Below are 140,745 nucleotides of genomic sequence, written 5' to 3' on the forward strand. Positions count from 1 at the left end.
AAAGAAAGAAAGACAGTCCTGTCCCGTGTCCCCCTCCCCCCCCACCCCCACCAGTCAGGGACTAACGCAGAGCCTGTGTTTCAAGGTGTTCTCCACAGCCAACAAACAAAAGCAAGCTGAGGCCACCGAGACTGGGTGCAGACAGCTGCCTGGGATTGCGGAGCTAAGATCTGGCCAAGGACCTGAGTGACAGCTCCATGAACTTGAGACCTCTGGGCCACTCTGGGCTTCAGGTTTCACGATCTGTAGAAAGATGAGAGAAGGGGACACTCTTTGTGTAGTGCTAAACCATGCAAAGATATTTCATGTAAGCATAAAATTCCCATGACGACCTATTATGCTTTCTTACAAACGGGAAAACAAACACCAACAGGTTAATTTGTTCACAGTCAAAGGGCTAGTAAATGATAGACTGTGGTCTGAGGGCAAAGTGTAACCAGAGCTGTTGCCAGCGTTAAGGACTAACCACTACAGAACAGCTGCTTTGCGGAAGCTGGATCATGGTGACCAGGGGAACCCTAAAAGTCCTTCCTGCTCAGTCCTTCCAAGACACAGAAGGCTGGCAACTCTCTGAAGGCTCATAAAAGGGTGCACTTTTAAATCTCTTGAAGGCAATTCAAAAGCTTTCTCAAAGTATAAGAGAACAACGATAGGGAGATAGGGGATTGCAGTTAGACGTCAGAGTGACTTCCTAATCTTCGATTGCTGGAGAGAAAAAAACTCAGAGGACACAAAAAGTCCCAAGACGAAAGGACAGGAATTTAGAAAGGAAGCTGTTTTTTCACCCTTGTGGGTGCCCCCTCTGCACTCATCTCCGTTCCCAATTTCAATAAAGGCTGAGTTAGGAGAAAGAGAACGGAAAACCAGTCTTTGCTGAGAGTTTTCTCTTGGGGCGCTCTGTTAGAATGAGAATTCAGAGCCTGTATCCCCACTTCTATCTGTCAACCTCCTGCGCGAGCCCGCGCACAGTCCTGGCCCCTCTTTGTCCCTCTCCATCGGGGCGTCTCTCGGGCAGACTGCAGTCTCACGCCCGCCCGCGCTCGCGCCCGCCCGCCCGTCCCCGCCTCGCGCCTCCCCCACGGCCCCGCCCGCCAGCTCTCGCTCGCGCGCACACACACTCTCTCTCTTTCGCTGTCTCTCGCAGGCAGATTTATGGTCAGCCCAGAGACTCTCATTGGGCGAGCGCTGACAGGACTTGATTTAACGCCACCTCTCATTGGCTGTTCTTGACAGGCGGATTTACGAGTCGAGTTGCCATTGGCTCAGCGGCCTCAGCCCTGATTTACGGCTTGGTGGGCGCCGAGGGGAGTGGGGCGCGGCTGGGAGCGAGGCCGGGCGCCCCTCCCCCGCGTCCTCGCGTGCTCGCCGCGCGTACCCGCCGCGCCACGTCGGGAGCGGCTCCGCGAGCCATGGGCTGAGCCCCGCAGGAGACTGGCGGGCCCGAGGCCGGCGGCGCGCAGCCCGTGGGAGCTCTGTCGTGTTTGTTGCGCGGGACCCCTCCCACCCCCCAGCCCCGTTTAGATTTACGAGCTCAGGCTCGGCCTTCAGGAATTAGGAATATTTATGCTTCTTTGAGAGTGAGGTTTGGAGGGTGATAAATAAGGGCCCGCTGGGGTGGGTGCGGTGGGGGCTCCTATTTCGGACACGGCCACTTTCCCAAGGACCCCACGAGCAGCTCCCTCTAATCTCAAGCCAGAGGGAGCTCCGGGGCTGAGAGTGGTAGGCCTCCGATACCAGTTAGAAATGGTTCGGCCCTTGAGAGTCCCCCCACCCCCCATGCCTGCAGAGTTTTGCAGCAGATAGGATGGAAGGCAGATGAGGGAGGAACTCTGTGAGCATCCTGTCGTTCCTGGAGACCCTGGAGGACAGTTACAGCCTGTTTTCAGTGGACTGGGAGAAGTCTGCGGTTCCTATGCCTCTAAGCTCAGTTGCTGAGGAATGAATGGGGGAATGGAGCTAGCAAGTAGGTTTTTCCGGGCTGACATCTCCCTCGCAGAGAAGGGATTTGAAATCTCCCACCGAGTCCACAGCCTGGATCCTTGGGAAAGGAGGCTAGGAATGTGGTGCCCAATGCATCTCCTAGGAGAGCCCCTGTTCCAGACCTGTCCACCCCCACTGCTGGCTGAGAATTAAAAACACTCCTTGTTCAGGGCCTCCAGGAAATGGGGGGAGGTGAGTCTGCCTAAGGATCCACACGTTTTCTCCAGTCCTCAACTCCTGGCCAGCAGTGTCTTTGCTGTAGGCTTGAGGAGGTAGCAGACAAAGGATTGGGGGACACGGCATAAGGGAGATCTACGGAGAACTGGGGAAGTCACCCTGCCCCCACCCATGCCCTGGGTGATGTGACCCATCAGCAAGGATGGCCACAGCATACATATACACAGGCACCAACTTGCTACCCCCTCCTCCCCCAGTGAGAGGAGGGAAAGAGAAGGGTCTAGACTGGCCCTTTAAGAGCCACTTAGGGTCAGAAAGCCTGGCCTGCAGAGAGAGGAAGGAGCTGATGTCAGAAGACGGATGGGCAGCAAGATGGGGATTGATGCTAATGGGGGAGTTAAAGCTAAGTACCCAGACACTCAGAGGGCAAAACGGCAGATCTGTCTTCCTTATGCTCACCTCCCCCCAACACCAAGGTTGTAAATCTGCCTCCTCAATCGAGGGAAGGGGGAATAAGGAAAAAAGACAGGATCTCCTCTTTTCCTGCCCCCTCCCAATTCTTTTGTTTTCTCCCAATACATTACCCTTCCCAGTAAAATGTCCAGTTTCTAGCATTTCATCAGAAACCGAGGCAATGAGTGCTCCTTGTAGGGGAGTCTGAGAGCAGACCCAAACTTTTCCCTCATCTGCCCCGGGGTCGGAATGGATTGCTGGGTCTGAGGTGAAGGCTCAGTGGTTCTGCCTTGCTCTTCTTTGGAGTTTTTACTCTAGAGTCCGTCCCTCTCTGCACACAGCAGGTGAAGGCAGGAAGCAGGGTGTTGGATTCCAGGGGTACCAAGGGTAGCTGGTGTAGCTAGTGGGGAAAGTTCAGGAGTTCAGGATCCACCCACAGAAGACACAGTCTGGTTTCTCGGAACCCCATGGTTCACACCAGCCTCTGCTCCAGCATATCCTGTCTGCTGGGTAGGCAATCTCAGGCCAACTGTGTTTGCTTCGAAGGCAGCTTTTCCTGCCCTTGAGTGTTATGGGGGGGGGGGGGGGTCAGAGCTGGTAACCCTAGTCAGTCCTGCTGTTTTCTCTTCAGGTGGGACTGTGCCTCCTGTCTTTCAAGCCCCCCTATTACCCTTCCTGCTGGTGACCTGATGGGCCTGCCACGTGACGCCCCTCTCTATATTAGAAAGCAGTCTGCTGTACCACATCTGGTAGCCTCCTCCCTGATCTTCCCAACCCAAGGAACAACTGGAGGCCTGGTTGCCTCTGGTTTCCAGTCCTACTCACTCAAAATCCGTGAGAAAGACCCTGTGACATGAGTCTCATCTGTTTCCTTCTCAATTTTTCCTTGAGAGGTCAAAAGTGGCCTCAGGGGCATCTTCTCTGTTTTCAGAGAAAAGGAAGAAAGCAAGGCTGAGTGGGAACACTGGGGGTTATGGTCAGGAGCCAGGAAAGCCCAGCCTTCCAGCTTCTTGTCTCCGGCCCAGCGTCCCCTCTCATCTCAGGGAGGTCAGCCCTTGCCTTCAGCCCTGCTCTCTGGCTGCTACTCTACATTGGTAATAAATCATGTCTTTGTCTCCCCTCTGACCCAGGCCCCAGGCAGGCTGAGGGTCAGTCAGAGGGAGGGGTTGCTGCAGAGGAGGGGACAGACCAGAAGGGGGGGGGGAGAAGATGGACAGGAGCAGCTGGTGGGCAGTGAGGGGATGGGGCCTTTTGATTATTCCGTGGATCCTGAACATTCCAGCAGGCTTGTACTCCAGGTGAGAAAGCCAGGGTTCCTGAGAAGCTGTGCAAGTACCTTCAGCATGGCCCCTGGAGCACCAAGAATCCTGGGATATGTTGTGAGGTGGCTCAGAGAAAGAGACTGCTAAAAGGACAGCATTGTGGGCATCCTGCTTTTCAGCACCTCAGGCCCCTACATACATGTGTCGTGTGCACATGTGCACACACATGATTTATGGCCTGTCAGCATAAAACAGCCCAGGAGAGCCGGCCTGCCCTCTCCGGTCCCCTCCCCAGCAGCCTTTTCTCGCTGTCTTTGCGGCCTCCATCGCCACTTTTTCTCGGCTCCAGCCCTGCTCGCTGTCTTTGTGCAGCTTTCTCTCCCAGGGTGTCAGTTTCCCTTACTTCTCTCCGCCTGCGCCTCTGAGGTTCACTCTTCTCTTTCCTTCTGTCCCTCCCCCCCTTCCCTCACTTCCTTGGACATGTGTCCAGCCTCTGACACTGTCATCCTCCGCCTCAGTTCCACCATGAACCCTGTTGCAAGCCAGCAGACCTTTGGGTGTCAGGTTACAAGGATGGATAGGAGGCAGACAGGTTCTCCGTGGGTCCCTACTTTAGTGGCTTCCTAGTGGGTTCTGCTTCGGCCAGGAAGTAGAGGACAGGGTGCGTGGGAGGTAAGCAGAGAGAGGGGTCCCTGAAGGAGGAAAGGGACCTCGGGAGACCCAGGAAGACAGGGAGAGGACACCAAAGGGCAAACCCCGAAGGAAGGACAAGGACCTGGAGTTCCTGAGTGTCTGGGGTCAGGCTGAAGGGGCACCTGGGGGTTTTATGAACACAGATGGGGACACAAGCCCAGAGACCCAGCCAGAGATGTGTCACTGTCTCTTTTCTGCTTGGGAACTTCTCAGAGGCCCCAGGCCTTCTGTGATGCTGGTCCCCTTCTGTTAGCCAGACTCCACTCCTGTCCTCCCTTGAAAATGACATCAGCTCTGGCTGCTGCTGTCAGTCCCGCTGCTTTCTCTCCCAGAGGTGCAGCAAGGGTGTCGCCCTTCACCCACCCATTCCTTCTTCAGTCAGAGAGGGAGCCAGAGCTCCCCAGCCCAGGGCCCTGCCGTCCACGTGGGAGGAGGCTTTCCTGGCCTTGGTGGGAAAAGAGGGGAGCATGGAAGAGGAGAGAGAGAGAGAGAGAGAGAGAGAGAGAGAGAGAGAGAGAGAGAGAGAGAGAGAGAGAGAGAGAGAGAGGCGCCTGAGGGGGCACTTGAGGAGGAGACTGTAGCAGTAAATCACTCTGTCGGGGGGCTCCCTCTGCCTGAGCTCAGTGGGGTGGGGGAACGAGAGACGTGGGGTAGGGCAGCATGGGGAATCACCACATCTGGCAGGCAGGTGTCTGGCACTGTTCAGACTGTAGTCTCTTTCCCAGCCAAAGGGGAGAAAGGGAGGAGGGCCTCCTAGAATCCCCTGGGGAAGGGGGAAAGGTTCACAAACAGGAGGGGGAGGCAAACCAGACAGTCCAAGCCCCTGCTGCGTCTGTTTTAGTCAGTGCTAAGGATGAGTTTGCAGAGTCCAAAAGAAAGTTGCTGGCCAGAGGACTGGGTAGGCAGGGGCGCCAACATTTCAGTTCTGCTGGGAAACAGAGGCTGGAGAAACAAGGTCTGACAATGCAGGGTTTGAGAGCTTAACGGAAAGAACTACTTTCTCACGTCTGCCTATCTGCTCACCAGCCCTCAACTCTTAATAATCCTGCTCTCCTTAGCCAAAGGCTACTCAGGGTCATGAGAAGCAGGTTAGGGGCTAAAAGCTGGGCATTGCTTCTCACAGATCAGACAAGGATAGAGAGCACCATAGCTCTTCTCCCACGGATCCTCCAGCTCCCCTGCAGGGACCAGGCAGGGATGGTCCAGTATATAGCTTTCTATTTGTTTAAGGCGATCTTGGTCCAGGTGTTTCACAGCTGCTGAGCCAAGTTCCAGGTTTCCACAGAGGAGGACGGACTGTTCAAACCATAGGCTCCATGCCCTGCAGAGGCCCTTCCCATTCTGCCTCCTTCCTCCTTTCCAGATCCCTGTCAGCCCAGGATTTGCAGGCCCATGTCAGAACAGTAGAGGTGACTGAGGAGACCCTTCAAATCTCAGTGGAGGGGAGGAGTCCCCACACTGCCCCCTCCTTAAAATCCTGCAGAGGAAGGGGGAAAGAAAACCAAAGCATTCTCCTGTCGCCGCAGCAACCATAAAACCCCCAGCTAAATCCATCTTGTGAGCTCACCGCCCCATTAAGATGCAGGGCCAGGCTCTACGCCAGCCCAGCCACATTCATTTGTGCGAATAAAGGTAGAGGAGGGGGAGGGGAGCGGGCTCTGGAGGGACGGGGAAATGGCGAGAAGAGGTTATTTACACCACCGTCCTGACCTTCTGGAGCAGCGCTGGCTCCGATAAATAACCCGCTCAGCGCCGTTTCGGAGGAATGGGAGGTGCGGGAAGGGAGTAGGGGCTGAAGGAAAACCCCCACGCAGGTGCGCGTCTCCGGGTTACTAATGGCTGAGGCGGGAGCAGGCAGCTGGCTTTGGGGGTGTGTGGGGGAGAACTCAGTTCCCTGAGTCTCCCACTGAGAAAATACCATCTCCACCCCACCCCTGGCGCCAATTTCCAGGCGAGGGGACCGAGAGATGCCAAGGAAGCAAACAGCCCCGTAAATTAGTGGTGGGGGGAGTGCTGGGGAGTCTCTGAGGTAGGAAGGAAGAAATATTATAAGAGGTGGGGCGGGGGGGGGGGGGCTGGAGGCACAGGAATAGCTGCCAAAACAGGGAGGAACAGAACCATCACACAAAGGCAGTTTGGAAGAGATTCACTTTATTCGCCTGACGCATAGCAGCATACAAGGTGGACTTCCCTGACTCCATTTCTTGCAGAGGCCGCCTCCAGTTTGCCCACTTCAGTCAACGCAGAGGGCAGAATTCTTGCTCGGGAGCGTTTTTCTAAGACATTTTTTACAGAGGGGTGGAGTCAAGGAGCAACGTTACACCTAAGAACGGGAATCCAAGCCCTGGAGGAAAGGGGCTGCACCAGACACCCGCTTCCAGGGAAGGCAGAAGCAGAGGGGGAGAGCTCAACAGCAGATTGCAGAACCAAGGCAGTGGAATGTGAGTGGAAGAGCTGAGAAGGACGATGGCGAGGCCCAAGTCACTAGGCCCCTTCCTTCCCAGGTTCTGAGTAGAAACTACTGCAGTTTTAGTTCCAAGGTCTGGCTTTGCTCCAGGGTACCAGAGACTACGCTAGGCAGATTTCACAGGTGATGCAGGCAGGTGTGGAACAGACCTAGAGTAGATGTTCATGTGCAGGCACTGGAGCTTTGAAGCTAAAGGTCCAGATCATGGTAGAGACTGCACTGCATAACCTCCCACAGCATTTAGGTCACTGTTCCTTTGCAGATCTGTCCCCCTCCCATAAGCCGTCCCTAATCTCTTCCAAGGCAGAGGATAGGGCAGCCAAGATGCACAGCTCTGCCACTCCACACTCACTTGTGCCGAAGGAGGGAGTCCTCCCCTTTGCTGGACATATGGGCTTCTGGGATGAGGGCCCTTAAGGCACAGGGAGGAAAACACTCAGCACATTCTTTCTCCTGCTTTGATCTTAAGTAAAGCCACAGAAAAGGGCCAAGGAACCAGGAGAGAATGTGGGGGTAGGAGGACCAGTGTAGTAGGAAGAGGGTGTTTCCCTCTCAAGGGCAGATTTGAGAAATTTCTCAAATCTGCCCTTGAGAGGAAAGGAAGGGGAGGGAGACCCTAGAAAGGCAAGAGGGACAAGGGACCACTGTGATTCTCCAAGATGACCCTAAGAGCATCTGCTGGGGGCCTGGATAAGAAGTCACAGCAGATGTGGGGTTTTGAGGGGCAAGGAACCGAGCACAGAACATCTTCACCGAAGGAGGGACCACTTGATCTGTTCTTTTGCTGACTGTAGCACCTGCAGAGACAAAGGCAGCACTGAGGGGGTTTGCACGCCACAGGGTGTGAGCAGGCTGAGGCTCTCATTCCCCACACTTGCCTTCCCTCTCCTTAGAAGAACTGGGGATAGGAAATCCCAAGGGTAGAAGAATAGGAGGGAGCTCTCTAAGGCCCTAGAGGATTGTCAGTTTGGAACCCCCCCGAATTCAAATCCACTGGGGGGATGAAGAGAGAAGAGGTATACCTGGGAGGAAAGAAAAAAAAGCTGGGGTTTATTGGACACAGTTAGAAAGAGGGGATCACACATCCAGATGGTGAGGATTCCTACTGAGCAAACCAAGAACCATTCCCTTGCAGGCCCCCAAGTTGGGTAGACAGTCCATCTGCGGTCAAGGTAGAAGGGTGGATCTGCAAAGCCTGCACATTCCAGAATATGCATTTCCAGCTCAGCCCTCATTTGAATAATAAGAGAAAGAGGAGTGTGAGCTCACTGCACACAGACCATCTGCTTCAGGCAAGCCTCGGCTGGAGAACAAATCACTGACTGAGTTATCTGGCAGGAAGGTTTGAAGGGTACAGAGAGCAAAGCTGACAATCATAGTCACAGTGAAAGGAGACAGTGGGGGTTGAGGACACTGTTCAATGAGTCCCAGCGCTCTGGGGTAAGAGGGAGCCAGGGAACCTCACTGAGTGTGAGGTCTCAACTCGGACTATGCAGTTGGGGGTTCCTGTAGTCTCTGTAGTAAATTAACCCTGTCCATGTGGAGAGGAGAGTCATACCTGAGACACGGTCTGCTCAGTAAGGGGGACGTCTTCACCCTGTATACAGAGACAAGCACTTAGACTGGAGCCTGGCACAGGAAGAAGTGTTCCTTTAAATTGAAGCAAAGGCAAATGCCCTAAACTTCTCAGTCCCTTCTTCCAAAGACTGAGCAACAATTTTATTTGGCCAGAGGGACTGTGAACACAAAAGGGTCATTTTATCCATCCTCTACCTAAAGGCAGGATGACTTCTTAAAAGATTTATTTCATTCCTAGTAATCAGCAGGATATCTGATCCTTACCTCCCTCAACTCTGGGGTGGAGGACCCGATTCCCTAGTCAGAGAAGACCTTCCCTGAATATCAATATGGAGGGGGTGGCGGAGGGAGCCAGGGGTAGCTTAATGGATCCTGCAAGGCCTGATGGGTAACGATGGCATGTTAATTTGAAGAAATAAACTGCTGCAACAGCAGCCTGAGAAGGGGAAGGGGGGCCCGTGGGGGGAGACCCTCTCTCTTGCCACATAGAGACATATGTTAGAGGAGAAGATTAAACTATGCAAATGGAGACTAGAGCAGTTAAGGGAGAAGACTTCCCATTACCCAGCACTGGCAGCCTTCACTCTGTGGAGGTCAGAGCTGGGACATTCTGGGAACTGGAAGCCCTGCTCTTCTCAGACATCTCTGCTCCATACAATTTACAGGTAGATTCTCTACTCATGTCATCCCGCTGAGCAGTCAGAAGCTTCCTGCCATTAACTCGAAGACCCCCTTTCTGGTGTCACTCACACCAAGGAGGGCTGAGGTACTGGCAAATAAGTACTTCCTAAGGGTTCCATTGGACTAAGACAGGAAAGACACTCCAATGCCTCTACTGACGGGAGCCATTGTAAAAGAAGCGACAAGCCAACCCCAAGCTCCTTTATAGTTTCTGAACCATGAGTATTATGCTTTCTTTTGCTTCTTTGTTCATTCAGTATGTTTAAAGTGCCCATTTTGTGCATATAGAATGCGAGGTGCCGTGTTGGAAACAAACAAGTTCTTCTGCCTCTCTGGTACACTGAGATAGAAAAGCCAGGAGAAGGACCCACGCATGTGAGAGGATAGGATGTATTTATGAGCCAGACCCTCAGCTATACTCAGCAGGCCTGGCTTGGGAGGATGTGTGGAGAGATGGGGGTTACACATTCCTGCTTACCCTCAAAGCCACCCGGTGCACCACTTGCTGGGGGTCGCTCTCTAGGATCACCCTACAAACACAAAGAAGATCACTGATCACTTGTCCTGCCCCAAAGGACCCACTTACTGTGAGGTCAGGATCACAGGCTGGTCAGTCAGTCCACTTGACTTGGAACAGGGGCAGCCACCTCCCTTCCCTGCCCCAAATCCAGGCAGGGCAGAGAACTCACCCTCCATCCACAATTTCATCCACAGCCAAGAAGAGTCCCTCCATATTCTCCAACAGAGCTCGTTTTTCTACATTTTTCCTGAATCCCCAAAAGAAGAGAAAAGTCAGGTTGTGTGTGAAAGGAATGCTGGGCCTCTGCCTGAATAGGGGATCCTAAACTAGACCAATAACCGTCTCCATTACTCACACCAAGAAGTGAGTAAGGTAAAGAGCTCTTGAGCTATAGTGATCAGAATGTCAAGAAAGGGATTCCAAACAGACAATTTCTAACTCCTAGCTGATTACCCAGTCTCTGTCACTGGTGAAGCTGCATGTAAAATAAACAAGAACAACAAACACAACTCTCATCTGGAATCGGTGCTGGGGGGAGGGGGAGGGGCAGAAGATACATCCTATCCACACTCAGGCTCTGACAAACTTCTGAAGTCTCTCTGCCTCTCCCCTCCCCCCAGGTCTGTTAAGCCCTAAAACAAAGGCCAAGGAGGGACTAGGAACAGTCAGGGGCTGCATCCACCAGCCTCAGATCCGGTGGTTTGTGCATGTGGCCTGTCACATCCGTCAGTACGACTCTTTTCTCTAGATTACCCGAAATGAAGTCTATTCATTCACCTGGCTGGGAAATAAATCATCCCCCTTCCTGAGGAAACCTGAGCCTTGGCCTGCTGGTTTGTGGGCTGAGAGCGCCTGCTGTTCTACTCCGGATGGATTTCTAAAATGCGTTCACTTAGGAGCTGCTGTGGGTCTTGAATGTTTTCAGAGAAAGTATCTTGTATTTTCTCTTGCTTGTGTGCACGGGAACAGAGGGCTACTGGGGAGGCACAGAGGACAAAGAGCACAGTGGGCTCATCCTATGTACGGGGGAAGACTAAGGCTGGTAATGGAAAACTGGGAATGTTTCCTCCATTCCCAAGGTAGGGATGTTCCACCTGGGCATTCCCCTTGTCCTTCCCTGCCTTCAACAGCAGAAGACAAAGCCTAGGAAAACACCCCAGAGCTCAAACATTGTCAGAATCATGGGACATGGCGTGAGTAGACACAGGTCACCGTGGTGCATGTCTATAATCCCAGCTACCCCAGAGGCCGAAGCAGGGGATTCCGTGCTCACGGGCTGCCTGGGTTACAGAGTTCTGGAACAGCATGCACAGTAAGACCTTGTCTTACAGTGAAAGAAAAAACACAACAAAAGGTTAGGGTGAGTAGCTTGGTGGTAGAACAGTTGCCTACCCTTGGCTTCAGTCGTTAGTATAGCCAAAGGGAGGCAGGGAAGGGACAGAGTATTATTCTCCCTTAGTAAGGGACTCTCTTTTGTCGTTTAGTAAAACTATTCCATGAAGACGAGGCTCTCCACTACCCACCTCAGTGAGTTACTCACAAATAGCAAGCCCAATTTCTTATATTTTTGGTGAGCCTAGCCTTTAATGGCTGAGCCATCTCTCCAGCCCACAGGCCCAATTTCTTACACTGAACTAATTCTCCTATGTGGCTCTGATTTCCCACAAATTCCTGGCCCTAAGGGATAGATACTTTCTCTTCCAAATTTAAACCAAGAATGGCTGCTCACCTCAACATCTGGCTCAAGGAGTCAAAGAGGCAATTCAGAACAGCCATAAGCATCAACTGTTGAGAAAGGAGACAGAAGGTTCAAGACCCTAAACTGCTACCCCAAAGCAAAACCCTCCACTTTATTCCTCAGCGAAATGCACAGGCCTTTACAAATGACCAGACATAATGTGAATTGCAAAGGCAAGAGGACTCTGGTTTTTCATAGAAGTTAATTCTGCTAAACAATTCCACAAGTGAAGGTTCTTTTCTTTCTTTCTTTTTTTTTTTTTTTTTTTTTTTGGCGCTATCCTGGAACTAGCTCTGTAGATCAAGCTGGCCTCAAACTCACAGAGATTTGCCTGCCTGCTAGGATTAAATGCACCAGCACTACCCAGCTAAGGGGAGGTTTCTTTAAGGTACAAGTTCAAACAGAACTTTGCTGACATAGTCCTCAATGTATCTTAGTCCTATTTGTGTGTGTGCATATGCCACATGTGTACAGGTGCCCACAGAGGTCAGAAGAGGGCAGGCATTACAGATGGTTTGAGCTGGCCAACATGGATGCTAGGAACCAAACTGAAGTCTTCTGAAAGAACAGCAAGCAATCTAATACTAAGCAATCTCTCCAGCTGGGTTTTGGGCTTTGTGGTAGTGTCTCACATTGCTTAGGTTGGTCTTCAACTAGCTATATAACTGAAGATGATCCTGAATTCCTAACTATACTTCCCAAGTGCTGGGATCATAGGTGTGCACTGTCATGCCTCTCTGCCTCTATGTTTCTTTTAAAAGTTAGCTTATTTAATGTATGTGCATGCTTATCTGTATCTAAATCTGTGTATCACAAGTGTGTAGTGCCCAAAGAGGCCAGAAGAAAACACTGGATCTCCTGGGATTGGAATCATAGACAGTTGTGAGCCACATGGAAATCGAACTCAGATCCTCTGGAAGAACAGCCAGTGCTCTTAAACAGCTGAGCCATCCTCAGCCCCGATCTCTGCCTTTACCAAGCTACCTGATGGATTAGTAAAGAGAGAAATCATTAACCAAGCAAAAGCTGAGGCCAGAGGAAAGTGGCAGAAGGTCCTTTTTAAAAATTTGTTTATTTAACCATATTTTATGTATGAGTGCTGCTCTGTGTGTATACCTGCATACCAGAAGAGGCCATTAGGTCCTAGTATAGATGGTTATGATCTACCATGTAGTTGCTGGGAATTGAACTCAGGACCTCTGGAAGAACAGCCAGTGCTCTTAACTATTGAGCCATCTCTCCATCTCACCCACACCCCCATCCCAAGGCCCTTTTTAAAAATGGTACTAGGGATCAAATCCAAGACTTCAAATTTGCTAAGTACACACTTCACTACTAAGCTTAATCTCCAGCCCCAGCTTGGGCTCTTTTTGTTTTGTTTTGTTTTGGTTTTTCGAGACAGGGTTTCTCTGTGGCTTTGGAGGCTGTCCTGGAACTCACTTTGTAGACCAGGCTGGCCTCGAACTCCCAGAGATCCGCCTGCCTCTGCCTCCCGAGTACTGGGATTAAAGGCGTGCGCCACCAACGCCCGGCTTCCAGCTTGGGCTCTTAAGTCAGAACTAGGTTTAAATCTCAGCTGATTCCACATGAGTTACCCTGAAAGAGTTAATGGGCTGAATCTCAAAAAACAGCTACTTTTGTAATTTGACAAAAGCCAAATACAAGTAATCTTATATGGTTCTTTAATGTTTGGTTTCCTTGTTGGCAAAACAAAAACAGTAATGCCTCCCATCCACAGAAGTGCTGCCGGGCTTAAACAATGTACTTCACAAAGGACATGCCTGGCAGTGAGAGCTCAGCAGGACCTGGTCTCCCAAACTCTTAACTGTGATGGAACATTAGCTGGTGGCTTATTTACCTGTCTACTCTCCCAGAAGTTGCTGTCACCGGAAACAAACATTCAGGAAGGTTAGGACTACACTCACAGTCCCTCTGAACAACACTGTGGGAACCTGGCATAGCGGCTCACACCTGTAATCTCAGCATTGGAGAGGCTAAGACAAGGGAACTGCTGTGAGTTTGAAGCCAGTCTGAGCTATAGTGTGACACTTGTCTCAAAACCAGACAAACAAAATCTAAAGCACCACTGTATAGGAAAGGACCCAAAAAGCATTCTAACTGGACATGGTGACTCATGCCTGTTATTACAGCACCTGGAAAATAGATGTGATTTGAAAACAGCCTGTTATACAGTAAGATCCTGCCCCTTTAAAAAAAAAAGACCTAGAAAAACTTCCTCTTTGACTGATTCTTTGGTTAGGCCCTTTTGTAAGGTTGACAGGGATCTCTAATGGACTTCTTTATGACCTTGCCAGACATCAGAGGAATGCAGCTCCCTAAAGCCCAAAACCAATGGCTGTGTCCCATCTATGGTTTCAGAAGTGACATCAGAGGTAGCAAATGGGCAGAGATTCTTACCTCATTTTCATAGGAGCTGCCAATCACATAGAAATAGAGATCGATGCTACTTTTATAGACCACTGTCAGCCCTTCCAACAGGGCAATTTCACCTTGGGGAAGAAAGCAGAAACTGAATGGTGGGAGAAGAGGAGGCAAAACAGGAGTCACTGCCAATTCTTGGGGACAGCTGCGTCGGCCAAGCAAAGGCCAACTGTAACGACCTCTATTGTTTAGGGGTTAGCAGAAGGGACACAGAAACTCAGGGAGTCTGAATGTATGTTCTCTAGCCCTTCCTCCCCCACTGCACCGACTTCCTCCCTGTGTAGAGGCAGGGTACCAGCGATCCTTCCGAGGTAAAAATGCAGAGCGGTCACCTTTACAGGCTTCCATTTACCTGCCCTAATGGATGCGGTACAATAAGCAGGGCTGCAGTTAAATTTGTCAAGTGAGGCTCATAAATCCAGGGACTAGACAGGTAGCTAACAGCCAAGCTTCTAGCACGGTATTCCCGCGTGAGGTACACTCACCTCCCCATTACATTTCTGAAGAGTTTATTATATGAGGGGAGGAGGAAAAAAGAAAGAGGAGGCCGAGTCATTTTATCTTTTTCTGCAGTCCTGCTGACACCCCCTTCCCACGGTTCCCCCCCAACAAAGGGAATAGTGAAGGAGAATGACCTACTATCTGTCCGATGGGTCTTGTTGAAAATGTTCTTCTCAAAGGCCTTTTGCTCCTTGACACTAGGGTAGGTGTCGTCATAGTACTAGTTGGAGGGAAAGGAGACAGGGTTGGGTCATCATAGCTGTGAGCTGGATGATTAGTGACTGTTCTACTCTGGCATCTTATACGTCTCTCCTCCAAAGCACGGGGTGGGAGAAGAATAAGATAGAGAAGAAAGGACTACAGAGGCAGGGAGTGACAGGGAAGAGGAGAGGGGGGAGGGAGAGAGGAGGGGGAGAGGGGGAAAAGGAACAAGAAAGAAGAGAAGGGAGAGAAAAGTGCTGCTGCCAAGCCTCACAACCTGAGTTTGATCTCCAGAACCCACAAAGTAGAGTAAGAGAGCCAACTTCTAAAAGTTGCTCTCTGGCCTTCTCTAACAAGCACATACACCTACAAAAGAAGTGAACGTGGGGGGACAAGGACTGTGCTGTCATCAATCCTACAGTCCCACACGCCAGCTCTCCTAAGGAGACTTCCGCCACATGCTTCCTAGGAGCTGCCCTTGTCAGGGGGGGGTCAGTACTGGAGAAATAAGCAACACTAAATGCAGGGATGCTTCCTCAGATTTTCCCTCTCTGCAGGAGACCAGTCCTGGGGGTGGGGGTGGGCGCAGGGCATTAGTTTTGTTTTTCTAGACAGGGTTTCCCTGTGTAGCTCTAGCTGTCCTGGAACTCGTTTGTAGGCTCCATGGACTTGATCTCAGGGATCTGCCAGCCTCTGTCTCCTGAGTGTCCAAAGAACTAGGCTTAAAGGTGTGGGCCACCACCGCCTGGCTGGAATACCACTCTTTTACTGAACAGGGGAGAAAGGCCATACAATCTTCCACAGCAAGGCAAACCCATGCCCTGTTCTCCTGCACATCTTGGCTATTCCTGCCTGCTGAGAGAAGGGGGCAGTCGAGCACTTCACTGAGCCCACTCCCAAGCACTCCTAGCAAGGGGGTGGAGATGCAGGCTGCTAAATCGCCTGCTCTTTAGGGGCTAATCCGTTGCAGTCAGCTGAAGACCTATGACAGGTCTGGCATTTAGTAACTGGATAACTGTTTCCAAAGGTGTCCTGCATAGTTACATCCAATTACAGGGAGGAACAGCTGGTGAATTCTAACTAATCTCCACCTGCTGATTGATTTATGCTCTGCTCGCCCAGAGTTAATACACCAGGGACAGAAGACATTTCTACAGGAGGGGGAGAATGGAGGAGAGGGGTGTCCTTTCTCTTCTCAATCCATCCAAAGTTGTAACACCTCATGGGGCATGCGGCATGGTGAGGACTACAAACCTAGGACTACAAGTCAGAAACTGGAAGACTCCCTGGACAAACTCAGGCTGAGTGACAAGGTAAGAGGGAGGGGCAGAAGGGGAAGGGGCAGATGGGACAGTCAGGACAGATGGAACAGACTGAGACAGTGTTTTGTTTAGGAGCTAAGGTTCTGAAGTTCTTCCCTGCTCTGAATAGGATGACAGAGGAAGTTCAAGGTCTGAACACAGCAGGAAGAAAGACTCTAAGGGACAGAAGATTGCCAACTTGGATTTTTCTGGAGTGGTCAAGGTAAGATGGAAGAATTCTCAAAACCATCATACTCCTGAAGAGTTTGAGTTAGTAGGACCAATCCCAACATTTAATTCTTCAATGTCTCTGTTCTGATCCTAAATTAATATGAAAGGAAATCTCACCTTAGCAAAGAGTCGGTCTCCATCATTGTCCAGAATCAGGATGGCCTTGACAGTGTACAGGGAGGGCTCCTGAAGAAACATGAACACACCTTCAGTTTTGAGGGCTTCGCCATTATTAGCAAGCCTAATTAATACCTTCCTCCCTTCCATGGTCCCACTGAGCTGGAAAGGGTCACACAGGGGTCTGTGTGTGTCCCCGACTGCAGCATGGTTAGGCCTAATACCTGCCCCTGAGAATAAGCACGTGGAGGATGAAATGAACTCCAAAGCAGACTCAGAGAAACAGGCCGACTTATAGGCCTCCATCAGGGTAGGTCACGCATTATTTCCAGGTGCCAAGGCCAGTCATTTTCCAAATCACCCATCCTCTCTGGCCTCCTGGACACAGGTGGGCATGGAATGTGACCACGCTAATAAATGAACACTACTCAAATGAAAGAGGGTTGTGTACTTAGAAGCCACTGCTGTCCCAAAGCAGAGGTTTAAAGCAAGCCACTCTAAACCATCCAAATACAGCAGGAGGAAAGCACTGTGTAAATACATGTGCACACACATACACATACCAGTTCCCTGAGACAGACACCATCCAAAAATTCACATATGAGACCCTTCATATATCTATATATGAACCATTATCACTTAGTCTGCTAGGGTGAAAAATCAACCAGAAATTTTTTTTTTTTTTTTGGTTTTACGAGACAGGGTTTCTCTGTATTGTTTTGGAGGCTGTGGGACCAGCTGTAAGACCAGGCTGGCCTCGAACTCACAGAGATCCGCCTGCCTCTGCCTCCCGAGTGCTGGAATTAAAGGCGTGCGCCACCAACGCCCGGCTTCAACCTGAATCTTAAGTGTGGTAAAAAGGAAAACTATTTGAGAGGCCCAGGGTCCAGGAGGTAGCTAACAGGAAGGGAATTTTCTTTCACTACCAGGAATGGAACTGAGGCTCAAGGTGTGGCTCCATGCACAGTGCATGTTTAGTATGCAGGGGCCTGGGTTTAATCCCCAGGCACTCTCCACAAATCACAACAAAATGGCAGAATGAAACAATTGCTGACATTGGCTCACACAGGCACTACAGTCTTAGCTCTGATAGTTATACTTAACACCTTTACTCAAATGCAAACAGATGACTTAGGAAAAGCTGTTTTACTCGCCTCTATCCACATAAGTTTCAGAAGGGAAAAGTGAGAGGAGTTGACATTGTGTACAGAAGGCCTCTGTCGCTCTCATTATTTGATGACCTCACCAATAAATACTTTCTGCTACTTCTTATGCCAACACAGGATTGTCTGCTTTGCTTTCCTGGTCTTAGGAAACTCACCCATCTTCTAAACATGTGTTAGCACAAGGTCCCCCCCCCCCCTTTTTTAAGACAGTGTCTCATTATGTAGCTCTGGCTGTCCTGAAACTCTGTAGACCAGGCTGTCCTTAAACTCAGAGATCTACCTGCCTTTGCCTCCCCAGCTGGAATTAAAGGTGTGCACCACTATACCACCAGTTTAAAAGCCAGTGTGCTGTTTCTCTGTGTAGTCCTGGCTGTCCTGGAACTCTCTATGTAGACCAGGCTGACCTCAAACTCCACCTGTCTCTGTCTCTGAAGTTGCTGTGATTAAAGATATGTGCTACCTCTGCCCTGCAGAAGCCAGTACTCTTAATTGCTGACCTCTCCAGATCACTAACCCAGTCTTTTGAAAATGGTATAAGAGGCTGGAGAGATGGCTCAGCAGTTAGGAACACTGACTGCTCTTCCAGATGACCTGGGTTCAATTCCCAACATCCACACGGCAGCTAACAACTGTCTGTGACTCCAGTTCCATGGGATCTGACAGCCTCACACAGACACATGCAAGCATAACACCAATGCACAGAAAAATGAAATAAATTTAAAAAAGAAGAAGAAAAAAATGGGATAAGAGCCAGGCAATGGTGGCATACACCTTTAGTTCCAGAACTTGGGAGGCAGAGGCAGGCAGATCTCTGGGTTTGGGGCTAGTCTGCTCTACAGAGTTCCAGGACAGCCAGGACTGCTACACAGAAAAACCCTGTCTCAAAAAATAGAAAAGAGGTTGGGCGGTAGTGGTGTATGCCTTTAATCCCAGCACTTGAGAGGCAGAGGCAGGTGGATCGCTGTGAGTTCAAGATCAGCCTGGTCTACAAGAGCTAGTTCCAGGACAGCCTCCAAAGTCACAGAGAAACCCTGTCTAGGAAAAAAATTAGAGAAAATGACCTAAGAAATCTAAGATTTGCTTTCCAGAGCAATGCCCAGCACATTCTGAACTCTCAATATTTGTTCAAAATTGGGAATACAGTTTAAAAAGAAATCTCTCGAGACAATGTATTAGAACTGGATTTTTACAGCTAAGTGGATTTTGTAGTGAGACCATTTGGGGGTGATATTATCACCAACCCATCCTCTCCTCTGACGCACTTAAAACTGCCCACCCCAGTCACACTGCTCTCTGGAATAACAGACAGGAGTACCTCCTCTGCAGCCGGGGAACTGTGCTGTCTGGCAGAGGGAAGTCTTTTGAGTCTAAAAAGTCACAAACAGAAGTTGCTCTTCTAAGCTCTAGCTCTACACAGAAAGATCACCACACAGAGCAGGCTCTGTTCTATAGTAACTTGGCTGTTCAAGTACCAAAATCGAGCCCTCAATGGGAATGAGTTTCCTTAATGGACAAAAAGTGCCAATAGAAGGGAATGGTTAGGCCCCTCCATCCACACTTACAACAACCTTAGAGGGCTAGTTGCCCACAAATTGAAACTGGACCTTAATCTGGCATTTGTGACTGTTCTTACAGCCAGAGTCTGGCATTCCAGGAAGAAATGGGAGCACACACCCCCACCCCAGCGTAAGCCAAAATCCCTAATGGCCACCTGCCAAGTAGGAGAGCCAGCATTCTTGTGGTCAACACTGTCTAAGCACCTAAACAGCCACGCTGACAACTGAGAAACAGCCCAGGGTTCTGCTCTGGCTCTATTCACTGGCTTCCTAGAAGATATGATCAAAGAAACTTCAAAACAGAAACAAGACAGCATTCTTGGGCAGGATAAAAAGACAGGGTAAGGAGGAGGAGAAACCAGCTTTCAGGCACCAAGGTTCTGGGAACAGAGGGAAGGCAGGACAAAGATCTGATCATTTCAGATTTGCAAAGGAAGAGCTCCAACAAGGAAAGCTGAGGGAGGGCATAGGCAGGGGAAGGAAGGCCACTTGAAGACATGCCTCTGTCCAGAAGAGCCAGCTCTCCTAACTTCTGCTACCTAACTCTGGCTGGGTCCTCTTCACCCTATGGCCTTCATCTCTCAGGAGTAGGGAAGCTGAGAGTTCCCTTCATATCATAAAACCAGCCTGTTTAAAGGCTCCAGAAGCCATTGCTGATAATTTCACTCCAAGTTTTGTAAAGAACACATTCATAAATAATTCCCAGATACTGAGAATGAGCTTCCTGGACAATGGAATAGGCTTGACCTTGTAACACATTAAATGCTGACTCTTGAAAAAGACCTTACAATCTTAGGCCCACACCTCAAGGACGGAAAAGATCTATTCTTCCCTCTCACTTCCCAAATGGGCAGCTGCTAGAAAGCTTCCGAGACAAAGTTCTGTGATGCACTGACTTTTGGAGCCACAGCCTGAGTGTATAACAGAACTTCACCTCAAACGCTAACAGTACCTGGGGATGAGTGTATAACAGAACTTCACCTCAAACGCTAACAGTACCTGGAAATGATGGATAGGCACACTGGCTTGTGGGAGGAGGAGTAGCGAAGACAGATTTTCATGTCTACTTTCATTATCAAGAAAACTAGAAAGCTGTCCTCTTCCTCAGGACAGTTGAAATGCCAGCCAACAAGCAACTAGGCTGCTGCAAACAGCTCTCTGATCTCAATCAGGGACTCCTGAAGCCTGGCTGAAAAGTCATGTCTGGGAGGCCCACAGCCCACACTGGGAGAGCTAGAGGGAGAAGAGTCCTTTCCAGTGCTGCCCTCTGTGGGCCTCCTGGCTGACTTGTAGCCTAAGCAGTCAGTGCTAGAAAGCCAACGGTGTAGGGCCCAGGCTATTTTGGCAGAGTGCCTGCCTAAGGTGTGAGACTTTGTGTTCAATCACACACACAAGTCAAAACAAAGAAAAAAAATCAACAACCAAGGAATCCCTACCAGACTCTATCTGTATGTACTTTGTATTTTAAGTAAAACTAACAGAAATAGGTTCAGAATAGAAAACTGACAGCAGAGGCGCATGCCTATAGCCCGGAATGCAGGTGGTAGAAACAGGAGGATCAGAAGTTTAAGGTCATGCTCAGCAACCTGGCAAATTCTAGGACAGGCTGGGACAAATGATCTTGTCTCACAACAAGTACAAACAACAGCAAACTATGGAATTGAGTCTATTGCCAATATATACAGTAATAGTAAGGGAATACTTGGGTAAGATCTTTGTATGATACCAAAAAGCTTGGAGGAATAATATGTAGAGCAGAGAAACAGAGTATTTTAGAATTATGACTATTTGATTCACTTAGGTGACGAAACCCAAAGGCCCAAGAATCAGAAGGGATGGCCCAGAGATTGAGAGCATTTGCTGCTCCTGCAAAGAACCCAGGGTCAGTTCTCGGCTCCCAGTGGGGGGAGGGGAGGTGTCTGACACCATCTTCTGGCCTCTGAAGGTACTGCATGCACATGGTTTCCATATATGTGTGAAGACAACACTTGTACATATAAAATTAAATTAAATAAAAAAAATCTGGTTGAGATTCCTGGAAAGTTCTTCATTCTCTACTTACAAAGATATTCTTGGGGCCATAGCAAAAGGGGGGGTGCCTCGGCTTAGCAATGGATCTGACCAATTAAAAACTGTTACAAAGCTGGGTGGTGATGGAGCACATTCAGTCCTGGCTCTCAGTAGACCAAAGCCAGCCTGGTCTACTTAGTTCCAGGACATCCAAGGCTTCACAGAGAAATCCTGTCTCAAAAAACAAAAAGAAGAAAGAAAAAAAAGAAGATATTCTTAGGAACTGAGACTATAGCTCAGATGTAGTGCTTGCCTAGCTTGAATGAAGCCTTGGGTTCAATCCCCAGAATTACATAAAACCAGACATGGTACCATATCTGTAAATCTAGTGCCGATCAAGAAGTAGAGTTAGGAAGATCACATCACAAGTTCCAGATCATCAGCTATATAACAAGTTCCACAAGCCCCTGTCTAAAAAATAGTAAAATACAATATCAAAATACAAGATCTGGGGTGATAGCTCAGTTGATGGGGGATGTCCTTCTGTATATATGTTCTCTTATTGGTTGATGAAGAAAACACTGTTTGGCCAATAGCCAGCAAGAAAAATAGGCAGGGCTACGAGAAGAAGGCGTGAGAAGGCAGAGAGAGGCTGTGGAGAGACAGGAAGACAGGACGTTCTCTGGTAAGATGAGGTCATGTAGAAATACACAGATTAGTAGTTATGTGTTAATTAAGACAGAGCTTGCCAGTAAGAAGCCATTGGCCAACAGCTTTATAATTAATATAGCATCCGTGTGTTTATTTGGGGCTGCGGGGCGGCAGGACCTAGTGGAACAGAAACCTCCATCTTTAAATATTTGTCATGTAAGCATAAGGACATGTGTTTGAGTCCTAGAAGTCACATAAAAAACTCAAGTGCATTTAATCACATGCATCGTCAATCCCAGCACTGGGGTGACAAAGACGACAAATCCTTGGGTTCATTAGAAAGCCAGTCTATCCAAATCAAAAAGGTAAACAACAATAACAACAACCAGACAGATAGCTGCTGAGGAGGAATGGTACCTGAGGTTAGCCTCTGGCCTCCTACATACATGTACTCATACCTACCTACCTACCTACCTACCTACACCTACACACATACACACACACCTTCCTAGTCCATACAGATAGGAAACATGGAAAGCACAGTCACAGAACAAAATTTCTACCAGTTAGAGAAGCTAAAGTCTCTGAATTCTGGGTAAGACATTAGCTCAAATTTTCCTCTCTTTTCTCTGAGACTCAACTTCCTCACAGAAGTGAAAGGCTGAACTTAGATCAGCTAAGGGTAATGCTTTTTTTTTTTTAATTACAGCAGACTCTTGTGATAAGGTGATAAAACCTATGGACCTTGTTCCCATAGGAAAAAAAAAACATCTCAAAGTGATGATTTCACAGACTAGGTTTAGAATTAAATGATTTTTCCTCCGAAGTTAAGATTTTGTGAAGAGTCTAGTTTTGTGGCATGCATCTTTAGTCCCAACACTCAGGTGGCAGAGGCAGACTGGGTTCTGCAAGTTTGAAGACAGCCTGGTCTACACAGTGAGTTCTAGGCCAGCTATAGCTACATACTGAAACCCTGTTCAAAAAACCCAAAAAGAAAAAAAAAAGAACGTGAAAAAGAAAATGAGTGATTTCTCTTCAGCCAGTTAACAACTTCAATAAAAATATGTGGCCTTTATAAGTTAATGTGACCAAGGATGTCACACAGCCTGCAGGGAGAATAAGGATTAGCACCACATCCCACCCCACCCCAGCCTTCAATGGCCAGCTTTGGTGACCACACTGGACAAGTTAACCAAGTCTCAAGCTCTCTGGGGATGCAAAGTATCAGGTCTTTGCTTTTCTTTCTTCTTCTCTCTCTCTCTCTCTCTCTTTTTTTTTTTTTTTTTTTTTTTTTTTTTTGGTTTTTCAAGATAAGGTTTCTCTGTGTAGGTTTGTACACCAGGCTGGCCTTGAACTCACATAGATCTGCCTGCCTCTGCTTCTCGAGTACTGGGATAAAAGGCGTGTGACACCACCACCTGACTTTGTTACAGTTTTTAATTGGTCAGATCCATTGCTAAGCCAAGCCCCCCCCCTTTTGCTATGGTCCCAAGAATATTTTTGTAAGTAGACTGATTTAAAGACTGACTTATTTTACATGTCTGAGTAATCACTGGGGTTAGAGAAGGCTGTGATATACTATAGTAACCACACCTGGGTTCTCTGTAAGAGCAGCAAGCACTCTTAAGTGCTAAGCCATCCGTCCAGACTCACAGGTATTTTGTGAAAGCTCGGGACACCTAGCTGCAGAACTTCCTTCACAGGGTTACACAGTTCCTAACTCCAGCCACTACCAAGGTAAGAGATTCACAGAATGAGGTGGTATTGCTGAAAACCAGGTCAGACGAACTGAAATGAGTTGCACTCCTCAGCCAAGCCTGAGGGAGACATCAAAACATCCTACTACCTGTATTGGGTAATTCAGAAGCTCACGCTTGCATGGTATTTAGCAAAGGAAAAAAATCAAATGGGACTAGAGACATTTGTTTACTTTTCAGTGCAGGAGATGGATGGAAGCAAAGGCCAAGGGCACGTCAGGCAAGTATTGCTACATCACTGTACTATATTCCTAGCCCCTGAACATTTTGTTTTGAGACAGGGTCTCAGTGTATAGCCCAATCTAGCCTAGAATTTGCAATCCTCCTAGCTAAGCTTCGAGACAAGGTTCTTCTGTGCAGCCCTGCCTGTCCTAGAACAACTTGCTCTGTAGAGCAGGGTGGCTTCCAACACTCAGAGATCAACCTGTCTCTGTCTCCCGAGTGCGGGGATTAAAATCTTGCAACACCACTGCTCAGCCAAGTCTTTTTTTTTTTTTTTTTTTTTGGTTTTTCGAGACAGGGTTTCTCTGTGGCTTTGGAGGCTGTCCTGGAACTCACTTTGTAGACCAGGCTGGCCTCGAACTCACAGAGATCCGCCTGCCTCTGCCTCCCGAGTGCTGGGATTAAAGGCGTGCACCACCAACGCCCGGCTTCAGCCAAGTCTTAATTTCTTTCTTTCTTTTTTTTTTTTTTTTTTTTTTTGGTTTTTCAAGACAGGGTTTCTCTGTATTATAAGTCTTAATTTTTTAATGGGAATTTCACTTCTTTTTCAAGGCAAGATTTTACTACAGTTGTCAGCCTGGCCTCAAGGCCAGGAGTCCTTCTGTCTCAGCTTCCTCGGCGCTGGGAGTTACAGATCCATTTCTGGTGCATCCTTGGCCATAGTGTAAATCATGGTTAATCCCGCTGCCCTCTTGCAGCTGTTCCCTAAAAAAGAGCTAAAGACTAGACAAGCAGCCTCAGAGTTCCTCAGTCAGTCTAATTACACAGCAGAAAAGACGGATAGGCACATACCCATAATTCCTACATGCAGGAAGACAAGGCAAGAGGATCATAAATTGATAACAGCCTGAACTATATATTTAGGGTGCACCCCCCATACATACACAAAGGAGTTGAGGATAACTGGTTGACAGAGCTTATTCAGAACAATTGGGTACAAATGGAGTCATGTACACTGACTCTGAGGAGGAAGGGGGAAAAGCCAGTAAGAGAGAGACTTCCTTTGATTTCTTTTGGGGGTGAGGGTGGGTCTCATGTATTCCAGCCTGGCTTCAAGTTCCTATGTAGCTGAGAATGACCTTGAATTTCTGACCTTCCTGTTCCCATCTACAGAGTATTAAGAGTACAGGTGTGAACAGCCAGGCCCGATTATGGGGTGCTAGGTAAGCCCTCTGCCAACTGAGCTACATCCCCAGCACCAGGATAAGCTTTACCTGAGGCATATAAGTTACACAAAAGACTTTTCTGAAGAAATAAAGGTGACAGAAGTGACAGGTTTTTTTGACAGTTCCCTGCCAATATCAAGCCAAGTCATACCAATGGAATAAGAACAGCAGCAAGAACTTAGATGAGAAAGAGCCTAGCTGGCCTTGAGGCCCCCTCACACAGGTAGGCAAATGCACTTACAATCTGCCTCCTAGGGAGGACCTGGCTTCTCCAGGGTCTGGTTTTCTTTATGTAGAGGCCTCCTCCTCCCCTTCTGACCATGTGATGGTTCCCCTAGACCTTTGATGTAATTTATACCTTGCCAGGGACCAACTCTTTCCCACCACTGTGAAGGAGAGGGAAAAAATATATAAATAAATATGTCGGAAATCTATAACGAGGTCTTCTTGGAGGGCAAGACATGGGGAGAGTTAGAAGCAGCGTCAATTACTCTTTGGGGGTTTTAGTTCAAGCCAAGGTCTGCTTCCAGCAATCAACCATTAAAACAAGCCGGCCAGAGTAACAGCACAGTTTATTCTGATCATTTAATTTGAAGTGTCAATAAATTAAACTTCAATCAATTAAACTAGGTGTGCAATAACCCAGATGGACACCCCGACACCAACATAATCACAATAAAAATTTTTATGGCTGCCAGGGACCTCACCGGGGGCAGTGCTGGCACTGCTCAAGCCCTGGCTGAGAAATATATCTCCACAGCGCAGGAGCGAGGAGATTGCTTCTCCTAACGAAATGGAGGGGCCAAGCATCAGCAAGGACACAGCTGGGAGAGAGGCACAGGGGACTGCCAGGAACGAGATGGGAGTGCTTGGGGCTTAATGTAATTGATACCTTTGCCCAAAGCAGGGGGAGGGAGCATTTAGGCCAAGTACCTCTACTGTTAGTGCCAAAGGAATTTAACAAAAGCCCCATTAAGATGATTCAGGAAGCAAAGGCCACTAAGACAATATCAACCTTTGAGTCATTGATGTGTCCCACAGCTTCCTCCTCTAGATACACGCACATCCTAGTGCACTTTAGATGGCTGATATTTGAATGAGACATGGGAATCAGAATTTTGTCAGTTTTAGGATAAAATATTAAGGGAAGACAATGGATAAAATTGAGGTCTAATCTATAAGACACTGGAAAAAGCACTCAGAAATTAAAACCTGGAAATAGGAGGGAAAAAAAATCTATGAACAAAGGTCTTAAAGATCTGAACTGTTATAGTAATTCAGCTTTGAGGGTGAAAAGATAGCAGAGGCCGAAGAAAAGCATAACTTATTAACTTTAAGATTCCAGATTATAAATGGAGAATGTTGACCTGCAGATTCCTCTCCACTAACAACTGAGAAGAGGAGAGCCAGCAGAGCCAGCAGCAGAGGCTGAGGCCAGGACAGGGTGGGAACTCAGAGTCAAAGGGACTGAAGGAAGATTAGACAAGATCATGAGCTAAGGCTGCAATGCTTTCTTTTATGTGGATGGCTGTTTTTGCCTGTGTATGTGTGTATCACCTGCACGCCTGAGGCCCAAGGTGAGAAGAAGGTATATATATTTGCATGTACACTCACGATTTTGGGTTTTTTATTTGCTTGTTTGTTTTTTCTGTGTAGCCCTGGCTGTCCTGGAACTCACTCTATAGACCAGGCTGGCCTCGAACTCAGAGATCAGCCTCCCTCTACCTCCCGAGTTCTGGGATTAAAAGGTATTTGCCACCACTGTCCAGCTTGTTGTTAGTTTGATTTTTGAGACATGAACTCTCTACATGATTCTGACTGTCCTGGAACTCATTCTGTAGACTAGGCTAGCCTCAAACTCAAAGAGATCCACAGGCCTCTGCCTCCCAAGTATTGAGACTAAAGGCAGGAGCTACCACCCCCAGCTACCTGTTGTATTTTATTCTCAATAAAACTGATCACTTAAGGAAAATTTCACACACTGAAGAAGTTTAAGAACCTATAGAAACATCAGAGAAACTTGGTGAGGGTAAGAGATTACAAATGCAAGCCCATCCCAGGCTACATAAGGAGACTGTCTCAAAAAACAAAGATTTGGCTAGGTGGTGGTGGCTAACGCCTTTAATCTCAGAACTCGGGAGGCAGAGGCAGGCAGCTCTCTGTGAGTTCAAGGCCAGCCTGGTCTAATTGAGAGAGTTCCAGGACAGCCTCCAAAGGTACAGAGAAACCCTGTCTCGAAAAACCAAACCAAACCAAACCAAAACAGAGATTTGTTCTGGGAGAACAAAGAAACTGAAACAGAATGGAGTTTTGGTACTTTGCTTCATTGAAAAGTGTGCTAGTGGCAACAATTCAGAATAGTTTTTAAAGTAAAGACAGATCCAAGCGAGTTAGCAAGGACCTGCTACTGCATACAGCAGGTCAGCTCTGCTGAAGTGTAAGAATGAGGGAGAAGCAGGCTGAGAGACCACAGCACAAGAGGGACAGAGAAGAAAGAGAAATGACAGATTACCCCACATAACTTCCACTCTCCCAGCGCTAGGGGCCAAATATAGGACCTTTAAATCAGCTAGACCATGTGCTCTCAGCGTTACACGACGTTCAGCCCAACAGAGCCAATGCTAAAAGGGATCCTCAAGTGTCACCTTCCTCACTCTTTGTTATTGAGACAGGGTCTCTCTGTGTTGCCCTGGCTGTCCTGGAACTCACGCTGTAGACCAGGCTGGCCTCGAACTCAGAGATCAGCCTCCCTCTACCTCCCGAGTGCACCACCACTACCTGGCACCTTCCTCCTTCTTTAAGCTGGTTTCACTAAATTAATTTTGGTTGTTTTATTTTATTTTTCTAAGTAGGTTTACATGTGTAACAGCCCTAGCTGCCCCGGAACTCACTCTATAGACCAGGCTGGTCTCGAACTCAGAGATCCGCCTGCCTCTGACACTCAAGTGCTGGCATTAAAGGTGTCCGCCCAGCTAATTTTGGTTTTACGAGATAAGTTCTTACTCTATAGTCCAGGCTGGCCTCAAACTAGCAGCAATATAGCCTCAGCCTCAAACCTCAGTTGGGGTTATAGGTGTGAACCACCACACCTGTTTTAAAAAGTAAAAAAACAAACATCCAAGGAAACCAGTTCCACAGACTTTATCCACATCTGTTGTCAGATGTAAAAAAATTCATTAACTGACTGGTATAGTAAGTACTTGAAACTAATCAAGACAGTAAGCATTTTGCTTCAAATTGTCCAACCCATATAATGAGAATAAATTCTCTTTGACATTTGAAAGAAAGTGTCTGCCATACAAATGTGAAAATCAGAGTTCAAATCTCCACATAAATGCCAGGTGGGCATGTTGGCCTGCCTTGGCTCTGTGGCAAAGCTGATTCCAGTATGACCTATATGAATCCCTCACTCAAAAAACTAAAGCAAGTTGCTGTGGTGACACACCCCTTTAATCCCAGCGCTTGGGTGGTAGAGGTAGGCAAACTTTTGTGAGTTTCAGGCCAGCCTGCTCTACAAAGTAAGTTCCAGGATACCTGGGGCTTCACGGAAGGAGGGAGGGAGGGAGGGAGAGAAATGACCAACGGACCAGAGAGTTAATGCACTCCTGTAGCCACAATTCTCATGTAACCAGAGGAAGAAGCCTGACGATGGACCCTGCACTACGAGTTCCTAAAGTCTGAAGGAGGAGGGAAAAGGAGGACAGAATAAGGAGTCAGGAAAAATATTCCAAAATCTACACTAGCTCTACCTGGTATTCCAGAACTTGGGAGTGCTGATTCTCAATGATGACAGAATTATAGGCGAAGGAAAACGAAACAATGAGAACATGACAGGGAATTACCAATGGATAATCGAATTATCCAGGCATATCTGAGGTTGACAGAACACCTCTATGCTGTTGTTGCAACTTGGGGGGGGGGGGAATACATGATGGTTTTGGGAAATTCAAACAGGTGTGATCCACAAGGCTAACCACTTGGGAGAGCTTGAAGGACCCCATCCAGCACACTCAGAACTGTCCTAAGGACCCCGCATGCTCTCTTCAACTTTGCCACCGACTCTGCCCTCTTCGCGGCAAGGCTTCCTACTCCGAACCGCAGCTCTAGTTCCCATGTAGGCCACACTCGCATTCATCGGACAGCGGGAGCTTCGGCCCCCGAAGCCGGCCCGGAACTCCCCTCTCTCGGCCCCAGCTGCTAAACCCCGCCTCCCGGACCCTAAGGACACCACGGCGGCGCCACCGGCCCTCCAGTTCCTACCAAGATCAGTGCCTCCATCTTGACCGCAGCTGCTGCCGACGTGGAGTCGCACAAGCGACGTCGCCGCTGATTGGCCCTGAGTCTTCACCGGGCCCCGCCCCAGAAGAGCAACATTGGGTAAGGCTAAGCCAGCCTTCGCGTACTGACCACTCAGCGTGGTCTCTCGTGTCGCGGAAGCGAACTGTCCAGCCAGAAGGAGTGGGCATTTGATTGTCACCCGGAATATTCAATGAAAGGCCAAAACCTCACCACAGAAGGGAAGGGGCGGGAGGGTCATTGGGGGCGGTGTCGTTTCCATGGGGACCGCAGGAAGCGTTTGTTACTTTGCTATTGGTAGGAGGAGGCCACGTGATCCCGTCCGCCTCTGATCCACACTGGCTGTAGGGGGTGCTATGGCTCTCCAGCCCTTAGCATTGGCCTTTCTGTAGAGTCCTGACCGAATCCGGATTCCTAGCGCCCCCATTAGGTCCTGCGAGATATCCACAGCTGCTGTAGTTGCCTTGGGTCATTCCTACAACCTCAAGGAGAGTTCACCGTTAGAGCTAACCAGCCATTAACTAGACAAACCAAGGTCTCCAGAATTATATCCCCAGGATGTGCGGCGTTGTCACATGCACGCATACCCAATAAATAAATATTTTAATGTAATATACATTTTTTTCTGTGGGTTGGAAAAATGGCTCAGTAGTTAGGAGCTCCTACTCTTTGTGGAAGACCTGAGTTCACTTCCCAGCTCCGATGTCCCACTGTTCAGCTCCAGGGAGTCTGCCACCCATTTTTTCGGCCTGGGGTGGAGGAGGGTATTGCACTTACATGGACAATCCCCACTACACTTTTTTTTCCCTTTGTCTCAAGGAGAAATAGGATATTAGGGCATTTGGAGACCAGAGAGAATAAGGACCAAGGCAAAGAGCAATCAGAAACTGTTCTGAGTGGGTAAAGGAGAGGGTTTGTAGTTGGGCATGGTGGCACCGCCTTTAATCCTAGGACTAGGGAGGCAAAGGCAGACAGATCTCTGTGAGTTAGAGGACACCCTGGTATACAGAGCGAATTCCAGAACAGGCTCCAAAGCTACAGAGAAACCCTGCCTCGAAAAAACAAAACAACAACAACAAAAGAGTTCTAGGCCAGATAGAACTACACAGTGAGACAGTGGTTAAAAACACTGACTACTTTTCATCCCAGCACTCAGGATCCTGTGAGTTCAAGGCCAGTCTGTTCTATAGACCGACTTCCAGGACAGCCAGAGCTACACACAAAGAAACCCTGTCTTGAACCACTATCGTCCACCCCTCCTCCCCCCCCTCCCGAAAAAGAACACTGACTGCTCTTCCAGAGGACCTGGGTTCAATTCTCAACACCCATATATATTTGGTTCACCCATCCCACAGTTCCCAGTCCCTAGAAAAATCCAAAACCACTCTATCCTTTGAAATCTTCTCTAGAAAATTCCTAAAAGTGCATTCAAGCTTATCAGAGGTTTTCTTATAATTTTGGGACAGAGCTGAGAAAAAAATTCTATATAAAATGAATTATAGTTAACATGCTAAGAAGGGAAGTAGTGGTAACATCTCACTAGACAAGATGAAAATTTGGCTGTTTTTTTGTGGGGGAGGGGTTGTTTTTGTTTTTTTGACAGGGTTCCACTAAGTAGCTCTGACTGACAGAATTTCACCTGCCTCTGCCTCCCAAGTATTGGGATTACAGGTGTGTGTCATCACGCCTTCACACTCACCTAGGTTTGACCTTTTCTACTGATGGACAGCTATCTAATCTGAGCACTATCCTGTTGTGGAATATTAGTTTAAGATGTGTTTACATTGGTTTATGCTGTAGAATATTTCTTTAATGACGTAAAGATGTGTTGCATTCTTTTATGTTGTATTTGTTTTAACTCTGTAAAGCCTGTTACTTTGCCTGTCTAAAACATCTGATTGGTCTAATAAAGAGCTGAATGGCCAATAGCTAGGCAAGAAAGAGAAATAGGTGGGGCTGGCAAGCAGAGAGGAGAAATAGGAGAAATCTAGGGAACAGCGAGGAACAAGAAAAGGAGGAGAAAAGGATGCCAGGGGCAGCCACTCAGCCAAACAGCCAGCCACAGAGTAAGGAGGAAAAAAAGATACGTAGAATAAAGTTAAAAAGCCCAGAGGCAAAACATAGCTAGGTGCTGTGAAATAATCCTTCTGTACACTGTGAAAATGTTTCGCTCTCATTGTTAATAAAAAGCTGATTGACCCATTGGCTAGGCAAGATTTTCAGGGGCAGAGAGAATGCTGGGAAGAAGAAGGGTGGAGCATGAGGAGACCCCATGAGACACAAAGTGAGTGAGCAGGATTGGAAGTACTTACACGAGGTAAATTAGCCTCAGGGCAGCACATAGATTAATAGAAACGGGTTAATTTAAGTTATAAGAGCTAGCTAAAAAACAAGCCTAAGCTATTGGCTGAGCATTTATAATTAATATTAAGTCTCTGTGTGGTTATATGGGAGCAGCAGGCAGGACACAAAGAAACTCCACCTACGAAACAGGATAATTTAAGTTAGAAAAGCTGGCTAGAAATAAACCAAGCTAAGGCCAAGCATTCAAAGTAAGAATAAATCTCCATGCATTTATTTGGGAACTGGGTGGTGGGCCCTCAAGGAGTAAAAAAACCAACTATACCTTTCCTTGTATTATTGTTATTTTATTGTTCTATTAATATTATTGTTGTTATTATATGGATGTTTTGCCTGAATGCATGCTAATCTTATGTCCGCTTGGCTAGAGTTATTTAAAACTTGGGAACCTCACCTGAGAAACTGCTGGTTCCAGTGACATGGCTAAAACACACCAAGAAGGTCGTGATCATTGGGAAACATGAAACCCTCTCTGGTCCTTCCCTCCAGAAAACTGTGAAGAAAATTGAAACCAGCCAGCATGCCAAGTATGCTTGCTCCTTCTGTGGAAAGACCAAGATGAAGAGCTGAGCTTTTGGCATCTGGCACTGTCTGTTCCTGCATGGAAACAATGGACCTACAACTTCTGTCACAGTCAAGTCTGCTGTTAGAAGTCTGAAGGAACTGAAAGACCAGCAGATGCACTACCATTTATTTGATACTTGCCTAACCTGCAATAAATAGGCTAATGTGTGTGTGTGTGTGTGTGTGTGTGTAAGAGAGAGAGAGACAGAGACAGAGACAGAGAGAGAGAGAGAGAGAGAGAGAGAGAGAGAATATGCCTCCATAAGATCCAGCTATAAGGTGTTTTTTAAATTAGTGATTGATGGGTGAGGACCCAGTTCATCATGGGTGGTACCTTCCCTGGGCTGGTGGTCCTGGGTTGTATAAGAAATTAGGTGGAGCGAGCCATGCTGAGCAAGCCAGAAAGCAGCTCCCCTCCGTAGCCTCTGCATCAGTTCCTGCCTCCAGGTTCCTGCCTGTTTGAACTCCTGTCCTGACTTTCTTTGATGATGAACAATGATGTGGAAATGTAAGCCAAATAAATACTTTCCTCTCCAACTTGTTTTTGGGTCATGGAGTTTATTGCAGCAATAGTAGCCCTAACTAAGACACTGTATCTGTGCACCATTTGCATGCTCTGTGCTTGTGCAAGACAGAAAAGAACATCAGATCCCTTCGAACTGGAGTTACAGTGGGATTGTGAGCTGGCATTTGGGTTCTGAGAACTTGCTTTGGCAGCTTAAAGATAATACTAACATTTTCTGCCCACTTATTATGTGCCAGGTGTAATGTACAGTCATTGAATTATTTATTACTTAATATATATCTGGTGGAGTTGTTTGTTATTGTTGAGTTTTTTGTTTTTAATATTTTATTATTTCAGTGTTTCATACAATATGTGTTTTGATCACATTCAACCCCAACACCTCACATCTCTGTCTCTCTCTGTCTCTCTGTCTCTCTGTCTCTGTCTCTCTGTCTCTCTCTCTTGGTTGGTTGAGACAGTTTCTCTGTGTAGCTCTGGCTCTCCTGGAACTCCTAGAACTAACTCACCCTGTAAACCAGGTTAGCCTTGAATTCACAGAGATCCTCCAGCCTCTGCCTCCGAAGTTTGGGGGAATAAAGATATGCACCCACCATGTCCAGTTTTTTTTTTGTTAATACTCATTGACTTCAATTTGTGCTGTTCATATAGTTGTAGATGTGGGATCATCCATTGGATCATAGTGTTGCTCAGCTTCCTGCAGGCTGGAGTTACAGGTGTGAGTCAACAGGCCTGCATTTGTTAATACGTTTTTCTAAGAAATTACAGAGCTTGGCCGGGTTTTGGTGGTGTGCGCCTTTAATCCCAGCACTCAGGAGGCAGAGGCAGGTGGATCTCTGTGAGTCCAAGGCCAGCCTGGTCTACAGAGAGAGTTGCAGGACAGCTTCCAATACAGAGAAACCCTGCCTCGAAAAACCAAAAAAACAAAAAAAAGAAAGAAAGAAAAGAAATTATAGTTTGGCTTTTTGCCAGACTGTCCTGTACCTCTTCTAGTTCTATTTGAAAGACTAAAACAGAAGGGTCACTTGAGTCCAGGAGCTTAAGACTAGTCTGGACAATAGAGTAGGGCCCTACCTCCTTAGATAGATAGATAGATAGATAGATAGATAGATAGATAGATAGATAGATGAGAGATAGTGAGAGAGAGAGAGATAGTGAGAGAGAGAGAGAGAGAGAGAGAGAGAGAGAGAGAGAGAGAGAGAGAGAGAGAGAGAGAGGTAACTTGGGTTGTAGCTTAATTTGCTATAGTGTTTGCCTCGATGCACAAAGCCCTCGGTTCCATCCTCAGCACTGTATAAAGTGGGATAGAGGCATATACCTCTAATCTTAGCACACTGGAGGTAGAGGCAGGAGGATGAGAAGTTGAGTTTGATGACAACCTGAGGCACATGGGACCTTATCTAAAAGGAAAAAAATGCAAGACCGGACATGGTGCCCATATCTGTAATATCAGCACTTGGGAGGTAGAGGAAGAAAGACCAGAAGTTGAAGGCCAGCTTCAGCTACTGAGCTATGTAACAAGTTTCATGTCAGTCTGGGCAACATGAAATCCTTTAGAGCAGTGGATCTCAACCTTCCTAATGCTTCCACTCTTTAATACATTCCTTGTGTTGTGATGACCCCCAACCATGAAAGTATTTTGTTGCTATTTTATTTTATTTTTGGTTTTTCGAGACAGGGTTTCTCTGTGGCTTTGGAGGCTGTCCTGGAACTCGCTTCGTAGTCCAGGCTGGTCTTGAACTCACAGAGATCCGCCTGCCTCTGCCTCCCGAGTGCTGGGATTAAAGGCGTGCGCCACCAACGCCCGGCCTTGTTGCTATTTTATAACCATAATGTTGCAACTGTTATGAATCGTAACATAAATATCTGATATGATGCATATCTGATGTGTGACCTCTATGGAAAGGTCATTCAACCCCAAAGGGGTCAAGACCCACAGGTTGAGAAACCATTGCTATAGAAAGAACAGGGAGGTGGGAAGGGAATGAGAGAAGAGAGACAAGGCTAGGCACACAGCCTAGTTGGAAGAGTGCTTGTTTATCATGCATGAAGCTCTGGGTTCGACCCTCAGTACCACATCAACCAAGTGTGGTAGCCCATACCTATAATTCAGGCATTCAGGAGATAGAAGCTCAGAAATTCGGAATTAGAGCTAGAGAAATGACTGAATGGTTAAGAGAACTTGCTTACAAGAACTGGTTTTGTAGAGGACCAGAACCAACATCCAGCATCTCACAATTGCCTGTATCTACAGCTCCAAGTGAAGTTTTGGTTGGGGCTGGAGAGATGGTTCAGCAGCTAAGAGTGTGTGTCACTCTTGCTGGGCAATGGTGGCTCATGTCTTTAATCCCAGCACTCGGGAAGCAGAGGCAGGCAGATCTCTGTGAGTTCGAGCCCAGCCTGGTCTACAGAGCAAGTTCCAGGACAGTCAGAGCTGAAACACAGAGAAACCCTGTCACAAGCAAAACAAACAACAAAGAGTTGGTGTTACTCTTACAGAGGACTGTAATTTGATTTCCAGAACCTACAGCTGGGGCTCACAATCACCTGGGATTCTAGCTTAGTGATCCAAAGGCAGGTGGTCTCTGTGAGTTCAAGGCCAGCCTGGTCTACAGAGTTCCAGGACAGCCAAGGCTACATAGAGAAACCCTGTCTCAATAAACCAAAAAAAAAAAAAAAAAAAAAAAAGACTGTCTGAGCTAGAGTTACCTCAAGACTGCCCCAGTAACTTTGCAAACTTGCTCTTTCTCTGTCTCTGTCTCTGTCTCTGTCTCTCTCTCTCTCTCTGTGTCTCTCTGTCTCTCTGTCTCTCTCTCTCTCACACACACACACACACACACACACACACACACACACACACACACACACACACTTGCATGAACCACAGCATGCATGTAGAAGCCAGAGGACAAATTCTGGGAGTTGGTTCTTTCCTTCCACCATGTGGCGCCTTTCTAGAGATTGAACTCAGAAGGCCTTTCTAGAGATTGAACTCAGATATTCAGGCAGTTGATGCTGGGTGAGGATTTGTGGGGGAGAAGACTGTCACTTTATCTTTTCTGTTTGTTTCTTTGTTTGAGACAGAGTCTCTAGTAGCACAGGATGACCTTGAACTTGCCGAGCGATTGAGACTACATTTGAACTTCTGATCCTCCTGCATGAACTTCCCGAGTGCTGGGTTGATAGGCATGAGCTACCACACCAGACTTTCCTCTACTTTTTCCTTTTTTGAGACACTGTCTAGTCTTGTAGCCCTAGCAACTGTGTGATGGGATTACAGGTGTACACTACTACACTTAGCTGAGTTTGTCCTTAAAATATGACTTCATGGACTGAGAGTGATGCTCAGTGCTAGAGCCCAAATTTGGTTTCCAAAACTATAAAAACAAGATAAAAAACAAAACTCTTATAAAAAATTTTAAGAAGGTTGTGACAGGGTCTCACTATGTAACCCAGATTATCCCCAAACTTCTTTTTATTTTCTTGCTTTGTATTTGAGGGGGGTGTTCTTGTTTTTATTTGTTTGGCTGTTAGTTTTTATGTCTAGGGATGTTTTGTCTGTACAGAGAGTTGAAGAAGCCTTGAGTAAATGTGTAAAGAATGGATGAAGTCCTGAGTGAATGTATTGTTGACACAAACATGGCCATTCAAAGACCAGTGCCTCTGACCCATGGGACCTCCAAAGCATTCTTCTGGTCCAAGTATGAGGGTCTACTAACAATTGACCAGTATGTACAAAAATTAGCAACTGCAGCTTCTTCCCCTTAGATATTTTTTGGGGGGAGGGGTTGGAGACAGGGTTTCTCTGTGACTTTGGAGGCTGTCCTGGAACTCACAGAGATCCACCTGCCTCTGCCTCCCGAGGGCTGAGATTAAAGGCATGCGCCACCACCGCCCAGCCGCCTTAGATGTTTATATCCTGAAACTGCTTGCCTACAGAGACTTCCTATCAAAATTTCTTTTTTTTTAAAAGATTTATTTATTTATTATGTATACAGTGTTCTGTCTGCATGTACGCCTGCAGGCCAGAAGAGGGCACCGGATCTCATTATAGGTGGTTGTGAGCCACCATGTGGTTGCTGGGAGTTGAACTCAGGACCCAAGGAAGAGCAGTCAGTGCTCTTAACCTCTGAGCCATCTCTCCAGCCCCTATCTAGACTTCTTAACTCTTCCTCCCCATGCTATGAATAATAAAAGCACCTAGGTTCCAGGTTCCTTCATACTAGCTGTCTCTCCATCAGAGCCCACAGCCCACCTGACCCCAGCTTTTTTGTGTGTTTGTCTATGTATCTGTCCTTTCTTTTTCCCTCAAAGCCCAAGACTCACAGGATGGATATGTCTGTAACACAAAAAATAAATGACCCAGAGACTGATATGAGGGGTTCAAACATCAAGCTGAAGAACAGAAAAGCAAAATAGTGGGTCACTAGCTTTTACCACTATCTCAGGCTGAATGGGCTGATCCTGCTGCCTCTCCTCAGTGTGGCTGGAGGATCCTCAGTGTGGCTGGAGAATGAATGTTCAATACCAAAACTTTGATCCGGGCGTTGGTGGTGCACACCTTTAATCCCAGCACTCGGGAGGCAGAGGCAGGCGGATTTCTGTGAGTTCGAGGCCAGCCCTGGTCTACAAAGTGAGTTCCAGGACAGCCCCCAAAACAATACAGAGAAACCCTGTCTCGAAAAACCAAAAACAAACAAACAAACAAACCAACAAAACTTTGCTTCCATCTTATGTATCTCCCTAATGTTGGGATTAAAGGCACGTGATCCCAGGTGCTAAGATCATCCTTGTGTGAGCTGTTTCTCCTTAGGACTGGATCAATCTTGCGTAGATCTGGGTGGCCTTGAACTCACAGAGATTGTCTACATCTTAATCCTGAGTCCTAGGATTAAAGGTGTGTACCACCATCTCCTAGCTTCTGGCTGATGGGATTAAAGGTGTGTGCCTGGCTTCTATGGCATGTGGCTGACTTTGCTTTCTGAATCCTTAGGCAAACTTTAATAAATCATAAATAATATATCACTACATATGTCTGCCCACTTGCATGCCTAGTAACTGAGAAGGCAAGAAGAGGGTGTCCAATCCCCTTGAGCTGGAGTTACAGAGGCTTGTGAGCTGCCAAATGGATGCTGGGAATCAAACCTCAGTCCTCTGGAAATGTTCTTAACTGCTGAGCCATTTCTACATCCACAGTGTTTTCCTAACTGTGTAGCCCTAGTTGATCTAGGTCTCATTATGGCCTCCAACTCAGGTAGATATGACTATTTCTGCCTCCCAAGTACTGAGATTAAAGGGATATGCCACCACAATTGGCCAGTACTGTTCTTTTTTTTTTAAGATTTATTTATTTATTATGAATACAACATCCTGCCTCTATGTATGTTTGCACACCAGGAGAGGGCAACAGATCTCATTACAGATGGTTGTGAGCCACCATGCGGTTGCTGGGAATTGAACTCAGGACCTCTGGAAGAGTAGTCAGTGCTCTTAACCTCTGAGCCATCTCTCCAGCCCCGCCAGTACTGTTCTTTAAATTTTGTGGTGGTTTGAATGGAAATGTCCCCTATAGGCTCATAGGGAATGGCACTATTTGAAAGGATTAGGACTTGTGGTCTCATTGGAGTGGGTATGGTCTTATGTCAGAGGTGTGTCCCTGGAAATGGGCTTTGGGGTTTTAGAAGCTCAAGACAGGCCCAGTGTCACTCTCTCTGCCTGCTGGCCTGTGGATCCAGAAGTGGAACTCTTAGATCTCCTCCAGCACCATGACTGCCCATATGCCGCCATGCTTCCCACCATGGAAATAATGTGCTAAACCTTTGAGCCTAGAGCCAGCCCTAATTAGATATTTTCTTTCATCAGAGTTTCCATGAAGCCTATGCCTTTAATCCCAGCACTTGGGAGGCAGAGGCAGGTAGATCTCTGACTTCAAGACCAGCTTGGTCTACCGAGCAAGTTTCAGAACAACCAGGGTGACAAAGAGAAGCCCTGTCTTGAAAGAAAAGGAAAATACCAAAACAAAAAAAAGCCGCCATAGGCATGGTCTTTCTTTGTCCTGCCAATTCCCAAATAATGACACAGAGACTTCTTATTAATTATGAAAGCTTGGTCTATAGCTTAGGCTTGTTCCTAACTAGCTCTTATAACTTAAATTAACCCATTTTGTATTAATATATATTCTGCCATGTGATTCATGGCCATTTCCTCTCCTCCTGAACAATCTGCTTGCTCTGTGTCTCCTTGTGTCTCCTGTGCACCTTGATCCTTTCTTCTTCCTTTCTCTCTGTCAGTAAGTCCCGCCTATTTCTGCAATCACAGCAACCCATCCTCACACAGTATACAAATATTCTGCAACAAGAAACCCTAAGACAAAATTTTTATTACATATTTATCTACTTATTTATTTTTTTACCCTGAGTGTGTGGTGTGTGTGTGTGTGTGTGTGTGTGTGTGTGTGTGTGTGTGTTATGTATGGGAGCCTGGAAGCCAGAAGAGGCCGCCCAGTGTAGGAGGTAGTAACCAAACTCTAGTCCTCTAAAAAAACCAGCAAGTCCACTTAACTGCTAAGCAGTCTTTCTAGCTCCTCCCCCCTCTTTTGTGGTAAAATTAACAAAATTTATTTTTAAATCTATCTATCTATTTACCTACCTATCTATTATTTTGTTTTGCTTTTCAAGACAGGATTTCACTGTGTATCCTGGAACTCACTTTGTAAACTAGGCTGGCCTCAAAGTCACAAAGATCCACCTGCCTCTGCCGCACAACCACCTATTGGCAAGGCCAATAGCTTCATAATTAATATAGCCTCCTGTGTGTTTATTTGGGACTGATGCGGCTCTGGAGCCAGGCTGGCGGGAAGGCTTCTCTTTACACAGTGGTCCAATGCTTATGCAACATGTGCTAGATACTGGATTCAAATCTCCATGTTGATTACATAATATATATATATATATGAGTTTTTAAATTGCATTTATTTATTTTGTGTGTACAAGTGTGAAAGTGTGAATAAATGCAAGCCACAGTGTGCTTTTAGGGTCAGAGAACAAAGCAGGGGAGTCAGTTCTCTTTCTCCATGTGGATTCTAGGATGGAACCCAGGTCATCTGGCTAGGTAACAAGCAACTTTACCTCCTGAGCCATCTCACTGGCCCCATACACATATGATTTTAACAATTTAAAAAAAGTTTTTGCCAGGCATTGGTGGCACATGCCTTTAATCCCAGCACTCGGGAGGCAGAGGCAGGCGGATCTCTGTGAGTTCCAGACCAGCCTGGTCTACAAGAGCTAGTTCCAGGACAGCCTTCAAAGCCACAGAGAAACCCTGCCTCAAAAAAAGCAAAAAAAAAAAAAGTTTTTACTCTATCTCTTTTTGTGTGTGACTCTATGAGAAGAGTTTACATAAATTCTTTGTTATTAATAAAAACCTTTGAGTCAAATATTGGGAGGAAAGTCCTGGTTGATCAAAGAAGCAGTGGAAAAGTGACCAGTGACCTCCTCTCTCTTTTCTTTCCCAATCCAAAAGTCTTCAGGGTTAAATTTTATTAACAGTCTCATAGTGTCAGTGCAAACAAATATCCTGAAATATCTATGAATTCCTGTCTGGGTGCATGTGCCAGAGATATTGTCTTTAATTGCTCATCGCCTTATTTCTTTTTTTTCCTTTCCTTTCCTTTTTATTTTTTAATTATTACTTTATGTGAATTGTTTTGCCTATTTTTTTTGTGTCTACCACATGCATGCCTGGTGCCCAGGAATAAGATCTCCTGAAACTGTAGTTAGACAGTTGTGAGCCACCATGTGGTTTCTGGGAATCGAACTTGGGTCTTTTAGAAGAGCAGCCAGTGAGTGCTCTTTACTGCTGAGCCACCCCTCCAGCTCCTACTTTATTTCTTTTTATTGTTTATTTAAATTTTTGCACTCGGGAGGCAGAGGCAGGCAGATCTCTGTGAGTTCGAGGCTGGGCTGGACCGACAGCCTCCAAAACATTACAGAGAAACCCTGTCTTGTAAAAACCAAAAAAAAAAAAAAAAAATTCCCTCCACCTAAACTCTGTCTCATGGTGTCTTTCTCAAGCTCCATTTTTAAATGACAACACTGTGACCTCAGATTTGTAAGCCAAGTAAACCCTTTCCTCCAAGACAGGAGCTCCAGGCAGGAATCTGGAGACAGGAACTGAAGCAGAGACAAAGGAGGACTGCTGCTTACTGGTTTACTCAGCCTGCTTGTTTATACAGCACGCAACCACCTGCCCTAGGGTGGCAACACTCATAATGAGCTGGACCCTCCCTCATCAATCATTAATTAACAAAATGTCCTACAGGAACTGGAGAAATGGCTCATCAAGACAAGTTTTGTCTGTGTATCCCTAACTGTCCTGGAACTTGCTTTGTAGATAATATGGTCTGGAATTCTGGGATCTGCCTGCTTCTGCCTTCTGAGTGCTGGGACTAAATGTTTGCAGTGCCACCAAGCCCGGCTGAACACTCACTACTCTTGCAAAGGACCCAGGTTCAGTTCTTTTCATCCATTCTTCAATTGTTAGACATTTGCACCTTTTTTTTGTTTGTTTGTTTGCTTGTTTTGTTTTTCAAGACAGGGTTCTCTGTGTAGCCTCAGCTATTCTGGAACTCTGTAAACTCACAAAGATCCTCCTGCCTCTTCTTCCGGAGTTCTGGGATTAAAGGCATGCACCAGCACTGCCCAACATGTTATTGCACCCTTAACAGTTGAGAATAGTGCCACTATGAACATTCATATCACAAATATTTTCTTGTGCTTGGGGAAACAGCTCAATGGTAGAGTATTTTACCTGGCATGTCTAGGCTCCTGGGCTTGATTCCCAGACTTAAAATTTCATGAGAACATGATTTCAATTCTGTATTCACCTTTGAAGATCTGTCAACTATTTTTCTACTTCCTGAACTGTTTATTTACTTTTTGAAATATTTATGTATATGTGTGTGCCTTAGTATATGCATGTCTGTGTACCATGCACATACAGGAACCTACAGAGGTCAGAAGGGGACATTGGATCCTCTGAAAGGGAATTACCAACAGTTGTGAGCAGCCATGTGTGGGTGCTAAGACCTAAACTTAGGTCCTCTGCAAAAGCTGTAAGCACTCTTAACCACTAAGCTGTTCTCCACCCCCAATATTTGTTTGTTTGTTTATAGAGTAGCCTGGGCTGGCCTTGAACTGACTCTGTAGCTCAAGTTGGCTTTTGTACTTGTGACATCTTTGGCAGGGTATAGTTCAGTCGATAGAATCCTTGTCTAAGATGTGATGCCCTGAGTTTGACTCCTTACAAGGGAGCAGGAGAGACAGGGGGAGAGAAGGCAGAGAGGGGGAAAGGAGGGAGCAGAGGGACAGAGTGGGAGAAGGAGAGGAGAGAAGGGGAGAGGAGAGGAAAAGGGGAGGGGAGAGAGAGAGAGAGAGAGAGAGAGAGAGAGAGAGAGAGAGAGAGAGAGAGAGAGAGAGAGAGAGATCCTTTGGTCCTTCTGTCTCAGTTTCCCAAGAACTGGAAGTACAGTATTGGAATGTCAGCCATTTTATATCCCTTAAGAGAAGTTATATGAGGTTTCCTGATTTCTCATATCTTCACCAACACTTAGTCTCTGAGTTTTTGTTGTTTGTTTTTGCATGTTGTACAGCCATTCTCATGGGGATGAGGTGGTGTCTCATTGTGGTTTGATTTGCATTTCCCCCATGACTAATGCTTTAGTATCTTTTCTATGCTCTTGTCTACTTGAATATCTTCTGGAAGAAATGTCTGTATGAGTCCTTAGCCAATTATTAGGTTAGGTTGTCTTTTTCTTGTTGAATTATAATAATTGGGAGTGAAAGGGGTCTTGGAGAGACAATTCAGAGCACATAATACTCTTTTCTTTCTTTTTTTCCTTTTCTTTTTCTTTTTTCTTTTCTTTTTGAGACAGGATTTCTATGTGTAGTCTTGGCTGTCTGGAGTTCACTCTGTAGATCAGGTTGGCCTTGAACTCCCAGAGATCTTCCTGCTTCTGCCTCCTGAGAGCTGGGATCAAAGCCTGGTACATAATTGTTAAGAGAAGCTTTTTCTTTTGCTAGCCGCTTTGGTTTATCCCCCGCCAGTCACCTGGGCTCTGCCGTGCCAGCCTGGTTCTAGAGCCGCATCAGTCCCAAATAAACACACAGGAGGCTATATTAATTATGAAGCTGTTGGCCTTGTTTGTCCCTTACTGGCTAGCTCTGCCTTAAGTAATTACCCCATAATTGTTAATCTAAGTATGTTTCTTACCGGAGAATAGTTCCCGGCTTCTTACCCCTATGGCGTCACATGTCGACTCTCTTGTCTTTCTCCTTCCCAGAGTTCTCCTGGACTCCTAGTCCCTCCTATCTAGGTTTCCTATAGGCTCAACAGTACTTTATTGACAAATGCACAGGACTTCCCCCAACACATAATACTCCTAAAGAGGATTCCAGTGAGTTTGATTCCAAACACCTATGTCTGGTGGTTGACAATTGCATCAACTACAGCTTCAGGGGACCCAACACTTCCGGCCTCTTCAGGCACTGCACTCATCTGCATAGACACAGACACACAGACACACAGACACACACACACTTCTCTCTCTCTCTCTCTCTCTCTCTCTCTCTCTCTCTCTCTCTCTCTCTCTCTCTCTCTCTGGTGTTTCAAGACACAGTTTCTTTTTGTAATAGCCTCAGCTTTCCTGGAACTCTCTCTGTAAACCAGGCTGGCCTCGAACTCAAGAGATCCGCCTGCCTCTGCCTCCCGAGTGCTGGGATTAAAGGCGTACGCCACCAACGCTCCGGCTAGCAGCAGTTCTTAAGGTGGTAAATATGACACTCATATGCAAAACGCAAGAGACGTGGAAGACAGAAAGACCATAGTTCTTTTGCTTACAGCCAGAACAATACCATCAGAAAATAAACAATAAAAACAATATAGACAGAAAATGCCCCCAGAGGACAGTGCATCCTAGGTGAAAATTAAAACAGCAAATGGTACTAGATTAGGTTGCTCATTTGTGGAAATGGCAAGTGATCTAATGTAGTTCCAGGAAAGTGTTCAATGTATCTACAGCTCTAACAACCTAATCACTTAAAGTGAAATAGCTGGGGCCTAAACGCAACCAAGCTCTAACACAGTCAATTACAATAACATGACTGAAGGGGATATAAACAGAAGCAATTACAGTAACTTGGCTAGAGCTGAAAACCAATCAACTGAATTGTGCCTTGTCTTTATAGAAAGGGGAGTCACGGTCTTCAAAGAATCTACCCCATCATGATCTATTTTCCCAACAATGTTTTGGGGAAAAAGGTTCTCTGCTTGGCCAACATGAATAAATGATATCTTTACTAAAGTAACAGATGCAGGTCTATTACTCAGGAAAATAAATAAGAAAAAAAAAAAAACGGGTAGTGATGGTGTTAGTGGCAGTGCATGCCTTTACTCCCAGCACTCGGGAGGCAGAAACAGGAGGATCTCTATCTATTTGAGACCAGCCTGGTCTACAGAGCAAGTTCCAGGACAGGCTCCAAAGCCACACACAGAAACCCTGCCTGGAAAAACTAAAAAAAAAGAAAAGAAAAGAAAAGAAAATTATATCCAGTTCTACTTGTTCACCAGGGAACCTTCTAATTATCATACTTGGCTTCTAAAGTAGCTATTACAATTAGACAACAGAACATCCAGGACACAGAGTTTTATGCAGAAACATGTAAATCAATCACATAGCTTATATATCATGCTCTTTTATGTTATGTCAGCATAAGTGAATTCTTCCAAGATGAATTAATTGATCGAAATTGGACTAAAATTGAATTTTTAAGCATTCAAGCCAAAGTTTAGTTCTTTATACAGAAGAACAAATCAGTGTTGTGGGGTATTTGTACAGTGTGAAGATCTATTGCTGTGATTGGCCTAACAAAGAACTTAATGGCCAATAGCTAGGCAGGAGGTATAGTCAGGACTCCAGAGCAGAGAGAGAAGGATTAAAAGATGAATGTAGGTGAGCAAAAATACCATGAACATGTGGTAAAGCCACATAGTAAAATGTAGATTAATAAAAAAATATGGGTTAATTTAAGTTATAAGAGCTAGTGGGACACACCTAAACTAAAACTGAGCTTTCATAATTAATAGTAAGTCTCCATACTATTATTTGGGAGCTGGCCACCTGAAGAAAAACCCAACTACAAATCAGTGTGCTTCTATCCTGCTGGTGGGTGGAAGAGGTCTATTTCTTGTGCTCTATAGTGAGAGATTTTTTTTCCTAGACTCAAACTGGAGACTCTGAAAAGTAATTCACAACATTTGGGCTACACATTTCACCTAGATTGGGCTCTGCGTACTCAAATTCTACCTAGTGGCTTTCTCTGCCTCTGGAGATAGCCATCATGGATTGATCCCAGGCAGCCATGGCAAAATAGGAAGCAGCACATTGATCATCAATGACACTAAAGTGGGCAGCTCCTGCTACTGAGCTGGAGATGTGGGCACACACCTTCCACAAGACAACTGGTGAGGAGAGCCAAGCCTTAGGCTCTGGAAAGCATTGCTGGCAAGGAAGGTAGTATAGTTAGCATCTCTCTTACTTATTTACATGTGTGTGTGAGTGTGTGTGTGTGTGTGTGTGTGTGTGTGTGTGTGTTTCATATGCACCACGCTAATGCCATGGTGAGTGTGTGAAGGAGAGACGACAGTTTTCTGGCAGCAGTTTCCTTAATAGGCTGAGCCGTCTCACTAGCACCGAGGTAGCAGTCCTCAGACCTGAGGACTTTTGACGTTTTCTCTGAGGTATAGAAGTTGTCTCTTCAACACAGGGCTATGATGAAACTCAAGACCACAAAAAAAGGAAGATTCCTCGGGTGCCTTAACCTGCTGAACCATCTTAACTGGCCTCCTCCCAACCTCTGTTTAAAGGAAAGTGTATGGGGGCTGGGGAGATCACTCAGCAGTTAAGTGTGAATACTGCTCTTGCATTCTAAAGGCAGAGACAGGCAGATCTGAGATCAAGACCAGCCTGGACTACAGAGCAAGTCCAGAACATCCAGGGTTACACAGAGGAACCTTGTCTTGAAAAAGAAAAAGAAAACACCCTCCCCATAACTGTAGTTGGATCCTAGAACCATCATCAGGTTGTCCACAAACCACCTGTAAGTCTAGCTCCAGGAGATCTGACATCTTTGGGATCTATGGGCACTGGTATACACATGAATATACCTACACAGAGGCCTCCACACATCATTAAAAATAATAAAATAAATATTTTAAAATAGGGCATTGGTGGCGCACGCCTTTAATCCCAGCACTCGGGCGGGAGGCAGAGGCAGGCGGATCTCTGTGAGTTCGAGGCCAGTCTGGTCTACAGAGCCAGTTCCAGAACAGCCTCCAAAACAATACAGAGAAACCCGGTCTCGAAAAACAAACAAAAACTAAAACAAAACACGTGTGTGTGCGTGTACGTGTGTGTGTGTGTGTGTGTGTGTGTGTGTGTGTTAGAAGTAATGATTGAACCAAGTGCTTCAAGCATGATAGTCAAGTACATTGCTTCTGAGTTACTCCCAAGCCCTCTTTTTGCTTTTTATTTTGAGACAGGGTCTGCCCAGGCTAGCCTTACACCCAATCTATAGTCTAAGCAGACCTTGAACTTTCAAAAAGACAAATAAATATATATGCCCAAGGTGAGGTAGCCAGAAAATGTGTTGTGGAACTGGATCTTGGCTTGACATGGGCTTTGGAGAGCAGATCAGGAGGACCAACACTACTAGACTTTCCAGTAATAATGTACACTGCCTCATCTGATCCCACACGTCTTGTGATGGAAGTTCAGAGCTCCTCATTTAACAAGGAGAAACTGAAATTCAGAGAAGTTAAATACTTTGCCAGGGTTCTCACTGCTGAGAGTTAAGCTGAGACTCAAAGCCAAGGAAGGCATTCTGGGTTAGAGAAGCAGTAGGGGCAAAGGTAGGAGGCTGAGATGCTGGATGCTTCTGAAAGGAGTAAGTAATAGCTTGACATCCAGCCATCCTTCCTGAGAGTGGCACTTCTAGGCAGTTCCACGCAATGCAGAGGACTACAACAACGGGGTACGGTAGGGTTTCTGGGGTTCTTAAAAGGTGACTGAAGCCCATAAGACTGGCCCTGTGCCTACTCTGGAGCTAGCATGAGCCCCTCCCAACAGTGCTACTATGGGAGCCACGGCCTGAGGCTAGTTCCTGGAAGTCTTGCTGCCAACACTGACTGTATCTGTGTTCCTCCCAGAATCAGGCTGCCTCCTGGCTTCAGCTGGCCCAAACATTTCTTCACCAATGTGGCCTCCAGATAGAGGGTTCTAAATTCCTGAAGCCCTAAAAGGCTGTGGCCTCCTAGTAACTAAGCATTAATTTCCTAATACTAATGAACTATTTTGTTTTTTATTTTATTTTATTTTATTTTTTTGAGACAGGGTTTCTCTGTGGCTTTGGAGCTGTCCTGGAACTAGCTCTTGTAAGACCAGGCTGGTCTTGAACTCAGAGAGATCCTCCTGTCTCTGCCTCCTGAGTGCTGGCTGGGATTAAAGGTGTGTGCCACCACCGACTGGCTTATTTTGTGTATTTTTAAATCAATTTTAATTAATTTATAATTTAAGAAAGACAGCATGAGGTCATTGATCACATTGCATCTGTAGTCAGAATGATTTATTTTATTTGTAGTACTGTGGATCAAATCCTTGGCTTCACTCATGGTAGGCAAGAGCCCTACACTTGCTTAATAGTCACCCTAGTAAAGTAGACCTTTGTTTTGGTTTTTGAGACAGGGTTTCTCTGTATTGTTTTGGAGGCTGTCCTGGAACTCTCTCGGTAGACCAGACTGGCCTGGAACTCACAGAGATCCGCCTGCCTTTGCCTCCCAAGTGCTGGAATTAAAGGTGTGTGCCACCAATGCCCAGCGTAAAGTAGGTTTTAATAACATTAACTCCATTTTTTTCAGGTACGGAAGTAAGGCTCAGAAAGGTTGTGTTGCGCCGGGCGTTGGTGGCGCACGCCTTTAATCCCAGCACTTGGGAGGCAGAGGCAGGCTGATCTCTGTGAATTCGAGACCAGCCTGGTCTGCAGAGAGAGTTCTAGGACAGTCTCCAAAACAATACAGAGAAACTCTGTCTGGAAAAACAAAACAAAACAAAAAAGAAAAACAAAAACTGATACAAGAAAGGTTGTGTTGCCCAGGACCACACAGTCAGTAATAAATGCCAGGACTGAAACATAGGTAGTTAGATTCGAGATCCTAGGAGAAAAGCAAAAAATCAAAAGAAAAAAAAAATCAAGATGTGATCCTAAGCTGGGTGTGGTAACTGAAGCTGCAATCCTAGCACTCAGGAAGCTGAGGTAGGAGCAGTGCTGGGAGCTCAGTGCCAGCCTGGGCTACATAGTGAGTTCCAGGTCAGAGCTACAAAGTAGGACACTGTGTTAAAAAAAAAAAAAAAAAAAGAGCTGGGCATGGTGGTTTGCCTTTAATCCCAGCACTCCACAGGTAGAGGCAGTTGGATCTCTGAGTTGGAGGTCAACCTGGTCTATAGATAGAGTGAGTTCCAGTACAGCCAGGGTTACAGAAAAACCCTGTCTAGGAAAAACAAAAGAATATTTTTTTAATGTGGTTGTGAGGAATTGAGCTCTGGTCCTCTGGAGGAGCAGTCAATGCTCTTAACCACTGAGCTATCCCTCCCGCTCCTAAAATAATTAAAAAAAAAAAGGAAAACAAGAAGGAAGGAAAAGAAAATCTGATCCTCATTGTATGAGGACACCTACTTCTAGGTTTAGTTAGAAGTAAGCTTCAAGGGCTTTTTTTTTTTTAAAGATTTATTTGTTTTCATTTTGTGTGCATTTGTGTTTTGCATGCATGTATGTTTGTGTGATAATGTCTGATGCCCTGCAACTGGAGTTAGAGTTGTATGGGTGCTGAGAATTGAACCCGGGTCATCTGGAAGAGTAGTCAGTGTTCTTAACCGCTGAGCCATCTCTTCAGCCCCTCCAAGGGCTATTTTTGCTATTTTTTTTTCTGGGATATTCAAACTCTAGGCTGTGTCAGCAAGGTATAACTAACTCTTAGATGCCAGAGGCCAGGGAAACTGATGAGTACTCAAGTCTCTGGGAAGCCTCCATGCTTTTTAAACCTCAGACTGTAGTATCCTCCCACCTTTAGAGTCAGTCGTCTGAGAATTCTTATCTGAGGAAAGGAATCTCCTCTAAGAGATGGGAAAAATCCTATCCTCATACAAGCTGGAACACAAGGAAAATGAATGCTGACTCCGGAGATCGGACTCCACTATCTAGCCTCAGTTTACACTCCCCCCACTCCCGACTTTAGCAAGGGAGCGTCGGTCCGTATTCCCTGGTCTCAGGCATCCTCCACCACCTCCCCCATCCGGGGTAACCGCCCAGCTCTGCTGTTTAGGATAACACCCAGCCCTCCCCCTGGCCCCCTGTGGCTGCCTCCCCTTTCCGTCTGTTGAGAGAGGAAGCCAGGGGGTGGCGGGTGCAATGCTGCCGGGCACTGATAAAAGGCCAGTCCTCTCCCCGCCCTCTGGGGCCACTGCGGTCACACCAGTAGGCAAGCCGGGCGAGGCAGCCAGTTCCCTGTGGGACCCATGGCCCTCCCCTGGTTCCACCTCTACCCACCCCGCCCTGCTCACCCTTCTCGGGAAGCTGGTTGCATAACCCAGTGGGGTGTTTGGCAACATTGCTTGTGGCTTGACCTGATGCTGATGGTGGTGTGCACATACGTAAAGGGGGTGGGTTGTCCAGGGGTGGCAAGTTAACCATTTAGGGGTGGTTGAACAGCAAAAGTGGAAAACGTTAATATAGTAAAGTTATGTGGCCAGTGTTCTATCTGTATTCTTTGAAGTGGAAGAATTTTGGAGACAGGAAAAATCTTTTTTTTGTTTTGTTTTGTTTTGTTGTTTTTTGAGACAAGGTTTCTCTGTGTAGCCCTGGCTGACCTGAAACTCACTCTGTAGACCAGACTGGCCTGTAACTCACAGAGATCTGCCTGCCTCTGCCTCTTGAGTGTTGGGATTAAAATCGTACACCACCACTACCCAGCAAGACAGGAAAATCTTAGTCATTGTCACTTGGACAAGTCTATGCAATCCACTCAGGTGGCATTCCCCTAACACCCTGCAGATCTTTTTTTGTTTTGTTGTTTTTTGAGACAAGGTTTCTCTGAGACTTGGTGTAGCAAGATATTGACTGCGGACATAAGGGGGCTAAAGGAAATCTCCTTCTTCCTGGGGTGACTTGGAGACAGGACACAGCCCAGAAACCCCAGGACAGGGGTCTGCCTTGGGAGGGGGTGAGGTGAAGTGAGGGTTCCTGCCTCAGTGAAGGATGGCTGCTTTCTTAGCTCATCATATCTGACCACATCCCAACAAATAGCACGTAAAGGACTTCAGATACGTCTAGGAGTCCCTGCTGTCTGCAGGACAAAATACACCCTCCCGAGTTTGATTCTCAGAATGCCTTGCCTTTCAGTCACTGTCAAATTTCACAGGTCTCCTTATCCCAGATCCCAGGACCTAGGAAAATGCTTACCACTTGGTGACATCCCAGCCCCTGGGGATCTTTAGGCTTATCATCTACTTGTCTCCTAAAGCCCACTCCAGAAAGTCCAAAGTATCTATGTTTATACCTCACTGGACCCATATCTTTGCCAGAATACTTTTTTCTCCTTTCTCCACAGCCCAGAGCCACTGGAAAGTCTTTCCTAAATTCCACCACATAGAATTTATTTATTCCATTCTGTATTGCTTCCTATAGACTTTTTGCTTTTGAGACAGGGTCTTGCTGGCTTGGGCTTTTTGTATAGATCAGGCTGGTCTGGAATTGGGTGATGATTTTTAAATTATTTTTATTTATTTATGCCTTTGCTCCATGAATTCTGGGTTTGTAAGCATATGCCGTCACACCCAACATTTTTTTTTATAGTTTTTCATGACACGATGATCTGGAAACTCACTATGTAGTACAGGTTGACCTGGAACCCTCTGTCCTCATGCTCATGCTCATGTTTCCCAAGTGCTGGGCTTTTAGGCATGTACCATTATGTCCATTGGCTATAGATCTGACCGTGTGTGAGAACATGGGCTGTCTTAATCGTATGTGTGTTTCTGGCACAGAAAACAAATATATTTGAATGAATGAAGGCTAAGGTCTATGTTGTCTATTGAGGTATCAGAAATGCTACCACACTGTGTTCACAGACTATCTGTGAACTAATATCATTATATAATCAGTTGTATGTTTGACTGTCACTACCTCTTATCCCCTATGAGGACCCAAAGAAGTATGCAAGTGCATGTATGTGACCTAGATTCAGTCCCATACCAGGCAGGCCCTGAGCCCACATCCAGCATGCAGTAAAGTCATTGGATTGCCTACTGTCCCACATAAACCATGAAGTACAGGCATGAGTGCCTCCTATCAGGATGGAATGCCGAACACTCCTTGGGTATGGCTGGGCATGAGCAATCTCAGCCATGCTAGATTGATGGGAGGCTCCTTGTGGTAACAACACTGCATCATTATTTGCTTGACTGTGCTGCCAGACTGTAGAGGATGCTGGGGAGAAATGGAGTGGCCAAAGAAGAGGTTTGTGAAGGAAAGGTTGGAGGTTCATGCTCCAGGACAGAATATTCCCATTATTCTAATAGCAAGCACAATCCTATTGGAAGGACTTGAAGAATGACAGCTCTGCCTTGAGGTAACACTCACCTGCTTCCTGCATATTTTACTTTTTTTTTTCAGAGACAGGGTCCCGTGCATCTTATTCTGGCCTTGAACTTACTCTGTAGCCAAGGATGGTCTTAAACTACTGTTTTTGTTTCTTCCACCTCCTGAGTACCAGGGTTATAGATCTTTGGTCAAACACCCAGCTTGCTTCTGATCTGTAACTGTTTCCAAATTAACTTGATTATCAGTGAGGAAAATAATAGAGGAAAAGTATAAGCTGCACCATTCAGAACTGAAATTAGATTTTAAAAAATGTTCCTTTGAGCTGAAAGTTACTGAAGTGGACACAGTGAACATTCCAGCATTTCGGAGGTGAAGGCAGAATGATTAGGAGTTCAAAGTAATTCTTGACCTCAAAGCCAGTTTTGGACTGGCCTTAGCTACCGCTTCTCCAAAGACCCTGTCATAAAACAGCTGAGAACTACTGACACTGGAAGGCAGACTTTCCTTCTAGAGAGAACTACTTGGCCTGTAACTTGGAGGCAGAAGGTTGAGAGACTTCTGGGAGGACACGCTAGCCTGATACAGAGTTGCTGTGTACTTGGAGATTAATCTGATGCACACACGTGTCCTGGCCTGGAAGAAAGAAGGATCCCTTTAGGAGACTAATAAATCATCTGACAGGACAGCCTACCACCTAAGGACACCCCCCTGTAACCCCCATATAGTTGGCAATAAATAAATAAATAAACATGGCCGAAAAGAAGAAGCCTTGTACTAGAGCATCTGAGGCTGGGGAGGGGGAGGTGGAGAGAGAGGCTACACGTTAAAGGATGCCTCTAAGCCGCCAGCGTCCCCCAGTCCCAAAAATAACTCTTAGATCCCTGGCTTTCTAGAAGTGGAGGTTGTTGCCCAAAGCAAATTGAACTCAGACACCTGGTCCTGCCTGCTGCCCTCTGCTTTGCTATGACTCAGTTTCCCTATCCGTCTCTAAGACCCACCACCAGGGAAAAAGAGGAGACTGATGACTGTGTGAATGGAGTATCAGTCAGCCCGGCAGGGAGCGCACAGTCCTGTATTCACTGGAGAGGGCCAGGAACCTGTGAGCCCCGGGTGCCCCCGTGGCCCTAGAGAGGCGGGGGCGGGGTGCAGGCAGAAACCACACCGGGCTCAAATTTCCTCTCTTGGCCAGAAGGGGCAGGAGGAGAGGAGGGCCACGGGGAAAGGGAAGGGTTGGAGGAAGCACTGGCAACTTCGGCCTAGGGCTTCGGAGAGATCGCCTGTGCACCAGCTACCGGGGCCAACCGGTGCTCCCTGCCCAGCTATGACCCGGGGGCGGGGCTCGGCACTTGGCGGCGCTCAGAGGCAGCGCTCAGCGCACCGGAGGTGTCAGCTCTGATCTAGCCTCCCAGGGACACTACCCGCAGCCTCATCTCTCTCCTTTCCCGGCTTGGAATCCGCCACAGGTGCCTGAAAACCGAGTGGGGGGTGGGGTGGGTGGAGAGAGCCCTCAGTGACATCTGAGGAGGGCAGGCTGGGCAGGTGGAGAAGATACAGGGAGGAATACCTAACTTTGTGTCTGGATGTTTCTAAGACATCTTCTTAGACTGGCTCTGGTGTAGGAAACTGATAACTTTGGAGATACTTTGGAGATAACTTTGGATGGCTTCCTGGCTGTTCTGGGATTCTTGTGGTGGGGGGTATTGATGGGGAGCACACAGTGCTTTCTGGAGACGCCCTGGAGGAGCAGAGGAGTAACCAGAAGGAAACCTTCTATTGGCCTGTTGTCTGAGGGAGCTAGTAGGCTCCACTAATACGGTGCCATGTCCCCTTCTCCACTGCGTCCTGCAGCTCCAGCCATAAGATTTGGGCGAAGCTTAGGAACTATAGCTAGATACTGGATATCTGAACTTCTGAGAAGCCTTGCTACAGCAAAAGTGCGGTGGCCGACTGGGAGGAGCTGAGTTCTTGCCGGTTGCTTCTCTTCCTCTCCAGTCCTGCGGCAGTGGAGCTCAGCTGGATCTGCAAAGAGGAGGGTGTCCAACCCCAGTGTGGGTACTTCAGTGGGAATTCTTGGCTGCTTGTAGCTGGAGTTTGAGATGCTGTGGGAGAGAGAACGAGCTACCAGATCAGCTGGGCTACTGCCTCTACGCATTGCTTCCAAAGAGCCAGAGTTTGGGTTCTAGGGATAAAGTCATAGGGGAGCAGAAGTTTGTTCCCAAGCATCATCTGAGTCATATATGCTCCCAGGGAACTAAGCGGGCTCAAATCTTTTTTTCTTCTCTCTTCGTTCTGTTGGTTTCTCTATCTCACCTCTGTGTGCCTCTCCCTTTTGGGAAGTTCTCCTTGATCTTTGTAACTAGGTTGCTCACCTGCTAATCTACACACCAAGTTTTACTCATATCTCCCCAATCCTTCCATTGTTTGTGTTAACACCAGGAGAGGTGGAGTAACCTAGTAAGTCTCCATAAAGCACCCTGGGGCAAGCTCCCTATCAAAGAAGTTAAAGTCCTGGGCTAGCAGTGGAAGGTAAAATGTCTTCCTTTCCCACCTCTCCTAATTATCTCGTATCCTTAGTCAGAAAGCCTCATATTTCTGTGAAGTCCTAGGGATCATGAGAACTTTGGAGAATTCTAGGGATGTAACTTAGTGGCAGAGTGCTGACCTGGAATATTCAAAGCTCTGGGTTGGTCTGGAGGGAAGCCAGGAGGGAGAGAAAGTTGAGGGGAGGAGAGAAAGGGGGAAGAAAGAGGAAGGTAGGTAGGACCACCAGGATGAAAGGAAAAGGAAGGGTGGAGGTTAGTTTCTGTGTTTGGCTCAAATTCTACCTGATCTACAGTGCTGAGAACTAAGGAGAACAACCAGCCCAATGGATTCAGTGATTGTGTGGCCTGAAGATGAGGGTTAAACTGTAAAAACAAGAGCTGGTGTTGCTAAATACAAGGGCCCCTGGAAGCCTAGCCTGCATTCCCTCTTTCTTTTCAGTACCCTCTTTGGTGTTCTATTTGATCATGTCTGGCTCCTACTGGCTGCAAGCTTGCTAGTCCTCTGAAAGGCAGGTTCCCAAGACCCAAAGGACCTATGCCTGAGGTAAATGATGGTCCAGTGATTTCCTTTATGAACCTCTGCTCAGCCTCCAGCCTCTTCCTGCCCCTTCTACCCACTAATTTTGTTCTTAATCTCAAAAAGAGAGAGAAGACCCACCTCCAGGTCTTCATGGGGAAGGACTGATAGCTAGGTACTGCCTGGAGTCTAGCCTTGCTTAGGGTCAAGGGTTTGCAGTTAAGTGAAGACTATGGAACATTTGTTGTTGTTGTTGTTGTTGTTCCTTTTTTTTTTTTCTGAGACAGGGTTTCTCTGTGGCTTTGGAGGCTGTCCTGGAACTAGCTCTTGTAGACCAGGCTGGTCTCGAACTCACAGAGATCCTCCTGCCTCTGCCTGCCAAGTGCTGTGAGTAAAGGCGTGCGCCACCACCACCCAGCTTGTTGTTCCTTTTCTAACTTTGTGTTCTTTCTTGCAAATTCATCTAACTGTGTTTCTTGAAGCTAGATTGACCCATGTGTGAAAATATTTAGGACATTTGTTGAAATGCTTATTCTTAGGTGCCTGTATATAAATTCAGTTCAGCAGGCCTGAATGGCCTTCAGGAATGTTTTCCATATACCCCAGGTGAACACGATGCACAATAAGATTTGTGGCTCTGACTAGATGCAGTCTGTTCCTTCTTAGAGCAGTAAGGTTCCCTAGTCCTGACTCCATGTAATTGGAGACTGTGATGCAATTTGTCCAAAGTCATGCATCTTGAAAAGTAGAGAACCTTGCCTTCTAGGGCAAGATCTTGTCTTGCACCCCAGATTCATACTCAGAAAGACAGGAGAGGCAAAGAGAGGTAGAGTATGTGAAGAACTATGAGGCAATAAATAGTCATAGTGCCTGCCCCCCCCCCAAAGTCCTTCTCCATTCACTCTGCCTTTGGGCAATTTCCGCCAGAACCTGGGTGGGGAGGGTGGAGTTCCGGTGTTGAAATGGCATCCTGGACAGACATAAACACCCCACCCATTCTACCCATTGGTCAAAGGCCTGTGCCTATATGAACTCCCATTTCTGGGGATGGCATTATAGCAAGAGGATGGAGGCAGGGCCTCAGGCAGATCATCTGTGAAAAGGACACTTGGTAGTGGCTGTACATTTTGTGGTAGGTACAAGAGGGGATTCCATAATAGCATGAATGGGCTATTCTTGTGTTGGTTGATGTAAAACCATACAATACAATTTGAGTTCATTCAGTCCCATCCTCTGTTCTTCTGTAAGGTTTCATTTATTTGTATGGTGTGTACTGTAGATATGCATGCATGTACATGCTATGCTGGTCTGTCCCTGAGAGATCAGGAGAGCCTTGCCAAGTCTACTTGGAATCTATTGCTGGACACGAAGAGAACAGATTCAGATAGAGATGGTATCAGAGAATATGGATGTAGGGACCAAGAGGAGATAATGAAAGAAGGGTAAGAGTTTGCAGAGAACTGTCCAAGCAGCAAGGAATTCTTCCAGTTCAAGTTGTCTAACTCCCTGGCTTTACAACTGGGAGACCTGACCGGGAGCAGTGATATGGATGGCTTGTCCAGCTACCACACTGATGCTTTGTGGCAGAACTGAAGCTATAGCCCAGATTAAAAGAAGAGGACTGATGGTACTTGAGGGCCCAAAGAGATGTTTCCTAGAAGAGGAAAGTGTCTGAGACACTTGCTGAGGTAATCTGCCTTTAGAGGTGTGGGCTGTCCACAGCCCACACTTAGGGAACCAAAGGGGCCTGGAAAGCAGCAAGGGATATGATCAGGTTCCAACCTGTCACCTATCAGCTTGGGCTTCTGTATCTGCCTTCTGTCCCTTACAAGGTCTTTGTGAAGCCCAGCACAAATTTTGACTTACTTGCTAAGTCTTTGCTGTGTGTTGACCTTGGAAGAGAAAGGAGCCATGGTCATGTGGGGTGGGGCATGGCCAAATGACCTGTTTGGGATACAGGGTAGAGGTCCAGTGTCTCCTGGAGCCCATTCCTCCTCTGCCTCTGCTGCCTGCAGCTGATAAGCCTCTTATCTGGCCCAGGCAGAGGAGCCCAGAGTAAGGATGGGAGTAGAGAGCAGGGCTGCTATCACCAGCAGGCCTGGGCCCTATCTGAGACAAGGGGAGGGGCTGTCTGCCTACACTTCCCACAACACACTGCTTGGGGATCCCCAAGCATTCACTCACATTCTGGGAAGAAAGGAAAGAGCTGAAATGCTAGGCATGGTGGCACACACCTCTAATTCCAACACTCGGGAGGCAGAGGCAGGCAGGTCTCTGTGAGTTAGAGGCCAGCCTGGTCTGCACAGCAAGACCCTGTTTCAAACAACAAAACTGAGGACCCAAGAGGAAGGCATGGGTGACTCTTGATGTTTTCCCCCAGAAAGGAAAACAAAAATCACCAAACCTTAGAAGACTGGATTTTGTCTCTGGACAGGAATGCCATTTTTAGGGAGTAAGAGAAGACATCTTACCTGAGAAAAAGTAAAGATACCTACTGTGTGTCCAGAGGACTGACTATGGCCAGAGCAGGTGAGGTGGAGAGTGTGCCACAGAAAGGAACTTTACAGTTCATAGGACGCCGATGGCCCTGGCACGAGTGAACCTCTGGCATTGCTCCTTTCTTCTGGGTTCTGCACAGGGACAGGACAAACTTTGCATCTGGCAGAAGCAGCTCTAATCCTTTCTTCCTTCCACACAGGTTGCTGGAGCCCTTTGGGCTTTGGAGGTGCCAGGGCCAGAAGCTGGCTCAGTAGGATGCCCCCGTGTCCTCCTCAGCAGAACAGGGACAGGTTGTTACAGCTGCCTGTCGGGGAGCCGGGCGAGATGGAGTTGACGTGGCAAGAGATCATGTCCATTACTGAGCTGCAGGTGAGTATGGGGTGGGCACTGCAGATGTAGGGGCTCTGGCCTGCCCAGAGACAGAGTAGAGGGGGCAGTGAGGAACGGGGGAGGGGGGAGGATCTGGCTGGGGGTGTGGGCCCCTGCCTTGCGGCTCTACTGGCATTTCTACCTCCCTCTTCTCTGTCCCCCCCCCCCCCTTTTTATTTTCTTCTCATCTGACCTGCTCTCTTCCAGCACTGCCCACCTTCCCTCATTACCACCCCTCACCCTTAGCAACAAGCTCCTTACTCCAGGTAGCAGAGCCTTAGTTAAAGGGCCTCAGAAAGGGGAGACAGACGATGCTGGGGTCCTCTCCTGAATGTTGGACAAAGGGGTGTCTGTTGGTCTAACAATGATGTCTTTGTCCTCAGCTAGGCTTGAGCAGGGTAGCTCTCCTCCGTAAGTTGGGGGCCTTGTTTGTAACGTGTTCTCCTCCTCACTGCACCTGGACAGAGGGCTAACCCCCAGCCTGGCCTCTGTGCCTGCCCCCACCACAGGCCTCCTGTCCTCGGGTTCTGCCCTAGACCCTCCTCCCGCACACCAGCTCCCTCTGCTGGGCACCCAGGGAATGGCAAGGCCTTGAACTTGACCCTTTGACTCTGAGAGTCCATCTTGGGTAATAATGGCCTTGTCTTCCTAAGGAAAGTGAAGGAACAGGAGCTGTTTGGCCCAGTAAGAGTTTCTCCTTAGGAGAGATGGACCCACTTCAGTGTGAAGTTTCCTCTCTGAGGTCTCACCACAGTGACTTTTATTCATACTTAAACTGCTCTTTCTCCTCCCTCTTTTTTCCCTTTTTTGCTTTTCAAGACAGGGTTTCTCTGTGTAGCCTGGCTGTCCTGGAACTCACTCTGTAGACCAGGCTGGTCTCGAACTCACAGAGATCCACCTGCCTCTGCCTCCCGAGTCCTGGGATTAAAGGCGTTAGCCACCACCGCCCAGCGACCTTTTGATTTTTATTTACTTATTTTTATCTCATGTACATTCCTGTTTTGCCTGCATGTATGTTTGTGTGAAGGTGTTGGATCCCTTGAAACTAGAGTTAGAGAGGTATGAGCTGCCATGTGAGTACTTCCTGTGGAGGAGTAGTTACTGCTCTTAATTGCTGAGCCAATTCTCAAGCCCTTCTCTTGATTTTTGCAAGGGTCTCACACAGCCCACGCTGGCTGGCCTTGTACTTGTTATGTAGCCAAGGCTGACCTTAAACTCATGACCCTCTTGTTTCTACATCTCAAGTGCTGGTATTATAAGCCTATGCCACCATGCCAGCAAACTGATTTTTTTTGGGGGGTGGGGGTTTGAGACAGGGTCTCTCTGTATTGTTTTGGAGGCTGTCCTGGAACTTGCTCTGTAGACCAGAGCTGGCCTCGAACTCACAGATCTGCCTGCCTCTGCCTCCCAAGTGCTGGGATTAAAGGCGTGCGCCACCAACGCCCGGCTTGACTTTTTTTTTTAATAATTTATATTTTATTTGCACTGGTGTTTTGCCTGCATGTACGTTCATGTGGGTGCGTCAGATCTTGGGTTTATAGACAGTTGTGAACTGCTATGTGGGTGCTGGGAATTGAACCTGGGTCCTCTGGAGGAGCAGTCAGTGCTGTTAACTACTGAGCCAATCTTTCCAGGTGCCACCCCCCCACACACACACTGCATGCTGCTTTCTTCTTGAAATGTTATTATCACTATGCAAGAACCTTCCATTTTTTTTCTTTTCGTCTTTTGTAAATTACGAAAACCTAGCCTATAGTTTAGATTTATTCCCAACTAGCTCTTATAACCTAAATTAACCCATTTATATTAATCTATGTTCTATTATGTGGAATTATCTTTCTTACATCATATACCTCCTGTTTCTTCTCCATGTTTGTTTTGTTTTTCAAGATAAGAGTTTCTCTGTGTAGTCCTTGCTGTCCTGGAACTCTGGAGATTGGCCTGCCTGTGAGTGCTGAGATTAAAGGTGTGTGTCACCAACACCCTTCATAGTCTATCTTCTAACCTTTGGTGTGCCTTTCTTTGCAGGGTCTAAATGTTCCAAGTGAGCCATCCTTTGAGCCCCAAGCACCCACCACATACACTGGACCACTGCCACCTCCAACATACTGCCCCTGTTCAGTTCACCCAGATGCAGGCTTCTCCCTGCCCCTACCACCTTATGAGCTGCCAGCAGCATCTACTCCCCAAGTCCCAGACCTTCCATTCTCCTATGGCAACATGGCTATACCAGTGTCGAAGCCACTTACCCTTTCAGGCCTGCTCAATGAGCCCCTTCCGGACCCCTTAGCTCTCCTGGACATTGGACTACCAGTGGGGCCACCCAAGCCCCAAGAAGACCCAGAATCTGACTCGGGATTATCCCTCAACTACAGTGATGCAGAATCTCTTGAGCTAGAGGGTGCTGAGGCTGGCAGGCGGAGGAGCGAGTATGTGGACATGTACCCGGTGGAGTACCCTTACTCCCATATGCCTAACTCCTTGGCCCATCCCAACTATACTTTGCCGCCCACTGAGACACCCTTGGCCTTAGAGTCATCGTCTGGCCCTGTGCGGGCTAAGCCTGCTGTTAGGGGAGAGGCGGGGAGTCGGGATGAGCGGAGGGCCCTGGCCATGAAGATTCCTTTCCCTACGGACAAGATCGTCAACTTGCCTGTAGATGACTTTAATGAGCTGTTGGCACAGTACCCACTAACAGAGAGCCAGCTGGCTCTAATTCGGGACATCCGACGGCGGGGCAAGAACAAGGTGGCAGCCCAGAATTGTCGAAAGAGAAAACTGGAAACCATTGTGCAGCTGGAGAGGGAGTTGGAGAGGCTGGGTAGTGAAAGAGAGCGGCTTCTCAGAGCCCGAGGGGAAGCTGACCGCACTTTGGAGGTCATGCGCCAACAGCTGGCGGAGCTGTACCATGACATTTTCCAGCATCTTCGGGATGAATCTGGCAACAGTTATTCACCAGAGGAATATGTACTGCAACAGGCTGCTGATGGGGCCATCTTTCTGGTACCCCGTGGGACCAAGATGGAGGCCACAGATTGAGCTGGCCTAAAGGAGACTGACAATGGTGCTAGGGCCCCCCTTATTCCTTCTGATAAAGGTACTCCCGAACCCCAGGACCCATAAGGCACTGCATTCTCCAGACAAAGAGGGCAGATGCAACCTTAGCATTTGGATGTTCCAAGGTATGTTCAGTGAGGTTTGCCTGGAGGCCAGGTGAGTGCTGGCTTCCCAGGCCCCAAATCTCCACCTCTTGTTTAAGCTTTGGTCCATAAAAGAGCTGTGTGGAAATAAGCTTTCCATTGTGTCTTCCTTCCTGAGTGTGATGAAGGTTATCTCAGAAATCACTGCTTGAAGGGAAATCCTGAGCTCATTTTAAATATTCATAAAAAGTTGGACATGAGCAATCTACCCACCTTCTCAAGCCCAAGTCAGGAGCTATGGATGCTTTCAGGAACCCAACCCATAAATGACATGAGCTGTCAAGAGGGCTGCATCCTCCATGTACAGCATCTGGAGCTCACACAAACAAAAACCCCTTTAGTTTTCTTCTGATTTATTTCTCACCCTGGGTCTGATAGGCCAGAGACCTTTGAAGCCCAAGGGACTGTTCTTGACTGGAATGAGGTTAGATATTCCACAGTCAAAATGTATACACTCTTGTACAACTTTTATACATGTGCACTGAGCCAAGAATGTTAGGCCAAGTGATGAGGTTGCAATCCACTGTCTCCCTGGTTGAGACAAATGCTATCCAAATCCTGGGGGAGACAGATGGACAGGCCACTGCTATGACATCTACTCTTTTAGACATACCTTTATTTTTGAGGGAGGCAGGGTCTCAAATATACCAGGTCAGCCACCAACTCCTTGGCCCGTCTCCAAAGTGCTGGGATTAAGTGTGTACCATCATACCCAGCCCACCCTGAACTCATGCAGAAGCCTGTAGAAGCCAGGTGTCCCCTTGAAATTGCCCTCTGAAAGGTTAATTCTTTACATAGATAGGCAGGGTGCCAACATAACAGGCTGGCCTTATACCTGTGCAACGAAAAATGACCTTGAGCTCATTAATCTTCGACCTTATACCTCACAAGTGCTGGGATACTATATGCCAAGCCCAGCTCAAGATCTACAGTGTCTTTTCTTACATTGGAAATACAACAACAGCGTTCCAGAGGCAAAGGCAGGGAGACTGCAGGGCACCCAAAGCCATGCAGTGAAACTTGAAATTTTCATGCTTATAGACTTTAAAAATGTGGTTTCTAATCTGGGATTTGTCAACTCTTGGCCTAGCAACTTTCATTCTGTGTTAAGTCCATAAAAAAAAAAAAAAAAAAACCCAGTATGGGGGGGGGGCTGAAAAGATAGCTCAGTGGTTAAGAGCACTGTTTTTCTGTAGGACTTGGGTTCAATTCCCAGCACCCACATGGCAGCCAATAGCTGTCTGTAACTCCAACATCAGACACCCTCACTCAAGACACATGCAGGCAGAACAATGTACATTAAAAACAATAAATTATAGCTGCCCAAGCCTATATTCCCAGCACTAAGAGGTAATGGATTGCCCCAAATTTATGTATGTACGTACGTATGTATGTATGAATGATTTCAGGCTAGCCAAGGATACTTTTCACATTAGTGCCACTACCAAGAAACAAAAATCTAAAATCTAGCTTACAACTAATTCATTAGTATCCACATTCCCCAAAATCGAATACAGAATCAAGTCACTTGCCAATTAAATTCCAAAAAGAGACAACAGAACCAAGTTAATTGATTTATTTTAAAAACCAATCTAAGTCATTCACAAAACTGAATGATTTTAGCAGCACAGTGAAAACCCAACTGCATGGCAGTGAGAATACAGTGGCCCAGAGCAAAGGCTGTTCTCATGTGGATGTTCCTGCAAAGGAGAAAAAGTTATGTAGCTTTAAACAGTGGACTCCATTATATACCTCCCCACCCTAACATTCTGACAGCTACAAAAATAACCAATATCTCATTTTTAACTGAGGTTTGCTTTCTTAACATTTGGGTAGCAAATCACCAACCATAAAACCTTACCGTTTTTAGACAAGAACTTCTGAAGGTTTTTTTTTAATCTTACAGCAGTGGTTAAGCTTCGAAGCAGATTCCTCCCTAGAAAAGCAAACAACCTTTAGAACTAGTCTTTTGTGAGGTCAATTCCCATCTTTAAGCTATTCCCACCCCCTCCCGTTAATGATCCACCCATCCTCCCACCATTTTTTGGGGAAAGGTATCTAATGTAAGTTACTTTGAGCCACTGCTTTAAGAAAATGGGTCAAAGGAAGGTTAAATAAAATTAAAGGGCCAAAATGTATCGTCACAATAGAAATGTATTCACTCCCTTTAAGTAAGGAGTAATATGGGCATTAATTAAAACAATTCATCTCCAGAAAAACCAAGTGCAGCTTAACTGGACTAGTTTTGGCTCAATATATATATATATATATATTAAGAAAAATCCAACAGAAAATTGGACTTTACAACTATATGGATGTAAGTAAAATCTGTTCTTACCTACCAGCATAGCAATAAAACCTTTCCTTCTGGTTCTGCCTGCTAGTCCTAAGAGTCAGGTGTGTGCCTTACTCTTGTCTGCCTCCTTCCTTGCGATGATCACTGAAACTTCACTCCCTCCTAGCTTTCATGGAGGTGCCGTGGCCTGCCCCTGGCTTATCTGTACTCCACATACCACAAGTGTCTACTCTCAGCTGTAGAGTTTCTGAGCTCGAAGTCATTCGCGCTATACTTGCTAGCAGTTCCTAGTAGCTGAACATCTCCTGGATCTTTAAAGGCATTGTCCCGATTGCTGAGGTATCTGCAAACTCCCTCAATAGTTAAGGTTCCACCTGCTATTGCAAACTCAGCCAGTATCATGGAACTACCATCCATGCTTCCCACCCCCATCCCCCAACTCCCCCTCCCTCCCCCCCCAAAACTTCCAAGCAATACACGGTGAGATGGGATATACAAGTCCTATGGCAAACAAATCATCTATGCTACCAGGTACAATGGCACTTTAAAGGGAACCAAATGGGATGCTCAAGAATCTATGCACAAATAACAATTATTAGATAGTAACTGTTTTGAATTTTCTATACAAGTAGAAAACACTTCAGGATACCAGTGTGAAGGAAAACTGCCGTTAACAAAATTATACAGAAGTACTGTCAATTATATTTTAATTTACATTTTAAAATAACTCAAGTCACTTCTAGAAATCTTCAGGAACACCCACCCACGACCCAGACCCAGTTAAACTGCAGTTTTCCTTCACTATAGCCTGCTCTTATGGCAATTAAGAGTCCTTACTATTATCACTTTTAAGATGCCCAACACTTCTAACCTGTGGACTTATTGGTGGCATTAACCAGTAATTGGTTTCTACTCTGGCAGAGCTTTGAACTTGCACTGTGATAACAAACAATCAACATTTACCAGGGGTATTGGGTAGGGAAAGCCCAAATCTCTGCCAGTCCCAAATCCATACAGTTGTCATTCCATTCAAGAGAATTAAATCGTTTATTGATTACACATGATAATGGATGATACACAAGCTTCATTCCCATCTGTTATTTTTTATCTGATACCATTATTCAATTGATATTGCATAGGGTGTGCCAACAACCATTTTATAACCAAATTGTGGACTTTGCTTGGATGATCCTTTTAATGGTAAAACTCATTAATAAGTCACAACAATAACTGGCAGTTTAACTACACCAAGGTTTTTGAAGACAATGGCTTCTCCACCCAAGCAATCATAAATAAATCCCAAATGGAACTTGGCACCACCCTGAAGGAATTCTAACTTCACACTGTTGGGGAAGTTTACCAAGATGGCTTCAGAGTAGACTAACTTTACACAGCACATTAAAAAAAAAAAAGAATAAGAAAAAAAAAAGACACATTTATTCAGCGTCATGATCAGACTATTACATTTAGCAATCAACAGCATGGGTGAAAAAAGGTCTACAGTAAAACCCTTTGTTGGAATGCTTTTACACTTTCCACAGAACAGAAACTAAAATAACCTGTTATACAATTAGTCACAAATACAGTCCTGGAGTTTTTTTGCCCATATACATGAGTATTGTCTAACACATGTCTTCTTTGTAGCAGCTAGGCCCTGCCACCACTGTGCTTGGCTGAGTTCACAAATCTGTTGTAACCTGTAGCTTCCCTGTCACTTCTCTGGCTCTCCTCTCCTGCTAAGCTTTGTTTCCTGTTGAACAATATGGAATAAAGTTGTTAATCTAAAACACATTAAGACTCAAGGCTACAATCCAATAGAGCAAGTTGTTTCCCACAAATTTTGCTGAATTGTATATATTAACTTAGCATCCACCATTTTACTGCAATTATAATGTTAACTATGTTGCACTGCTCAGCTATATTAATTAGGGTTACTGACTGGGTTCAATTATAAAACTAAGTCAACACAGACAAAACAGGTACTTACCTGGCTGTAATTAGAACCTCCTGCCACTGCCATAGCTACTGCTGCTGCTGGAACCACCATAGCCACCTGAAAGTTTCAAAGAATGTCTAAATACTCTATGTTCAATAGATACACATCTCATCCAAAAGCTGGGCGGTGGTGGCACACGCCTTTGATCCCAACACTAGGGAGGCAGATCTGTGAGTTCACAAGAGCTAGTTCCAAAGCCACATTGCAACCCTTTCCCGAAAAAAAACAAAAAAAAAAGCCCCCAAGACCTTTCTGGTTGATGGGAAGGGGGACTTAATTTGTCAGCTTTTTGCCACATATATATACTATACCTTGGTTTCGTGGTTTAGCGAAGTATTGGCCACCACCACCATAAGGGCCTGAGCTTCTGCCTCCAAAGTTTCCACCCTTCATTGGTCCAAAATTTGAAGACTGATTGTTATAATTGCCAAAATCATTGTAGCTTCCACCACCTCCAAAATTGCTTCCTATAAATAGAAAGAAGGCCTTTATGACCTGAGAAGCAAGCCAGTTCTATTCATGGCTCTGAATGAAAGATTATGTATGGCTTCCTTCTTCCAAAATTGCTAGCTCCAATATCAGTTTATCCTGAATAAGGCATTCACTTAATAATCCAGCATTTAAAGAAAAGTAACCCAACTAATGGCAATTTGACTTTACCTTTGTGAGTGGTACTTAGAAACACTTTAGACTCAAGGAGGCCTTCATGTATTCATTGCCAATGCAGAGATTTCTTGAACATACCAACTATATGCCTGAAGTCCCAAAGGAATTTAGATACTAAATCCAGCTATACCATCAATCTAACTATCTTTAATTGAAGACACCACTAACCACTCATCCACCTACTTACTTTGGGGGAGGCGGCCCCAGCTTAAAGCCAGGAGGTGGTAGCACAGCAAGCCTATTTCAATGTACCATGCAGTGTACCCACAATGCTTTAAGAGCTCTAAAGTCCAACACAATATAAACTAAGGCTAATCTAGCTATCACACCAAGTACTTGCATCACTGGATACCTACCACTACCACCGCCAAAGCCGCCTCCGCCTCCTCCGTTGTTATAGCTGTCATAGCTGCCACTCCCGCCATAGCCACTGCCCTGGTTTCCATAACCCTGTCCACCACTTCCATAGCCTCTGCTTCCTCCAGAGTAACCAGGGCCGCCTCCTCCATAACCACCTACAAGAATACAAGCCTTCTCAATAAGACAAAAGTATTTAACAGTAAGAATCTATGCAAGTGTAATGACTAATGGCCTGCTCAGAGCATGCGTATTATGGGGCTGGTTGAGTCTGTCATGCACTAGGTTTAGTCTCTACTAGCCTAGTCTAAAGGTATAGGTTGCCAGAAAATTTACTTACAGATTCCGTAAGAAACTTACCATCGTTACCAAATCCATTATAACCGTCCCCACTGCCACCATATCCACCACCACCACGGCTACCACCGAAGCCACCTGTAAGAAACCAAAGCTTTAAGCTAGGCTTTAGATATATGAATGGAGCAAATGCTAACTTCTGTGCAATGAGAACTACATTTTGGGTAAAATCTAAATGCTGGAAACAAAGGCTAGGAGTTACCCAGAGTTCCAAAAACAACAAGAAATTCAAAGCAGACACATACCACGACCACTGAAGTTTCCTCCTCGACCAAAATTGTCATTGCCGCCAAAACCACCTCCACGACCACCACCAAAGTTTCCGGAACCGCTTCGACCTTAAGAGATGTTTGGATCATTATCAGACCAACTTGTTGCAACTCAAGCCACCCTCTACAACTTCAGTGAGCAGGGATACCTCTCTGGCTGGAGGACGCACTGGCCATCTCTTGCTTTGACAGGGCCTTTCTCACTTCACAGTTGTGGCCGTTCACAGTGTGGTATTTCTGAACTTTAAGAGAAAGTTATCTTTAGGGCTTGAAATACACTGAATTCCAGCGATTAAAAAAATCTAATCTGGTTGCATGGTGGAACACACCATAAATCCCAGCATCCGGGAGGCCTGCCTGGTCTGAGTTCCAGGATGTAACCCAGTTTCGGTGGGGAGAGGAAAAAAATGGAATAATCTGACACTTACTAACAATCTTGTCCACAGAGTCATGGTCATCAAAGGTGACAAAAGCAAACCCTCTTTTTTTCCCACTGCCTCTGTCCGTCATGATTTCAATCACTTCGATTTTCCCATACTGCTCAAAGTAATCTCGCAGGTGATGTTCTTCGGTGTCCTCTTTTATACCACCAACAAAGATCTTTTTCACAGTTAAGTGGGCACCTGGTCTCTGGGAATCCTAGGAGGAAAAATGACTGTCATTAATAGCAGCACACTTCCAAATGATTGGCAGCTGTGGTGGCCCACGCCTTCAATCCCAACACTCTAGAAGGGAATCTCCTACAAAAACCACTCACTTCTCTTGAAACGGCTCTCTTAGGTTCCACAACTCGTCCATCCACCTTGTGTGGTCTCGCATTCATAGCGGCATCCACTTCTTCCACGGTGGCGTATGTGACAAACCCAAAGCCCCTGGATCGCTTGGTGTTTGGATCTCTCATTACCTATTTAGAAAAAGATCCTTTTTTGTCTCTTTTACTATGCAATTAATTACCTTCACAAAGCATCTGGGTAAGAAGTGCAGCAAGATTAAACCAATGAAACTAAACCACCCCTGCCTTTTGTCCCTTCCCATCTTACCACACAGTCGGTCAGTGTTCCCCATTGCTCAAAATGGCTTCTTAGACTCTCGTCGGTTGTTTCGAAGCTCAGCCCTCCAATGAAGAGCTTCCGCAGCTGTTCCGGCTCCTTGGGTGACTGAGGTGCAGCAAAGGAGAGCGGTTAGTGAAGCGGCTGGAACTTGAGCGAAGGAATCAACTCCATGCATCAACACAGACCGCATTTTTTTTTATTGTTCTTTATTACTGCACAAGACCACGTGCTCCTCTCTTGGCCAGGAGGTGCTGTTGGGGCGGGGAAACTAGCCAGCAGCGCATGCGTCCCTACTCTATACACGCACGCGCAACAAAAGACACGGGCTGGACTGGTCAATCGCCATTAAAACTTACTGACCCCTTAGCAGACGTTTATTACGCAAAGTCAAGAAACAAAACAAAAAGAGCCACAGCCCTCAAGATATCTAGGAATTCTGCCTCTAGGAGCCGAGCGTACAAACTAGTGGTTAGCGGACGGCAGCCTCATGGCGACTACGAGGACAAAATGGCGACCTGCACTTTGTGAGTAGGCCTCGGCAACGACCGATCAAACACCGAAAGCATGGCTGCCAGCAGCAAAATTAGGTCGCATCCCGTCCTGTTCATTACCCATGGGAGAAGACGAAAGTGCGGAGCGCGCAAAACTCACCTCGGACTTAGACATGACGGCAGGGAAACGAGAGCCTTCAGCGATGCTTCCTCGGCCGCGTCAACAAGCAGAAAGGAGTAAGCCAACGAACGTACCCGCCAGCCTACCTTCTGCTCGCCTTTTTATCCCGCCTCCTGGCTTTCGGCATTGGTAGACTCCGCCCTGGCCTTACTCTGATTGGAGATTTGAAATTGTTCCCGCCCACCCTTGGTCTGTGGATCCGCCCTGCTCAAGAGGGCATCTGCTAGGGCGTACGTAATACGCAGTCTCCGCCCTTCGGAGCCATTGCCGCTCTGAGAAAAATTTTTTTAACCAGTTTGATTGACTAGCTAACCAGTCGTTTATATTTGAATGCACCCATGTCTGTAGACACCTGCACAACTTCCCAGCGTACGTACATTACAACCTCAGTTGGCAAAACACGCTACGTTAGGAAAGTAGCTCGCTACCACTTTTCCAGCCACCACCCACCGAGCGCATGTGTAGTTAAAAAAAAAATGGCCAGTTTACGCCGGCGCACTAAGGGGTTCCGATCGCCTACTGAACACGTGAAATGGCGGGCGGGAGAGGGTGGGGAACCTAAGGCGCCTGCGTAGTGGCGGGAGTTGCGTCCTGCTTTGCGCAGGCGTTTTGGGCGGAGAAAAAAAAAGGCCTGGTCCCAGGATTGGTTGCGCAGGCGCAGGGAAGGATCCGTTTTGGCGGGCGGCTGGCGTTGCGCAGAAGGCAGCGGTAGCGGTGGCTTGTGGTGCAGCTTTGCCACAGAGGAACCGCGCAGGCCTTAGTGTGAGTGGTCACTGTAGATCCCCGGTAAGTGGCAGAGAGTCTTGACTAACCGTTTGAGTCCCTGGACCCGCTCCAATTGGACTCGTTATTGTACGAAATGAATGGGGCGCTTCTGGACTTGGGGGAACGACAGTGAAGGGGGCCGCGATGGGTCGGGCTAGCCAATAGGAGGACTGGGGGCGGGATGTTTTAATCCTGGCAGGTCCTTCTGAGCTGCGCTCCCAGAGCGTTTGACTGACGTGCGTACAGGCCAATTGGGTCTTCCTATAGCTGCCTACGGGTCGGCCTTTGGGCCATCGGAATGCGAGAGGCGGGTTTTGCCCGTATGAGTGGCGTCTCTCCGAGCCAATGAACTCCAAGCGCGCGATAGGCCGGCCTTCTGCGAGAGGCAGAGGCTGGACTCCAGTGGGGAGCGCGGGAGTCGCCAGGTTAAATTCATGGACCAAACCTGGGTAAAGTAAATGGAGAGATCTCCTGAAAGAGAGTGATCTTATCTTTAGAGGGAGTTGTGGGGGTGGATACGTCATCTACAGTGACTCCTATAAGGGAAGCATCCATTCCGTCCATCACCTTAACGAAAGCATATGTTTTCTTGTGACCCTCGAGTTTGGCTCTTTTAGGTAGGTACCTTCCACCCTTCACTTGATATTTTGAAGAACTTAGGGAGGGAGGCTTTAGTTTTTGAAAACCTTTAAAGGAGAATATTTACAGTTTTAGAGTGAAATGGCTACATAAGTATTGTAATGGAAAACATCCAATACCTCTACCACCGGTTTCCAGGGATACACATCTGTATTTCAATGGCCACAGCGGGGTAGAGGCCTGTTTGTATGTCTGATATTTGAGGGGTGACTGCCTTTAATGGGACAATGAAAGGTTTAATAAAAAAGTGGACTCACTTGTTTTTTGTTTGCTTGTTTCCAGTCATCATGTACTTCTCACCATCATTCATGTCTCCTAGTATTTATTCTGAGTCTCTTCTCCGAGGAATGTTTTCCCCCCTAATGATCTTTTAACATTCAAAACCTCCTAAGCCCTCTTCCTGCTGTCCATGTTTGGATGTCTGACTTTGGAGGAAAAGGCTGCTTCAGTTGGAAGGTATTTAGGATATTGGTGACAGAAGACTCCACCATCTCTTGGATCATTCATTAGTCGTTGCTTTTGATTTCATCTCTTCTCATATTTTGACTGCAGTCTCTTTGGTGTTGATAATGCTCACACTTCCCACAGGGTCTGGACGAACGTGTAATTTTCATTTATTAACTATTGATTTATTTTGGGTCAAGGGGAAATATTTAAATACCATGATGAATAACTTGTTTGTTTGTTTGTTTGTTTGTTTGTTTTTGGTTTTCGAGATGGAGTTTCTCTGTAGCTTTGGATCCTGTCCTGGAATTCAGTTTGTAGACCAGGCTGGCCTCGAACTCACAGAGATCCGCCTGCCTCTGCCTCCCGAGTGCTGGGATTAAAGGCGTGGGCCACCAACGCCCGGTGATGTTTCAGACTCTTAACATTGTTTCTTTATAGATTTTTATACTTTTAAATTTTATTTTATGTGCATGACTGTCAGGTCCCTGGAACTAGAGTCACAGACAATTGTAAGCTGCCGTGTGGGTACTGGGAATCGAACCCTGGTCCTCTAGAAGAGCGGTCACTGCTGAACCATCTCTCTAGCCCCTCCATCCCCCTTTTAAAAACAAGGTCTCTGTTGTTTATGTTGTTAACTTATTACATAGACCAGTTTGGCCTTGACTTGAAGCAATCCTCCTGCCTCATCTCTGATACTGCCTGTGCACATTTTAAAATGAGTTTCACCAAACAAGCATATGAAGTACTGTGTTCTTATCTGTACTGTATTATTTCATTTTCTTACTAATCAATCAGGTCAATTTCCAGGTTGGGAATGTTGGTCTACCATGCATGGAGTTCTGGATTCTATTTCCCATTGGGAAATAACCCTGCAGTGATGGTGCTAGCCTGTAATTCCAGCAGTTGGGAAGCAATTAGAAGGGGACCACATCAAAATCAAGTCTGCCATCAAAGTACAGTGCAGCCCTAAACTCCTGCTTTCTGGTTTTTTTTTTAGGTGTAACAATTTACCTTGGTTTGGTTTTTTTTTTTTTTTTTGGTTTTTCGAGACTAGGTTTCTCTGCATTGCTTTGGAGGCTGTCCTGTAACCAGACCAGACTGACTTCGAACTCCTAGAGATCCAGCTGCACCGCCCTCTCCCCCCTCCCAGTGCTGGGATTAAAGGCTTGTGCCACCAATGCCCAGCTGGTTTTTGTTTTTCAAGACATAAAAAGTTTCTCTGTGTAGCCCTGGCCATCCCGAAACTCATTCTGGCCTTGAACTCAGAGATCTAGTTTGCCTCTGACTCTGGGGTATGAGGATGAAAGGTGCCACCATATTCTGCATAGAATGGTTAATAAGATTACTTAACTCCACTTAGTAAAGAGCACTTTTACTACGTTGTTCTGGTTTGTTGGTTTGTTTGTTTGTAGAGACAGGGTTTCTCTATGTAACAGCCCTGGCTTTCCTGGAACTTGCTTTGTAGACCATGCCTGCCTCTGCATGCTGAGATTAAAGGTGTGTACCACCACTGCCTGGCTTCTTCTAATAGTTTTTATATACATTCACTTTTCTTAAAATTGGGCCAGTGCTACATTATATTGAGTTTAAAATCAACATAGCTATCATTTGATACAGTATGACTGTTGTTGCACATTGCTATTCATGGCCAGTTCTCTGAACAATCATCTTTTTTCTATGACATGAACTTTTACTTTTTTTTTTTTTTTTTTTTTTTTTTGGAGACAGGGTTGTTTTGGAGGTTGTCCTGGAACTCGCTCGGTAGACCAGGCTTGGTCTCGGAACTCACAGAGATCCGCCTGCCTCTGCCTCTGCCTCCGCCTCCCGAGTGCTGGGATTAAAGGTGTGCACCACCCACACCTGGCGAACTTTTACTTTCTGCCTTGCACATAGAAGATGATTTTAACTCATTGTACTGATAGCACTTATGTGTGCAAACATGGGACACATGTGATTTAAAAAAAAAAAAAAGAACCTAGGTCATTCTGAGTTGGCTTATATGCAGTGAAAGCTATGAATTTGTTGCATTCAGTAAGCCACTTGAAGCCCCATATTCACTTCTGGTAACAACTTTACCCTTTTGCTGGCAGAATACCCACAATGACAACTGTCTATGTTTAGTCTATCTGTTTGTGGAAAAACCTGCACTGTTCTTTGTGAGCAGCTATGTAAATATTAGCCCTCTTAGGTCAGCAGATCTATTTTGAACAAATTGTGTCCTGTTTCTTTGAGACAAGGTCTCACTATATTGTCCTGGCTGGTCTGGAATTCACAGAGATCTGACTGCTTCTGCCTCCCAAATGCTAGGTTTAAAGGTGTGTGCCATCATACCTGGTTGTAGATTGTAATTTTAAAAAAAAGTACCTAAGGCCAGGCAGTGGTGGCGCACACCTTTAATCCCAGCACTCGGGAGGCGGAGGCAGGTGGATCTCTGTGAGTTCAAGACCAAGCCTGGTCTACCGAGCGAGTTCCAGGACAGGCTCTAAAACAATACAGAGAAACCTTGTCTCGAAAAGCAAACAAAAGGGCTGGAGAGATGGTTCAGAGGTTAAGAGCACTGGCTGCTCTTCCAGAGGTCCTGAGTTCAAGTCCTAGCAACCATATGGTGGCTCACAACCATCCATAATGAGATCTGGTGTCCTTTTCTGGCCTGCAGGTAGACATGCAGGCAGAACACTGTATACTTAATAAATAAATAAAATATTTAAAAAAAAAAAGAAAAGCAAACAAAAAAAATGTACCTAATGATATGCAGGATTAAAGGTTCTTTGCAACAGGTCACTATACTTGTGAGGCAGAGGCAGGTGGAACTTTGACTTTGAGGCCAGGGAAGCCAACCTGGTCTGCATAGTGAGACCCTGTCTCAATAAAAAATTAGGTTGGGCATGGTGGCATATGCCTTTAATCCCAACAGTCAGTATGACAAGGCACATATATCTCTAAATTTGAGGCAAGCCTGGTCTACATAGTTTGTTCCAGGACATCAAGAGCTACATCGTGAGACCCTGTGTCAAAAAAAAAAAAAAAAAAAAAAGAAGCTAAGTTGGAGGATGATGAGTATAGGATCAACTGAACTACTTGGTAAGACTGTCAAAAAACAGTCAGGCCAGGCATGGTGGCACATACTTTTAATCCCAGCATTTGGGAAACTGAGGCAGTCAGATCTTGTGAGATCAAGGCTAGCCTGATCTACATATATTCTTTCTCATAACAAAAACAGAGGAAGAAGTCTTATTTCTTTGTTTTTTGATTGGGTGCCAGAGGCTGAGCAGAGCTTTGAGTGTGCTTACATTCCCTTACCACAATGCCATACCACTCCCACAGTCATTGATCTTTAAAAAGAAGTTCACTTCCTCTGCTTATTAGCTTCCTGTAGCTTCTGGTTTTTTTGTTTTTTGTCCCCCACCCCCGCAGACAGGGTTTCTCTATTTTGGAGCCTGTCCTGGGACTCCTTCAGTAGACCAGGCTGGTCTCAGACTCACAGAGCTCCACCTGCCTGCTTGGCTTCCTGTAGTATAGTAGCACTGCAGAAGATTCTAGAGGCTAAAAATCTGCATTAAGTCTTGAGCCTCTTGTACAGGCTTCTGCTTCTGGTGGTCGCCACCATCCTTTGGCTTATGGCATGAGATCCCTTTGTTGTTTTCATTCTGTTCTTTGTTTGCCTGGAAACAGTGTGGGAACTCTGCCTCTGAGAAAGATAAATGTGATTATATTAAGGCCTCCTGGGGTGACTCAGGATCAGTTTCTCCTCTTATCTTCTAATAACAACTTTTGCTGTATAAGGTAACATTCACAGATTCATGGAGGTAGGGTATAAATCTTTTTGTGGGAGTCAGGGGGACTGTCATTCAGACCAGTATATACAAATAAATTTACAGCTGGGCGGTGGTGGCGCACGCCTTTAATCCCAGCACTCGGGAGCCAGAGGCAGGCGGATCTCTGAGTTTGAGGCTAGGCTGGACCGACAGCCTCCAAAACAATACAGAGAAACCCTGACTCATAAAACCAAAATAAATAAACTTACAAAAAAAGATTTTTAAAAAAGTTGGTGGGGGGGGCTGGGTGTTGGTGCACATCTTTATTCCCAGCACTTGGGAAGCAGAGGCAGTCAGATCTCTGTGAGCTTGAGGCCAGCCTGGTCTACAGAGCAAGTTCCAGGCCAGGCTCCAAAGGTACAGAGAAACTCGATCTGAAAAAAAAAATTCTGGGTGGTGGTGGCACACAGTTTTAATCCCAGAATTTGGGAGGCAGAGTTGTAAGTCTGCCTAGTATACAGAGTGAGTTCCAAGACAGCCAGAGCTGCACATGAAAACCCTTGTCTCATTTTATATGTCTTAGTAGTTTCCTGCATGCATATATGTGTACCATGTGTGTTAGTATTCAGGCATCTGTACTGGCTGCCCTTGTGGTTCTGATAGGATACATCCTCAGCTGCAGACACTAAGAGCACCACGTGTGCACATTCAGTATGTTCCCTTTTAAAAGGGCCCTGTCCACCTCCCATCTTTCTGTCTCTTTTTGCTTCTTTGTCCTTCAGTCTTCCCCTCTCCCATTCCCTTTGCCCTAATAAAAACCCCTTCATATGAGCTCTGTTGCATGGTGTCTTTCTCCCGCCGCTTTCTAAATTACAACAGTATGTGAGCCTGGTGCCCACAGAGGCCAGAAGAGGGTATTGGATCCCCTGGAACGGAAGGCTATAGATGGTGGTTAGCCACCATGTAAGTGCTGGGAATTGACCCAGTTCCTGTACAACAACATTCAGCACTCTTTTTTGTTGTTGTTGTTGTTGTTGTTGTTTTGTTTTTCGAGACAGGGTTTCTCTGTGGCTTTGGAGGCTGTCCTGGAACTCACTTGGTAGTCCAGGCTGGTCTCGAACTCACAGAGATCCGCCTGCCTCTGCCTCCCGAGTGCTGGGATTAAAGGCGTGGGCCACCAACGCCCGGCAACATTCAGCACTCTTAACCCCTTAGATATTTGTCTGGTCCTCGAACTTGGATTTGTTTATTTATTTATTTTTGATGCATGGTCTCTGGCTGTCCTGGAACTTGTACTTGATATATAGACCAGGCTGGCCTCCAACTCCCAGAGATCTACCTGCTTTTGCGGCTCAGGTGCAGGGATTAAAGGTGTGTGCTAACACACCTGACTGCATTTGGTTTTGGCGGTACTCTATGTAGATCAGGCTAACCTTCATACCTTCAGCCTTCATTTCCTTAGCTTTTTTTTTTTTTTTCTGTGTAGTTCTGGCTATCCTGAAACTTGCTCTGTAGAACAGACTGACTTAGAATTTTTTTTTAATGACAATAATTAAAAATGCCAATCAAGGGGCTGGAGAGATGCACTGGCTGCTCTTCCAGAGGTCCTGAGTTCAATTCCCAGCAACCACATGGTGGTTCACAACCATCCATAACAAGATATGGTTCCCTCTTCTGACTTGCAGGGATATGTGCAGACAGAACACTGTATACATAAAAAAAAAATGCCAATCAAACCAAGCCTGATGCCATATGCCTTTAATTCCTGTACTTGAGAGTCAGAGGCAGTAAGATCTCTCAGTTCAAGGCCAGCCTGGTCTATAAACCCAGTTTCAGGCCATTCAAAGCTATGTAGAAAGACCCTATCACAGTAATAATTTGTCCTAACAATTTGACCAGTGTAGTGCTATGACATTTTTGCCTTGAATTTGACAGGAATAAAATTGGCTTGTTGGTTGATTCTCAGCTCCTTGGGCTATTAATATAGACAGACAAACCTGTACTTAAATATATGCTTGGGACTTTTTAACTCCCTTTTAGTGAAATTGGGAGCTGTGTATTCTGAACTTTCCTTTCTAGCAATAAATACTTCATCAGACTTAAGCACTAACACATTTTCTATCTAAAAATAGGTCATAGATGAAATAAGAACACAAGCGGGGTTGTTTGGTTTTTCTTTCTTTCTTTCTTTTTTTTTTTTTTTCTTGACAGGATTTCTCCATGTAGTCCTGGTTGTCCTAGAACTCACTCTGTAGACCAGGCTGGCCTTGAACTCACAGAGATCCACCTGTCTCTGCCACCTAAGTGCTGGGCTTAAAGGCTTGGGCCACCACCGCCCTGCCACATGTGGTTTTAATATACAGATTTGCTGAGGGTGTGTTGTTTTATGCTTCATAGGTAGTCAGGATACCAAAATTCATGAGATTGATATAGTGTACTTGAAAAGATGGTTTCAAGGTCAGTCATAGCAAATAATACACCCATCTTTTCCATGGAACCAAGGAAGCACATTGAATTCTAGTACTCCCTGATTGTAATCTACATTCCTCAGAATACAGCAATTTGTATCTGAGCCAACAGGTATAATTATGTTGGAATAAAATGCCCTGTTCTAAAGAGGTCAGCTAACAAGCTGGAAAATCTTAAGTTTAGTTTCTGAAGCAAATCCTTGAACTCAGTGTGCCTTGTTCTTATCCCTAAATCATGAAGGCTCACTTCACAGGGAGTTGTGGCGAGTGATATACTGCTAATTTGTTCAGTGTCTTACAACAATAAATTATGTCTAAAGATCTGATAAAACATAGTAAGCCTCATTTATATGAGTAGTTGGAGGCGGCATAGATAAACTTAAGAGATAATTCAGAAAATTCATTAAAGTTATTTTTTTAACTTCCTTTATTCTCAAATTTTTGCCTCTGTTACCAAAGTGCTCTCTTGTTCTTTTTCCATAACAGACCTATGAGATAGGTTGGGCAAATAACAGCAGGAATCAATTCATCAAGAGGACATAATAATCTTAAGTATTTATGCAGCTAATAATAAAAGAACTTCAGGGGCTGAGAATATAGCTCAGGGATAGAGTATTGACCTACCATGTGTTAGGCCCAAGTTTTGATCCTCAGTCTCATAGGGGAGGGAGAGTGCTCATAATGCATGAAGGGAAAAGAGGAAAAGGGAAATAGAAGACACCTGTTCTTATATTTGGAAATTTAACTAATTGATGGAAGCAAGTGTATAGAAAAGTATGGAAGTTCTTAGAAGACAACATCATCAGCTATCTGACATAATTGACACCTATAAAATAATTTACACAAAAGCGAAATGTTTTCAAGTGGTATGGAATATTTAAGTCTCACTCAAAAAGGATGCTGTTAAAGTATTTCTGACCTTAATACAGTTGTATTAGAAATTAGTTACACATTGGGAAGTCTCCAAATATTTGGAATACTATATAACACCAAAGTTACTCAAGGGTCAAACAACCGGGAATGTAGCTCAAAGGTTTTACTTATGCAAGGTGCTGACTTGGTATACCCAGCACCACCCTCAACAACAAAGAATTTGAGAGTCTGAGGTAGAAGGATCACATTAGTTCAAGGACTACCTAGTGAGAGCCTCTCTGAAAAGACAGGAAAAACCAAGCTGAAAAAGTTATTTGAGAACTGATAAGTCAAGAAAAGTAGAACACACAAATAACCATTATTTGGAATGAGAGAATTATGCCACTGTTGATCCTATAGACATTTTTGTTTTGTTTTGCTTTCTTTGAGATAGGGTTTCTCTGTATTGTTTTGGAGCCTGTCCTGGAATTCAATCTGTAGACCAGACTGGTCTCGAACTCACAGAGATCCTTCTGCCTCTGCCTCCCGAGTCCTGGGATTAAAGTCGTATGCTACCAACGCCCTACTGATCCTATAGACATTTTAAAAAAGTAATAAACCTGGCTGGAGAGATGGCTCAGCAGTTAAGAGCAGTTGCTCTTCCAGAGGTCCTGATTTTATTCCCAGCAACCACATGGTGGCTCACAACCATCTGTAGTGGGATCAGATGCCCTCTTCTGTCATAAAGTTGTACATGCAGATAGAGCACTCATAAATAAAACTTTTTTAAAAAGTAGTAGGGGCTGGAGAGATGGCTCAGAGGTTAAGAGCACTGACTGCTCTTCCAGGGGTCCTGAGTTCAATTCCCAGCAACCACATGGTGGCTCACAACCATCTGCAATGAGATCTGGTGCCCTCTTCTGGCCTGCAGACATTCATGGAAGCAAGATGTTGTATTCACAATAAAAAAACAAAAACAGATGAGGTCTAGCTCCACTACTAGGCCTGATCTCGGGGGGAAGAAAAAAAAAGTAGTAAAACCTTGGAAGGCTTAGAATGGTGCTTCTCTTAACCCTAGCATCTAGGAGGCAGAGGCGGTGGGATTGCTGTAAATTGGAGACCAGCGTAGGTTACAAAGTGAGACTCCATCCCAAGAAAAGAAACTAAGAAATAATGCCACTGTTTCCATGTCTGATGAAAACCTTGTGAGATAAGCAGGGCATTGACTAACATGTAAGATTAAGTGAGCTTTTTGGCTTCATCTTTGATTTACTTATCACAGTTGTCATCTTTCCAGTATTAGGAAGTTGCCTTTGGGTTGGGTATGGTGATAAGACCTTTAATTCTAGCACTCTGGAGGCAAAGGCCAGCCTGGTCTATCTCTAGGCAATCCTGGTGATCTGAGGTCCATCCCAGGATGCTCATGGTGAAAAGAGAAACCACTTCTGCAAGTTGTTCTTTGACCTACAGAAGCATGTTGTGGCACAAATGTGCCTACACACAACATGCTTGCATAGATAGGCACATACTTTAAAAATGAGATTTATTTTATATATATGAGTGTTTTTGCTTGAATGTAAGTATGTGTACCACATGCTTGTCTGGTGCCTGTGAAGGTCAAAGAGGACATGAGAGTCCCTAGAACTGGAGTTAAAGAACACTGAGTTGCTATAGTCTACCTGTCTTCACCTGTGGGTACTTGAGTGCTGCCAACCTAACCTGGTCATCTGCAAGAGCAGCAACTGCTCTTAGCAGCTGAGCTGTGCTCCAGCCCCCAGTTTAAAAAAAACTTAAGTTACTTTTTTTTTTTTTTAATTTTTTTTTGAGGAGGTAAGGTTTCTCTGTGTAGCCCTGGCTGATCTGGAACTTGTTCTGTAGAGTAGGCTGGCCTGGAACTCACAGAGATCCACCTGCCTCTGCCTCCTAAGTGCAGTAAAGTTACCTTTTAAGTAGCCTTTAGTTTTTTCCTTTTAAGACAGTTTCACTGTAGCTGTGGTGGAAATCTCTCTGTAGCCCAGGCTGGCCTTGAGCATTCAATGATCTTTTTGCTTCAGCCTCCTGAGCGGCTCTAGTTTGGCAAACATGTTGCCTTTCTGATCTTTTGGCTTGGCGGTGTTGGAAATTGAACCCCCAGCTTTGTGCATATCTTACATACACTGCCCCTTAGCAACTAAGGCGCTGCTTTCAAAACCTGTGTAGCCCTTTTTTCGGGGGTAGGGTGGGCAACCTTTGTGGAACACTGACTTAAGGAGAAACTCAGAGTTTTCCTAGCCCACAGGTTGAAGACAGTAGATTTAGTGCTCATGCAGTGCTTGACACTTATTAGGTTCTCAATAAATATCCCACAGCCAGCTAAACAGTTTTAGAAAAGGAACAGAATGACTATATTAATCATCTCTTTGGCACAGTATTTGAATTGGGAATGTGGTTGGAAACTGGACAAAAAGAAAAATCTTACTTGGCTTAAATAACACATCAAAACACTTGAAGAGCTAGGTGGTCTATGATCAGCATCCTCTCGGCCGTTTATCTGTTGGTGGCCTTTCTTTGCATTTAACTATCAATATATTTGAAGTGTAGAGCACACTTTTATTATATTGTGCCATAGTAACTCACACTTAAATGTCAATAGAGACACTTGCAAAGACCTGCAAGGTTCAATAACTTCTGGTGTGGGTTTGTTCCTCCTGTCATCACCCATTGTGTGTGTGTTTTTTTTTAACAGCTTTTAAATTGCCACAAAGCAAAATTGGTCAGGATCATAATAGATGGCCCAGGAGCTGCCAAGGATACCCTTGTATGGGATGAGAAGAATTCAATACTGGCTTGATTTTATTTATCTAAAATGTAGGGTATGACTTCAATATAATTCATGTTGCAAATACAGCAAGGTGATGGCCAAGCACAGAATTGTATAATATATTGAAGGAATGCTCTCTTTGTTCCCTGAAGTTTTGCATTGAGATGTTTTTCTTTTCTTTAATCATGTAAAGATTCCTTTCTTGTCAGCATGGATAGTCAGATTGTAGTATATAGTCTTAAATATTCTCAACAGTTAAATTAGAAATAATTTAGATTATAGTTATGTAAATTAATTTTTATGTCTTTGTTGAACAAATCTCTATTGCCTCACTTAGTATTTATAAGCTCTTCCTTAAAAATAGATGGTTGGTTGAAATGAACTGAAGGGGTCTTTGTAAGCCCTAAGCTGTTTAAGTCTAAAAACTGCAAACTGCATCAGGATAAAAACTGCGTTTTATGGTTGATGTTTTGTTTTTGTTTTTCAGGGGGGTGGAGGTGTCCAAGATAGGATTTCTCTGTGTAGTCTTGGCTGTCATGGAACTTGCTCTGTAGACCAGACTGGCCTTGAACTCAGAGATCCACCGGCCTCTGCCTCCCCAGTGCTGGGATTAAAGGAGTTTGCCGCCATCACCACCCCAACCCCCTCATACTCCCTGCTTGGGTGATGTTTGCAGTGTTTTATGCCCATAGTTTTATTTAGGTAGAACATTTCATTTCTTTCTCAACATCCTTTTTTCTTTTCTTCTTTTTCTTTTTCTTAGTTTGGGACAGGGTTTACTATGTAGCCCTAGCTGACTTTGAACTCATTGTATAGACCAGGATGGTCTCAAACTTAAAAAGATCTACCTGCCTCTGCCTCCAGAGTTCTGGGATTGTAAATGTATACCACTACGCCTGGCCCAAATTACATATTTTGTAAGAATGATCTGCCTAAGTGGTATGTATAAAGTCATGGTATTCTATCCAAATACTGTTATTGCCCATTTTCCTTACGATTTATTTATGATGAAATCACGAGGTTCATTTGTTTTTGTGTGTGTATATATGTGTAAGGTGACAGATTTATAAATTCATGTTTCATCACATTAAGAGAGCAGTGGATATGAGATTCACACCCACTTGAGAGTAGGGTTCTAAGATGAGGACATTTCAAAGATAGGATAGTTAGGAAACACCATCTGGAAGATATTTTCTTGGTTTTTTGATTGTTTATTTATTTGGTTTTTTTTGAGACAGGGTTTCTCTATTGGAGGCTGTCCTGGAACTCACTCTGTAGACCAGGCTGGCCTCAAACTCACAGAGATCCTCCTGCCTCTGCCTCCCGTGTGCTGGGACTAAAGGCATGTGCCACCAATGCCCAGCAGAAGACATTTTCTAATAATTGTGCCAGTTTCCTCCTTTTGTTCTTTCAAGTTAAGACACAGACCTGTTAAAGGCCATTGTATAATTCCATTTGGGCTGGGCGGTGGTGGCGCACGCCTTTAATCCCAGCACTCGGGAGGCAGAGGCAGGCGGATCTCTATGAGTTCGAGGCCGGGCTGGACCGACAGCCTCCAAAACAATACAAAGAAACCCTGTCTCGTAAAAACAAAAACAGAAACAAAAAAATTCCATTTGGATGTATGCGCCCCCTCTCCAAGTCTGACCTTTTTAAATTTAAAGACAGAGCACTGCTATATAGCTCTGGCTGGCCAGAAAACAATGATAGATTGATTCTCTGTATCAGCCCCCCCAGTCCAGGGATTAAAGGTGTGTGTTAATGTGCCCAGTTGCTTTGTAGATCAGGCTGACTTTGAATTTGCAGAGATTTGCCTGCCTCTGCCTCCCAAATCATGCCCAGCTGGTTTACATAATTCTTACTGTGATTCAAAAATAGAGACTTCATTGGTAATCCATCTGGAAACCACTTCCAAATAATTTGATGAAGTAGTTAATCAGTTAGTTATCGTCTATATTGCTTTTGTTCTTTCATTGGTAATGAAAAAAAAAATGTGCTTTTAAACCATGATCCTTGAAGAGAAGCCAGGACAGTTGGTTTTAAAAAGTAGCAGCAGGGTGGAGGGACTATGACTGACTGATGAGACTTTGTGGATATTTTTGGTTCAGTGATTTGTTAATGCTGACAGTTGGCCATTTTACCTATTGTTCTGGTTTGACAAGAACCGGTAGTTTTTTTCTTTACTCTTAAAATATGTAGAATTTTATTCTGTTTCTTCTTCCTGCACCACGACCCCCCCACACACACATACATACCTTGTTTTTAATCTGGTTGTTTTCAAAACAGGGTTTCTCTGTGTTGTCTTGACTGTCCTGGAACTTGCTCTATAGACCAGGCTGGCCTCGAATTCACAGAGATCCACCTGCCTCTGCCTCTCCAGTGCTGGGATTAATGGTGTACACTACCATTCACCTTGATATTTAAAGATTTCATCCATTAAAGAATGCCTTTCCAATGTTGTAGAATGTGAGTCTGACTCTGCTTGACCACGAAGTTCTTGAAATAATTCTAATACTGACTTCTGACCACATTCCTGGTTGAGGAACCTTTAATGTGAATTTGCCTTATATTTCTCATAGGAAGGTCTCTTGGTACTGCTCTTTTCTTAGCCCTCTCCTGTGGCCTCTAGTTGCTTCAATCTATGGTGTATGATCCTTTTACTAGAGACAGCTACTCAAGAGACAACTGAAAGCTGTTTTCCTTTATAGGGCTCCCTAGAAACCTTGAGAGGATCCTCACCCCTTTCCATGAAGATTTCCATAAGAATACAGTTGCTCGGGGCTGGAGAGATGGCTTAGAGGTTAAGAACACTGGCTGCTCTTCTAGAGGTCCTGAGTTCAATTCCCAGTAACCACATGGTGGCTCACAACCATCTGTAGTGAGATCTGGTGCCCTCTTCTGGCCTGCAGGCATACATGGAGTGCTGTATACATAATAAATAAAATCTTAAAAAAAAACAAGAATACGGTTGCTCTTCTCTCTTCCTCTGGCATAATATCAGGGTTCTGCTTTAATCACTCCATCATCCTGCTGGACAGATCTCATTTCTCATACCAGAATGTTCCTCCCTCTCATGCTCAGTTTGAACTACCAGTCTTGATGCTTTTTCTGGTCCAGCTGGCTTTGTGTTTCATTTGACCCTAATACACTCACTCAGTTGCACTGTCTAAAAGAGAATTATGTCCCCTCCCATGTCTGGGTGCATTTCTCATTTCTTACTGCTGGTCCTGAGTAGATCTGTAACTTCAAGGTTAAGATAAGACACATTCCATCAGAACTATGTCGTCATCCTTGCCAGCTTCTGATCTGTGACTGTCCAGAAGATTTACAAGACAGTTTCACCACATTCTTTAAAGAATATTATGGTTGGACTCTGACTCCTGGCATTAGGCCAATTTGATCTGTCAGCTGTTACAAAACCCATTTCCCATAGAAAAAGGGGCCTTGGCTCACATGCCCTTCAAGCTGCTCTTACAGGAGTTAGATCTGAACCTTTTATTTCCTGGTGTCTTGTAAGGATAAAGGGAGATAAGAATATTTTGTCCTTTGTGATTCTGTGTCTGTCTGTTGAAGTGTGCATACATGTGTATACTGTGTAGCTGGGTATGCACACCATGGCAAATGTGTAGAAGTCAGAAGACAACTTTGTAGTATCAGTGCTCTCTCTCCACCTTTGTGTGGGATCTGGGGATCAAACTTGGGTCATGAGGCTTGCATACAAGCTGAGCCATCTTGATGGCTTCCTATAATATAGCTCTTTAAGTATAAACTCATTTCTTTTTTAGTAGATAGGATGTGGGGATATACTCCTCTAGGCTTTTTCTTTTAAGATTTATTTTTATTGAGCCGGGCCTTGGTGGCGCATGCCTTTAATCCCAGCACTCGGGAGGCAGAGGCAGGTGGATCTCTGTGAGTTCGAGACCAGCCTGGTCTACAGAGCGAGTTCCAGGACAGCCTCCAAAGCCACAGAGAAACCCTGTCTCGAAAAACAAAAAAAAAAAAAAAAAAGATTTATTTTTATTTTATGTATATGAATATTTTGCTTGTGTGTATGTCTATGGACGCTTTGTGCCTTGTGCTGGCAGAAGTCAGAATAGGGTCTCAGAACCCCTGAGACTGGGAGGTACAGACAGTTGTAAACCCATTATGTGAGAATTTACCCGGGTCCTCTGGAAGAGCAATCATTACTCTTTACTGCTAGCTAGCTATATCTCCAGCCCTGGCGTTTTGTTTGTTTTGTTTTTTCCTTTTTTTGGAGACAAGATCTTGCTGTTTCTCCTTGACTGGCCTGAGATTCATTCTGTAAACAACTGTTAAAAACTGGCTTTTTTATATGATTATCTCAAGTTACATCAGTTTTCCTGAAAGTGATTTAACTTTATTCTTTATGTCTGAAGGTCCCATAATGTATGCTTACCATTCCCTCTGTTGCTGGATGTCTTTGTTAGCATATACATCTGTATGTTACATACATGCCTATTGCCCTCAGATGCCAGAAGAGGGTGTGTCAAATCCCATGGGGGACTGGAGTTACAGGTGGTTGTGAGCCATTCTGTGGTTGCTGGGAGCTGAACCCTGGTCTTCTGCAAGAGCGGTTAAGTGTTTAAAATCATTGATTTGTCCATCTCTCTGGCTCCTGATAAAGATCACCCCCTTTTCCTTAGCATGCATAAGGCTCTGGCCCCACAAAAAAATGTTTAAATTCCCAAATGTGAAGCAGATATGGTTTCGAATCTCTAAAATGTTTGTTACAGTCAGGTGAAAGGACACTGTATGTATTATAGTCTGGTTTTCTTTCTTTCCTTCTGAGACTAGGTCTCATGTAACACTGGGTGGCCATGAACTGACTGTGTAGTTACTTGTGGATGACCTTGAATTCCTGATCTACTTCCTGTTGTTAATGGTCTCTGTTTTATTATATCCTCCTTTTCCTTGGGTTTTAGGAATTATAAAGAGTAACATATTAGGGAATAATACTTGCTAAAAGTCTGTTTTATAGCATTACAAGAATAACTAATAAAATAATTAAATTTAACCACATAATGACTGTGACCAACCTGCTCGTGCACGGGTGAGAGCTCGCTCTCTCTCTCTCTCTCTCTCTCTCTCTCTCTCTCTCTCTCTCTCTCTCTCTCTCTCTCTCTCTCTCTCTCTCTCTCTCTCTCTCCCCCCCCACTAAGGGACTAATTTTTCTCACGTGCAAATTCAGCTGAAAAGTTCTTTTTAAGGCCCTGGAGATCGTGCCTAGCTATTGTTTCAAGTGTTTGGGTTCTAGTTCTGTTGTAATTCTCTCAAACAAGGAAAGTTACATAGTATCATTAAAATACTTCCTCTCTCCCTTTCCCTGTTACTTCTTTCCCTCAAGCAATTTTAATTAACTGTGTAGTGACAGATGGTGGGAAAAGCTTTGTCCAAAGTGCTTCTAGATTAGGGTGGTTTGTCTTGCTCTGTTGTAGGAAGGGCCTACTGTTGCCCCTCCCCCTCTGCCAGTGAGCTGTAATCCTGTTAGGTGGTCCTAAAATGCTATTGATTAATTCACAGTGCTTTTAGAAGAATAAGCCTAAATTTTGGACTTTAAACCAAAGAACTAACTCCCTTGAGCTCTGAAAGCCTTAGCCTTGAGGCCAAGGGAGGTACCTTCCAACTTCTCCACCCAGTCTGCAGTGAAAAGGAAAGTTAAGCCTTTTAACTTTTTCATTTGCCTCTCTCTCTTAGTCTAGTACGGCTGCCAGTTGCCATGGCAACGGACTGGGACAGCTGCGCAGTGGCGCCCAGGCAGCTGGGTGGGGGCGGGGGGAGCTGCAAGCCCGCCAAGCCCCAGACCTGGGAGGGGAGGCCCCTCCTGTTAGCCCAGAGGGAAAGAACGAACTGGGGCGATCCGGTAGGTAAGGGAGGGAACCCCTATTGATCTACTTCGGGCTTCTCTTCAGCATGAAGGTATAAAGAAATAAATTCTCTTCCTCCCTCAAACTGTAGAACACATATGTAAATCCTTGTTTTTTTCCCCTGGTGAGGCAGGGAAGGCCATAGCCACAATGCTTAACTGCATGCTTCCAACATGGGGCTGGTTTTAACCCAGCACTCTGACCTAAACTGCTCAGCTCCCGGAAATTCCAAGGTGAGTGGGGGTGGGGGTGGGGTACTCTCTCTGGAATATGACATTTCCTGTCTGTGGTGAGGTCGGAGGCTGTTTATTTTAAATAAACGTTATTATATTTTTTGATGCCTGGGAGTCTTCTAAATTAATGGAAAGATTATTTGAAAACCTTTTTACCTATATTCCCCCGTGCCTTCTCTCTCAAATAAAGTTATTATGGGTCAAAAATTAATACAAGCAGTCTTTGAGACTGGCCTACCTACTGCTAGTACGTTCTGTAGGTAGGATTTTCAACACTATATTCCTATAATGATTTCATAAAAATTGCTAATTTGAAATAAATTGATAAATACAAACTTCTGCTCTTCAGCTTGAACATCATTCTGAGATTAGTTGCACTTTCTATTCCTGAGGCTAGCTTTCTGGCCAAGATGGGAATGTTGTGAAAAACATCTTTAGAGATTATATCAAAATAACAGTGGAGTCAGCTTAGATATTGATTCCTGCTGTTTGATAATCCAGACTGTGGGTACCACTTAACATGATTAAGGAAGAATTCTTTTAGAACGATTTTGGTTCAGCAGTGTGGGAATTTTAAAAACTAGATTCTCTGTTGAGCACCTCTGACTGCATATTTCTGAACTTAATTTCCATTTGTGTTGCCTTGCCTGGGCTTTCCTGGGAGATGAATAGTCCTCTGTGTTCTGAGGAGGCCTCATGTTGACGCAGAGTCTGGGGCCAGACTTCTTTCCCCTCCTCTTTCCTTTGGCCCAAAGTCAACTTCAGTGAAGAGGCGAGGTACCTCCATAACTGTTTGGGTTAGTTGAGCCCTGGGAATTACAGGATAGTCAGTGACTAATTTTGAATTTTTTTCTCTGCTCCTTTTCCCTTCTATTCCCAAATGAGCTTACTAAAAAGGAGGCTTAGTGTGTTTGAGCTGTCTGTCAGCCTTGCTTTTGTGAGCTGATGGATACGCTAAAGGGGCAGGCTCCAGTTGTTGAAGGGAAACGTACCCAGTCACTAGGGATGTGGTGAGAGGTGGTCCGGACTGACCAATGCTCAGGATACACAAAGTTACTTTTGGTGTTTTGTGGGGGAAAGTTTCTTTTTTCCTTTTTCTTCATTCTTATAAAAACATTTATTCACCTCAGAGGAAAAATATTTTTATTCTTTTATTTCCTTTAATTGAAGGTTTCCCACAGTTTTCTTTGAGTTCCTGGCTCACAAGTAGATGAAGAAACGATCATGAGGAACATACCATGCTATTTGTTTTTTTTTTAATATAAAATTAAAGGAGTTAAACAATTGTGCCTTCTAATTTGATCTCTTCAACTGAAGAGAAGTTGTTGTTAGGGAAATGTGGATTGACCCATTTTAAAATTAAATTTGTAGCCTGTCTTAGAATAATTGTACACCGCCGGGCGTTGGTGGTGCACGCCTTTAATCCCAGCACTCGGGAGGCAGAGGCAGGCGGATCTCTGTGAGTTCGAGACCAGCCTGGTCTACAGATCGAGTTCCAGGACAGCCTCCAAAGCCACAGAGAAACCCTGTCTCGAAAAAAACAAAAAACAAAACAAAAAAAAAAGAATACTTGTACACCAAAAAGAAGGGTGTATACGGCTGACTAGTATTGTCCCCCCATTCCATCAAGAAGGGACAGTTTAACCCTCATGGATTGTCCCCTCTATTCCATCAGGAAGGGACAGTTAACCTTCATGGGTTGTAACTGTTTTGTCTTTACCCCTTTTTAGGAACCTGGTGGCCTTAGTCCTTCCAGTGGATTAGCGTGCGACATGGGAAAGAAAACCAAGAGGACAGCTGACAGTTCTTCTTCAGAGGATGAGGAGGAGTACGTCGTGGAAAAGGTGTTAGACAGGCGCATGGTTAAGGGACAAGTGGAGTATCTGTTGAAGTGGAAAGGCTTTTCTGAGTAAGTGCTTTCTTTTTCAGGCATTAGGACTCTGTAGAGGTAGAAAATTTGGTTTACTTGCTGTGTGCTACTGTCTGTCTTTTTCCCATTTATATGCTTTCATAAAAACCAAGAGAAAGCCGGGCGTTGGTGGGGCACGCCTTTAATCCCAGCACTCGGGAGGTAGAGGCAGGTGGATCTCTGAGTTTGAGACCAGCCTGGTCTACAAGAGCTAGTTCCAGGACAGCCTCCAAAGCCACAGAGAAACCCTGTCTTGAAAAACCAAAAAACAAACCAAGAGAGGTAATAGACCACATGTTCTCCCATTGTGGAGCTGATGCTTTAATGATCTTATATTTGAGGGGTAGTTTAAGAAATTAGTTGGGAGCACAGACTTGGAAGTCAGATATTCTGGAACCAGATACTTTTTTTTTTTTTTGGTTTTATGAGACAGGGTTTCTCTCTGTATTGTTTTGGAGGCTGTCAGTCCAGCCTGGCCTCGAACTCACAGAGATCCGCCTGCCTCTGCCTCCCGAGTGCTGGGATTAAAGGCGTGCGCCACCACCGCCCGGCTGGAACCAGATTCTTGTTCTACCCTTTAAGATATAGGTGAATGAACTTTCTTTTAAATTTTATTTATTTGTTTATTTTTGTTTTTATTTTGTTATTTGTTTTATTATTTTGTTATTATTTATACAATGTTCTACTTGCATGCCAGTAGAGGGCACCAGCTCTCATTAAAGATGGTTGTGAGCCACCATGTGGTTGCTGGGAATTGAACTCAGGACCTCTGGCAGAGCAGCCAGTGCTCTTAACCTCTGAGCCATCTCTCCAGCCCTAATTTCTTTTATTTTTGTTATTTAAAAAATTCTTGGCCGGTTGGTGGTGTACACCTTTAATCCCAGCACTTGGGAGACAGGTAGATCTCTGTGAGTTTGAGGCCAACCTGGTCTACAGAGCTAGTTCCAAGAGCTGTTATACAGAGAAACCCTGTCTCAAAAAAGCAAAAAGAAAAAGACAACAAAAAATTATTTCTTGCTGGGCTGGGTGATGATACATACCTTTATTCCCAGAAGTGGTGTGGGGGTGGAGAGTTTGAGCCCAGCCTGTTCTAAAGATAGTGTTCCAGGGCAGCAAGGGCTACAGAGAGAAACCCTGTCTGGAAAACACATAAATTTTTTTTCTTATTTTGTGTGCATGAAGCTTTTACCTGCATGTATACAGCATTTGTGTTGTCTGGTGCCCACAGTCCAATTAGGGCATCAGATCAGCTAGAACAGGAGTTACATATGGTTGTTGAGTGGCCATATGAGTTCTGGGAACCAAACCATGATTCTCTGGGGGTGCAGGTAGTTAGTCCATTGGCTAATTTTATAATCTGTTTTCATTTTCCCCCCCTTTTAATAAAATAGGGACAAGAGGTGGGTGTAGTTTGGTAGTAAAGTGCTTTCACCTAGCATTCCCAGGGTCCTGGTTTGACTCTCAGGTATGCCAGGAAAAGAAAAGAAGACAGACAAAAACAGGGATAAGACATAATACTTAGTGGTCTCAGTGAGTGTGAGTAAACCACTTGCTATTGCAAGTGTGAGCGTTTGAATTTAGATACTAGAACCCATGCAAAGTCAGGCACATGCATCTGTCCCTGTGGTCGTACACTGAGGTGTGAGACAGAAACAAGAGAATTCTGGAAGGGTGAGGGACAACTAGTCTGGCATACCAGCAGTGAATGGGGTAGAAGATGAGGACCAACAACTGAGGTGGTCTCTGACTTCCAGTCATACATACCCACACTCACATGCACATAAGCAGGAATATACACCTAATACATATGCATGTGCATATATACTGAAAGATTTATGAAATGAAGCTAAGGCTTTAATCCCAGCTCTCTGAGTCAGGTGGATCTCTGTGAGGTCAAAGTTAGTGCTGAAAGCAGCATTTCAATATAAGTGCCTTTTTGTTTGTTTAAATTTTTAATTTCTAAGGGACAGATCACTTCAAGTTCTTGTGTGAGTCAAAGTCTCGTTTTTGGTTGTGAGCAGCATATCTGAGGCTCGCTGGCCTGTAGCCTTCTTCAGCCAGTTCTGTCTTTGCCTGCCCTCTTGCAATGGGAACACCAGCACATTCAGCTTTTTATGTGAGTTAGTTCTGGGGACTGAACTCAGGTCTTCAGGCTTGGATAGGAAGTGTATTTATCTACTGAGCCATTTCCACAGCCTGATACCACAGCTTTATCTTCAGCAGAAGATATATAGCTCAGTAGTGTGGTGTTTGCATGTGAGAAATTGGATTTTGTTCTCTTGGGTTTTTGGTATTTTGTTTGTTTTTGTTTTTGAGTCAAGAGTTTCACTATGCTTGGCTGTCCAGGAACTCACTCTGTAGACCAGACTGGACTGGAACTCAAAGACATCTGCCTGCCTCTGCCTCCCGAGTGCTGGGGATTGAAGGTGTTTGCTGCCACCCAGCTGGGTTTTAGTTCTCAATAACACAAAAAGCAAACAGAAACAAAATGCAATAAAAACAACAGGTAGAACTAAATTTGCTAAAAGAGTCAATGTTTTGCCAATACTTTAAAGTTAGGATGCTTCAGGACCTAGTGAAAATTATTTCCTTTCATGATTTAACATTCATATGGAGCACTGGGCCTTTTAGGTAAATTGACTCATGCATAAGAGATTATGTAGCATCTCTTGTACCAGAGTGCTTTTTGTTTTGTTTTGTTTTAGACAGGGTTTCTGTGTATTTCTTTGGAGCCTGTCCTGTAACTTGCTCTGTAGACCATGCTAACTCACAAAGATGTTGCCTGCCTCTATCTCCTGAGTGCTGCAATTAAAGAAAGGCATGTGCCACCAACTCCCAGCCCAGAGTGCTATTTTTATACAAGATCTTATAGCCCAGGCTGACCTAGAACTCACTATGTGTCTGGAGATAACATTGAACGTTTGGCTTCTCAGGTGCTGGGATTCTGAGCTGCCACATTTCGAGAGCTCTACTCCATCACCATATTTCTAAAGAGGAATGCTAGCAATGAATGTGAGATATAGGGAAGCCCTATGAAATAGGAATTTAAGTAGCATTTGAAGAATTCCAGGTCATTCCTAGACTTACCATGGAATTAGCACTAGAAATACTTGTATGTTTGAAAGGTGCTTACACTGTTTGAACTTTCCCAGCAGTGGTGTCCCATGCCTTTATTCCCAGCACTCAGTAGGCAGAGGCAGACGGGTCTCTGTGAGTTTGAGGCTAGCCTGGTCTACAAAGTGAATTCCAAGACAGCCAAGACTACACAGTGAAATCCTATGTCGAAAAGCGAACAACAACAACAAAAAACCTGTTTGAACTTTTAGTACTTAACATAGGTGAAAGACAAAATTGGGGTAGATGGATTAAGCATTGTCATAAATGAACACCTGGGATTGGGACTGGAGATAAGGCTCAGCAGTTATGAGTGCTTCTTGTTCTTCTAGAAGACTCTACTTAGGTTCCCAATACCCTTGTACCACAGCTCACAATGGCCTGGGACTCCGGTTTTAGGCGTCTGGTGCCACTGCCATCACACATACACATTTTTGCACTTAGTAAAAGAATTTAAAATATTTCTATGTCCTCAAACTTAAAATATCTGCCTGCCTCTGCTTCTACAGTGCTAGGATCAAAGGTATGTGCCACCACACCCAGCAATTACAATCTTTTTCTTTTTTGGTTTTTCGAGACAGGGTTTCTCTGTATTGTTTTGGAGGCTGTCGGTCCAGCCTGGCCTCGAACTCACAGAGATCCGCCTGCCTCTGCCTCCCGAGAGCTGGGATTAAAGGCGTACGCCACCACCGCCCAGCCACAATTACAATCTTTTTAGGAACAATTGCCTGGGATTTCATGATAGGCTAGAATAAATTTTCCTGTCTTCCCTGAGCATTTCTGCAAGAGAAAACCTAGCAATGTACCATGGCAGCATCCATATATAAACTGTTTCTTCCTAAACCATATATAACTTCTTGTAAGAGTTTGATTTGTTGGGCAAGTTCAAGGTTAACAGTAGAAACTAGGAGTTTGACTGAGTTGGTAGAGTGTTGCCTAGCATACACTAAACTTGGGTTTGATCCCTAGCACAGCATATACTGGATCAACCTAGCTGTCAGTAAGTAGAGGCAAGAAGGATCAGGAGTACAAGGTCATTCTTGGCTACATAGTAAACTCTAGATGGGTTAAAGGAGCCTGCACCTCCCCCCCCAAAAAAAAGTTTTGATGGATTGATGTGCTGGTGTGCTCCTTAGAAAATAAAAAATTAGCTGGGCGTTGGTGGCGCACGCCTTTAATCCCAGCACTCGGGAGGCAGAGGCAGGCGGATCTCTGTGAGTTCGAGACCAGCCTGGATTACCAAGCGAGTTCCAGGACAGCCTCCAAAGCCACAGAGAAACCCTGTCTCGAAAAACCAAAAAAAAAAAAAAAAAAAAAGAAAAAAAAAGAAAAAATTAATGCTAAAGCCCAGCAGTGGTGTCCCAGGTATTTATTCCCAGGACTCATGAAGCAGACAGCAGGTATACACAGAGAAACCCTGTCTTGAAAAACAAAGAAAGGCGAATCTCTGTGAGTTCGAGGCCAGCTTGGTCTACAGAGCGAGTTCTAGGACAGCCTCCAAAGCAATACAGAGAAACCCTGTCTCAAAAAACAAAAAATCCAAAAATGGGTACAATATATACATTGAGACCATTTACCTTTTATAGGTGGCTTTGGAGACTGTCCTGAAACTAGCTTTTGTAGACCAGGCTAGTCTCGAACTCACAGAGATCCGGCTGCCTCTGCCTCCCAAGTGCTGGGATTAAAGGCGTGCACCACCACCTTCCTGTGTATGGATGTTTTACCTGAATGCATGCCTGGTACCCATAGAGGCCAGAAAAGGGCATTGGATCCCCTGGACAGAAATTACAGAGGGTTGTGAGCCACCATGTAGGCACTAGTAATTGAACCTGGATCCTCTGAAAGAGTGTATGAATTCTTTGTCTGCATGTGTATATGTTCACCATGTATATGCCTGGTCAGAACAGGGGATCAGAACCCTGGAACAGGGGACTGGAGAGATGGCTCAGTGGTTAAAGAGCACTGACTGCTCTAGAGGACCTAGCTTCAAATCCCAGCACCCACATGGCAGCTCACAACTGTCTATAACTCTTAAGACCTGACATACTCACACAGACACACATACAGGTAAAACACCTGTGCACATAAAATAATAAAAATGATTATAAGCCACCACCACATAGGTTTTGGAAATCAAATCCAGGTCCTCTGCAAAAATAAATGCTCTAAATCACTGAGCCCTCTTCTCCAGCTTCCTGTTAATTTTTTTTTTTGGTTTTTCGAGACAGGGTTTCTCTGTGGCTTTGGAGGCTGTCCTGGAACTCACTCTGTAGACCGCCTGCCTCTGCCTCCCGAGTGCTGGGATTAAAGGCGTGCGCCACCACCACCCAGCCAAACATACAATTGTTAAAACATAACCTTTTGTTGTCCCCAAGATGTCCAACTATAGAACTCCCATACTATGGTAAAATTAAAAATTTTAACACTTTGAAAGTCTAAGGTTGATGGGCGTTGGTGGCACACGCCTTTAATCCCAGCACTAGGGAGGCAGAGGCAGGTGGATTTCTGTGAGTTCGAGGCCAGCCTGGTCTACAGAACGAGTTCCAGGACAGCCTCCAAAACAGAGAAACCCTTGTAGAGAGAAGCCTTTTCCTTGCTTTTTCCCCACCAGTCACCTGGGCTCTGCCACGTTGTAGTCCCCAAATAACACACAAGACGCTATATTAATTATGAAGCTGTTGGCCTTGCTTGTTTCTTACTGGCTAGCTCTGACTTAAGTATTTAACCCATTTAAGTATTTCTCTTACCGGATGGACATCTTACTTCTGGCAGGCTACATGATGACTTCCTGTGTTTCTCCTACCCAGCGTCCTCCTGGACGCCTAGTCCCACCTATCTTGCTTCCTATTGGCCAACAGTGCTTTACTGACATATACACAGGACTTCCCCATCAAACTGTCTCAAAAAAACCAAAAAAAAAAAAAAAGCCGGGCGTTGGTGGGGTACACCCTTAATCCCAGCACTTGGGAGGCAGAGGCAGGCGGATCTCTGTGAGTTCGAGGCCAGCCTGGTCTACAAGAGCTAGTTCCAGGACAGCCTCCAAAGCCAAACACACAAAAAAAGAAAAGTCCCAAGGTCTCTTGTATAGTATACATATGGAAATTTTCCTTGCATGTGCATCTGGGTACTGTGTGCATGGCTGATGGCCAAGAGGCCGAAAGGGTGTCAGATTCTCTGTTACTAGAATTACAGACAGCTGTGGTTGTTGGAAATTGTACCTGGGTCATTTGGAAGAGCAGCCAGTGCTCTTAACCACTGAGCCATTTGTCCAGCTCTGTTCAATCTCCTTAAAAAACATCCACACCAGGCATTGTGGCACACACCTTTAATTCAGCACTCTGGCAACAGAGGCCAGTGTGTCTCTGTGACATTTGGGTCAGCCTGGTCTGCATAGTGGGTTCTAGGACAACCAGAGCCTCATAGTAATACTCTGTCTCAAAAAACAAAACAAAAAAGTCCCAGGTCTTAACTGTAACCTTCTGTGGGATAAAAAAATAAATACTACTCTTCTTGATGAACAAAACTGTAGCATAAAAACTTGTTATATTTAAGCAAAACCAAGTTCAGTTGGTATAGTTCCCAATCTGATATCTTGGACTTGCTCGTGATCTTCTGGGCTCCATGGGACTTGAGCGTCAGTGCCACTTCTCTAGAGCTGCCGTCAGCCACACTCAACACTTGTCTTCTAGGTTCAGGCCAGCTCTGACCCTCATATGCCATTGTTCTTGCATCTCCAGTATCATATCCTTGGGTTGCTACTGCAACTGAGGCTGCACCTTCATAGATGGATTCTCTTCAGGGACTATCCCTGTCTCTTGGTACCAAGTCTCAGCCGATCTTCAGGAGAGATCTGTTGTGCCTTCAAAACCAGAACAGTGTGGGAGACTTCCATATTGCCAAGTTCTGCCAGCTTGATGTGCAGCCTTGGACCCCTGCTCACTATGTCGTAACTGCTGTATGTTCCCTAGAAGGCTGACCAGTAGAAGGTTTCACTTCCACAGATCTTTTTGTTTTGTTTTTTTTCTAAGACAGGGTTTCTCTGTGTAGCCGTGTTTGTCCTGGAACTCAGAGATCTACCTGCCTCTGCCTCCCAAGTGCTTGGATTAAAGGCATACACCACCACCACCACCACCACCACCACCCAGCCACTTCTATAGATTCTTAATCTAAAATGTCACACAAACAGCCCCAGTAGAGTCTTTGTTTCCTTTAGAAACATCACAGACCAGCACTGCCCAGCCATAAAACCCTAGATTTAATTTCAACAACTTCCCTCAAGCTCACTACAGATCATAGATGCTACTTTTGTCGTTTATTGACTTTTTTTTTTTTGCTTCTGTGATTCATTACAGGTAATAGGTGTATTTTATATAAAAACAACCTAAGCCGGGTGGTGGTGGCGCACGCCTTTAATCCCAGAACTCGGGAGGCAGAGGTAGGCGGATCTCTGTGAGTTGGAGGCCGGACTGGACCGATAGCCTCCAAAACAATACAGAGAAACCCTGTCTTGTAAAAACCTAGTATTTCTTGTCTAACAGAAGAACTATGCTTCTGGATAAGGAAAGGGATGATAGTTTTTTCTTTGTAGGTTCATTTCTTGCTTTAATTCCACAAGACTGTTGTAATTCTAGAACCCATGTTATGAATACAAAATATAGAGGACAACTTTGAGAATATCAGATTGAAACAGACATGTTGGTTCATTCCTGTAACCTATGTATTTGGAAGGCTGAGGTAAGAAACTTGTTATCTTGGGCTATATAGTAAGACTGTCATTAAAAATTCAGAGGTTATCTGGGTGTGGTGCTGCACACCATGAATCTCAGCACTCTGAAAGGCAGGGACATTAGAATCTTTGAGGTCATCCTGGTGAGCCAGAGACCCTGGATCAAATGAAAAACACAAAAATAAAGTAAATAGAAACCCACACGGGCGGTGGTGGTGCACGCCTTTAATCCCAGCACTCAGGAGGCAGAGGCAGGCAGATCTCTGTGAGTTCGAGGCCAGCCTGATCTACAAGAACTAGTTCCAGGACAGCCTCCAAAGCCACAGAGAAACCCTACCTTGGAAAAAAAAGAAACCCACAGAGAAGGCTGGGAATATCTTAGAGGAATGCTTGCATAAGATACACAGAGCACTGGGTTGGGCCCCCACTACCATATAAAGGAGGTGTGGTACCACATGCCTGTGAACCCAGTATTCAGGAGAGAGAGAGAGGGAGGGGGAGAGGGAAAGAAAAGTCTGAGAATGAGAAGTTCAAAGTTATCCAGGACTACATAGAGCGTTTGAGGCCAGCCTGGGCTACACGTGTGGCGATTTATTAAAGCTTGCCTGAGGGTTCAGAAAGAAAGCAAAGCTGCCTGCAAGCCATGGAGGTCAGGCAGTGGTGATAAACACCTTTAATCCCAGGACACAGGAGATGGGCAAATGGATCTCTCTGAGTTCAAGGCCACCCTGGCCTACACAAGAGTGAAGAGTAACAGAGCTCACACCTTTGATCTCAGCACTTGGGATCACACACCTTTAATACCTGCAGTAGGGAGGTGGAGACAGGAGTGATATGGCTGGGCAGAGAAAGGAATATAAGGAAGAGGAGACAGAACTGAGAGCATTTCCTCTGACGATTTGTGGAGACGGGACAGCCTTTCAGCCTGAGGTAGAGGTAAGAGCTAGACTAGTGGCTGACTGCTTTGCTTCTCTAATCTTCAACTTGAAGCTTGAACCCCAATATGACTCTGGATCTTTTTTTTTTTTTTTTGGTTTTTCGAGACAGGGTTTCTCTGTGGCTTTGGAGGCTGTCCTGGAACTCACTCTATAGACCGCCTGCCTCTGCCTCCCGAGTGCTGGGATTAAAGGCGTGCGCTACCAACGCCCAGCGACTCTGGATCTTATATTATTCATGTTACATACATGAGACCTTGTTCCCCTCAAATAACTTCTTTTCTATATCATAGTGATTCCTGTTTTGTGCAATCAATATTATTTCAGTTTTTTGTTTTGCTTTCTTGAGACAGGGTATTTCTGTGTATAGCTGGCTGTCTTGGAACGTGCTCTGTAGACCAGGCTGGGCTTGAACTCAGAAATACACCTGGCTCTGCCTCTGAGTGCTGGGATCAAAGGTGTGCGCCACCACTTCCCTGCTAGTTCAAATTTTGTATGTCTGTATATGTATACACACAAAAAAACTTGGTGACAGTAGACTTGAGTCTGTCTCATTTGAATTAATGCATTCCAACTCCTATTTACTAGAGTTTACAAATAGCATCTAACACAATAGAAATTGGAGGTTTGTGATTTATTAAGTTATCCTTTTTGTTCAGGCAACTGGTTGCATGTATAAGATCATACTCTTGGCAATTTAGCAGTTAAAATTGGGCTTTTATTGATGGGGAATTGCAAGGGATTGAACTCATGGAACCTGGCTTATGACTGAACAAGCATGCTTACCAATGAAGTATATGCCCATCTTCTAGACTGGGTTTGTTTTTGTTGTTTTTAAGGATTTTTTTTTAAATTGTCTATGTGTATCTGCCTATCTGTCTGTGAGGTATGTGAATGCTATGCTCGTGCCTGTAAAGGACAGAAGGCATTGAATTCCCTAGACCTGGAGTTACAGATGTTCAGGTCTTTGTAAGAGGAACAAGTCCTCTTAACCAGTGAGCCATCTCTCCAGCCCAGAATTGGGAGGTTTTTTATTGGGGGGGGGTTCTCAGTAGTTATGGAGTCAGTCCTGGAACTCACTCTATAAACCAGGCTGGCCTCGAACTGACAGAAAACCGCCTGCTTCTGCCTCCCCAGTACTGGGATTAAAGCCATGCAGCACCAATGCCCAGCCAAAATTAGGAGTTTTTAAAAAAAGTTTATTACTATATAGTTTATGGCCGGGCTCAGTGGTGCACACCTGTAGTCCCAGCTATTCGGGAGGCTGAGACAGGAGGATTGCTTGAGTCTAGGAGTTCAAGACTGTAGTGCAGCTATTCGGATCCGGTGTCCGCACTAAATTCAGCATCAATATGGTGACCTCTGGGGGGGGCGGTGAGCCACGCCAGGTTCCCTAAGGAGGGGTGGAACCTGCCCAGGTCAGAAATGGAGCAGGTCAAAACTATATAGTTTATGTACCCTAAGAGTCACCCAACCCCTGGTGGTGGTGGTGCATGCATTTAGTTCCAGCACTCAGGAGGCAGAGTCAGGCAGCTTTCTGAGTTTTGAGGCCAGCTTGGTCTACAGAGTTCCACTAACAGCCCAAAAAAAAGTTACCCACTGAAATTGTACAGTTTGATGTTTTTCTTTTGTCTTTGGGACAAGGTCTTTTGTTTGGTTTTTCTGAGATAGGGTTTCTCTATGTAGCCCTGGCCTTGAACTCCTGGGTGTTGGGATTAAAAGTGTTCACCACCATACCTGGCCCAGTTGTTTTTGTTTGTTTGTTTGTTGTCTTGTGATCAGTATTTTTAGGTTTGTGAAACTTACCATGCTCCCATTTCAGAATATTTCCTCATTGTAATCTACCTCATGTCCCTAAAATGTATCTTGTCAGGACATCAGAAAATCTGAAAGGAAGCATATTTTAAATTGGGCTGTGGTGGTACACACTTTTAGTCCCAACACTTGGGAAGCAGAGATAGGAGGATCTCTGGGTTGGAGGCCAGCCTGGTGTACAGATGAGTTCCTGAAAAGGCTCCAGATCTACAGAGGAACCCTGTCTTGAATAACAGATAAACAGACAAACAAAAAACAAAACCAAAGAAAGAACACATCTTTTCTTGCCTCCTTTTTTTAACTAGTGTGTGATTTTTGATATTTTCTTAGGTTGTTTTTTGCTGGTGAATACAGTTGTACCACATTTTGTTTATCCATTCATCAGTTGATGAGCATTCAAGTTTATTTTTTGGTTTGGCTATTAAAATGTTGCTATAGGGCTAAGGGTGTAGTTCTGGCGGTTCCGGACATAAAATCCTGGCCTGGGGTTTAATCCTCAGTCCGCAAAATAAAGTATTACTGCTTTAATAACTGAAATCTTCCCACTCCTACCCGGAGACAAAGTTTCTCTGTGTAGCCCTGGCTGTCCTAGAACTTACCCTGTAGACCAGACTGGCCTTGAATTTAGGAATCTGCCTGTCTGAGCCTCCCAGGTGCTGGGATTAAAGGTGTATGCCACCAACCCCAGCAGCTATAATAGTTTTTTTCCTTTTTTTCTATAATAATTCTTTACATGACTTTGAATATATTTTTTCCTAAACTTCGATGAAACCTAAGATCAGATTTGGATCTTTTTTTTTTCCTCTGCAAAGCTGGGGGTCATGTGCTAGGCAAATACCTTACCACAAAACTATACCGAAAGCCTCTTGTTAAGTCTAGGTGTTTTTTGTTGTTTTTGAGACAGGGTTTCTCTGGAACTTTGGAGCCTGTCGTGGAACTCAATCTGTAGACCATGCTAGGCTTTAACTCTCAGAGATCCTCCTGCCTCTCTCTTATTAAGTGTTTAAACATAGAATTCCTTTCCTTGGCTTACATGTCCTCTTTAAAATAAGTGTTGGCACTGAAAAGGGCTGACGATGTAGCTTGCTAGCACTTGTCAGTCTTGAGTTCTGCAGAGATGGTAAATGGATGAAAATAGGGTGTTATCACCATCCCTCACTCTTTTCCTTTTGTCTTTATTGTTGTTCAGGGAGCACAATACTTGGGAACCTGAGAAGAACTTGGATTGTCCTGAACTAATTTCTGAGTTTATGAAAAAGTATAAGAAGATGAAGGAGGGTGAAAACAACAAGCCCAGGGAGAAGTCAGAAGGAAACAAGAGGAAATCCAGTTTCTCTAATAGTGCTGATGATATAAAGTCTAAAAAAAAGAGAGAGGTAAGCTTCTCTCCTTCCACTACTATCCTGTTGCTCCTGTTACGCAAGGGGGAGTTTGGTAATTTCTTGTCCAAGGACGGGCCTACAAGCTATAGTTTTTGAACAAAAAGCTTCCAGGAAGTATGTTGATTACAGTGACCCCTTCTGGCCGAGGGAGAGCTGGTGTACCGCTGACTCTAAAGTGTCAAAATTGATGTAAAACTGCCCGCCTCTTCCCCCTCTCCCTGAATAGAAGTGTGGGTGTATCTGTCTGTCTGTGTGTGTGCTGAGGAGGCCACAGTGTTGGGAACCCAGTTTCGGTCCTCTAGAAGAGCAGCAAGCTCTTAGCCACTGAACCAATTGTAGCACCAAGAGGAAGACTTTCTTTTTAAAGAAAAGTAGCTAAGGAGGTGGCTCAGGGTTAGAAGAGGTGCCTGGTCCAGGCCTGACGACCTGAGTTCTTCTGTGTCTTTACTATGTGCATGTTACACAAACAAGGTTATGAAGAATATATCATACTTTAAATTTAATAAAATAGGAATATAAATCTATATAGCATCCTTAGATCAATTCCCTGTTTATCTGCATTATACTTGGATGCCCATTTTTCTACAGTGTTACTCATAACTCTGACTACACCTTAGAACCACCCATTGGGTATTTAAAAATATCTTCAGTATCCAAGATGAATCTTATGGCAGTTAATTGAGAGTTTCTGTGGGTGGACTGAGGCATTGGGGTTTTACTTGTATATAATTCTTGGCCTGTGAGACTAGAGGCTGTTCCTGGCTGGTGTCACTACTTCTGTAATGAGTGATAAAGGCTCTCAAGCAGTCTGGATATCTTGATAAACTATACTGATTAACAATTTAAGGAACTCCAGGCGGTGGTGGCATACGCCTTTAATCCCAGCACTCAGGAAGCAGGGGCAGGCGGATCTCTGTGAGTGAGGCCAGCCTGGGCTACAGAAAGCAGTGCCAGGATAGACTCCAAAGCTACACAGAGAAACCATTTTCTGAGGAAATAGGACTTGTTAATTTGTTTATTTATGACTGTCTTGACTGTCCTGAAACTGTAAGCTATGCTGGCCTCATAGTCTCTGTCTGCCTTTGCATAGATTTCCTTATACCCTTTTTAACTTTTGGGGGTGGGTATTGAGACATGGTAGAGAACAACCTGGAAAAGTCACTTATCTTTCACCAGGTTGGTCTTGGGGACTGCACTATGAACTTGAGAGGCTTGGAGCATGCACCTTTGCTAACTAAGCCAGTGCTTCCCTCCCTCCCTTCTTCCTAGTCTGGGTTTTGTCATTTGATTCTTTTTCTAGTTAAGTTGAAATAGCAAAATAACACAACCAAAGACTTGACTATGTATTTGTGGGAGATAGTAAACAGTTCTTCAACTTAGGATCTTTGTTCTGTTAAAGGTAGTAATCTGTCTTGGAGTCCTTGGCTGCTAATTCAGAGGGCTTCATTTCTAGGTTCTGGAGCTGCTGACCTTGAAAACAACCTCCTCCCACCCTTTACATCATCATGTTTTTCTGGGACCCCTGATAGCATTCTCAGTAATACTGGCAGCTGTCAGGTAGACAGCTGGCGTGATAGGTAGTGATGGTATGTTTTTAAGGTATGGCAGAGATTACTTTTCTTTAGACCGCTGCAGAAGAAATTTCTTAGTCGGTTTTATGCCTGATTTAAGATTACTGCCTGTGATGATTTCAGTGTTTTCCTTGCCTCGGCTCCTTTTAGCAGCTTGAACATTCTTTTTCCATTTCATTCCCTCTGTAGCAGACTGTTTTCAGCCGCCAGCGATGATGTATGACTTGGTCCCTGTGCCAGCATTCCAGCTGTGAGCAGCTGTGTTTGCATCTGGGAACCTATTCCCCTTAAATGCCCCAAAGAGTCTGTGTCTTAAAAAGCCAGTATCTTCCTACTGATCTATGGCTGGAGTTTGTTTCCTATTGTGGGTTCTGGTATCTTAGGGACTACCAGGACTGTGTCAGCTTTTGTGTTTCTATGTTAAAATTGTCATTTATTCATTTATTTGTTCATTATGTTGGGGGATATCATGCACTAGTGTAGGTAAAGGAACATGTGGGTATTGGTACTCTTCTCCATCCACCATCTGAGTCTCAGGGATTAAACTCAGGTTGTCCAACTTGCCTGCAAGCCCCTTTCCCAATGAGCCACCTCACTGGCCCTGCTTTTCTATCTCAAAGGAAAGTAAGATGATCAGACAGAGCGATGTTAGGAATGTGGGAACACCAGACCTTGAGTAGAGACCCACTTTCCCTTTTGTCTGGGAGTAGGCAGCTGTAAGACAATGTTTAGTAAAAACATGTTTACTAAAAACGATATAATAAGTTTCTGGCCACTTTCCCTTCTGCCTGGGAGTAGGCAGCTGTAAGACAATGTTTAGTAAAAACATGTTTACTAAAAATGATACAATAAGTTCCTGGGAAAGGCCTTCCCACGGAAACCGCCCTGACCTCGACCTTGTCCAAAGACTAATCGCACCTTAAAAACCCACACACATCCACCTCTGGGGCAGAGCAGAACCAGCCAGGGGAGAGGAGAGAGCAGAAGCTTCTCTGGTGGGAGCTTTTCTTAGGAGGTTTTCTTGAACCTTTTTGGAGCCTGTTTAAAGTTCTCTTTATATCGTTAAACGAGTCTCTGTGTTGTCAATCCCTGACACCCTCCAAACGTTCTCGGACACAGGCCACGCTACAGACGTGACAAGGAAAATCACACATCTAAGATTTGGTTCATTTGGAAAATCCTTAAGTTTTATTTTTTTGGTTTTTTGAGACAGGGTTTCTCTGTATTCTTTTGGAGGCTGTCCTGGAACTCACTCTGTAGACCAGGTTGGCCTTGGCCTCCTGAATGCTGGGATTAAAGGCGTGTACCACCAACGCGCCCCACTTAAGTTTTTGTTTGTGTTGCTAATGAATGAGTTTTCATTCTCTCTTGTGAATTTTAGGACAATTATGATATGTATAAAGTTGAATTTTACTTATTTTTTGTTATGACCAGTGCCATTACATCTAAATCAGCCTGTGTATAGATCACATGATTATGTGCAATGGTGTTTGCCTGCATGTTTGTCTGTGTGAGGGTGCCAGATTCCCTAGAACTGGAGTTAAGACACTTGTGAACTGCCTTGTGGTTGCTAGGAATTGAACCCAGGTCTTCTAGAAGAGCCATCTCTTCAGCCACAGCCATCTCTTCTCATGAGTTATCAATCCAGTCCCAGTTAATGCTCAGAGTGTGCCTGTGCTGCAAGGTGGTGAGCAGGCTAGGGGCTCTTCTCCTAAATATATACAAACTAGTGTTTGTGGTCTTTGAAATTTGCCTTTTTTAGAGTATTCTTGCCTCTGTTTTTTACAATACAGATGATTGTGTGAAATATTAACTATTGGTTACTGTTAGATTATTAAACATCTGAAAGGTTATGGTTGTAGAAGCATATCTGAAGTTAAGAGAAGGGGCTTGTTTGGTGTCTCAGGAACAAGAGTAAAGGGGTCAGCTTACAGTTTCTGAAGAGATCCTAAGGGTTAGGACTTCAGGAATAACCAGATGATTCTCTAGAGACTCCGGGATGCTAAAGATTTCTAGGGTCCCTCCTTAATCTTTTGCAAGGAATACCAGAAAAGACAGCTACAACATTTTGCAAAAATATGTCTTGACATTGCTGTTATTGGTTGGCCTAGTATTAATGTTTCTTTAGTTCTAAGGATTTTTCTGAATTGGTGACAAGTGATGTTAAAAGCTATGATTTCTTATTCTAAGAAACCATTTTTTGTTTTGTTTTTATTCTTTATGCAAGCTCTAATTTCTCCCGTTCTATTTATAGCAGAGCAATGATATCGCTCGGGGCTTTGAGAGAGGACTGGAACCAGAAAAGATCATTGGGGCAACAGATTCCTGTGGTGACTTAATGTTCTTAATGAAATGGTGAGAGAAAAATTGGGTCTCACTTTGCAGTTGTGTTCCTTTGCTATGAAGAAAGGGTGTAAAACTGAGAATCCTAAATTTAATTCTTAACCAACACCAGTGTCAATATTTAGTGGAGATTATGGCTCAGAATGGATTTGTGTCATTCTCAAGCTTTGGTAGTATTGTATCATAATAACCTGCATGTCAGAAAAAATAAATTTGGAGTAAAAAATTTGTAGCCATTCCCCAAACTTCTGTTTATATAGAACTAAATTACATCATTTGCTGTAAGATTGTTGGCCTGTAGCCCGGCGTTAGTGGCACACGCCTTTAATCCCAGCGCTCGGGAGGCAGAGGCAGGTGGATCTCCGTAAGTTTGAGGCCACCCTGGTTTACAGAGCAAGTGCCAGGACAGGTTCCAAAACAATACAGAGAAACCCTGTCTTAAAAACCAATATATATATATATATTATATAGTTAGCCTGTGACCATGGGATAAGGACTGAGTGAAGCTTCTTCCGTCACTGAGGGCCACGATCAGAGAGATGTCTAAAAGAGAAATTAATTTCAACAAAAAGGCACTAAGATTAAGCTGAATAAAGCATAAATTACTGTATCAGAAATAGTGACTTCCAGAAGGAAGTGTAGTACTTCCTCATCCTCCCCTCCTTTTCTGACAGGGTCTAATGTAGCTCAAAGCTGGCCTTGACCTCAATGTGTATAGTCCAGGATATTGAACTCATTCTCTTGTCTCTGCCTCCCCAGGGCTGGAGTTACAGGGTTACAGGCATGTGTGTGTGCTCACCATGCCTGACTGGGTTTTTTTCCTCTTCCTTTCCCCTCTTTCCCTTTTACTTTTAAGGTTTTTTGTTTGTTTGTTTCATTTTATGTGTATGTATGTTTTGCCTGAATATATGTATGTGCACCGTGTGTGTACAGTGCCTGCAGAAGCCAGAAAAGGGCATTGGATCTCCTGGAACTGACATTACAGGCAGTTGTGAACTGCCATGTAGGTACTAGGAATTGGGAACTGAGCCTGGGTCCTCTGCAGTAGACCTGGCTGACTTCGAATTCAGTCTGCCTCTGCCTTTCAAGTAAACAGTAGTATGCATTCTTAAATGCAGAGCCAACTGTAGCTCCTAGGGTGTCAGATGCTCTAGAGCTAGGAGAGACCGTTAAAGCCACCGTTTGAGTGCTAGGCACTGAACCTGGGTTCTCTATAAAAACAGCCATCTCTTCAGCTTTTTCTTTCTTATTTTTTGATGCTAAAGGTCAAATTCAGAGGCACCACCACTGTAAAGATAGAAATCTAACTAATTTCAAATGATAACATTCAGACAGGTTTCTCTCAGCCTCACTTCTTATGTCCTTTGTTTCCAGGAAAGACACAGATGAAGCCGACCTGGTTCTTGCAAAAGAAGCTAATGTGAAATGTCCACAAATTGTGATAGCATTTTATGAAGAGAGACTGACGTGGCATGCGTATCCAGAAGATGCGGAAAACAAAGAGAAAGAAAGCACGAAGAGCTAAAAGGAGGGGATGGTCTCTGTCATTTCTCTTTGTATATAATACGTTCACCCACCTGCCTCCTCTCCCTTCTCCCATCCCTTTCCATCCTAAACACATCCATAAAATATGTGCTTATCACTGTGCTCCATGGGAGAGAAGATGGTATTGGTTCTCTTGTAATATAACTGATGGTCGGATTCATAAGTGTAACTCTGTGAAAATCAGGCATTTACATGCTGTGTGTAATTCCCAGTTTTTTCTTTTACCTTCATCTTTTTCTTCTGCTCCCCTGTAACTTTTTAATCACCTTAGAATTATGATCTTTTTGGGCCAGTTGCTTTTTAGATGGGGGATTTTATTACAATGATGATGACTTCGGCTTCTTGATTGTTATTAGAATATATTGATGACCAGCTGGCCTTTGTTGTGACATACTGGCATAGAAAGGTTGTCCATCTTTTAGAAAACCAATAGCAGCAGCCTACTTGTATCTTTTTCAGTCTCATTAACTCTGCCAGGAGAACATAGAATTCCTAGTGTGGTCTTCTGAGCCACCCTGTCTATCCTAATTTACCTTCCTATAACAGTTCTGTCCTTTAGTGGGCTTGAAACTTGATATTTAAATCTGTCGAGGCACCCTGTTTATCCCTCTGGCTTTTTTGGCTTTGTTAATATCAGTCCCTGATTCTGCTTCTGTAAGATGGCATCAATCGGTCATAAAATGACAAGATTAACTTTGGAATCTGTAAGCTGTAGTGCAGGGGATGGTAGGATGGGGCCATACATAATTGTCTTTGTATCACGTGGCATGTATGTATTCTTTCCTTTCACCCCTCATATTTAGACTATATTTATGTAGATGTGAGTGATTGATTGCCTGGTGCTTGCTTGTGCCAAGGTGCTGGGCACCCTGTAACCCTGCCAACTTTTATGCCCTCCCAAAGCATTCCTGTTACCAAAGAGGCATCAGCAGATTCAACGCTCAGTGGACTCACATTCCCTTCTGGGAATGGAAATTGGAAAATGGAAGTTGGAAATTCTTAGAGAGAAGCCAGCCACTAGCCACAGACCAGTTTTTAAATACTCACAGTAGTACTAATGGTAACTTCACTGCCTCAGGACTCCTGGATTTGCCATCAAGTCTTATAGTATTAAATGTTCCTCACCTTCCCCACCCTCGGAGTTTTAGCTGTATCTTACTTTTAAAACTGTACTTTCCTGGAAGAAAAGAAGTCTCAGAAAGTGACAGGTCTTGACATGAGCTTTTTGATACGACCCTCTCTCTCAACAAACTTTACTTTTAGGGTTACTCTTGCTTTGTTCTTATATTGAAAATTTTTTCTGACCCTAAGGAAATAACAGGGTTTGGAGCTAAGTACTCTTGTCCCAGCTCCAAAGCTGGGTAAAAAAAAGGGTAAATGCTGAGGTAGCCTTAATGCTAGACTTCATCAGCTACTGAAACTCTCTGTTGTTGCTTTTGATTCTTAAAACATAGGTGTCTGGGCTGGAGCATCCAGCCATTCATAGTAACGAGACAAGTGTATTGAGTGCTCCAGTCCACAGAGTCCACAGATGAGCCAGATAATATGCAAATCATAGGCCCGTTCATAGCATTTGTTAGCATTGCTTGCCTGCTCAACTGCTGACTGAATTTTGTGTGTGTGTATAAATTATGTCAGCATTACACTGCACAGTTGAGAAGACAGGTGTTGCAGTGACAGGGCAGACAGACAGTGAAACTTTGCTTTAAGTCATCCAGGAAGATCCTGGGAATGGAAGTGTGGTCAGGGAAGAGCACCTAACCGGTACCTCACATGGGTGAGTGGGTGTTTCTCTCTCCACAGTCCATTGGTCTCTGAAGGAGTTAGAGGTTAGATCAAGTGCTGGATAAGACAACAGTCTGTGCTTAGCTTGAGGAAAGGAAGGTTGGTTAGAAAGCAGATTGTCCAGTAATTTGGGTAGATGAAAATGGGACAGAAGTAAGCCAGAGCTCCTGAGGTGATCTAAATCTCTTGATTGACAACTGGAAGAAAGGACAGCCTGCCTGAGTAGTCAGTAGTAGTGGGCGTGTAAATTGGGTTGACCAAACTTTTCTAAAGCAAAATCTTAGCCTGTGGGCAACTGCATAACAATGATATTTAGTACTAAGACTGCTCCCTAAGAAGCCAGTCCTGTTGGCTTCAGAGTATAGCCACAGACTGATACCGGAGTATTATATGTTCAAATACCTGCTGGGGAACTTTGTGAGGCCCTGTCTGAAAGTAAAAAGGATTAAGGATATAGTTTGGTGAGAGTTCAATTCCTTGTAATGCAAAAAAAGTGAAGGGAAGGCGTGACCCTGAGAAGCCTACTGTGCATTATCACTGAGACAACAGATGGTGTTTACCTGTGATTCCAGTATTATCTTCAACCCTTAGTGTAAAAGCCCTCACTGTGAAGAAGCCAGACCCCTGTGTGCCTCTAGCATGTGTTAGTGCCAAGTAGCTTGTTTCTGCTAAAGAATGGCGGCCTCCGGCACAAGAATTTCCTACAAATTTCTTCCCTATAAAGAGTTAGCAGCCAAAGGTGAAACACTCCTGAACACTAAGTACATTTTCCTGGGTTTAAATCCTTTCAGAACTAATTTCGTATGGCTAGCTTAGACATGCCCCAACACCATCATTTTGTTGCTATTGTGTTTGGTTTTGGTTTGTTTGGTAGGATGGTTGGTTTTGTTTGTTTTTGTTTTTTAAGACAGGGTTTCTCTGTGTAGCCCTGGCTGTTCTGGAACTTGCTCTGTAGACCAGGCTAGCCTCAAACTGCCTCCTTAGTGATGAGATTAAAAGCGTGCACCACCACAGCCTGGCTCAAGACATCTTTCTAATGCTGAATTTTTTTTTCCTTCTGTGGTAGTCCTGGCTGTTTCTTGCTGGCTTCACTCTCTAGTAGGCATGTTACCAAGAGGATTTTGCCAGCTTTACATAAAAGCAGAGGTGAACAGGATAACCTTCCAACTTCACATTGTGCTGTTCACATTCCTACAACATTAGCGTACATCAATATTGGCTTCATTCAACAAACATTTTTGACTCAGGATACAAAGTTCAAACACCCTTGCCCCTCAGAGATCTTTGATAATGACATGGAATGAATTGATAAATTACAGTTTTTGTATAATAAATACTACATGTGCATTTAAAGTTCTGGTTTGGGACACAAACAAGCAGTCACATGTATACAGAGAAAAGTCTTGAGTGGGGAGTTCAGTGTAATGTGCTTGTGAGGCAACCATGAAGCCCTGGGTTCCCACAGGAAAGAACCCTGGAGTAGGAAGGTGCCATTAGTTACTTCATCTGAAAAATACCTATGGTCTCCAAGAACTGAGTTCATTGGCCATAGGGAGCATTGCAGAAAGTAAAGCTAAGAAGTAGACACGCTGTCATTACCAAGAGGGTGCAGCTGTTTGGGCTCTGCCGAACTGTGACTGTAGGCCCGCTTTGCTTGTGGAAAGTGTTGTCTACATTGCAGATGCCAGTGCGTGCTGTGCTGTTGTGGGTCCTGCTCTACATTCCTATTTTGTGGGCATTTATTTTAGGAGGTTGTTCACACTCTTCAGTTTCTCATCCCATTTGGAGAAATCAACATAAGGCTGGTTTTAATGACAGGCTTTATTAAAACAGCTTACGGAATGTCTGCCTCTGGATCAAGCACTGACAGTCATTCTAAGCCGCACCTGTGTCACTTATGTAAGATCTTCCCCAGAAATATATGCCCTGGCCCCTCCCACTTTATCTGTCCAGAGAGGTGTATCACAAGGCCCCTCCCAATTCAGGTTCTCATGCTGACTGGAGAAAAAGGTCTTAGCTCTACCTGGGTAATTGACTGCCGTTGGAAGTCAGAATTCCCAGGAATTCAACTCACTGTTCTAGAAAGTTAAAATGTGAAGTTTCTTGTTTCTTTGCTTATGCTGAATTTTTTTGAATTTAATCTACCTCATCTTAATTTTGTGTCACCACTTGCGCGTCAGGCTTGACTTTGGTCTAGGATGGTATCATTCCTGTTCATTGACAGCTCATTCTCTTGCCTTTTCTGTTGGCCCTCATTTCACCTAACATCATCTCCTATTGCTCCTGTCAGAAATATGTTTTAGAGTCTTTTTTATGGGAAGAAGTAATCCACCAATGCTGCTTGCCTCTGAGGTCAGTGAGAGAAGGAGTTAAAACACCGTGGTGGAGGAAGGGCACATCCTGCACTGGAGGCGAAAGCTGACAAGGGAAGAGACATTAATTAAAGACAATTTCAAAGTCAACTGATTGTGATCATTAATGTCACAATAGATCAAAACCTAATTATCACAGCCTAGGTAAGAGCCATCAGTATTAATCGGAAAATCTAATAGGAAACTATTATGAAGAAATTAGGCCAAATTGAATTTGATGAACTTTTTATCATCCCCTTTTTTGGTAATGTTCCTTGGCATTGGCAAGTGTGACCCTAACAGTTGGTCTAAGCCCAAATAGTTTCACTTGTAAAGAGGCTTTTTTTTTTCTTTTTAGTAGCCCAGGCTGGCCCTCCTGCTTATAGTTGTCCTGCCTCCGCCTCCTGAGCGCTGGGATTATGAGAGGGTGTGTGCATTCAGGCTTGTGTGTGTTGGGACTGGGGGTAAACTAAGGTCCTTGTATATTCTAGACAAGTGCTCTACCACTGAACTATATTCCTAGCTCAGAGTGTTTTGTTGGTTAGGGGAGTTTCCAGACAGACTGAACCTGAGCTGTCATTGCTGAAACACTACCCTTGGGTTTCATTGCCTGGATTCGTCCAGTGTAATCAGCCATCAGTGAAATATATCTTAAAGCCTTAGAGTGCCTGTGGTGAGCTCTGGGCTTCTGTTGTGTGTTCTTGTTGAATGTAGAGTTCTTTGCTGGCTGCTGTAAAGGCTGTGGGAGGAAGGAGATGTCCTGCTTTGAAATTCTTGGAGAACTCCTAAAGAGAGAGTTTCCTTGTGTGACAACATTCTCAAGATGCAAGTCAGTGTTTTCCAGCTTCTAGTAGCATTAGGGTTTGATTCTCAACCAGCTCCAGCAGTGCCCTCCTCCCCCATAGTTTTAAGATAGGAACATAATGATTTCCACTGGTGTTCTAAGGGGTGGGTAAGGCCTCAACTGGTTTCTGTCCACCTTGGTTTGTTTCTGGTTTTCTTTCTGCGTTACAAGTTACGTCTCTGGCAGCAGGAGGAGCCATCCATGTATCCCTAAGTTTATGAAGATGCCACCACTCTTGGGTGAGGTGAGGTAGCCTGGGAAAGCTGCATTCCTTTGGGTGTCACAGGAGGAATGCCAGACAGTGGAAGTCATTAGAATCATGGACACTTGTTTCCCGATTGTGGGTGCAGCCCTGCCGCCATGTTCCAGTGCTGCTTCCTGACCCACATGAGAGGACCATGCTGCCTTTTGCATTTTTGGGATCTGGACTACTCAGTAGAAGCCTGAGAAATCAATGGTCCTAAGTGAACGTTGGTGTTTAAAATGCAACCTAATTTTCAAAATGGCACTAAGGAGAGCTTCAGAAGCCAGATTCCTCTAGTTGGCCCTAGGTGAGCAACAGCCCTCATTTAACAGTTGCTTGGTTGCCCTCATCTGGCTGAGTGAGGTGACTGAAAGTAAAATGTTACAATGGACACTGACCGTGCCAGCCAACCCACTTGGTCTTTATTAAGGCTGACCTTGGGCAAGTCTTTCCTTTCAATCTGTCAAGTGGGGTGATAACACTGACCTACCTCATGGGGTGTTGTGAGGCATTGCAGATGAGAGCTGATGACTCCTTTGGGGTTGCCTGTGGAGGATGCCTTGAATCAACGTTTTAGCTGTCACTGAGCTATTTCCAGGTTTGGAAGTACTTAGTGACCTCAGCGAGTTTCTGCTCCCCACCCCTCATTAAAGCTGCTAATTCACATGTTGACAGTGTTTGTGAATGTTGAAAGTCTTGATAGTTCAGATTAACTTGGGATGTTAGTAGGGTAGGCACTGGGGTTTTGTGTCTTGCATTCACAGAGAGGCTGTTTCAAACTCAAGAATTTTGGGTTAGGAGATCAAGAGGCGGGAATGTTACTGCATGTCTTTTTTTGTAGGTTGGAAGTTAAGATTCTTCCCGTGGATTTATAACCACTTCTTACTGGTGAGCAAAGCAACCTTGGTAGTTTGGATTTATATTGTTGCTTTCCTTTTCCAGACTGATCCCAGGACAGTGAGGTCACTGCTCCTTCATGTTCCTAAGCCTCTGCTTCTCATGGAGACCAGATGGTTCAGTCAAAATAACCTCCATCTGCCACCAAAAAAGAGCTACTTTGAATTTTTTTTCCAGAAATAGGTGGAACATTCAAAATTGAGCTTTGGTTCTCAAGACTTCATCCAGTTCACTGTGTGTGGAATCTGTCACCTCTTTCCAAGTGTTCACAGTCCAACTCTGAGGACATCTTTTCTGACTGAGGTTCAAGAGCCTATTCTTTCCATCTCACTTAGAGGCTAAGGCAGCCCGTAGCTCTTCCTGACAGGACTCTTCCTCTTTCCCCCTCCTTGACCCTGGATTGGTAACCCATGAAAAAGCACAAGGTCCTGGCTCCCTGGAGGCCCACACTCCAGTTCTGTTAGGTGTACTCTGCTCCTAATTGGGGGGGGGGGGACTGTCTTTGAAGTTCTGAAGGATGGGGAAGGAGCCGCCTCATGTCCTGCCAAGTAGTAGCCAGAAGTTGCTTTACCCCTGCCTGCTGACCACGTTCCCACCTTCTCACAGAATAGGCTTTCAGAGACCTTAGAGGCTGGGTTTCCTCAGCATTGTGCTATACTGAGTAGGAAGCAGGTCATCCCTTGTAGCCAGGTGTCTGAATGGAAGTAAGACATTGAATCTCTGTGGACCTTTTTGGTTTGTGGGGGGGAGTTGGTTGCGTTTCTTGGTTTTATTTCAGCCAAACTCCATTTGCTTTTGATTTCTTTAAAGGATAAGTGTTCTATATATATGTTTGCATTTAAGTGTAAATGTTTTAAAAATAGACATGTCTTTCTACAACTGACATCCAGTTCAGACATCATTCTCCCCTTCCACCCTCTTTCCCCCCTTTTCATACTCTTGTATTGGTTCTAATAAATGGTTGCTTTTCAAATACGGATCTTGAGTGCTGGTTTGAAGATCTGGGTCTATACACCTTTTAAATTTGAGTCCTGGAGTGTTAGCCAATAGTCATACATTTCTCCGTTTCTTCAGTGCTCAAACACAAAGCAGGGCCTTGAGTATGCTAAGTAAGCATTCACTCACTGAGCTGAGCTCTAACCCATCTGTACTGCCCTTTTTTCTAAAGTTTTGTAAAAGAAGGGAGAAAACTGTCTGGGACCTTTCCTTGAGGGTTTGTTGGCGCTGACTTTCTACAAACAACCACTGGGTGGCGCCAACCCTGGAGAGTAAGCCAGTGCCTTGGCCCTGCTGTGACCCAGACCTGAGTCAGTTCATCTGTTTTCTTGGTTTCCCTGCTCTTCTGACTCCTGATAGTTGAGAGTAAAGGAGCCCAGCGTGGCCTGTGAGTCAGTTTTTCACTAAAGCACCCTGAGCACTGTCTAAACTTTACAAACCCAATACGGCTACTCTGTTACTGTCTTGTCTTTGATTTGCTTCACAAATGCCAAAGAAACTTGTGTCCTAAGGACTAACTCCTGTGGGCCAGAAATGGGGTCACAGTAGGAAACTGGGGCAGGAGGGAAAGTGGGTTATCCAGGGTTTATTGGGCAACATAAGTGATGTGGCCCTGAACCTGGTGGGACTGGGCAGAGGCTTGCAGAGAAACGTGAAGATGGACGGACCCTGAAGCCCAGCCCTGGTTCCTACTAGCTTGTCTCTGCAATTATCCCCTCTTGTTTTCCTTTCTGGTTGCTGAGTTATAGGGTCTCTGCAGTCTATTCTCGTAAAAGTCTTATGAAGACATCTGTAGGTTGGCTGGCTTAATGGTCCATGACCCCATAAACATGGGATAGGAGAGCCATTTGGTCCACTTCAGAGATAGGCCTTTCTGGACATTATTTATTTCCTGCTTCTGAGGACTGGGTCCCTTTGCTTTCTAGTTCTCTCGCCCCATGTGCAGTTTGTCTGCCTTGAGCCCATCAAGATCAGGACTAACTCCAGGGTTGGAGAGGGTTTGATTCTGTACTCCCACCCCAGGACAACTGTCTTGTTTTGTGTCTCCCCTCAGTGAGGAAAGGGGTCTGCTTGGCACTCAGTTCCAATGAGTTTTTTGCTGCCATAACTCATCCCCTTGTAAACGTTCAGTTTTCTGTGAAGTCAGTAAGCCGGGGAGACGGATGGGGCGCTGGCAGCTGGGAAAAGTGGAGATTCACTGTGGGTCTGTGCTCTGTGGGTTCATGGAGCACATGGCTCTGAAGTGCCTGCTGGAGTCAGCAGCCCCAGGCGCCCTGTTCTTGGAAGGAAGCTTAAGCTGGAACCAGGTGTCCACGATAGTGAGAGCTGACCATGGTTGAACAGGGGAGGCCATGCCATAGCTACTGCCTAAGCCTGGAGTGACCTGTGTGTGTGCTTGGGAGAGGAATGCGTGACACTGTGCAAAGCTTGCAACCTGAGTTCAATCCCTGGAAGAGATCTGGAGAAAGTCAACTCCACAAAACTGACTTCCCCATGTACGTTGGGTTTTTGTTTGTTTGATTGATTGGTTTTTTTAAGGAAGCCTTCACTGGGCATGGTGGCACACCTTTAACTCCAGCACTCAGAAGCAGAGGCAGATCTCTGAGTTCCAGGCCAGTCTTGACAGGGAGAGCCTATGTGAGGTGTGGGGCAGGGGGACTGGAAGGGAGAAGACTGGTTGAAAGCTGGGGTCAGTTGATCGTGGGCATGTGGCATAGTCACTGTGTGACTGGGCAAACCATGAGCGCATCTGTTCTGTGTCGGGTGGGATGACAGTCTGTCTGAGGGACCAGCCTTCTCCCTGCCCTCCGTGTTGCTTCTGTCTCCTCCCCTCTGCAGCTGTAGCATCTTGTTTTCCAGGTACAGGCTCTCTCCCCTTTTTTATTGTGTGTATTTGTCTGGTCCTTTTGTCTTTTTTTTTCCCCCTCGTTTCTGATTTCTCCACCCTTCCAATTTCATAAGAGACCTTAATTTGGATATTTCATTTCAACCCATCAAATTATCATCTTTCTTGCAACAATCTGGGACTCTTTACGAGCTCGTTTCTGCTCCACGCTGCCTCTGGAAGCAGGTGCAAGTCTTTCTGTGTGAAATGTAGTGTCCTCTTGCAGACTAGAGAAGATGCCTGCCCACTAGCCGCCAGCTCCCTGGGCAAGGTCTTGTCTGATATAATTTGGTTATGAGCCAGGGAGGAAGAGATGCTGATCATTTTAAATGGGGGCTACTGAGATGAAAGGTTTGGGTTATGACTTCACCCTTTTTCCCCTCCTGCTGCTGCTGCCTCTGGAGAAGGAAGCGTGTGGGGAGCCACAGCATTGGCCGCAGCTGCTGCTGCAGCTTGTGACATTCTGCCACATCTGCCGGGAAGCAGGGGAGCAGGTGAACAGGAGCCCTTGCCTTTGCCATGTAGGAATGGGATGGACTTTGTCCAGCTATTTCCACACCCGCAGCACCTCTCGAGGCAGCCTGCGCCCCCTCCCCTAATCGTCAGCTTCCTGGTCTCTAGCCATTCATGGTGGGAGCCAGCCATGCCCAGCTCCTAGGCACCTAGGCTTGGCTGCTCTAGCTTCTGCCTCACTATCTCCTTCGGGCCTGTATAGGAAGCTGGAGATGGAGAGAGTGGCCCTGCCTGCTTTGAGCCCCTAGGAGAAAGCAGCACCATGCCCTGCTGCAGAGCTGCAGCCCGGCTGCAAACCAAGCTTGCTCCAAGGGCTTTTTTCTTCCCTCTCCTGCCCCTTTTCCTGCCATGGCCCTTTCTCGGTTCCTGGTTGTTCTTTTCCCTTTTCATGTCAGAGCTAATGAAGGGATTAAGGAAGAGGGATACAAGGGAGAAGAACACTTCTTTTCCCTTCCACTTTGGACTCTAATGAAGGGGAAATTGCATCCTGGGAATTAGGGTGTCTGCTTCAGCTGTCCTTATTCAGCAATGGTGTGTAAAGCAGGCATTCTTGACCTTGAAAGACCTGTCAGGGCTGGAGGACTAGCTCAATGGAGCCGCATATGCCTAAGCATGCATGCAGCTCTGGGTTCTGTCTTCAGCACTGTCCCACCCCACCCCAAATAATGACCACTTTACAATAATTTTTTAAGCCAGGCAATGGTGGCACACTCATTTAATCCCAGCACTGCATAGGCAGAGGCAGGTGGATCTGTGTGAGTGAGACCAGCCTGGTCTACAGAGCTAGTTCCAGGACAGCCTCCAAAGCCACAGAGAAACCCTGTCTCGGAAAAAAAAAAAAAAGCAAAAACAAAGACAAGAAGCAAGGGTTCATAACCACTGAAGCATCTCTTCAGTGCAATAATGGCCACTTATGAGAATTTCATAACCTTTGGGTCGGTGCCATCTCAGGTCAGGGGTTGCCATAAGACTGGAAGTCATAAAACTGTTGGACTCTATGAAAAACAAGTTTTTTGAGACTGGATCTTACTATGTAGCCTAGGGTGGCCTTGACCTCTTATTCTTTGGCCTTAGACTCCTGAATGTTGAGAATACAGGCATGTACCACCGTGCCTAGTTTCTCTCTGAAACATTTGTTCCATTTGCCATATCCATAAAAATGTCCCATTCATCAGCCTTGGGAGCATGTAGGCAACTGGAAACCTGGTGCCCAGGGGAGGGGGGGTGGTGGTGGTGGTGGCGGCGGCTCAAAACTTTGTGTAGCCAAGAGTGAGCTCGAATGTCTGATCTCTCCCAAGTGCTGGGATTCTAGGTATACACCACCATACCTGGTTTTATGCTGTTGGGGCCTTGTGCAAGCTTGGCAAAAGCAAGTTCACCACCAGTTGAGCTATGTCCCTAGCATCCCATTCCCTCCCCTCCCTCCCCTTCTCAAACCTCAAGCAAGAGGAGTGAGTCGGGGGCATGGATTAAAGAGCTGGGTCAGCATAGCCTGGGGACCAAAGTACAAGCCTGGGGAGGAGGAGTGAGAGAGAAACAGACTTGCCCCTGTGAAAATGAGCAGATGAATAAAACGGGGGGGGGGGAGGCAGGGGTGGGAAATTTAGCGAAATCAGATGTGGTATGAGTACCAAACACATTCAAGGGGGGAGGACGCCTGTGTTAGGTGCACACGTGGGCTTCTGTGTCTTTACCCTCCCTCCCTACAAACACAGGAGCTAGAACATCATTCACAAAGAGCTCTGGGTGATGAACCCCTCAGCACCTGCCCTGTTCTGAGACAGGACCCTCTCAACTCCATGAGCTTCCTAGATACCTGATGAAGACATAGGTAATTTTAGGGGCCCCTGTGAATCTCTAATGGCTTTAACTTATACCCTAGTGTGAGGAGATTGGGGAGCCTGGGTCCCCTCAACCTCCAGGCCTGCTTTAGACATCCCAGAAAGGGGATGAGGGAAGGGGCAAGTACCTGCCAGTTCAGGTGTCCACAGGGAAGGGTACCAAATCCCTAGTAGAGGTCTTGCTTGGGGGCCAAGTGACACTTCAGGTTCTTCCCAACAACTCTGGGTCCCTTGCAAGGAAATGGAGCATCCAGGTGTGGGTGAGTTGGAGGGAAGGATTGCTTACTTGACTGCTTTAAATTCCAGCTAGTCTAAGTAGAGGCCTTTAGTGGACATGGGCAGGAAGCAGATGCCTGGAAAGCTCAAAACATGAAAGTGAGTGGGCAGTGCTCGGGTTACTACTTAGGAGGGCTTTCTTTCCCAGTGAAGAGGAGCTGTCATTATGGAAAAAGGACAGCTTTCTCTCGTAGCTCCTCTCCTTGCACTTCTGTCCCTAAACAAACCCCACCTTAGCGCCTTAGTGTAGGCCCTCAAGTCCTCTGCTCTGAGAAGGCCCGGGAGAAGTAGGAGTAAGGAGGAAAGAGGGAGCTGGGATTCGGCTCAGTTGCTACAATACTGGCAAGTACAAGGCCCTGGGTTTGGTCCTCAGCACCACATAAAACTAGCCATGCTACGCAGAGGCAGTAAACTGCAGGCACGAGCCAGAGCGTTCCAGGGGCAGTACAGTCTGGAAGGATATTAAGGTGAGGAGCCCAGGGCACAGAAAATGTCAGGGTGAGTAGGTTGGGAGAGGGTGGGCAGTATAAACTCAGAGGTGACTTCTTCTGTCAGCACCAAAGCCCTGAACAGCTTAAGCTCTGGGCAGGATTGTTAAACAATGAGGTCAGGCTGCACTACCCCTAGCACCCCCGAAACACAAGTATGTTGCTTTTGTTGCTGCACAGGCTGTATGACATCACACCAACCATCCTGGGGGCTCAGTTTAAGTACTGACTCATGCTTTCATTTTCCCTAGGATGCTTTATTATTTTTATTGTAATCAGAATTTTTTTATTGTTTTTTCGAGACAGGTTTTTCTCTGTGTAATAGCCCTGGGTGTCCTGAAACTTGCTCTGTTGACCAGGCTGGCCTCGAATTCACAGAGATTCGACTGCCTCTGCCTCCCAAGTGTTGGGATTAAAGGCGTGCGCCACCACTGCCCAGCTTGTATAAATTATTTATAAGGTTCAAAGTAACAAAGTATATAAAGTATGAGATAATTTTATCAAATTAACATATCCATCATTTCAAATGCTTCTCATTTATTACTCCTGTCAGCCTGGAACATTCGTATCCTTCCCAGGTGATGCAGGCACTTCAGCCCAGAGATCAGAGGAAACTGAGCCGCCTAGGTCACCTATATCCGAGCCAGGCTTGTTTCTGGCAGGACTCCCCGTGGAAGCTCCTTTCCCAGAGGAGATAGCCTCCGGCCACAATTTTAGGGCCTGTGACCACTATGAGAAGCGGTTGAGCCACTAGGAGAACACAGCAGCTGGGCCTGCCAGTCCTGAGAATGGTGGTGTCAGGCAGCACGAGGTGATTTGGGGTTTCGTGCTGCCCCCTGGCAGCCACGGTGGAAATCGCATGCAGGTCAGCTCAGTACGGGAGCAGGCACCACCTGGACCCTCGGTGGAGTTCCAACCCGGCTGGATGCTGGCAGAGCTCAAGCCCAATGCCAGGGTGGTCAGGGACGTGTTCTCCTCCCCACGGGCACGGGAGCAAGCGACGGCCTTTACCCCCACCTGGATTCTGGGAACCCTCCCTTTCGCACATGCAGTAAGAACTGCATTCTCTGGCTGAGTGGGGTCTACCAGGGTCATTCCCATTAGTAGCCCAGGGTCAGCTTCAGAGGAAGAGGCTTTGCTTCCGCGGCCCAGCCGCACCAGAGTTGGAACCACGGCCCCTGGCCCAGTCTGGAGCTTCCCATGGCCCAGGTTTCTCACCTCAAGTCTTGGGTGCAGAGTGGCGTGGGGCGGGGTGGGACGGGGTGGGTGGGGTGGAGTGGTGGCTTGGAGAACTGAGTGAGGTCAGGGCTCATAGGAGGGAGGGTCTCCTATGTGGGTTTCCCCGTTATCCTTGAGGCTGCCTAGATGACCTTGGGGTGTCTGCGTGCGCTAAGCATTGGTACCTGAAAGGATTCGGCTTCACTGGCAAATTCACCATCCACTGTCTCAGAGTGTCCCTGGAGCTCCAGACTTGTGAACCAAAGTAGGACACAGCAAAGAGCAGACACAGTTCCTGTCTGTATAGAGCTCACAATCTGGGGAGTGCAAGTGACTAAATGTCTCTGCAGAGCCTGAGAAAAGGCCTTGCTGCCTGAGGGAGGATGGCGAAAGGAAGCTCATTTTATCTTGAGGTGTGAGATCCCTTCTGTAGAGAGAACCCAGTGCTTTGCATATGCTAGGTAAGAGCTCTACCACTGAACTACATCCCCAGCCTTTAAAAATAAGCTTTAAGCTGGGCTTTAATCCCAGCAGGGAGGCAGAGGCAGGCGAATCTGTGAGTTTGAGACTAGCCTGGTCTATGGAGCGAGTTCCAGGCCAGGCTCCAAAGCAATACAGAGAAAACAAACAAACAAACAGAAAACAGCAATAACAATAAATTTATTAATTATTATTATTCTGACAGGGCCCTGCTATGTAACTCTGAGTGGCCTGGAATTCACCATGTAGCCCAGATTGAAATGAAACTCAAGATAATCCTCTTGCCTCAGCCTCCGGAGTGCTAGGGTTACAGGTGTCAGCTAACATCTGAGGTAATTTGGGGGGATGAGGGAGTTCAAGACAGGGTTTCTCTGTGTAGCCCTGACTGTCCTGGAGCTTGCTCTGTAGAACAGGCTGACCTTGAACTCACAGAGATCCACCTGCCTCTGTCTCCCAAGTGCTACCTGAGCCTGAGACAGTTTTTTTAATTATTTTTTTCTTTTTTGGGGGGGTATTTCAAGACAGGGTTTCTCTGTATTGTTTTGGAGGCTGCCCTGGAACTCACACTGTAGACCAGGTTGGCCTCGAACTCACAGAGATCCACCTGCCTCTGCCTCCGGAGTGCTGGAGTTAAAGGTGTGCATCACCACCGCCCAGCTTATTACTAGTTTTTTTTCGAGGCAGGGTTTCTGTGTGTATTCCTGACTGCACTGGCACTTGTTCAAAAAATATGGAACGATTCACCAATTTGCATTTCATCTTTGTGCAGGGGCCATGCTAATCTTCTCTGTGTCATTCCAGTTTTAGTGTATGTGCTGCTGAGGTGAGCACAAATTTATTTTTAATGGGGTCTTTCTCCATTGCCCAGACTTGCTTTGAATTTGTGAGCCTTTTGTTTCAATCTGCGAGCAGCTTGGATTACAGGCCCATACCACCAACTCTGACCAGGAGACAAGAGGGCGGCAGCTCCTGAGCTGAGGAAGGCAGGCGGCGTGAGAGGAATCCAAGCAGTGCAGGGAGTCTGCGGTCCCTTGACAGTGGGTGACAAAGCCGCACAGGGCTGCTAGCGGAAGGCGAATGGCAGCCAGAGCAGACACCATAATCTTTGTTCGAAATTCTGGGCAGTCCCTGGAGTTTGAGGGCTACCCTAGACGCATGCACCCCATTTCAGTAGGATAACCATCAGAGCAAGCACAGGCTATCTTGGAAGACTCAGTGGTGGTGTCTGGCATCTAAACTCGGGTGTCGTCGGCCTGTGTCTGGGTGAGGCAGACGGATGCCCAGAAGGTGGCGCGAGCCGGTGGCGGCGGCGGCAGTCGGGGCACACGGAGCCTGCCCCTGGGGGTGCCCATTCGCCCGGTCGTGCCACCCGCCTACCGCGAATTGATGGCCCGCAACCGAAGGCAGCTGTGCGCAGCTGGGTATGCAAATGTATGCAAATGACACGACGACAAGGCTGAGTCAAAGGATGGGGGATGGAGCGGCGTTGTCACCTCTCTTGCTTGGAAAAGTTAGGGCGTGTGTGTGGGGTGCATGGCCCCAGTTCTGTTTATCGGGTGACCATTCCCAGTGACCTGGGCTCCCACACACTCAGGCAAAGAGCCGGCCCCGGCCATGGAGGAATGTCCCCACCGCCTGTTAGCTGAGTCTGTTCCTGTACAAGCAGGTGGGGCAAACTAGGTAGGTTAGGCGGTAGCAATCCCTTCATAGTCCCACTCTCTTCCCTGGACCAGGAGACGTCCGGATTGAAGGTCTGTCCTCCACCCCTCCTTCATTGAGACTCCTGCCTCCCTATGTGAAGTCCTTCTGAAAGTCTAACCACAATCACACTTGCTGTTCCTACTTTATTTCTCCTGCAAGTTAAGGTGGTTGTGTGTTGAGTGTGTGTGAACAGGCTGAAGGTTTCCGGGGTGCACTGACCTGCTGAGGATGTCGGAGAATGAGTCCGTACCCCGGGAAAGGACCCCGAATCGAGTCTGGCTCCTTGCGGCTCTCCCTGATCTGCACCTCCCACAACGGCCACACGGGGTCTTCCTTGCGCTAAGAATGGGAACTCGCTCGCCCTGCGCTGGTGCGGACCGGGTGCGGGACTCGCAGCACCACTACCCCCGCCCGCCGCCCGCCGTGGCACAGGCAGCCCACGGCGCACCTCCCTCCCAGCTCCCCCGCGGCTGCGCCCAGCCGCCCACGACCTTCAGCTCCCCTACCCACGTCATGGGAGGAGCGGGTTCCCTGAGCCTGAGGACGCGGGAGGGAGCCACAGGGAAACTGGGGCCATCCACGCGCCCAGCTTCGTGGGGCTCGGGTGTTGGCGCAGCCGAGGAGGCAGAGGAGATAGGAAATTAGACGGAAGTGGGGGGCGATCAGAAGCAGCGTTGAGTGGCATGGTTGACAAAAGGCGAACGGAATGCAAGATGGGGAGGGGAGGCTTTTCCAGGAGGGCAATGAAGTTGTGACTAGGGAAAGGGAGCGTGGGAAGGAAACCGAGGCAGCCACTTTCTCCAGTGTGTGGCTTGTAAGATTTGGCTGCAGTTGCAAAGACTCCCCAACTGAGTCAGCCCTGGATGTTCGGGGTGAAGGGCTGAAGATGAGATTGACTGTAACCTGAAACCCCCTCATAATGGAAACTGGTGGAGGGAGGAGAGGTGGGAAACACTGCCAAGGGCGAGGCAGAGGGAGGAAGTTCACGGGAGAAAACCAGGTGCTAACACAGTGGCCGCCCACTGGGACGCCCAGGTGGCCCTGCGCCCCGCCCCTGCTCCGCGCTGGGCGCCCTGGGTGGTCGCAGTTCAGAAGCACGTAGTAGGGTCTCCAAGCTCCTCGCGCGACCCCTCCAGGCGGGTGACACGGGCGCAGGTGTCCGGCAGGGGGCACCCGTGAGTGGGAGGCCTTGCTCTTGGCGGCGCGTCTCCCGCGCGCCCTCTGCTGGCCGCAACGCCGGCGCCACTGCAGGCCGCCGGTGCTCCCTGGTGGTCAGCCGCCTGGCTCCTCTCCATCCATCAGAGGTGTGGGAAGATTTAAGAACAGAGCTCCTGGTTCTTCAGCCGTTGGAGACCAGGAGAGTGGGGACCCTCGGCAGCCTGACGCCGAGGCTTCCCGTCCACTGTGGAGGCTTGGAGTCCAATGGACCAGCTCTCTTCCCCATTTGCTAGAGATGCCTTCCACAAACCGGCGGGCAACTCTCCCACCTCCACACTGCCCACAGGAAACGACAGCACTCTGGCCACCTCGGCCCTGCCTGAGGCCACTCGGCCGCCTCCCACGCACACTTTCCCACTTGTCCTGTTCGTCAACAACCTTGGCTATGGCTTGTAGTCTGCACTAGTAATTCCTGTCCATAAAGGCCACTTTAAAGGTCCACTCCGGAGGTTTTCCTTCCCATGGAGTCGGTTCATCGAGGCCTCTAACTTGTAGCCCAGTCTGGCTTTGAACTGATCCTGTGCCTCCAGCTCCCTGGTGCTGCACCACCACCCTAGGCTACACGAATTGTAGAAGCATCCCCCCCCCCTTTTTTTTGAGGCTTTTACCCCTAGGCATGATCTGTTATTCTGGTTTTCCTGCTTCCATCTAGAACAAGATGGAGTTCTTTTACACACTTAGCATTGCTGGGGTCCTCCTAAGCTCTCTCACTCAAGCACCCAAGGGGACCACATGACTCAGGTGTGGTCTCTAGGCCTCGAGTGTGGCCTCTTCCTGCCTATAAGACAATGGGACAAGTCACTCCTGAAGTAGGTTCTGCCTCCATCTTTACCTCCCAAGATATTGGCAGTCCTATTTCTCTGGTTTTACTGGAAACTCAAATCTGAGGGTGCCGCAGAGTCCAGTTCCAGATGGACGGTGGCCTTGCTCTCTGCAGAGTCCAGATGTCTCCCTGGTAGTTCTTGGGTCCCACCAAGTCTTCACTCATGTGGGCTGAGGCTTGGGGACAGAATCATAAATTTGGGAAACAAAAGGAGAGATAAAGATCATTTGTTGAAACTGGTATCATCAGTCATGTGCTAGGGAGAATACAGAACTGTCCAAGCCTGGGCGCCCAGAGGCAGGGCTCTTGGCCCTGTTGAAGTCCCTCACCTACAAGTCAGCTCTTTCCCCAGCGTGGGGTTGCTGTAGTTTCATCTCTATCCTCTGTCTGTATTCTCAAAGTCCTTCCCTCTTCCACCTGGGAAGAGTCTTGTGATGGAGCGAGAAACCCCCACCCACCACCCACTCTGTTAAAGACTGTGTTTTTGAAAGAGCCCGGAGGGGGAGATTCCCAAACTCCTAGTTTCTGAGTTTCAGGTTGAGGACAGCCTGATAAATAATGGCTTGCCAAATTAATTAATTATTTTATTAGCCTGAGTAATTATTAATCAGGCCATTAATCACCCAGCTGTGTCCTATGAATAGCAATTAGTCGGGGGATGGGGCAGTGGAGAATCGGGTCATGGTTGTGAGGTCTGCCTGCCTCTGTGCCTTCTCCGGGCCTAGGAGATGTGGGAGATTCACATTGCCCCATCTCTTCTCTCCCTCACACCCAGGCGTGAACGTGGACACAGGGCTCTGCTTGGGTCCCTTTGCCCTTTCCTTTGGCTTTCTGAGGTCACGTGGGGGGGTAGGACCACATACACAGGTCCTGACTGATCATGGACAAGTGAAATGGATGATTGTATTGGCTCCAAGTTTTGACCTGAAAACAATGCTCTGATGAAGCAATAGCTCGGAGGGTAAGGACACTTGCTGTTTTCTAGGCGATCCAGGTTCAATTCCCGGCACACGGTTGTTCACGACGCTCTGTAACTTCATCTCTAGAACTCCGGTCTCGGGGAATCCAATGCCCTCCTCTGGCTTCTGAGAGCAGCAGGCGTGCATGCAGCATACAGACATCCATGCAGGTAAAAACACTCATACTCTAAAGTAATGAAACAATCTTTTAGAACCCAATGTGTTGGATGCCAGCCCCAGATGAGAGAGGATGAAGGATACAGAGAGGAGAGGTTAGGTGGACAGGGCAAAGGGAGGAAGGAGGCTCTCCAGGCAGACTGACTTTTCACCTCGGAGTTGAGAACCTGCCCCTCCAGCATGATGCCTGGGGACTCCCTGCTAGACACTCGTTTTCACTCTCTGCTCCCAGGACCTCTGTCCTGACATTAGCAGCCAGGCTGGGCTCTTCATGTCACTCCCTAGATACTTCCTGGGACTCTGTCACTGCCCCATGGGGTTGGCGTGTGTGAGATGATGGACCGTTGGTGAGGTGATGGCCTGGACAGTCACTGCTGTGTCACCCCATCTCTCCTGACTTCAGGCCCTATGGTGCCTCCTTTCCCTGCACCAGGAGCCTCTGCTGGGGCCGCCCTCCCTTTCTGTTTATGGAGGTCCCTACTTTGTATTTATAGTAGACCTGCCTGGTTTACAACCTGCCCAGGGCAGCTGTCCTGAGGGGGGGGGTTCAGGCTCTGTCCCTTGAACTGTGTTTACTTATGAGTGAGGGAGGCTGTTCTGACAGGCCAGACTGCAGCTCAGGGAGGTGGGTGGGCTGTGGAGGGGGCGGCTGGGACTCAGGCTCACTGAGAAGCAGGATACCTCCAACCTGCTCGCTCCCCAGTGAGCTGGAAAAGAGGTTCCCATGCCAGGCTCACCTGTCTGGGGCTCAGGCTAATATTGGAGAAACAGTTTGTCTCCAGCCTCAGACAGGGAAGGCCTGTCCACCCATCCCTGCTCAATGTTTCTTGTAGCAGAGCCCTGGGGGTAGGGCCGGGGGGTCAGAGGTGGGCAGTTTCTGGCGGGACAGAGCTTGCCATGACATAAACAGGGCCTGGATCCCAGCCTCTTGTTTGGAATTCTTGGTAGCTGGAGTGGTGGTGTGGGAGGGGATGGTTGGGCAGTTGGTGGGAAAGGGAGTGGAGAGGGCAGGGCAGACATCAGGGAGGGTGGGGGTGGGGTGGGGCACAGCCCTGTAGACTCTGACATTACTGAAGGATATATAGACCTTGGCTTTCAAGAAAGGTCTACCACCCCAATTCCCTTGAGCTTGCATGACACCCCGTTTTCTGGGGTCACCCAGTATCTCCTCTGAGCTGGCACACGGTAGCCTGGGTGGGAAGCAGTAGGAGGTTCAGGGCCTGGGGCCACACTGTCTCACATAACACGTAGTGCTTCCTGCCCAGTGCCTCTGCCCTGGCTTGCAGGTGAGCAGGAAGGCCGAGAGTGACGGGTGTTGAAGGCCAGGTTGGCCGGCTTTGGCATTCACTTCTAGCTAGGAGTTGCTGTCTTCAGAGACAGAGCTGCTCGGAGCATCCTGCTAATAGGTAGATTCTCTTCCCATCCCTAACCTACTGTGTGCACTGAGGTTGGGGGGGAGTGGGGTGAGGGATGCATGGGGGGTAGGGCTTGCTCCACATCTCTGGTGACCCTGTCACTAGGACTCCAAGTCCCCAGGTCTCCAGTGGTGTCACAGACCTTCCTGTAGCTACAGTTGTCCTTGCTCCCAGTTCTTCCTTAGTCAGGGGGCATCTCAGAAAAAAGCTCTTGCTCCCTCTGCTGAGCTAAGGAAGTACTTGGTGCTCTTGCAGCCCTTCCTCAAGGGCGCCGCTCCACCTGTCCAAGATTTCCCCTAGAACCCGATTCCTACACCCAAACCTCGCTTGTCTGCACATCCGTGACTCTTTTGCAGATTCCAGGACGTCTGGGAACCTGGAGAGGAACCCCCTTCCAGCCCCGGGTTCCCGGACTGTCCGTGGCACAGTGCAGTTCTCCGCACTGCCAGCAGAGGGCAACGCGCACGCAAGTACGGGAGAAAGGTGCAGAGGGGAGCTGAAGGTCCGCCTCGGGAGACTAACGAGCTTGACAGTAGGGTCAGCAGAACGTTTGTAGGGCTGCTGAACGCGGAGGGAATCTATGGTTCTTTGCCTTATTTACAGACTCCATAAAGCTAATCATATCAGCTATAATTCGAGGCAGGAAGTTTGTACCTGACATGTCACATTCTCAAAAGAACCGTGAGGAGCTATGATTTCCTTTCTCGGAAGAATGAACTAAAGCCAGGGGAGGTTAAACCACGCGCCCAAGGTCACACAGCGGAGCTAGCAGGGCCTCTCAGGTGGTGCTAGGTGGCCCTGCATGGGGGGTCCTGCCCCCGCCAGCTCAGCGAGCAGCCAGCAGGCCCCACGTCCCAGCCTCTTCCTTCCGGCGCCCAGCAGGGTTCAAAGGAGAACTGGGCGGGGACCCCCTCCCCTCCCAAGCCTCCTGGCCTGGCCAGATGCCTTTGGGGCCTGGAGACAAGGGCTGGAGAATGGGGCAGCCATAAACAGCGTCCGGGCTGCGGGTGGCTGTAAAACTAGCCGGGGCCGAGGCTGGAATGCGCAGGGATCCTGGAAGGATTTTCCGCGGGGTCTGGCTGATAACATCTTTGGGGCCCTGGGGTCAAAGGGGAGCCCGCCCCCTTCCCTCCCCCAGCCTGCAGCCCTCCAGACGGTAGTCTGGAGATGTCGGTCACGTGTCTGTCTCCCAGACCCTCCGTGTTCTTTCCCAGGAGCAAGGTCCCCATTTGTGTCTGCTGCCTGTGGAGCTTCGGGCTTCTCCGCCTTTCGCCCCTTCCCTGTGAAACCGGGACCACTGCGCCCACATCCCTCAGGTCCACAAAGCACGAGGACAGGGCCTGGTTCACATTTCAATTATTCACTCGTTTGTAATTCCACTGATTTAAATGCCCTGATTTCTTTTCTGTAGACAGATGATGGTGAGAGGAGGAGCGCCCTCTTCTCTCACAGTCCTTCCCGGGATCCAGGAAGGAAGCGGTTGGATAGGGTGAGCCTAAGGATGGGGTAAGGTGGACAACCTACTACCTGCCACCAGGCCAGGCCCCCAGCCTAGCTCCTTATGGCCCAGGCTGCCACGCCGCGCTTGGCCAGCAGGGGGCAGCAGACGCCCGGCCTGTGGCACCCAGATACAGTGTGTCAGCTAACCCGGCACTGCGTGGCAATATTGAGGAGAGCAAAAGGGAGACCAGGGCGTTCGAACGGCAAGGTCAGGTTAATGTTTTCCATCTGAACCTCTGTGTGTACGAATGCACGAATGTGAGATAGGAAAGAGTGCTTTTCTCCACTATAACCCAGGCGACATGCACAGAGGTCATGTGTGTGCCAATTACCAAATCATCATCCTACTACGGTCAGAGGGGACTCCGGTTGTCTGGTGGTTCAGTCCCTTAGTCTAGAGATGAGGTAGCCGAGGCTGGGAGAGGTCAAGCTGCTTGCTGTGTGTCCATTTCCACTACGGTTACTGATGTAGTCAGTAATGAGTAAGAAGCAGCTGTGCCCGGCTCCTGCAGAAGCTCAAACCGGGAGCCCACTCCAGGGTGCCTGCTGAGGGTGCTCCTGCTGTCCTACCAGCTCTAACAAGCTCTTCTACCTCTGCCCTGGTGTTTTCCTTATGGCCTAGGTGACCTGTTTCATGAAGGCAGAGCACTTGCTTCCCAAGATTCCTGGTGTTTGGAGCAGGGCAGGACATCTGGTAATAAAACTGCAAACCCTATTGCAGGAAGTGGCACATGCCTTTAATCCCAGCACTTGGGAGGCAGAGACAGGTGGATCTCTGTGGGTCCCAGGCTAGCCTGGTCTACATGGTGTATTCCAGGATAGCCAGAGCCACATAATGAGACCCAGTTTTGAAAAAAACCTAAAAAGGAAGAAATATATATATATATATATACTCTTTTTTTAGATCAGAAGCTCATGTCTAGACTCCGGTCCTTCTGCTTCCAGATCTCCTGCCTCCACACCCCAAGTGCTGGTATGACCCATGAGGTAATACCCACTATGTGGTATTAACCACTATGCCTATGGTGGAAGCTATGTCTAGGAACTCATACATGCTGGGCAAGCACTGTACTTATCCTCAGCCTAAAAGCCCCTATTATTCCTACCATTATTATAGCTGACATTTGTACAGAGATGATTGCCACACACATCAGATCATTTAATTACTCTGTCCCTCAATAGCCCCACAAGGGAGGCATTTCGACCACTCACCCTCTATACACGAGACATCAAGGCTCAGAAAGGTCGAGGGTCTAGCCTGAAATCACACAGCCATCCAGTAACCAGGCTGTCCTAACTGAGCACCAAGTTCCAACCATAGTGTGTTCCGCACAGTGATGCCACCGCTTGGCGATTGACCAAGGTACCCTCTGGGATGCTCACGGGACGCCAAGCACTTCTCACTCATTATTGCGAGAGCCTGTGAAGCATTTTGCAGAGGGGTGAATGAATGGAAGCTTCAATCAATAAGCAGAGGGGATGGGGCGGGGCAGGGATGGGGCCAAACCTCCCAACCTGGTTGTCTGGCTCCAAGTTACTCCACGGTCTGTCTTTACCAAAGTCACAGGCCGCAGTGAAGTAGATTCAGAAACAAAACCTGGATTCCTAGGACTGCTCTTCCAGAGGACCCAGGTTCAATTCTCAGCACCCACACGGCTGCTTACACCCATCTGTAACTCCAGTTACAGGGGATCTGACACCCTTTCTGGTCCTCATAAGGTGGTACACAGAGTCACATGCAGGAAACCCGCAGTCAGACAGACAGATGCATGCACACACACACACACACACACACACACACACACACACACACACACACTGGATTCTGGGACTCAGCCCGGCATCTCTGTTGTTTAGGGGAGGGCCCTGGTATTCTGGGAAGACGAGCACCCGGGTGAGGCTGACACTGAGGTCGCTGGAAGCAGTGTCCTCCTTCCATCCTCTTGGGTCTTGGTCTCTTCCTCTGCTTCCTCCACATTTTCAGATGCTTGTTGTCTGTCCCCTCTCAGCCTGGGCATTTCCTCTCATCCCTCAGCTTCCCAGTCGGGCAGGGCTCTAGGCCTCATGTTCCCCGCCTGCCTGGACCTGCTGTAAGTGTGGCTCTGAATGGCAATGGGCAGTCTTCCCGGAAGCACCGCTCAGGCCCTCCGGCTAACCCTGACCAGAATGAGGCCTGTACCCACTTCTGGCAGTAGAGCCGCAGGGCTGCCAGGCTGAGGAGGCATCTCTCAGGGAGAGAGGGAGGGTTACACCCAGGCTGGGAAGGGAATGCAGCCACCAGGCCCTTGGACTGCTCCCTGACTTGGCTGGGGGGCCACAGTCCCACTCCCCAGAGTTCTCCCTGCCCTGCTCCCCAGGGCAGCGTCAGGATCCGTCATGCACTAGCCTGGCATGCAGCTGGCCAGTTAACTTTGAAAGCTAAGTGCAGAATCGGTCAGTCCAGCTGAGGGAGAACTGAGACCCAGGATGACCTCCAATCTCTGGAAGCCAACAGATGTCCCCCGGCTTTTCCAGATCCTGATAACATTCCACTCCAGTGTCTGGGAGCCCTTCCTGTACTACAGATGCCTGGCTTGACTCAGATAGGGCCAAGACTCTGTTTCTGGGATGGAAAGGAGGGAGCTGGACAGGGGCCCCATGACCGGAACTAGGAGCTAGATCAGGGTCTCTGGACCGGGACAGTGAATGTTCCATCTTTGGCAGGTGGAGGTCAGCTTGGGGACCTGGTCATGTTTCCCTTCCTGTGTCAGCTCAAGGCCACATGAGTGGGTCTAGGGTGACATAATCAGAGGTGTGGGGGAGATTAAGACCGTGATCCTGGGGTTCTGAGGGTTAGCACAGGGAGGCACAGGCCTCTGAACCCCCTAATGCCTGAGTTAGCAAGCGCACCTTCGGCACTGATGCTCTGGTCAGTCCACGTGGGGAAGCCAGTGTGGGAGCTCTTAGGCACCTCAGGACAGCAGGGGCCATCCCTAGCTGTTTCCATCTGAAGTACGGCCATGACTTGTCTGTGGCCTTCTCTCTGCTGCGTGTGTTCATTCCTCTTTTTATTTTTTATTTTTTGGTTTTTCGAGATAGGGTTTCTCTGTATTGTTTTGGAGGTTGTCCTGGAACCTACTCTGGAGACCAGGGTGGCCTTGAACTTACAGAGATCTGCCTGTCTCTGCCTCCAGAGCGCTGGGATTAAAGGCGTGCGCCACCAACGCCTGCCTCATTCCTCTTTTTCTGATGGACACAACTCTTCCTTTCCCATCTCCTGTCCTCTTTGTCAGTGTCATGTTTAGTTTTTAATTAGCTAATGTATTTCCAGAGAATGTCACCATGAGCCCTTTCTGGGAAGTCCTCCCTGTGGTCTGTCTCAAGTCTCTCCTCCAAAGCAGCCCACGTCCAGATTCATCCCTCAAAGGGGAAGAAGACAGCCAGAGGCATCTCCCTGACTGTCACAGCTCTGTCTGGTGCCACCCTGTGTCCTTCCTTCTCCTTGTATTTACCTCTCTTTCGTCTTAAGAGTTCCAAAGTGGTTCCTGTGGCTTAAAACAAGTAAAGCTGACATAATCTCCACAGTGAAGCCCTCTAGGTTAGATATCTGGAAGAACTTCCAAATAGCCTAGGAGAGTAGTCCTGAAGAGGGTGTGTCCAGGAGGAAACTGGCCTCTGGGTTAAAGCTCCCTCACCCCCAGTTTCTTCTTGTTACTCACTTTCCACACTGTAAGGATCCTTGGCTTCCATCATAAGCGGTCAAAGCTAGTAGTGGTCTCCTCGGGGCCCACCCATGCTGCCGGCACCCTGCCCTTGCCCTCTGTCTCTCTGGGTCCTAGGACTTCCGTGCTCCCCATCATCACCTCAGGACTAGCTGGGAGAGTCACATGTGTGGAGAGACTTGAGTGTGGGGTCGTGCCTGTGGGTTCCGTAGTGTTGGGAGGCTGGGCATGCCCGAGAGATTCTCACCCAGAGCTTCTGTCTCCGGGCTCTGCTCCGCCCTGACCCTAGACCTGGCTGAGTGTGTGGAGAGAGAGCATGGGACAAGGGGGTGCCGCCTGCCTCTTGAGGGTCCCTGGCCTCCTGCTGTGTTCTTGTGTCCCCAGGCCGGCCTGACTGACCACCACCACACCCACATGGTGCTGAGCAGATCACTTTCAGACCACCCTGCCTGGAAAGCATTGCAGGGGGGCTTGAGTCTTCAGGGTCTCTTTGTGATTCACTATAAGGGCTCCCAGGACCCTGCAAATATCTCAGCAGGGGAGAGGTAGGGAGGAGAGGAGCCCATTGCACCCCTGTTTACCCTCACCACATGCCAAAGTCTTTTGGTTGCTGTTGTTTGTTCTGTTTTTTTGAGACAGTTTTTCTGTTTAGCCCTGATGTTTTGGAACTCACTCTGTAGACCAGACTTGCCTTGGACTCACAGAGGCTGGCCAGCCTCTCCTGGGATTAAAGGCGTGCGCCACCCCTGACCGCCTGGCCCATGTGCTGAAGTCTTAACACAGTAGGCCAGATATGGTAGTTCCACTTGATAATCTCATCAGTTGACGAAAATAGGAGGATTGCAACGAGTCTGAGGCCAGAGGCTTTCCCAGCCTCAGTCTCTCCCCCCAGGGCTGGGGTCCAGGTATGCCTTCCTACGTGGGAATCATCCAAAATAAATTTGATCTCTTCGGGTGGAAGAGGAAATTGAAGCCCAACGGAGGATGTGCCAAGGTCTGGTAGCTATGAGAACCCAAGGCGTTAAGCTGCGTCCTCCGCTTGGGACTGGCCAGATGCGGGCCTCACACCGCAGCTGCCCAGGCCTCAGGGCCAGTCTGGGTGCCAGGCGGCGCCGTCCGTCCTGCCTTGAGTGGCCACAAGGGGGCTCTGGGGCCAGGCTTTTTCCTCTTCTCCGCTGGTGCTGAGGACCCCTGCGATGCCGGCACACAGAGCTTCTTTGCACCTCGGGTCACCCCAACTCCTGCCCCTACAGCTGCCGCCGAGGGGCCCGCACCAGGACGCTGCCAGACCCATGCAGACTTTGATTTCATTCTCCTATCCCAGAATTCCTCCCATGTCTCAGTCCGTGTAAGTCCTTCCAGTTGTCTACCCTCCTCCATTTCAACTGCAACGGAGGGAGGAGGTGGTGGATGCTGCCTCCTCATTCCTGTTCTCCTGGGGCTCCCCTCCTTGTCCTCAGTCTTCCTTTCCCTCCTCTCCAGTCTCTTCCCACATCCACTCCCCCATGCAGGACTAAAAGCTATTATTCTTCAGAGCACTAGAGCTCGGCTCTGCTAGGCTTCGAAAACAGAACCAGGAAAGATGTAAGCTAGGTACCAGGAGGAACTTCCTCACAGGGCCACGAGCTACAGAGGTTGGCTAACTTTTAGGAGGTTGAATGCAGGAAAGCGGCTTGGCCCTCTGGAGCTAGGCTCTGGATCTATAGGGACAGGGGGAGTATTCTGTGACCCACAGGCCCCCACCTAAACCCTCTCGGGAAGCAGAGGGGCAGTGGCAGGTAGTGGCAGTCCAGTTACCTGCACCGACTGCGTTTCTTTGAGCCTCGGACAACCAGAGCCTGAGTCCTCTGCCAGGGTCAGAGGAAGGAAGCAGCTTTCGCAGTCACTCGGTGTGCCCTGGAGGCCCAGACGGTCAGGTAGAGGCCCGCAGAGTGAGCAGGTCTGCCTGAGCCCGAGGGCTACAAAGTCGCGCACCCAACTGTTCCCGCCGGCAGGTGACAACCCTTTGTTGCCCCATCTTCCTTCCAAGGTCGGGGATAGGGCAGGAGGGAGATGCATCCATTTATCAGGCAGAAAAACTGGCTAGGTCTGTGTGGTGGTTCGCGCCTGGAGGATCACTGCCAGCTCCAGGACAGCTGAGGTCACACTGGGCGACCCCATCAAATAAAGCCCAAACCAAACCAAACCGAACCGAACAGAACCGAACCGAAAAACCAGGGCAGGAGTGACCAGGCCCAGTTGGAACTAAGCCAGCCAGGGTCAAGGCTCACTCCTCCCTGACTCCGCCCCCACCGACCCAGCCCCCAGGGCTCCGCCCTTCCGCCCGGCCCGCCTCTTCTCTCCTGGCTTTGGGGCTCTCTGCGTCTCTTCATTTCCTCCCCGACCCACTCTCCCCACGCAGCCCCAGGTTTTCTTTCTTTCTTTCTCCCCATCTGGCCCTGCCCTTCCATGCTTCCTTGTGAGAAGGGACCATTCAGGAAACCAGAAAGCGTCCCCTGCGCACCCGGGACCCAGCCTGGTCCTGGCTTGCTTAGTTGCTATTCCTTCCAGACCTCCTGTGGGGTGTTCCCTTGCTTGGTGACTTGGTATGCTTAGGAGATGGGAGCTGCATCTCTAAACGGTGTGTTCCGGAAAGGTTGCCCAGGGTGTGTGGCCCCTGCCTGGTGCTGGAGGTAGTTGTGTGTTGAAGAGGAACGTCAGGGAAGCTTCCCAGGGGAGGTGACTGTTGAATGGGTTTTGAGGGATGCGCTGGAGTTTACCAGGCGTGCGGGGAAGGCAGTCCTACTTGAGAGACCACCATAGGTTGGTCTATACGTTGTGCAAGCCTTGTGCCGCCCTTTGGTGACAGGCCAGACCAGGACACTTTTAGAAGGGCCTTTCAGCATGGAGAGGTCAGCACCGGGGCTGGTGTAGCTAGAGAAAGCTTCATGGAGGAGGCTGGCTGCAGTTGGGCTACCCTGTGTGTGGGGAGTCAGGGATTGTCACAGAGGACCTGAGACCGTACAGCCAGGGTTCCCGGGCTCGGCAGGGGCTCCTGAGGTCCTGGTGGCTCCTGGAGTCCCGGTGTGCGCGCGGGGGTGAGCAGTGACTCCTCCAGGCTCCCTGGGCGTTTTTCTCCCGCCCGCCCTTCCTCACGTCTCCACGGCCACCGGGGCCTGGCTAAAGGCCAAGGCTGGGGTGGACTGCGGAGTCCGAGGGGAGGAAAGGAAACTCGGACATGCAAATGAGATGCAAAGGATGCGCCGGCCACACCCACCCTCTGGGGCCTGCATGAGCCAACACCCGCGCTTCCCAGCCCTGAGCCTGGCTGGACCTGGGCGCAATCGAGCTGCCCTCGGCCTTCTCCTTCTCCTCCCGCACTGGCTTATCCGGGGCGATGTCTGCTTCCCTGAGTCAGGGGCGAAGGGCAGGCCATGAGGTGCGGGGCCTGGGCCAGGGTCACAGATAGGGGAGACAGGAGGGCGGGCACGGTGAGCTCGGAGGCAGGGGAAGGACTCGCAGGAAAATGCAGACTCAAGAGCCGCAGCACCCCAGGGACCCTGGCCACATTCCTGCAGAGCCTTGAGTGACATGGACAGGCGGGAGGGCCCGCTCACGTGCCCGCCGGCGGACGCGCAGCTGTCTCGGCTTCTCGGCTGTCTGCCTGTCCCCAGCCACAGTCCCTTTGCCTGTCCAGCGCTTTGTGTGTTTCTCTTTGTCTGCCCGCCTCTCTCCCATCCCCCTTCCTTCCTACTCTGCTCGCTGTCTGTTGGTCCAGACCTCGCTGTCTGTCACTGCGCTCTGCCTCGGGAGCCCTGGGTTCTGGCTTCGTTTCTTGTTGAGTTTGGATCTCCATTTCCATTTCTAGGGTAGCCTAGCTGTCTGCCTCCTATCACGTTTGTAAAACTCAAGAGTGTGGGCAGGTGGCTGTAGTTGGACTATTATTAGGGGTTTGTAACAAAGGGTTTAAAGCCTGCGAGAGGCGACATGGCTCTCTTCCAAGAACAAAACAAGAAGATGCAGCATGAGGTACAATGGTTAGATATTCAGAAGGACTTCCCAGCAAGGGGCGTGTGTGCAGCAAATATTAGAAGAGGTCCACAGAAAGGTTAAATGACCACTATACTTTTCATCAGGAGGATGGGCAACAAAACCTAGCCCTAGGAAAAGGCAGCAGGGACTTGTACAGGGCACACCCCCTGCTAGACTGACACCTGCACAAGCTCTCAGGTGGGGAAGGGGTGTGCAGGCAGCGGCGGTTCCCCACCTCCACCCGGCGGCTTCCTCGCATCTTCAGCTCAGGACGCCGGCCGTCCCCCCCCGCCGCTTGCTGCGAGATGGCTGCTGGGGACGGAGTGATGTATGGAACACAGATAAAATGTCAGCAGTTCTAAATGGGTCCGGAGATGCAGCCGTGGGGGGCGCGCGGGGTCCCACTCCCCCCTCCTTGCGAGCCCCGCGGCCGGAGCCCAAATGAGGTTTTGAAGAGGAGCCGGCGGGCGGGGCGGCGGCCGGGCGGGGCGGCGGGCGCTGATGTATGGCGGTTTCATAACTTCCTCGGTATTAAAGGCGGGTTCACACGGAGGGCAGCGCCATCAATCAGCGGCCTCAATGGGCTGGGATCCTCCGCGAGGCTCGCGGCTGCGCGGCTCGGCCAGCGCGGGGGGCGCGGGGACCCTGGCCGCACCCAGGAGGATGTGCGGGGCGGCCTGCCCGCGTGGGGAGAGGGGCAGGCTTTGAACATGAAGTTGATCACATGCAAATCACATGCAAATGTATGCAAGCGGGCTTGGGCTGCGGGGCCCACCGCTCCCGCGTGCTCTCCCTCCTGGGCGAGGGCTGGGGCGGGTTTGCATCCGGGTCCTCTTGGTGCCTAGGCTGCCCGGGCTCCGCTTCAACCTGTCTGTAACGGGGTGGGGGTGAGGGTGGGACAGTTCTCGATGCCACCCCTGCCCAGAGAAGCGACCTGAGAGGACAGGGAGGTACTGGGTGGCAGGAGAGGCCGCTGACCCCCAGAGCAAGAAGCAAGGTCCCCGTGGGCTGATTTGGGTCTGGTGTCCTCCCCCAAAGGTGAAGGAGTGTGTGCCCAGGGTTCTGGCATTCCCTCCTCCCCTGAAGCCTGGGGAGCCACTGAACACAGGTGGCAGACAGCTCGCAGGTCTGGCACTTTGTGTTTGACATAATGTCTCGGACATAGAACTCACTGTGCAGCTGAGGATGACCTTGACTGCCTGATGGTCCCACCTCCACCTCTCAAGGGCTGGACTGCGGGCGTGCGCCACCATGCCCACTCTGCTGTTTTCTTCCTCCATTGCTGGGGGTAGAACCCAGGACCTGGACTCTGCTAAGCCAGGGCTCCCCTCTGGGCACCATCCCAGCCCTGCACAGGGATTGACTGAACACACATTTATATATACCAGGCAAAAGTCCTGGCTGCACCCTGAGAGAAACAAGTGCCACCATCCAGAAACACACCGAGTGGCGGAGCCACGACCCCTAAAGCACCAAGCACCAACAGACAACAGGGAACTTTGGGTTGCTTCCAAGGGTCACCAGCCTCGAACAGGCAAAGAGAGGGGAACCCTCCAAGAGGGGAGAACTGGGCCTTGGCATTGGGGCCTGGGAAGAACCCGGGAGAGAGAGGTGAGCCCTGCTGGACATACTTCTGCGCTGTCAGGTGTGGGAGGAGGCTCAGCACTGATCAGCTGCTGCTGCTGGCTTCCTTAAGACTGTGGACTAGAGGAGAGGAGGGGGAGGGAAGCCGGGAGGTGGAGGACACCACACTGGGGCGCACTGGGGCGATATGGGCAGAAAAGGGAAGGGAGGCCCAGGGAGGCTGCGGGAGAAGCAGGTGACAGACAGGGTTAAGTATGACCTCCTAGTATCACTGGAGGCCTCAAGTCTTCCTTTGTGGCTGGCTGGCTGTGGACACAGACGGTGTGTGTGTGTGTGTGTGTGTGTGTGTGTGTGTGTGTGCGTGTGTACATGTTGGGTCTCACTCTTCCACTTGGCTTTGTGGCCTTGCTTCCCGGTTTATCATCTTTCTCCCCCTTCCTAGTTGCTCAGCTCAGCTCAGTGGCAGGAGACAATTCTCAGTCTGCAAAATCGAAATCTAACATCCATTTTTCTGATCCAAGACCTGGGGGCCAGTTCCCCCACCCCAAATGCTGTCTGTCTGATTTCTGTGTGGTCCCCTCAGGGTAACTGCTCTGGACAACTCTAACACCACTCAGACAGATTACCCAGCCTCCTAGCCCGACATCTCCCACCACTACTGCATCAAGCCAAATTACTCAGCACCCCCTCCCCCCAGCCCGGGGCCCTGATGAAATCCGATTAGTGAGAAGAGAGCCTCAGCGAGCTGACGGCTCCTCTGATAGATAATTGCTTCCCAGGCAAGCAAAGCGCCCACCCCTCTCCTGGGTACCCAGGCATCTAGAGCCAGGAGTAGAGGACACCGAACCGGAAAGCCAGGAAGCTGCCACCTGCCTCCAGTTAAGTGGGTTTCAACCTCAAAAGTTGACCTCTGCGGTTTTGGGTTTAAGGGTCAGAGTGAAGCCTTAGTCGATGGAGACCCACATTTGTACTTCCTCACGCCTTGGGGAAATGTATATACCCATTTCTCTGCAGGATAGATAGAGGAAGGCAGACATGGAGAACAGAGACTAGGAAATGGCTTGTTACTCCCTGTCTCCCGGTTCTGGGAGGGGGGTGGGAATGGGGCTTGGGGACCTGCAGGCAGCCTCTTCTACTGTAGTCTCCTCACAAGGCAAGCCACAGAAGGTTAAATCCCCGCAGAACTGGAGGGATTTAACCTTTGAGGCTTCTCAGCCAGAGTCAAGGACAGGATGCTGGGATGCAGTTTCCCCTCCCCCTCACACCCAGGACAGGATGCTGGGATGCAGTTTCCCCTCCCCCTCACACCCGCCCTTGGGTCCCCTCACTGGTCCCCTCCTCTTTACAATGGGTCTGCCCTCCTCCTCTGCCCTAAAGCTGGGCCTCTTGTGGGTTGGTGTTTGCTTGACATTTGTTTATTTGCGAATGTGTACTCATGTGTCACCAAGAAGGCGGAGTCCCAAAGACAGCTTGCAGGAAGTCTCTTCTCCCTTCTGCCATGTGGGTTCAGATTTGGTGGCAGGCACCTTTGCCTGTTGCTTTATCTTACCACCAGCCCCCTTCTCTGATATATATATATATATATATATATACACACACACACACACACACACACACACACACACACACACACACATATATATATATATATATATATATAGAGAGAGAGAGAGAGAGAGAGAGTCTATAGCCCAGGCTGGTGCTGTATTTGTGATCCTTTTTCCTCAGTCTCCCGAGCGCTGACATTATAGGTGCATGCATAAACCTGTACGGGGCGGGGGGACATTTTATGTGCCTGATAATTCTTCCTTATTGCCTCTCTCTCTTTCTGCATCTGTCTGTCTGTCTGTCTGTCTGTCTGTCTGTCTGCGTGCGTGCGTGCGTGCGTGCGTGCGTGTGTGTGTGTGTGTGTGTGTGTGTGTGTGTGTACACTAGCATGGAATCCAGGACTTTGTGCATGCTAATTTGCAGTTCACCACTGAGCTAAACCCACCCTCCTTCATATTTATTGCAAGCCCCTCTTTTTTCTGGTCTTTCACCCAATCTTCTCCTGACATTTGGAGACTGAAAGGTACTTTGCAGCCCAGACTCCAAGTCCCAAATCTTACCAGGCAGGCTGTGGTCTCTAATGAACTCTCCAGGGATGAGTGGGTTAGTATTGTGTGCTCAGCCCCAGCATCTGCCTGTAGGCCTGCCCGTAGCCATAGCAACAATGACTAACCATGCAGCCCCTCTGGGCCAGGTCTTAATAAAACACCTTGTGGGTTAATTTATCACGAAAGAGATACATTTTAAGGACTGTCCCATTTTACAGTTGGGATAACTGAGGCACAGAAATGTGAAGTAACCTGCCTGAGGTCCCATTAGTAAGTGGAGACCGTGACGGCAAATCTAGCCCTGGTTTGGGACTATCAGCTTCATGTTAATGTTCGTTCATGTACGACCTGGTTGGGAGAGAGGAGGTCAGAGCGTGGACAGAAGCTCTAGAAAGTCCTTTGGAGTTCCCCAGGGAGGTGGCCAGGTGACACCTGGTACCCAGTGAGGCAAACAACGAGGCCTGGCAACCTTAGCTTTGTGCAGCCTGAGGTCCTTGGCCAGGGAAGGCTGCTTGGCCTAGAAGTCTTAGCGGGGCGAAACGAGCTCATCCAGAGGCCGATAGATGGCGCTCGTGGCCCAACACAGGCCCTGCAGTCTGCGGAAACCCGAAGGAAACAAGAAAGCAAGTTAACCCTTCCGAACAACGCTGGCAGGCAGAGCAGCTGCCGCTGGGCCTCAGAGGCCGCTCCACAGCCCAGGGCTAGCTCTCCCTTGGGCACAGCCAGGATCTGCTGTCTCCTCGGCCTCCCAATTCATCAAGCACTGTTGGCCCGTCCCCTGAAGACTTCTGGAGGGCCAGGCAGCTAGGGAAGGGCTATGCCCACCTTTTATCTTGGGGTCTCATTCTTAAATGCCTGTACTCTAGCAGAGCTCCAAGCCCAGAGTTTCTGAAAGAGAAGAGGGTTGGGGGATGGCTGGATGCCATCAGGGCTAGCGTCAGCTGCCCACCGGCACCTCTGTTTCTCTTTCCCTAGGGACTCACTCTCAGCTTCCAGGAGTCAGTGGACTCATAGACACAGAGAGTTATTCGGTTCTACAGAAGTTGACATTAGGTGGTGAGCACCTTTTTTTTTTTTTTTTTTTTTGGTCTTTCTTCTTGAGAGAGGGCTCACTATGTACTCCAGGCTGGCCTGGAACTCACAGCGATGCTTTCCCCCACCTCCAGGATGCCAGCATTAAAGGCAAGAGCCACCCCATACCAGGACGGTGGGGGGAAATTTTGTAGGATCTGTGTTTCCCAGCTACTCACTTTACTCACAGTTGCTCTGCTGGAGGCCAACTTGGGGCTCTTAGGAGGCTGTAAAGACCAACAAATGGGCTGGGGTGGGCCTTTAATCCCACTCGGGAAACAGAGTCAGGCAGATTTGGTCTAGAGACCAGGCCAGTCTGGTCTACATAGTGAATTCCAAGACAGCAAAGATGAGAGGAGACCCTGTTTCAAAACAACACCCTTCCCTGAAACAGGAACAAGATACCAACCGGAAGAGCTGGGTAAGCCAAACAATTGTCGGGGAGAGGGGCACCCGGAAGGGTGGGGGAGCCTACAGTCAATCCCTTCCATCAAACCCTTTCCTCTTCCTTTTTGACCAAGATTTCACTTAGCTCAGGCTAGTGTCAGACATGCTATGTAGCACAGGCTAACCTTGAACTTCTGATACTTCTGCTCCCTCACACTGGAAATTGGGGGTGGGGGCAGAGGTGGGGAACTGCCAAGGGTGAGGCAGTGGGAGGAGTCTCAGGTGGAGTGGACCGCCCTTCCCCCAGGAGCAGCAGACCAGGTGCTCACATGGTGCCCGCCCACTAGAACACGCTGGTGGTCCTGTGTCCTGCTCCCCCACACTCCGGGCTGGCCAGGTATGCCGAGGTGAGGGGACCATCTGCAGGAGTTACTCTGGGTGGCCACACTTTTGGAAACACATAGAGTCTCACTGAGTAGCCCAGGCTGGCCCTCAACGGGTGGTCCTTTTGCTTCAGCTATCCAAGTATGTGCGGTCACACCAGCCATACTAGCTTCCAATTCTGCCTCTTTGGGGCATCCATCTCTGCCTTCAGACATCATGGAGACTGGTCCTCAGATCTTTCCATCTCTGACGTCTCTATCAGAAGCTTCTCTGTAGAACAATTTCAGGTTCAGACTAAACCACAGAGGGCTTTCCTGTTCTCCAGGTTATAGACAGCAGGTTCCATATGACTTGGAGCATATTTCTGCAGTATATCTCCTCATGTAGATAGAAAAATGATTTTGGTTCTGCTTCTCTGGAGAACTCCAATCTAGGATATAGGCTGGCAGATGTCAAGGCAAAAGGAGGAGCAAGGTCAAAATGGTGATGCTGTGAATTTGGACGCCAATGGTAATGGGATGTTCATTGTCCAAGAGTGGGGCATTCAAGAAATCGCTCCTTGGATGTTATGCACACAGCCCATGGAGGGCTGCAGAGGAGGT

General features: G+C 47.0%; 5 protein-coding genes and 1 non-coding gene across 16 annotated transcripts in view; 3 read left to right on the forward strand and 3 right to left on the reverse strand.

Moving 5' to 3' along the window:
• Nucleotides 1-6,699: 6,699 nt before the first annotated feature.
• On the reverse strand, nucleotides 6,700-29,259 carry Copz1 (COPI coat complex subunit zeta 1). Its single transcript, XM_040753705.1, has 9 exons — nucleotides 29,131-29,259; nucleotides 16,343-16,411; nucleotides 14,631-14,712; nucleotides 13,968-14,059; nucleotides 11,541-11,596; nucleotides 9,981-10,058; nucleotides 9,770-9,821; nucleotides 8,591-8,629; nucleotides 6,700-7,829 (listed from the first exon to the last, which is right to left on the reverse strand). The coding sequence occupies exons 1-9, from the start codon at nucleotides 29,146-29,148 to the stop codon at nucleotides 7,782-7,784; spliced, it is 534 nt and encodes a 177-aa protein (XP_040609639.1). The 5' UTR covers nucleotides 29,149-29,259; the 3' UTR covers nucleotides 6,700-7,781.
• Nfe2 (nuclear factor, erythroid 2) lies at nucleotides 29,166-60,537 on the forward strand. 4 transcript variants are annotated; one of them, XM_040753704.1, is made up of 3 exons: nucleotides 29,166-29,247; nucleotides 57,080-57,249; nucleotides 59,278-60,537. In XM_040753704.1, the coding sequence occupies exons 2-3, from the start codon at nucleotides 57,136-57,138 to the stop codon at nucleotides 60,286-60,288; spliced, it is 1,125 nt and encodes a 374-aa protein (XP_040609638.1). In that variant the 5' UTR covers nucleotides 29,166-29,247; nucleotides 57,080-57,135; the 3' UTR covers nucleotides 60,289-60,537. The 4 variants fall into 4 exon arrangements, with proteins under 4 accessions (XP_040609638.1, XP_012966579.1, XP_021081251.1 ...); XM_013111125.3 differs by lacking the exon at nucleotides 29,166-29,247 and adding an exon at nucleotides 52,526-52,784; XM_021225592.2 differs by lacking the exon at nucleotides 29,166-29,247 and adding an exon at nucleotides 54,750-55,513.
• A 1,473-nt stretch (nucleotides 60,538-62,010) lies between these two features.
• Nucleotides 62,011-68,251, reverse strand: Hnrnpa1 (heterogeneous nuclear ribonucleoprotein A1). Of its 3 annotated transcripts, XR_001196297.3 has the most exons (12): nucleotides 68,094-68,251; nucleotides 67,431-67,547; nucleotides 67,148-67,294; nucleotides 66,819-67,029; nucleotides 66,540-66,632; nucleotides 66,367-66,459; nucleotides 66,125-66,199; nucleotides 65,764-65,922; nucleotides 65,053-65,208; nucleotides 64,733-64,798; nucleotides 62,311-62,385; nucleotides 62,011-62,149 (listed from the first exon to the last, which is right to left on the reverse strand). XR_001196297.3 is itself a non-coding variant. In XM_013111334.3 (11 exons), exons 1-10 carry the CDS (start codon nucleotides 68,106-68,108, stop codon nucleotides 64,743-64,745), a joined length of 1,122 nt encoding a protein of 373 aa, XP_012966788.1. In that variant the 5' UTR covers nucleotides 68,109-68,251; the 3' UTR covers nucleotides 63,774-64,495; nucleotides 64,733-64,742. The 3 variants fall into 3 exon arrangements, 2 of the variants coding, with proteins under 2 accessions (XP_012966788.1, XP_005067404.1); XM_013111334.3 differs by lacking the exons at nucleotides 62,011-62,149; nucleotides 62,311-62,385 and adding an exon at nucleotides 63,774-64,495; XM_005067347.4 differs by lacking the exons at nucleotides 62,011-62,149; nucleotides 62,311-62,385; nucleotides 65,764-65,922 and adding an exon at nucleotides 63,774-64,495.
• Nucleotides 68,252-68,708: 457 nt separating this feature from the next.
• Nucleotides 68,709-112,392, forward strand: Cbx5 (chromobox 5). Of its 6 annotated transcripts, none has more exons than XM_005067345.4 (5): nucleotides 68,709-68,900; nucleotides 87,689-87,867; nucleotides 99,647-99,833; nucleotides 103,665-103,765; nucleotides 105,128-112,392. In XM_005067345.4, exons 2-5 carry the CDS (start codon nucleotides 87,731-87,733, stop codon nucleotides 105,276-105,278), a joined length of 576 nt encoding a protein of 191 aa, XP_005067402.1. In that variant the 5' UTR covers nucleotides 68,709-68,900; nucleotides 87,689-87,730; the 3' UTR covers nucleotides 105,279-112,392. The 6 variants fall into 6 exon arrangements, with proteins under 6 accessions (XP_005067402.1, XP_012966719.1, XP_040609640.1 ...); XM_013111265.3 differs by lacking the exon at nucleotides 68,709-68,900 and adding an exon at nucleotides 68,930-69,496; XM_040753706.1 differs by lacking the exon at nucleotides 68,709-68,900 and adding an exon at nucleotides 85,598-85,721 and having other exon boundaries at nucleotides 103,668-103,765.
• A 7,448-nt stretch (nucleotides 112,393-119,840) lies between these two features.
• LOC121143025 lies at nucleotides 119,841-119,947 on the reverse strand. Its single transcript, XR_005880162.1, has one exon. It is a non-coding gene; the product is annotated as a U6 spliceosomal RNA (small nuclear RNA).
• A 19,463-nt stretch (nucleotides 119,948-139,410) lies between these two features.
• Nucleotides 139,411-140,745, forward strand: part of Smug1 (single-strand-selective monofunctional uracil-DNA glycosylase 1) — a 10,150-nt gene continuing 8,815 nt past the window's right edge. The window contains exon 1 of the mRNA XM_005066938.4: nucleotides 139,411-139,793. The gene's annotated coding sequence lies outside the window, so the exon portion shown is untranslated. The remainder of the gene's footprint in view (nucleotides 139,794-140,745) is intronic.

The sequence above is a fragment of the Mesocricetus auratus genome, unplaced genomic scaffold, assembly GCF_017639785.1.
Source record: "Mesocricetus auratus isolate SY011 unplaced genomic scaffold, BCM_Maur_2.0 Super-Scaffold_100010, whole genome shotgun sequence".
Classification (NCBI taxonomy): Eukaryota; Metazoa; Chordata; class Mammalia; order Rodentia; family Cricetidae; genus Mesocricetus; species Mesocricetus auratus.

What these genes read in the sequence shown, in the direction of transcription:
- Hnrnpa1 (XM_013111334.3), bottom strand. An exon ending in GAACACTGACCGACTGTGTG is followed by an intron (nt 67,295 to 67,430) that starts GTAAGATGGGAA and finishes TTTTCTAAATAG; the next exon opens with GTAATGAGAGATCCAAACAC. An exon ending in TGCGTCCTCCAGCCAGAGAG is followed by an intron (nt 66,460 to 66,539) that starts GTATCCCTGCTC and finishes ACATCTCTTAAG; the next exon opens with GTCGAAGCGGTTCCGGAAAC.
- Copz1 (XM_040753705.1), bottom strand. An exon ending in GATGAAATTGTGGATGGAGG is followed by an intron (nt 9,822 to 9,980) that starts GTGAGTTCTCTG and finishes TTGTGTTTGTAG; the next exon opens with GGTGATCCTAGAGAGCGACC. An exon ending in TGCACCGGGTGGCTTTGAGG is followed by an intron (nt 8,630 to 9,769) that starts GTAAGCAGGAAT and finishes CTCTGTATACAG; the next exon opens with GGTGAAGACGTCCCCCTTAC.
- Cbx5 (XM_013111262.3), top strand. Translation starts at nt 85,899, where the DNA reads ATGGGGCTGGTTTTAACCCAGCACTCTGACCTAAACTGCTCAGCTCCC. An exon ending in AGTCTAAAAAAAAGAGAGAG is followed by an intron (nt 99,834 to 103,664) that starts GTAAGCTTCTCT and finishes TTCTATTTATAG; the next exon opens with CAGAGCAATGATATCGCTCG. An exon ending in TTAATGTTCTTAATGAAATG is followed by an intron (nt 103,766 to 105,127) that starts GTGAGAGAAAAA and finishes CTTTGTTTCCAG; the next exon opens with GAAAGACACAGATGAAGCCG.
- Nfe2 (XM_021225591.2), top strand. An exon ending in TGTCCATTACTGAGCTGCAG is followed by an intron (nt 57,250 to 59,277) that starts GTGAGTATGGGG and finishes CTTTCTTTGCAG; the next exon opens with GGTCTAAATGTTCCAAGTGA.